Raw genomic sequence first — 144,179 nt, 5'->3', positions numbered from 1 at the left:
CACATGAGCCTTCTGTCCAGGTTTAAATGCCTTTATACTTGTGGTTTTCAAACTGTCATCCACCATGGCTGCAACCATATCAAAAAGAAAAAACTACCAGACTGACAATTTTGTCTGGTTGTGGCTTAGAAAGTTCATAATCATTGCTCAAATTTAATGAGGTCCCTTCTCAGTACTTGCAGTAAAAACCAGTTGTGCTCTACAAGAAATGCTCATAATGAACCTTTGTCATTAGACTATAACATTTGGGAGTCTCTGTCTTGTTCTAACAATTAGCACTCCTCCTTTTGAAAAGCAGTATCAATTTCCCTTGCTTTTTAAGACTCAAATTCTGCAAATACACAAATGTATATTGATGTTTATTAATGTATATATTTAAATGCATATATTTAAATAGGTGTATATATGTATATTGTGTATACATTTATTTACACATATGCGCATGTATATCCAAATATGTCGATGTGAGTAGCTCCCTAGGAGTCAACAGAATTAGTTCCAAAGTTAAAGACAGTCAAGTCTGAAGTGTTTTGATAAATCAAATCCTCAGCCTGATCCAGATGATGAAAGTATGGGGACCAGAATTATTTACAGCTGTAAGTTCAGCTGGAGCAGAAAGGTTCAATTTTTCTATCCATTTATTTTATATGCACTTTCTTTCGGAAGTTGGAAACTTCCAATGAAAGCATAGTAATAATGAAGACATATACAGTCATTTATACTTTCTAGCAGACCATATGTTCCATATATACATTTTTATTTGCTCAGAAAAGCACACAACTCTATATATGTGGAACAGAAAATAAGATGACACTGAAGTGAAGTGTGAACCTCTTCTATGGCAACTTGAATATTAAGTTGTCTGGACACATTTTTATAGGAAGGAGCTTAGACTATTCTCCACTTTTGTTTGTTATACTCTGTGTTACTGGAATAGCAAGGTGCCACATGGTGTTTTACAGTGTCCAGAGATAACATGAATTTATAAGGGTGTTCTACAGTAAAGTGCCTGTTAGTATTTAACAGACAGTTTAGATAGTCATTCAGCTTCTCCTCACAGGTTACACTGGAACTACAAACAGAAGGTAGTAGCAATAAATAAAACTAATAAAACCAGAATGGTGAAAAGCCTTTTGTAAGCAGAATACTATATGCACTCCTGCAGGATTCACAGCATTCAGAAACACCACTGAATAAATACTCTACCACTACAAATATGATCCGTAACCACCAGCAAATTTAGGTCATTTATCTAATGGAATTTTCAAACCATTTAAACCCAACTGACACTTCTGAGAGGCCTATTTGTTTATTCAGATACCAAAATACCCCTGAAAACCTGATTTTGGGGAATCCATTTTAAAAAGAACCAAAATACTTCGATACCTTACCACCACATTAGGCACTTCAGTATAATATGCATATATCATAGGAAGCTTAGAAATTCCAGGACAGGTGCCTAACCACATGCTAGTGGGGCTATGTCCAGGTATAAAACTTCTGGTATCCCTGAGCTGCCTGAACCCTGCTTCAACCCAGCATTAAAAACGTTTTCCCTTCTACACTTTATGCAGGGCCCAGCTAAAAAGTACATACAGAGCACAGGGATGGGACTAGTCCTGACACAAAAGGCAGCCAGAAGCAAGACTTTCTGCCTGGCTGGTATGGGTGAATACCTTAATGTAGTTAATTTACCAGTGGGCTGTGTTATGAATATGGAAGACTGATTTTTAATTCCTTTCTTCTTGATTTGGGAGACGGGGCATGAATATGACTCCCAGGGAAGTATCCAATACTCCGCTACAGACTGTCTTTGTCTTGCTTCCTCCTCTGTTTAAAACTCAGCATAGTATTGTCCTGCTCCAACAAATACATTAAGCTCTCTTCTTCATGCTGGGTTTATGTTCCATTTGGGAATACAGCCCAGACATGTTTTGTTCCAGGGGACACACACAGAAGGGACATGGCCAGCCCAGGCAGCCACGTCCAGAAGCACGCATCAGACAGCCCATATAGATCAAGGCAAAGCTGAACTACCAGAAATGGAATTTACAGAAGATGCTCTCTTGAGGTCAGGTGTGCTAGCAGGAAAAAATACTTTTCCCTGTGACACATTGCAACCATCTTCCCCAAAGCTCTCCTAGACAGGTGTTTTCATCCAGTCTCTCATATAACGGCAACCATATTTGTCCAATACCTTCAGCACCAGATCTAAACCGCAGATCACTTGGAAGCAAATGGTTGTCTTTACAAAACAGTTGTCACCAAGCAGACTTAGAAGGGGTCTTAGACCAAGTGAGCCAAGAAGGCCGAGCATGAGAGAAAGCATGTTTCTGCAGTCCAGGGCCTGGGAGGAAGTCATAGATTTTGACCTCTGCTCCTAGGACTCTTTCTGTACTTGCCATGTAACGATCATTAAGTTTCATGCCGATGGGGAAAAAGTTAAGTGCTGAGTGAAAGCAGACACGGCTGACAAGAAATAGGAAGAATGAAACAATGTAGGGCGCAAGCGCGCGCGCGTGTGTGTGTGTGTGTGTGTGTGTGTGTGTGTGCATGTGTGTGTAGAGGGGGTTATTACCTGTGATGGGACTGGTGTGGTGTTGTGAGAACCCCAAGGCTGAATGGAGGGGCTTTGTATCTTTAAAGATGGGCTTGGTAGGGACAGTTGGCTATGTAATGCAAATTAAATTACAACATGTGGGGGAACGGGGTCTTGCTGTCCTACTAATGACTTGTTGAGTTGCAAGGTGGCCAGCTAGCAGCGAAGTAGGAGACAGGGAGAAGGGGATTGGTAATGCATGACTTTACAGTCCAAGAGATATGTCCTGTTAAACAGAGCTTAATATTGCATGCACCTCCTACTCAAAATGTGAACTGCAGATGAGATTAGATCAGGGAATGTTAGCCACGTCCAGTACAAAATATGTTTTGTTTGGTTTGGTTTCTTTTAAAACAGAGAGAGGGAGCATAAGTTCAGGGAGGTAAGTGAAAGTTCAGGGAGATTTCTCCACATTCATTAAACCTGAGTTCATAGTCGAGCTATTGAGTCACATACAGATGAGGATCTTGCCTGGTCAGTTAAAAAAAAAGAGAGAGAGAGAGAGAAAAAGAAAAACCCCAACCCCTTCCCCCTGTAGGTTCCTTGATGTTCAGTAGGTGTGGTTGGGTGAAGACAAACCAGACCAATACCAACAGCTGCATGGAATCTTTCCATGACTGAAAGGTGAATAATTAACTGCAGCCCCTCAGGGAGAGGTGAGTCACTAGCCCAATTTAGAGTTATGTTATCTTGTAATGAACAATAGGAGGGAAATCTATACATGCCCTGACAGTTCTAGTGAGACATCGATGATCTGTGCCCCAAAAACCTCAGGAAGGGAGTTGATCAAAATGCACTTCTAAGAAAATAACTGATTTTGTACATACAGCTCATCGGTGGTTCAAGGCACTTTTTTTCCAAGAAGATGATTTTTTATAGGCTTATGAAATTTCCTGAGTATGATGCTGACGTTTACACAAGAAGAATGTGTTGGTTTTAACTGGGAACACTGTGCCAGTACCTAAAATCAGATACAACCAGGGTGGGAATTATCTTAATTTTCTGAGTCGGGTCATGCTCACACTGTTGCCTCTGGACTCTTGGGATGGAAGGAGGGCTCCACTAAGGGCAAATATAAAAAATAAGCCTGCTGTTATGTGACTTAAAAACCTAATAGGAAAACAAACAGACAAACAAACCCACCAAAACCACAACCAACCAACTAAATGAAAAAAAACCCAAAACCAAACAACCAAACAACAACAAAAAACACCAGAAAACAAACCCAGAGAACTACAGACCACTCGTCTTCTGTTTCTGGCAAGATCATGGGTCAGATCCTCTTGGAAAGCATGCTGAGGTGATTTGCGACAACCAGCATGGCTTCACTACCAGTAAATCGAGCCTGGAAAAGTTTGGTGGCATTCTATGGCAGGCTTACAGCATTGCTGGGTAAGGAAAGAGCAACTGACGTCATCTACCTGGACTTGTGCAAAGTGTTTAACACTGTCACACAACACCTATGTCTCTAAATTGGAGAGACATGGATTTGGTGGATATTCCTTATCTGTATCTGCAGATAAGGAATTGTCTGACCGATTGCACTCAAAGAGTTGTGGCCAACAGTTCAATGTTGCAGTGGAGGTCAGTGACAAGTGGTGTTCCTCCAGGGTTTGTAGTGGGACCAGAGCACTTAAACATCTTCGTCAGAGACATGTATCAAGGGCACCCTCAGAAAGTTTGCCGGTGAAACTAAGCTGTGAGCTACAGTTGACACACTGAAGGGTAGGGATGCCATCTGGAGAGATTCTGACAGGCTTGACAGGTGTGTCCATGAGAACCTCACGAAGTTCAACAAGTGCAAGGTCCTGCACATCATTCAGGGCACTCCCAATCACGACTACAGGCTGGGTGGAGAATGCATTGAGAGCAGTCCTTACAAGAAAGACTTGGAGATTGAAGAAAAACTCAACGTGAGCTGGCAATATGCATTAGTATCCCAGCAGTCCAATGCCATCTTGGGCTGCATCAAAACAAGTCTGATGAGCAGGACAAAGGAGGTGATTCTGCTTCTCTATTCCAGTCTCATGAGACAGCACCTAGAGCACCACATCAGGGATCCGTGGTTCAAGACAGACAGGGAGCTGTTGGAGCAAGTCCAGAGGAGGGGGACAAAGATGATGAGAGGGCTGGTCCTCTGAAGACATGCTGGGAAAGTTTGCCTTGTTCTGTCTGGAGAAAAGAAGCTCTGGGAAGACCTTTGGGAAAGCAGGAGAAGGACTGTTTACAAGGACAGGTAGTGATAGGACAAGGGGTAATAGCTTTAAACTGAAAGAAGGTAGATTTTTATTAGGTATTAGGAAGAAATTCTTCCCTGTGAGGGTGGTGAAGCCCTGGCAGAGGCTGCCCAGAGAAGCTGTGGCTGCCCCCTTCCTGGCAGTGTTCAAGGCCAGGCTGGATGTGTCTTTGGGCAACCTGGGCTAGTGGAGGGTGTCCATGTCCATGGCAGGAGATTGGGACTAGATGACCTTTGAGGTCACTTGCAACCTAAACCAGTTTGTGATTCAATGAGTTTTTTCAAAGGATTTCAATGTCCACTGGGAAATCTCCAGCAGTTTGCAAGCCCAGAAAGCTTAAAGGCTGGTGTAAACTTGACAAATCTTTGCATACATTAACTATTCCCATGGTATAAGGGCAGTATAAACTGATGTTCCTCATATGGAGAGAAAAAAGTCTGGAACCATCTCCTGCACAAGGCACAAAGCAGTGCCTTTGCTGCTTCTTCTAGGGCTGTAACCTCTTTGTAAAGATATTTGTGTCTCTGCAGACAATTAAATTTCAGAAAGTGGTTGGTAGACAATACCCACTAAGCCTTGCAAGAGACAAGTGATTGTGCCTTCTCCTCCCTCCAACTTAGGTGTTGATAGATCTGATATGACTGTTTCCATTTGGGGATTCAGGACTAATTAGCTACACAGCATGACAGCCATAGAGGAACATCAGCTCATTTGTCATGTCATTATATCATGCAGTCGTGTTCTTATGGAAGAAGCACCTCTTGGGCTTTTTCTTTCCTCCAGCCAGTTTAGAAGCAGCAGTGAGTGACTCAACACAGATCTGTGTTTGTGTCTTCTCAGCAAGAAATGAAGCCAGCTGCCCATGCAAGGGGAAGCAAGTGACCTGAGAGGATGAATGACAGGTTTCTTAGAGTTGCGTTTGTTTGGGTTTTGGTTTGTGAGGTTTGTTTAGGTTTGGGTTAGGTTGTTGGTTATTTGGGTTTGGGGAGCGAGGGGGTGGTGGTGTTAAAAGAAGACTAACACTTGTAAAGGTTGTTTTAAACTGTGCTGATTTCCAAGGATCCATGTCCCCATCATTGTCTTCATAGAGTGTTTGCAAAGAGTAGACAATGAAATATGCAGTTCCACAGAAAAATGGAAAAAAGGAAATAAAAGAACATAAACAGCAATAGTTTGAATCAAAATTGCTGATCGGGTCTCAGTCCCCATTTGTGGGTACTAATTTTGATGATTGTACTGTTGACTGGTTAGCAACTAAAAAAGACAAAACTTTCCCACACGTTCAACCATGCTCTGTCCAGGGTCAGCAGGCTGCCACTGGGAATGTGTTTGTTACTGCTTTGTGATCGGTCTAAACCTGCAGGATGGTCTAAACCTGCTGCAGAAATCCTGCCATTAGTTGTAATTATTTGTTTCACATGAAAATTAAAGTGGTCAATGCATAAATAGGTAAGCCAGGATGCTAGAGAGTGATTCAGGAACAACAAAAAGAATTGTTCTAGAGTAGAGTGGACTAGAGTGCAGAAGAAGGAAGGAAGGAATGGAGGGAGGGAGGGAGGGAGGGAGGGAGGGAGTTGGAGAGCCTAGCAAAGCCAAGCCAAGCCCCACCATTTTATAAAAGGAAGGCCTAATCCTTGAATATGAGTTCATTGTATTTGCTCATAAATATGAAGTGAAAAGCAACACACATCTACAGCATTTCGGCTTGTTCCTTCCAAAAATACTTCTAAATGGGACACCCAAGCAAGGTCTTTGTTTAGAAATGTCCCTCTTAAGTTGTCCAAGCTGGAGTGTGACCCCCTGAAGTAGTCCAGCCATGCTGCTTGTAACACACTCTTACTGATATCAGTCCCTGACTGATATTTCAGGGACTTGTTTTCTCCCTGCAGTTCAGACAGTATTTTTTTTAGACTTGACAGAATGGCTAGACTAGGTAATCCACGCAAACAGCTGCTGCATGCAATGTGATCTTTTTCCCAAACCTTTTTAACAAAGACTTCTGAACTATTCCTTAGTTTTGGATATGTTGGAAATACCCAGAAGCTACAATCTCTCAATATGAATGTAATTGACATATCAACTGTCTGACCATACCACTTTTAGCTTGAGAAGTGTCCCAAGAAGATTAACAGGACCGCATGTTCTCAAAAATGCTCCCTAATCAGAAGGAATTTATCAGGAAAATACCTCTGCTTCAAACCATTTTCAGAGAGGATTTGTTTCTTGAATACCAGTGTTCTTGTCTGTAGTGAGAAGAAAGATGCTACTGATTATTGTAGCATGAGCATTCAAACTTTCAGAGTTCAACAAACATAATTGGGATTTTTCGTTGTTATTAATTTTATAACTTGAAATTATTTTGTTCTTTGTTGATCACAGGCATTTCTATCTAACCAAATGCATATATGAGCCCCAGTAATATTAAAGTGAGTGTTGCAGATACTGAAGATATAAAATAGCAAGAATGAATCCAGAGAGATTTAAAAAATGAACAGGAGAAAAGAAATAAAGGGTCATTCTTTTCCCATATATTAAGCCTATGAATATATGGGAAAACAAATTCAGAAGAAGGAAGGAATTTGGTAAACAATCATTTTAAAGAATTCAAGAGGTTAGAGTGGACAGAACGTTAGATGTGCATTGGGAACAGGATATAGCATCCAAAAGGGTAATGCAGCTGTGAATTGCATAGGCAAGGATAACATCCTTGGTGGGCAGTACAGCAAAAGTCCTCTTCTGAACATTGCAAGTATTATTCCATCCACAACACTCCATTACATTTTAAGAACTTATATCCCGGGGAAAAAAATTTTAAAAAAATAAGATTGGTGTATTGGAGAGCAGTGAGGGAACAATAAAAAAGAGTAGAGGTGAGGAGAATTGATTTTAATAGGTAAGATTAAGTATTAAATCTGTCAAATTTGGTTAACTGGGAAAAAAAGGCCACATGGATAAATATTTAAAAGGTGTCTAATAGGAAAGGAATTACTTTAGGACAACCAAAATGCTGTGAAGGAGGATGAATCTGAGAATGAGGTGTATCGGACTGTGAAATGGTCCCTTGTGGGATGAGAGAAAAACCACTCTCCTAGTGAGAACGACTTTAAATGAGATTGAATATTATCTTAGTGACCAAAGGGGCAGCAGGGAATATCAACTACTTTTGAGATTTTGTAGGCAAGGATCCAAATAAAATAGTTTTCTGAAGGCCTTGCTTTTGCTCAACCACATACCCTTTCTTTTTCTCAGTGAGGTGTGTTGGCTGGTGGAGCCTCTTCCAAGTGGTCTGCTATTGCTACCCACACTACAGCTTAAGTAGGAAGGAGGTGTACAGCTCAACAATTTGCCCCCTAAATCTCTGCCTGTTCGGCATCCCGAAATAAAAGTAACAAGTTTCTCTGTTGCATGGCAATAGCATTACTTTGCACTATGGACCTACTGCAAGTACAACCCCCCATGGAAACTGGAGAGTCTGAACCAACTAGGTAATGCCAGCAAACTAAACCTTTAGGCATTTCTCTGCTTTGATCCAGAGAAATGCATGTGCTGTGCTGTTTGTACCCTCAGAACAAATGGCAGTCTTGGGAACTAGCATGGATATTTAGAGATGATATTTAAATAACACTACTTGGGAAATTCCCACTGCTTAAGAAAAGACCAAAATGAGAGTTTTCTTTCCCAGAAGGCTGAGACAGGTATAATGAGGATTAGCAGGCATAATTGATATCATTTCTGTATCCTAGAGGATCAGATGAGTCATCTTCCTAGTCACGTCCTCCCTGTTCTTAGTACCCATCAGAGTGAAAACATTGCTGTGAAGTGTAAAGAGGCAATATAAATATACTGTGTGATAGAAGCAACTGGTTGCAAACAAATAACTTCATTAAGCCACGTCCATATAATTCCTCACTTTTATATAGCACTTTTCACCTGCAGATCTCAAAGTGCTGGTACAGATGGAAAAACTCAGGAGGTAAAGTGGCTTGTTTGAGGTCATTCAGGTAGACAATGGCAACTCTGGGAATAAACCGTGCCACAGTGCCTCGCTTGCATTATAAATGCCCCTCCTGTGCAGTCCTGGAATGGATCATGGCAGTGAGCCTTTGGAGAGGGAGAGTATGTAGCTGGAGCTGAAATAAGACTGAGTCTGATCATAAGACCACTGTGAATTAAAAAGGCCAAATTCCACCCTAATGTGCAATCTCTCTTAAAATCAACTGGAGCTTTATATTTAAGTATTTCCAAGGTTTTCCTTCCCATGGTGTCTGAGTACCAGCAAAATTACATCACACTAAAACAGTCTCTGAGGATGTTTCCTTACTACATTTTCCCATTAGCCCCAAGAGCCACAAGAGATTGTTTAATTTTATCACTTTTTTTTTTTTTTTTGAATTGCACATAAACACTGGGCCTAATTCACTAACCATGGTGGAAAATGAAGGAAAGGATTATTCACTACCTAAAAATACAGTAGTTAAATGATGCTGCAGGCCTGGCAAGTACAAAAAAAACCAAACCCAGCAGGAGAATATTTCAGTCTTGAATGTGTATATAATAAAAAAGTGCAGAAAAGGAATTCTGCAGGCATCTAACATCCCCCCATTCATTATAAGAGAAGCTAGGCAAACAATATCCACAAACACTTCACGTGATCAAAAAAAATAAAGGTCAGAATATGAGAGGAATCGCAACAGAATATATCGTAAATTCCAAGATTATAAATCACTTTATGCCTGAAATTTGGAAGGTAGAATACATCCTACAGATTCCTGGAAGGATAAAAGGGCACTGGTCCTGAAGCCACAAGTCTAGAGTTCCTTGCTGGCTTGGCTGCAGGCTCTCTCTGTAATCTTGGGCATATTGCTTTACTTCTGTTTCCTCTCCCACATTGTGGGTGTGCCTACATTGCAGTCGAAGTGGGATATTAAAGACTGTCAGCCCAAATGAACTGACTTTAACCGAGTTACCTTATGTACTGTTAGCAAGGCAACTCTAGTGTGGAGGTGGGTATGGACTAAATTCTTAAGGGTGGATAATGAAACTCAGGAAGAACAGAATCAGAACACTATCACAGGAATCCCATTCATCTAGACTTCACATTATTCTTTATTTTCTGAAAGGATACTTCTTGGAAAACAAAACAAACAAAAACATTTTCTGATTAACAGTAGGACCTGAGCCAAAAAAAAAAAAAAAAAAAAAAAAGTGAAAGATGATGGTTGAAGTTTTCAGTCATTTAAGGGATTTAGCCACATGCTTCATATTAATGTGAGAGCACTGCTCTGGGATACAGATCTTAAAAAAGGGAGATTTGTTCCTGAACTCCATCCAAATCATATTGTAACAAGGGTATGAAATTAGATGAGTTAGTCTTCCACAGGGGTAAGTCCAGCTGAGAATAAGTGTGTTTCAAAACCGTGAAGGCATTTTAAAGGAAAGTTGCTTATTGTTAAGTCAAAGTCTGGCCAGCTGGTAAATATAATTGTATTAGGCAGTCATTATATACATTTTAAGAAAACATTCATGCATGGTGGAGGCAAAAAAAATTATCTACTGGGTTGCATTTTTATGAAAGCATAGCAGCAATATAACTTAGATCAGTATCAAAACCAATAACACAAGCTAGTATGGCACTTCCCCAGCCCACCCACCACCCCACTCCCATCAGCTAGATGGCTCTTACGTACTCTTAAAAGAAGAATGATAGTTAAAACACAAATAGTGGGTATTAGATAAAAATGATAGCTGCAAAGTACAAACACATGTAATGGAGTTGCTTTAGAAAGTATAGTGAGAGACAACGTAAGAGGAAAAACTTTATTAATATCAGAAAGATACAGCGAAATATTTAGTGCACACATGTTTGGGATAAGAGTTGGGATGAAGAGCCAGATGCTCAGCTGGTGGATGTTGATGTAGCTCTGTTTAAATCAGTGGGACTGTGCTGATTTACATCATCTACAGATTTTACAGCTGGTTTCGATATGCATACAAACTTTGAAAGTTATCCGGACTTACCTGCCCTCTACTCTCTGGAAACAAGGCTGGAAGTCTGGTGGGATAAGGATTCTCAAGGAGATCTCTTGCATTTCTGTGGGCTAGAAACATGGTGAAGACAAGTATTATTATGGTTAGGACAGTATTTCTACATTTTCCTAGCCCCATGGGAAATCAAAATGCACACTAAAAGCAAATAATTAACCTAACTTTGTAAGCCTTCAAGAAGCATTCATTCTTGTATGATTCAAGCCGTATTTTATATGAATCAGTGTTCCCCTCCCTACTTAAATGTAGACACGTTATTTCTGTGGTCTGGAAGCTGAGATCAAATTTCACCCATAATGATTTTAGCTGCCACACAGCTCATCAAAACTGCAATTATAAATACCAGTGTTTTTCTTTTTCTGGAATGTAGACTGCATCATACAAGATCCTGCCAAAAGATGCAAAATTAGCACTGTGATGGATATACTTGTGCAGCCTCCAGGGAAGGACAATTAGGGAATGAAGAATAAGAAGAGGGAGGGAGTCGTCACTGCCCAAGTGACCAAAAGTCTAAATCATCTTTATATCCATCTTCTGCACTGAGAGTTTTTGATTCTGCAAAGCCTTTGCACAGAAAAACTGTACATGAACCTTAAAGAAGTGCTATCAGTTTGCATATAGCAAATTTTGAGTTGATTAACAACAGGCCACTAATGTTCATAGGTGCATTGACAAAAATGCCAGATTTTTTCTTCTCTTTTTCTTCCCTAAACAGCATGTTGCTAGTGTGTCCCTACAGAGCTTCTGCGCTGAATGGATCAGGCTGGAGTTAGGACAGCTATCCAAAATTCACTTGGAGGCCGTCTGTCAACAAGAAGCAGTTGTAATGTTTCTCTCCTGTTTACATTCTACCTGTGCTGGCTTGTGTTAGAATTAAATCTCCATTGAATCTATGACAGGTGTAGCAAACATACTGTAAATAATACCAGACTCCTTAGCACTCTCTCTGCAGATGGAGGAGAGATAGGGGAAGCATGAGCAGATCAGACAGACATACCTGGAAGTGCAGTGCTATTGATCCTGCCTCCAGCTTAGGGCTGGTCCAGGAATGTCTCAGTTCCTCATTCCATTCCGTGTGGAAATCAAATATACATTTCCCATCTGTTCTTTTTGAAGCAGTAGCTTTATTTTGACAGTGCTTTGAACCATCTCCCAATCTGCATGAAAAATTCCGCAGTGTGCTCTGTTTAATCATGCTCGGAGATTTTTGGGAAATAGCTCTGATTAGTTCCAATATCATTAGGAATGGTAGGGCTGTGCTTTTACATGTATAATATATAACTTTTCCAGATGCAGAGACTTATATAAAATGACCAGCTACAACATCAGTAGGGAAGGCAAGGGAATGGGGGAGAATGTTTATAAAGATTTTAACCTCTAGAAAAATAAAGATGTCTGTGAGTCCTCAACTCAGCTGTTCAGTTTCCAGCCCAGATGGGAGACAGACTTACAGGACACGGTTCTGGAAAGTTTTAGCACTAGCTGAAAGGCTACAAGGACTTTGATTTACTTACACTGTAGCTAATGGAAATTAGAGGCATGGGACACAGTTTGTTGCGTTTTAGGAAGAACAAGTCTGAACTACAATTTGTCTGAGGACTTCAGATTCTCTCACTAAAAGTATTTGTGTAATGTCTGGCTATCCAAGTAGTTTCAAATGTTAATTGAATTCAGCAGTAGTATTAATGCAATCAGAAGGTAAAATAGTACAGATGCAAGGGTTCGAACATATTGTATAATCTCAGTAAAACAGAGGACACAAGTTATTGAATATGAAATAAAGTTACGTTTATCGCTACAATTTTTCCTATTGTTTCTTCATGACTGTACCAACCAGACTGTGGAAATGCAACCAGCACTTCCATTATCTAGATTTTGTCTATGCCACAGAGAGTTTTGTTTGGTTGTTTTTAATAAATGGATGCTATTAAGTTGGTTGTAAAAAAAATGGTAATTTTTCTATTAAAATTCACTGAGTATTTTTTCCCTCCAAATCAAAGTAATTACAGGAAAATATGAATATTTTGTGTGCCTGCTTGCTTTCCTGTCATAAGCAATTGTTTAAAACACAGAGGTTCTGTGTTGTAATTCTGGAAGTTGTTTGCTATGCTGCTACATAAACTTGCAACTGAGAAAACAACTAAGTATGGCCTAGACAGATTAAAATGGGTTGACTGATAAGAGCTAACCTACAACTGTAGTCAAAGAATCACTGCTCCTTCTGAAGTCACTCTACAGTCTGTTCCTACTTCCCTTCTTATTAGGTATCTTCTATCATTAACTTGAAGTGAAACATAAAATTCCTACTGTTACAACTTACAGCCCATGCAAACATTGGAGCAATGGTACATGGCATAAAAAGAGGTAATTCACTGATGCAAATACATTCTAAGTTATTTGGTGTGGTAAGGGCTAGAGAACCATATGGATACAGCCAAATACAAATCCGTGCATGTATGGAAAAGAACATGGGCCATACTTAAAGGAGACGAAGGCTCTAGTTTGGTAAGCAACAACTTAAAAAAGATACTATGTGATCTTGGAAGAAAATCAGCTGTTGGGATAGACGGCAACATCCAAGTTACCTGCCTGGGCAGGCTGCATACCTTTTGTGAATGACAGAAAGGAACCGCTACTACAGCAGCCTTACCTGCCGGACGGCTGGGACGAGCGTGCACGTGCAGAGCAACTAGGCTGAGACAAGTAGACACGAGAATTTGGAGACTTGGGGGGAGTGCTGGGCAGCTGTGCACGCCTGGGAGGCACTCACACCCAGCAGCATTAAGCTTCTGCTAGCGTGTGGCTCCCTGGCCAAGCTGTGGTTGTTGTGACCTGTACCAAAGGGCTGTGTGGCTTCAGGGCCATCTGGAGAGGTGACACTGGGGAACATGCTGCCCTCTTCTCAGACATTCAGAATAGAATTGCACAGCCTGCAATTACCTCTGAAGTTGCTCCAGAGATAGGACTGGACGTCCACAAGCTGCACTTATCCCCAAGGTTGCGACCAATGCAGAAACTGTTGCCTGAGCTCTCACACAATACCAAAAGTAGTCGTTTAACCCTTGCATGTATTACTAAAGGAATGTTCAGCAGGAATTTTTTATTTCTTGTGAAATTAGTGTGCCTGGGGTCTTGGAATATTAAGTAGAACTCATATCACCATACTTAGGTCATCCACAAGGAATTATTCACTTCGGTTTCCTTACAGTAATGAGTGAGAAATAGACATTTTTATGGTGTGATTCATTCAGGGTAGATTTCTGAAATCTGTCAGATGAATCCCATCCTGACAGTGCCTGTCCCTCTCCAGTGACAAATAGGGACTCTTGAGCAAGTAGTCCACGCTTGGTCACTTTGGTCCCATGCACTGTGTCTTTTCTAACATGCACAGTTCTGACAAAAAGGAGTGTATTTCACAGAAAGAAAGAACAATGAGAATGAATAGGTAATTGAGAAAAGCATTTTGTATAGAGGGAATGCAGGAGTCCACACTGTTCTGCTTAAACAAAGTAAAATTAAGAGTCTGATAGTATTCTGTAACATACCTCTAACCGTTTAACAGACACCAGTGTAAGAGGCTGCATTAGAAGACACAAGACATTCAGAGCAGAAATTGACAGTCATAATAGTGAAGCTAATTAGAATGGCAACAGTTTAACAAAATTAATCAAATATTAACATCACGTCTTTCTGTATCACATAAAACAAGTAAGACAACAGGAAGAGACACAAATTAAATACGAACTAAGTGCTGGGCAGGGAAAAATGGTGTTATTATATATTACCACCTGGGAAATTTGAAGTCAAGGCTCAGTGAGCTCAGCTCACAGTTTTTGGAAGTTTACCTACTGGACCTCTTTTCTAATACTGAAAGAGCAATTTTACTGTTCTGGAAAGAAAAGTCTTGTCTAGAGGTGTGAGCCCAAGTCAATGAGCCAGAAACACTTTGTGTCTAATCCAGTTTTGTCTCTAACTCCTCCTGTTGCCTTGGGCAAGTCATTTAAACCCTAAGCTAAGAACATTACAAATTTAAGAGCTAGATTCATACAAAGTGGTTTTATTTTCAAAAACCTAATCTGTCAAAAGCCATCAGTACAAGTAGTAAAGAGAAGTCCAGCCTTGCAAGACCTGTAAGGAATTTTGGGAAGTCACAAGCAATGGCACAGCTTGAGTACATGAATTGGAGAAGGGGTTTTGAATCAATCTAAGCAGGTTGGGACTTACACTTGAACTCATTAAGTTTTACTCACCTGATATAAGATCAGATATTTGCTCAGCAGAGTACATAGTGAAGGTTTGTGTAATGAGGGGAAAAATCCTACAGCATGTGGTTGTCATTCCAATTGGATGAAACATAAAATTATAAACCTGCCATGGGTACACCAAAAAACTGGAACAAAGACTGGCTCATGAAAGCTTTAATATCCTCCCACCAGGAAAGAATTAGAAAGAGTTGAGCTAGATTAAACATAATAATCTAAATTCTGCTCCTGATTACATGCAAGTAAATCTGAAATAACATAACTTAAAGACTTATTTGGGACTTAAATTGGTGTCTCTGTGAGCTTGAATTTTGGCCAGCTTTTATTTCAGCTGCGAAGAAGAAAACATGTTTATAAAATCTGAGCAGCCTACAGTTTATCTGCCTTTAAAAAGACACACACTGTGTTCAAGCTGGTAACAGACTTCCAGTCGTACTGAGATGCTGAATTGTACTGAATAACATATATTGACAACAGCGTATAGTCTGGTAGCTGGAGAACAGCTCATTGTGTTGTCCTGTCTTAATCCTTGCTAATTCAAAGGCGTCTGGGCAAGCTGATAATACATACAGATTGTGCTGAGCTTTATGAAAGGGCATATTTCTCTCAGAAAACAGCTAGCAGAAACAGCTAGATTAGCAATACAGAACTAGGAGGGTGCACTGTTTTCATGGTCTCCTTCATTCATCTTGTCTGATTGTGGACAAATCCCTGAGATTCACTTTCATCTCATTGAACTCATGGCACTTAACAGAGACTACCCTGGAGTCCAACTGGCCCTCAGAGGGGTAGAGAGCCAGGCTGTCCTTGGTGGTGATAAAACCCAGGTGCATCTCAAGCACCTTTTGGTAATGCCTGGCTTTCCCTCCTGAGGCCATCCTCCTGAGGGCTGAGTTTTGGACTTAGGTGCTATAAATGGCATAAAAGCAGGGTGAATCCTCCCTGGGTTGCTGGCTGGTATGATTGCTCAGCTGTACAATGGAAATAATAGGATCTGACAGGGGAAATGTGAAGATACAGAAGAGACTATGAGGACCTAAAATGTTATGATAATAGATGTTGTACATGACCTTAAAGTAGATAAATATGAAACGAATTATTCACGTATCTTTCATTAGTCCATCACAGAACAATTTTGTTTTCAACACAGCTACAATGACCTACACTTTTTTCAGCTGTTCCTTCTCTGTTTTTCTTTTTTTCTTCTTTTTATCTTTTGTTTACATTTAATGTCTTTTCAGGGATAACTTTTAGCTAAAGGTGTATTATTCAAGAGTAATAAATAAAAACTGTAAAACATTTTCTCTCCAGTGAACCCAGGAAGTGTTCAGGTTTCCCTCTCCCCATTTGAAAACCTCCACCCTAAAAGTATATACAGCACATGTGAAGAACGTCTGGATAATGAGTAATTCTGACTCACGAATAATGCTTCCAGATTTGCAATTTTGGCAGCTGGGAGTAGGATTCCCTGTTTGTACTATGTCCAGTCCTTTCCTTCAGCTCTTCCCCCTCAGAGGCCCTGTTTCAATAGACATATTTAGCAAACAGGTCCTTTCATCTATGTGAAGCTTTACTGATATCAGAGGATCCCCTCCCAAGAAGCCTAGCAACCTGCTCATCATTGCAGGACAAGAAGCTTTTGCCACCTTCTTCAATATTTCAGCTGCTAAAACACAAGCAAATGTCTAAGTGCCTAATTCCTACTGAGATCAATAATGGAGAAGTGCTTAGGCAAGTATGTAGGTGCCCAAAATGGTGCTAAAAGCAAACTTTTTCATTCTCTAAGAGGTAGCCCCCTGTACCTGCCCCATTGAGACTGCTTCTGTCTCACGTGTGCCGTCGGGTTCAAGAGTGGCTCATGTTGACCTGCATGGTGGTCCAGATGACAGCAGGGACTCATGGCTCAGTGGCTTGTCAGCAGCACTTCCATCAACGTTTTCACTCAGGCTTCTGCATATTTTGGACAATGAATATAAATCATTGCTGCTTTTAATGAAATGGCAATCTCAGCCCACTTTACATATGACTGTAATACAAAACCATCCATAACATTTGCTGATATGGTGAGAATACACCCTTTTCAGTCACATTGTTATGATTCACATAGCCAGTTGTGTTCTTCTTGGCATTTTCAGCAGAGAGAACACACCACAGACTCGTGGCTGGCATAGGGTAAATGGAGTAACCCCTAAATCCCACTCCTTCAAGTCAAGGCTCACACATATTGGTGAGGAAAGTATAGAAGGATTTGCAGTGCTAGTTTGTAAGTGTGTGAACACACAGAAAATGCATTTTCCATCAAGTGTTCAGAGCATCAGCTGCCAGTCCTTTAACTGTCAGTCAGCTAAATGCATATACACAAATATCAGCATTGGTTTTGGTGAAGCAGACCTTTACTCAGGGAAAGCCAGGTTCATGGCCTTTCAGGGTCACTATGTATTTAGCTTTCGCTAAAGGAAAGTCCTTAATCTTACAGGCATGGGTACTTCTTACTCCAGGAGAAAAGCTATGTGATACTCACCGATCATAACTACCCTCCCATCTAGTCATTTGGCATGACCAGTTCCCCCTATACACATCCAAGTGCTGCCTGATGGTACAGTATGCTCTTGCCTCCCACCTCAAATTCCATGCCTGAAATGCAATGTAGGCAACAGAGCAGGGACCTGGTGTCCCTGGTCTCTCCATACAATGTGTCTAATTCTAACAAGAAAGAAACTACAAAAAAAAAAAAAAATCTATATATTAAACCTAAAGAAAAACTGCAGCCAAATGGTGTCTGTTCCTCTGGTCTCCATTTCAGCCAACAGTAGGGAAAACACGCAGGTAGTGAAAGAAGGATCCCTCATTACTAATGTTGACACTACAGTTGTATTCCTCTGCTGAAGTAAAATACTAAGTACTGTAAATCTAGGCAGAATAATACAGTAAGGAGAAATACGTTTTCTGTGTTTCAGTTATTACTTAACTATTTCAGACCGAGAACTATAGGGTCAATGCAAGGTCACATCATAGCTGAGTCAGTCCCTTCATGTGACACAGCAGCCCGTGTATCTACTAAAGAAAGTAGCCAAGGAAAAGGGGCCCAGCCTTCATTCCTTACTCACTGGATACAGGGATTTAAAGTATGCAATACCTATGTACGTCACTGAGTGCTGCATCACACAGGGTGGGTACACAGGAATATTTTGACCTAATTAAGAGTTTTCTTGATCCAAATTGGGAGGCTGGATGATCACATCGGTGTGTTCACGAGGGCATTCATCCTCCAGGGTGGATCAAAGGCAGCAGACAGTATGACAACACAACACATTGCATGCCATTCAGAGCAGGGAAGAGCTCTGGCCATCAGACAGCTCGTAATGTTGTGGCCATTGCTCAACCAGCACCTTTACCTCCAAGAGCAAGGTTGGAAAAGCTATGTCATTTGAAGCTCAAGCAGCATCAGCTCAAAAAATGGAACTGCTGAACTCAGCTGAGAGATTTCCACCTGTTTTCTTAATTAAGAAAATAAAGCAATTAAATAAATAATTTGGAAAATTGTCATTAAAAATATTAAACAAGAAAGCAATTTTTTTAAAGTACCATTAAAAATTTGTCACCTGTGACTCGGTGACAATGATGTAGACGTAATGTGTCATACCAAGATGCTATAAAATTTGTGTTTGCTCCCAGACCATTACTAGCACTAGATGGGATTCAGTGGTAAGTACCTGGCTTAGGAATTGCCTGTAGTTAGTCACTCAGTTCCAGGAGGGGTGATCCTCTTCCAAAATAACTGCTCACATTCCCATAAAATCAATGGAAAAATGTTGAAGTTATCTTCCAAAAGACTTAGCCCAACTAAATAAGCTGTTTATGTCTCCACAGATTCTGTAGACACTGTAAGGATGTAGTCTAATGGGACCTGTTTCCACCCAGAGGATGGGCCATCAGAAAGGTCCTGGGGCCCTGTCAGTCTGAGAGGTTTGGTTACAGGTCCTATGACTCAGGTAAGTCACTTACACAGCAGGTTCAAGCATGCACTACCCACCTTTCAAAAAATGCAAAAGCAAATGGGCCAAAAAGGACAAATGGTTCTTCCCTCAGAGGGGAGACTAGGGATGCACAAAAATAAAACAGAAGAATCCAGCTAGGAGTAAATGCCAAAAGCCTTGCCCCATTCTTAAGTTTTAATTACAGCCTTATAGTCTGGTTTTCTTCTGGCCACAAATGTGTTCCTTTTCAGTTTTGACAAAAGAAAATTGCACCCAAATTACTATGTATTCAAATGGTTTATATCTTCTCAGGATCAGGAGACTAACCTCCCAAGTTATGAGGTCACTCTATGAAGATACCTTTTAAAATAAAAAAATTACTAGGCTTCTTCAGTTACTTAGGTAAAACACAGGCAGCCTCCACACTGGAGTGGGGAGTGCTGGCAGTGGAGATAGAGCAAGACATGAGAACTTCTGCCCTTAGTGTATCTAAGAAAAGATGTGGACAGCTGAAGTTTGGCAACTGAGAAGCTTGCAGACCAGTAAGAGAGAAGGTTGTCAGATTAACACATCCTGACTGTGATGGAAAACCACAATGACTGTTACATTATTTGCAACATAGGCAGATCATAGGATCAAGGAAGCACAGAACAGTTCGGGTGGGAAGGGACCTCAAAGCCCATACAATTCCAACCCCTTGCCACGGGCAGGGACACCCTCCACTGGACTAGGTTGCCCAAAGCCCCATCCAGCCTGGCCTTGAACACTGCCAGGGAGGGGGCAGCCTGTGCCAGGGCCTCACCACCCTGACAGGGAGCTAATACCTGTTCTAAATCTATCCTTTTTAATTTTAAAGCCATTACCCATGTCACTACATGTCCTTGTAGACAGTCCCTGTCCAGCTATTGTGGTTCTACTCCAGTAGCAGCTCATCCCCACACAGTCACTCACTCACCCCTCACCCCCAGCAAGATAGGGTAGAGAACTGGAGAAGTGAAAGTGAGAAAACTCCTGGGTTGAGATAAAGGCAGTTTAACAGATAAAGCAAAAGCCACGCACGCAAGCAGAGCAAGACAAGGAATTCATACACCACTTCCCATGGGCAGGCAGGTGTTCAGCCATCTCCATGAGAACAGGGCTTCATCACAGGAAATGGTTGCCTGGGAAGACAAACACCATGACTCCGAATGCTGCTGCGTGCCGCCTTACCAAATGCTTCCTCTTCCCCAGCCCATTATATGCTGAGCATGATGTCATATAGTGTGGAATATCCCTTTGGACATCCCGCTGGCAGGACAGTGAGAGAAGCAGAAAAGGCCTTGGGTCTGTGTGAGCACTGCTCAGCAACAACAGAAATATCACAGAATCACAGAATCACAAGGTTGGAAAAGACCTTGGAAGATCATCAAGTCCAACCATTCCCATCCTAAGCTAAACCATATCCTTACATACTTCATCTACCCTTTTTTTGAATACATCCAGGGAAGATGACTCAACCACATCCCTGGGCAGCCTGTTCCAGGCCCTGACAACTCTTTCAGTAAAAAATCTTTTCCAATCTAAACCTTCCCTGCCACAGCTTCATGCCATTTCCCCTTGTCCTATCTTCTGTCACCTGGCTGAAGAGACCATCGCCCACCGCTCTACAACCTCCCTTCAGGTACTTGTAGGTGGTGATAAGGTCTCACCCTCAACCTTCTCTTCTCCAGGCTAAACATCCTCAGCTCCCTCAACCATTCCTCATAGGATTTCCCTCCAGCCCCTTCACCAGCCTGGTTGCCCTTCTCTGCACTCACTCGAGGACCTCAATGTCCTTCTTATGGTGAGGAGCCCAGAACTGCACACAGCACTCGAGGTTTGGCCTCACCAATGCCGAGTACAGGGGCACAATCACTTCCCCAGACCTACTGGCCACACTGGTTTTGATACAAGCCAAGATGCCATTGGCCTTCTTGGCCGCCTGGGCACACTGCTGGCTCATATTCAGCCTGCAGTCAACCAACACCCCCAGGTCCTTCTTTTCCTGACAGCTCTCCAGCCAGTCTCCCCCAGGCCTATAGCAATGGGTTGTTCTGTCCCATGTGCAGCACTCTACACTTGGCTTTGTTAAACTTCATCCTATTGGTCCAGTCTGTCCAAATCCCTCTGACGAGCCTCCCTACCCTCAGGCAGATCAACACTTCCTCCCAGCTTAGTGTCATCTGCAAACTTACTGAGGGAGCATTCAATCCCTTCATCGAGGTCATTGATAAAGATGTTGGACAAGACTGGACCCAGGACTGAGCTCTGAGGGATGCTACTCACAACTGGCCTCCAGCTGGATTTGGTTCCATTCACCACCACCCTTTGGGCCCAGCCATCCAGACAGCTTTTAACCCAGCTGAGGGTCCACCTGTCTATGTCAGTGGCAGCCAGTTTCTCAGTCAGAATACTGTGAGAATCCGTGTCAAAGGCTTTACTGAAGTCCAGGTTGACCACAGCCACAGCCTTCCCCTTGTCCATTAATTGGGTCACCTTGTCATAGAAGGCAATCAGGTTAGTTTGACAGGATCTACCTTTCGTAAACCCATGATGACTGGGCCTGATCCCCTGGCCATCATCCATGTGCTGCATGACAGCTCCCAAGATGACCCTTTCCATGATCTTCCCTGGGACTGAGGTCAGACTGACAAGGCTGTAAAAAATATCTCCATATAAGAAAAGCATCTCTAAATTATCAATACTGTTTTTAGCACAAATCCAAAGCACAGCCCCATGCTAGCTACTCTGAAGAAAATCAACTCTATCTGAGCTGAAACCAGGACACCATATTTCCCATAGGCCTCCCTCAGGTATGGGAGGGCCACTATACAGTCTCCCTGGAGCCTTCTCTTCTCCAGGTTGAACAACCCCAACTCTCTCAGCCTGTTATCATAGAAAAAGTTCTCCAGCCCTCTCATCATCTTTGTGTCACTCCTCTGGACTTGCTCCAACAATTCCATGTCCTTATGCTGAGGACCCCAGAGTTGGACACAGTACTCCATACCGGGATCTCATGAGAGGGGTAGAGCCACTTGTCTTGACCTGCTGGTCATGCTTCTTCTGATGGAGGCCAGTATACGGTTGGTTTAATCTATGTCCCAGTTTGAATGGTATTTTGTGTCTTTTATATGAAAATACTATTAAATTAATTTTTATATTGCTATTAACTAATTGCATTTCCAACCACATCAGAGATGAAGATACTGTCAACATAAACACTTCACATATAGCATTACCTGCTTTGGGGTAAAGTTTTTTTGTGAACCATAAGGTGAAATATTGAATTTTGAACATTTTATTTATTTATATTTCTACAGATACGATCTTCAGTATGAGCTACTTAACTGGGACACATTGGAATTTTATGGTCTTCCATAATTCCAGCTTTCTCTTGAATACAGCAGTGGGGTTTTCCTCCCCAGTGGTATCTAATTTTGTGTCCATATATCACTAAAGTTCTATTAATTAAGTATGTATCATATTACAGACATATTGTTTCCAATGCTCAGAGCTGATTCTTTTGATATAACTTGTGTTGGATGTCACCTTACACCATGACCAATAGAGATACATTAGGAGTGATGAATAACTAAATATAAGAAATGTAAAATTTCTACCCTAAAATTTTTAATTAACACAAACAGTTACTGTGAAATGACCTGAAGCCCATGCAGCAGTACTAAGTAAAAACAGATCAGACTATGAATATTCAAAAACCTTGACACATCCTGGTGTAACTTAAAATTGTCTAAAATAATCTCATTAAATCCAGTTGTGCAGTTATGATTTTCTTGTTAAAACTACTGGATTTGTAAAGTGTTCACGAAGCTTCCAGGCAGCAAGAATATGCTTTTCTGAACTACAAGCACAGTTCAGAGGAGCTCTATCACTGAAATCACAGCCTTTTAGATAGTTCCCCTGATCACGGCTCTTGATTTTTACCTAAAAACAGTCTTAAAATGAGTCAGGCATATGGATTTTACTTAAGAAATAGTGAAATTCAACACTTATTTCACCTTAGGCTTTTTCTTTACTTCAAAATTTGTATAATTCATGTATGTAAAAACGTTTAGATCAATCCACCATGAAAATGAAAAATGATTCATCACTGCTCTAACCACAAGTTTTGATGATAGAAGAAATCAAAGGTGATTTACGTCTTATCACTTAAGTGGTTCTGTAAGTTACCTGCCATTGTTTTTTTCTGTTTGTCTTACACACTGTGATGACTGAACCATATTTTATTTAGATAGGTGTGCTAATCTTACAATCATGTAATCATAGAGTGACCTAGGCTGGAAAGGACCTCAAGGCCCATCTAGTCCCACCCTCTGCCATGGGCAGGGACACCCTCCACTAGCCCAGGCTGCCCAAAACCCCATCCAGTCTGGCCTTGAACACTGCCAGGGAGGGGGAAGCCACAGCTTCTCTGGGCAGCCTGTGCCAGGGCCTCACTGCCCTCACAGGGAAGAATTTCTTCCTTATGTCTAATATAAATCTACCGTTTTCGGCTTAAGTACTAAGTGGATAACCAAACAATTGTGGTACCATGGATGCCCAGTGATACTAGATTTTCTGATTGTTTATTTGTGCTAATTTTAGATAAAACTGTACTAGTGGTCAGAACACAAAAGGTAATGCAGCAGAAATAGAGTCAGGAAAAAGCCTTAGCAGAAACAAAAAAACCATAACTGAACTGCTGTGCCATGCCTTGCATTGTATTACATTCTATAGAACTGGACTGGAGTATGTTGCTTGGAGTTTACTGAGGTATTTCACAAATATTTTCCATGCTGTTCTTTAAGTTTTTTTCAGAAAGAAGAAATAGGACAAAGTCTGGTTAAAGGAAGAACAAATAAAAGAAAAAGTTCTTTTTATTACAGACTTCTTAAGGCACCTGGTTTATTTTTGTTTTCTTTGTATAGACAGGCTGGCTAGGTATTTTAAAGGGCAGTGTTAATTCCTTTAAATGCCAGAGATCTTCAGGAACTTTCTGTGTTTTAAGACACTGAGATCCAGCTCCTCCATGGGAGGAATTAGGGGGAAGTTATAATAAAAAACAGAGTTTTGAAAAGCTTTTTTCTGTTTTATTACATGACCATCAGAAAATGAAAAAAAAAAAAAAAAAGAAAAGAAAGAAAGAGAAAAAAAAAGCCTGGACGCATTGATTTAGTTTTGGCCTGAACAAAAGTTCCAGAGCTGTTAAGGCAAAAATAAACAGACTTAATTAAAAAAACTACATAGGCCAGTGTCCCAGCTTAAGGGATAAAGACATTCTCAGAACTATTCCATCTGCATGGACAGTTCATTTAGGCTCCCACTAAACTTGTGCAATTGAATTCTTCATAGTGATAACCAAGTCATATTGGGGTTGGAGGTAAGCATCACAATAAATGTCTATGTTCAGGAAGAGAGAGAAGGAAAGCAGCTTCAGTAAAGCTTCAAGGATGCTCTGCACAGGTTCCTTGAAAAATAATGTGTATATTTACATAACTAACAATTGTATTACTGTTTTCAAATATATTTTAAATCATAATAATAAATTAAAAGGCCACCTTTTTGGGAGGATTTTTTGTTTCACATGATTGTTTGTTGATATGTAACATAAATACTGTTTTTAACCTAAGTCAGCTCAAAGAGTAGGTATTAAATTCAGCCTATTCCATGTTGTATCTAAACATTTTGCATCTGACATTCTGACCTCTTTTATACTGGTTATAACTTCAAAATAAGTTAGAAAAAGATAAACAGATCTACAGATCTGTATTTCTACAGTGTGACAGCACTAAGATCCTGCACCCTGGCCAAGGCCTTCCTGCAGAAACTATTTGTCTGCAAATACAGGAGAGAATGTGCTTCTGCAGATACTGAAAAATTATGTCTCTGTAGCATACATCTAGGCAACATTTAATTGCCTTCTATCTTTCAGCAGTATAAATCCAAAAGAAGTAAACTATGCAGAGCTATGACTGAAGACTCCGCTGGTTCTGGTTCTGGAAAGACACTTTACAGAAAGGCCTTTACCTTTCATTTGCAAGTGCATGGCAGTGGGCCACTCACACCTCAGCACCCCAATCATGCCTTGTTGTACAGATGACTTTCTAGCTGAGGTGGCTTGGCCCTGGCTAGAGGCCAAATGGCTACCAAAGCCATTCTGTCACTCCCCTTTTCAGCCAGAAAGAGGAGAAATTATAGATTGGGAGGCTTAGGTTTCAAGATAATCAAGGGAAGGAGATCACTTTGCAATTACTGTCATGGGCAAAACAGACTCAACACAGAATAAAGGAAAGAAAACTAATTTATTACACTACAGCTACACACCCAGTGACACCAGAGTTGGGTAATGAAAAGCGCCACCAGGTTTTAAAGCACCTTCTCCCCACCTGTCCCTTCTTAGTAGACTTCACCTAGCCATGATTTCACTCCCTTCTTTCCCCCCGCCCCATCTTGGCACAGGGAGGGGCAGGGAATGGAGGAATGGGGTTTCAGTCAGTTCCTCACAAGCTACTTCCCTTCTCCAGATCTTAACACCTCTACTGTCCCCCACCCTCCCCTCCCCATTGCAGCACATGGAGGGTCCCCCCATTGGGGCACAGGGGAAAGGCAGGGAATGAGGTTATGGGGGTTTCAGTCAGTTCCTCCCTAATTGTTCTCCTTCTTTGATGGGGGGTGCATTCCACACACACACCCTTGCCCTGCTACACCGTGGGGAGGCAGTCCTCCATGAACTTCTCCAACATGAGGTCTTTCTGTCAGGGCGTCATCTCCTCACCACTTGCCTCCGTAAGGATCCCTTCCATGGGGTACTGACCTTCAGGCCCAGACTCCTCCAGCCTGGTCCCCACAGAGTCACACGACCCCCAGCAAGCCTGCTGCAGCCTGGGTCAGTCTCTCCACAGGCTGTAGATGGTCTCTGCTCCCCGTCATTTCCATGGGCTGCAGGGGGGCAGCCCGCTTCACCATGGTTTTCTCCATGGGCTGCAGGGGAATGTCTCTCTCTGGCACCTGGAGTACCTCATTCTTAACCCCTGCTGCTTCTTCACTAGCCTTAGTTTCTACATGTCTTCTTACATCTTCTCACTCCCTTCTCTGGTGGCAAAATGCCACTGCTTGTGGTATTTTTCCTTCCTAAATGTGATTCACAGAGGCACTATGATGATTGGTGATGGGCTCGGCTTTGGTCAGCAGTGATGCTGGCCTTGAATTGGACGATGTTTGCTCTCTGGGGCCTGCAGAGAGCTTCTGGCTGCTTCTTACAGAAACTACCCCTGCAGTCCTCCACTTCTCCATTAGAATCCATCTACGCAAAACTGTGACACTAGCCAACAGGTTTTACCTAGTACAGGCATATAAGTGTCATTTAGCCTGATAAATTTAGGCTCAAGAGAATGGCGTTCCCTTTGCTGTTTCTCACTCTTTTGTTCCCATCTCCTCTGCTTAACCAGTGTTTTTGATCTTCCTTAAACATATTTTTGCTCTTCCTTAAACATGTTTTCCAGAGGTGTCACCAGCTTGAGTCAGCAGTGCCCTGCCATGGGTCCACTGGAGGTGGGTAGACATGGGGCAGTTCCTGGTTTCCTCCCACAGAGGCCACCCTGCTACCCCCCATTGCTAACACCTTGCCACCTAAAGTAAATGCAATACCTTATTGGCAGAAGAAGTGATGAAATAAAATAGTGTTAAACTACATTTAGTTTCACATCTCACCGACTAATCAAGAGATTGAACAAGAAACAGTTGTATGTGTTAACCCATGTCCTACAGAATGAATGAAAGGTGAACTTTCACTCCAAGATACTCTTTCCTGTTCACTTGAGTCCATAGAATTTCTTTTATGTACTGCACAGAAAATGTAAGATGAGAATGGATAAGGACATAAATTAAGCTGCGTTGCAGTTTTACGGCAAGGTATGAGGTTGTGATCTATTGCACGATAATCCAGTCCTCCTTAAGCACAGATTTAGTATTATGGTGAAGGTTGAGTGAGACATCACTGATGCTGTTAACAGGCCTCCTCGTATAGGGCAAACAGAAGAAGCAATTGTAGTCCTTTTTGGTGTAAGGCACATATGACAGCTGAAACAAATGAGTCACTACCCAAAACTCTGGCCATATGCAGGCTGAATGAGAAGCTGAGATAGATGGTGAAGGACTTTTTTCTGGGAAATGTCTATAAATTCATCTAAACTATGTACTGTTTGATGAAAGTGTGTGAGTTTATGGGCAGGAGCAGCCAGATACAAGCAAAGAAGCCAAAAAGCCAGCAAGACAAGTACTTGAGAGTTTGAAAGAGAGCCAGCTCATAGAATTTGGGGGACAGAGCTTTGGCTGAAAAAATGCTTGCATTTGTGAGCAAAGAAAATGCTTTCTGCTGTATGACCTTTACTCAGTTCCTGGAATCTGAATGTTACCTTGTACACCTTGTAAATAAACAGGATCACATAAAAAACCCCCATATGTCTATATTATATGTCTTCTGTCATAATAGAAAGAGTCTGCAAAACCACAAATGTTGGCTACTTACTCTATAAAAACAGTAACAATGGTGTTAGGAGTGTGATCTTTTTGGAAGAGGAAAGCAAAGAAGGGGAAGAAATTGTGAGCTGAGATTCCTGTTTAGCATCCAAAACTCCAAGATAGCCAAAGATGCTTTCCAGACAGAGGAGAAAACCTCACAAAAGGAGTTAAAACAGCAACTGGAAACTTCCCAGGTATACTGAGGGAAAACACCTCAGTATACCAGTGCAAAATGTCTGGATTCACTAGGAAGACCAATAACAATATTCCCGTTGTTAAGTAGAAAAAAATAAATCAAAAAGGTAATCAGGAATCTGTGTGTCATAGATCAGAGGGTTTCCTGGAAAAAAAGGGAGGCTGAGAAAGGTGTAGCCAAATTCAAACTTGCTAAAAAAGCCGAGTTGCAGCAAGGACTCAAGCAGCAGATGGTTCACACTGAGAAGAAAATCAAAAGATCGCAGACCTCACTGGCAGTCAGCCACCTCGAATGGCACTGAGCCAGATGGAGAACAGTAGTAAGACAGAGTGATCACAGCATTTCTCTAGTACATCTGTAACCTTGAAAGGGGAGAATTTGGATTGTCAGATGCTTCCATTTGCTTTAACTTCCCACACCTCATCACAGTCTGTAAGGGTGATCTTTGGACACTATAGCTTGATGTCCCTCTTTCCTGAACTGCTTTGAAATATGCCCAATGAAAAATCAAGAAGATATAATTGTAACTCAATTCCTAACAAGTGACCAGATCTAAGGTTCTAAAAGTATTACCCCAAAATCCAGTAAGGATCCTTTTTTTTTATTATTCCAAGTAACCAGGTTTTTGAAGAGTCAAGGGATCTACAAAGTGCCCCAAGCCAACCCTGAGACTGATGGGACAGTTCAACATTTTTGAAACATCAGCAGTGTAGCAAGTCCCAGCACATCCCATCCTTTTGTGGTTTATTGCCACCACATTCCACTGGGTGCAAAACATACCCTAGCCTCCCAAACCTTGTGTATAAGATAAGGAACAGCTGGAGTGGAAACTGCTGGAGTGAAAAAAATGGCATTTGGACCACTTGTATTATGAAGTGTATGCAATTATACCATCTCCAATTTAAAAAAAGTTGACAGCATTTAGCTGAATACAAAGTAGGGACAGACTAAGAAAATGACTGAGAAGAGAGCAAGAAATAAGGTGATGCAAAGGAGCTATAAAACCAGGACACCTGGCCTGTTCCCCTAGGGCAGTGGATAGGGTCTTAGAACCCAAAGCTAAATAAGCATTAGGTTTGTGCAATCCTGCCCAGAAGAGCAGTAGCAAGCACACAGCCAGATTCCATTATTCCTTTGAGTATTGTATATTCAGGCACTGCAGTTGCTCAGAGATCCATGGCCAAGGTGGGCACCAGGATCAAGAAGTGGGGGAACTATTGGTGGCCAACCAGGCAGCAAGCACCATTCTAGACCTCAAACCACATTTTAACATTTCAGTCCAAGGACAGAATCATTACCCACAAAGGAGAAATGAGGTAATAATTCACAAGGACTGTAGTACAAGATCAGAGATTATTATTAGATGCAAAATTCAACTCTCTTATGTTTGCTAAGTTTCAGGACAGACATATGTGCAAAATCTAGCCATTACAAAAAAATGTTTGTATGTACAGAACAAATCAGAATATTTTGTACAGCTACTGAAAATCAAGCAAAAAAAGTCTGAAGCAGTGACTATACAGGAGTAAAATATATATGATTGTGAGTATTAAGTCCAGCAGCCACAACACTGACATAACTTTCATTATAGCATTTCTTTATCCTTCATACATTAATTGGTTGAATAAAAGACATCAGAAATAAAAAAGAAACTCTACCAGCACTCACAGTGAAGCATGATTTTGTTTTTCAGGACATTTGGCTGGGTGGTTGGGTGGTTGATTTTTGTAGGGCAAAGTTCTTTCTAGGTCACAAAATTTATTATAAAACAGGCAATCCAGTTCCTGGAGTGTTCTAATGTTCTTGGGTTTATATTCCCATTTCCGATCAGCTCAAAGGAGTCTGTCTTTGAGGGCAATTTGTTAGAAGGGTCATTGTTTGGAAATAGTTTTGGTTATATACTGTCCATTTGAAACTCCATAGAAGCCTTAAACTACAACTGCCTTCACATGGTATTGTAACACAGTATTTAGAATATACTGCTTTTTCAAAATATTCACAGTATTTTTACATTTAAAAACCTAACTTATTACATTTATAAGCTAAAAGTGAGATAAGCAATTCACGGATCACTTAAGTCTTCATAAATATTTAACCTCTTCATTCAGTACAGTACAGTACAGTACTAAATACTGCAGCACATCAATAGGAAAAGATGCCTGAAGCAGAAACCTCAGAACTATCTTATTTCCTGTGATGTGGGCTTATTCTGGTTTATCTTTGCTCATGTAAGCACTGCAAATGGAAAGGGGAAAAGAAAAATTTATCTGAGAAGAGAAAGAAATTCAAATATATTAGTATGTCAAGTCACCTAAGGTGTGATTTATTGGTTTTAATTTTTAAGCATTTAAAAGTGCAAAGGATTTTCCAAATAATTGAAGCATGTAAGCCAAACTGATATGTAAATATGGGTGCCATATAAATTCTGGATATTACTGAAAGAACGGAATATAGCACTGAAGCAAGTAAATGCTTCATTTTCAATATTCACACCCATTACTCACCACTGTGTATACTTGCCCAATATTGTACCAAACAACTGTGTCATTCCATGGTTCTGTACAAGGTACAGTCAAAGAAGAAAAGTGCCTTGCAGGTATTTTGAGTATGGATAAAATATGCACAGGATCATCTAAAGACTCTAGGTGCAAGAAATCATGTAACACTCATTTTGAGAGCGGAAATATTTTACGTAAAAAAAGGTGGGTGATTTCGTAGATCGCCATGAGCTCCCACTGACTATTGATCAGGAACCGTAGGCTTTATTAGGTAGAGGGCCATGCTCACATGGTCAGCATCTATTACTTAAAAACCATTTAATTCCTCACTTCTGACTCCTCTCAATGGAAGCTGTGTGGCAGCACAAAATGAGAACGACGGCCAGGTTTCTGGATGGGCTGTGCTCGCAGTCCTTTCAAGTTAGACAGTCTGTACTGTCTAGACTTCCTGCACCTTTGAAATCCAGGACTAAAGGCCAAGGTAAACAAAGAAGCTGCCTTTTCTTCTCTTCACTCTTTAATGAGCGGGATACACCCTTTCAAACGTAGCAAACCAGTCATTCCACCCCAGTAGACTCCCTTCCCACCCCCCACCTCCCTTCTTCCACCACCTAACCCAAATATGTAGTTAGCAAAAAGTATCAGATGATCCCTAGATAGTCTGTAAACAAAAGTTGTCCAATATTTATTAAATAATTAATTAAAATTCTCTAGCACTTGCCTGCAGAAATAAGAAATAGAACAACCTTGGTAATCATCTTCAAATATTCAAAGGAAGTAAACACCAAATAGGCAGTAGTTATGTCAAATCATGTACTGACATTGTGACATACTAGGTTTTGGAATAGTTTCCCTGGGGAAGTGGTTAGGCTCCTTGGAGAGTTTCAAAACTGGAGTGAACTAACCCTACTTACTTTAAAGTAAGAAACAAGCTGACAAAGGCAGGAAGTTGAACAGTTTGAGGTAATAGGCCTTTCTTACATCTAAACTGTACTATTTTGTGAAAGTACATTTTTAGGCATGCTATTTCTGTGTTGAAGGGGTGTACTGAAGTGGGTGAAAAAGACTGTGGATCATATGACAACAGTATTTCAATCGGCAAACAAATGGGTCAAGGAAAATTTCAGTTACTGAGTTCATGAGATTTGAAGAAGGAAGCCTGCCTGGTTTTGGGTGCAAAAAAAAAAGAAAAAAAAATCTCCTTTCTACACAGTGACTTTTAAAATATGGGCTACATCTGCATTAATGAGTGACAAGGAATTTGAGAAATCTGGTGCACATGTGGCTTGGCAGGTGCTTTATATTGAAAGGCACATGAGGTTTTGTCAAATTGTGTAGAGCTGCTCTAATCATAACCTCTGAGCATCAGTCATTGTTTACCTTAATTCTATCCTAAGCACATCTGGGGTAACTCCTTAAAAAAATGGTAAAGGTAATTAGTCATGAATTGAGTTGGAAATCTGATAAAGTACTTATGACATCCATATTGGTACCAAATTAATTCATCATGGCTAACATTGTTACAAAAACACCAGAGGAATTAATAATGATTGGTGCCAGCATTTGAATGTGTTGCTAACATGAGACCAAGTATAATGAACGCCTTTTCTGTTTTTTAATTAAAAAGTTATATAAATAGGCCTGAAAAATTTTATGTTTGCATTTTGTTATTGATAAAACACATAACTAAGCCTTTTTTATGTATTACCATCATTTTGTGCATCCCCTCCAGTTTTCAGGATAACTCCTCAAGGCTACAGATCCACAGAAACACAAAATCACAGAATGACTAGCTTGGAAAAGACCTTTAAGGTCATTGAGTCAAACTGTACCTGTCCTCAATTAAGCCATAACTCTAAGTACCTCATCTACCCATCTTTTGAACACATCCATGATTACACATCTACATTACAAGACCGGAACACTGTTTGTGCAGACCCACTTCCCACTGCAAGAGCTCCTATTTGGAAGCAGCATGTGTGGTCCCCACCACAGAAATCCATACAGCAAAGGTGATTCTTTCCGCTTCTGACCTGGCACAGCTGTAGCTGGTCAGTGAACTGTTACTTCATAGCAGCTAGGAAGCTTGTCCTATGTAGTTGTGGCAGTGCCACCACCGTGAGAAGATGGGGAAAGGCTGACTCTGTGAAACGGGCTCTGTTCTTTGAACCAGGCCAGAGGTTTTAAGCAAGAATAGCCCTGGTTCATTCATGCTAAATGGCTACAGTCTTCTCCACTGGCTGCATAAAGAGTATTTAGTAAATAGCTTCATCAATCTGCACTAATAAAAGTTGTCTAGGATCAAGGTGGAAACTTTCTGCCACAGAGAAAGAAACCTTTTTATAAACCTACTTTGGAACAGGAAGGAAGGCCCCCATCCCTGTATGGGCATGTAACCTATGTGCCATGGACACATACAGCACTGTCCTGCCACTTCTGTTTTCAACTGTGTCACTACCCAGTAGACTTTAAACTCATAGATTGGCAATTCTGTTGCCCAAGGGAGTTACAGGACTCAATGCAAAGCCAAAAGCACAGGGTGGAAAATGTCAGAGACCACATGCTCTACCTGTGGGAGATTTGATGGGTCCACAGCTCCTCATCTGTTTACTCAGGCACCTCCTTCCCTAGTTCCCAGCGCTTCCACATCTCTCTGCTGCCACACTGGTATGTCCCTGACTACTTCCTGGTTATCACTGCAAACACAGCCTGACTCTGTTTTCCATCTACTGCTTTCACAATTCTCAGTATTTTAATCAGTATCTTATTTTTCATCTCTCTTGAGTCCTCAGCAGGATCCCAAGCATTCAGTAAGCTTATACCTTTGCAGCTCAGTTTGTATCTGTGTGAGAGGTTTCCTTCTCTCTCTGTCTCTGTCTGAACTCCTGTAGCCAAACTCCGAAAATATCCTATTCTTTTTACTTCACGTTCCTCCAGCATTTATCCTTTTTCTCATTTCTGCAACTAAAAGCCTTATACTTGTGCCTTAGTCACTTTTTATACCAATTTCCACAATCTTTCTCTATTACCCTCTTCCTCTTTGTTCTCATTTGCCCAGACTCGTTTCCTATTCTCACTCTTGAGGAACGCAGTGCTCATCAGTCTGAATTCCTCATTACCCTTTCTGCGCCAGGGTGCAGTCTGTCCTTCCAAGTCTGTGGTTACACCTCTGCCCTAATACCCACTGGCTCTGCTTTCTGCCCTGCCCAGACTCCTCTGACTGCTTTGCCACCCGCTAAGATGCCCAGGAAGTTCATTCCGTGCTCCAGCTGCTTGCTCACACTGACGAAGCAGCTCCGCCATCGTATATATGAAGTCATACTATTTCTTCAGCTTGTCTTATTTCTGAAGTGCATGGAGTATCCCTAACCCCAGTGGGTCTCCAATCTCTTTTTAAAAATCTTTTCTCATCAGCCGCCTCCTCCAACACAACCGCAACAACTGCCAGTCTCATAACTGGTTCAAGTCTGCATTCCTGACAGGCATATTGCTAGTGTCCCTAGTAATGCCTCTGTCTACATCATGTTGGGAGCTCTGTGAGATCAAAAAATGCCTCATTCTGTGCCTGCGCAGCATCAGACTGGGGTTCAGCACTTAAGAGTGATTTATTTTGCCCATTTATATTTTCTTGACTTAAAGACGTATTTTCTCACTTGGAATGTATTTTCTCGTCTGATTTGAAACTGTCATGTAATCACAACAGTGTGTTTGTGATAGCATAGTAAATTCCATGGCAACAAACTGTGATGTCATAAATGCAGGATTTATATCTTTTCTGCAAAAATCAAGCTGAAGAAGCAGATGGAAGGAAAAAATCCTCATTAAAATACCAACAGTTTCTAAAAACTGTAGTAAAAAATATCAATGGGAACCCAGACAAACATTGTTTAATAGATTTCTTTTTATACATGTTTCCTGATTTTTAAAAGCCCTGCTTCTCTGAATAAGCCCCTCTTTCGGGGGTGGAATTATATTTTAAAATAACTGCAAAAAAAAAAGTGTTTGGATTCAAAACAATTGCCTCAGACAAATTAACTAGAATGGAAAGAAAAGGGCCACAATGGTGAGAAAATACATATAAAAATTTCTGGGCTACATTTCTCAAAGCTAAACTGCCAGTTATTCATTAGAGTGCCTATGACGTATTAAGGATGTACTTGCGTAGATTATTTACAAGAACTAAGAAGTGATTAATAAGAGGATGGAGCTGAAAACATGTGATGTTCTTGCTAACAAGTGGGCCCAGCTTTGTAATCAGACGTCATCAGAGAAAGCAGCGCATCCCAAAATGGTATGAATCATTTTTGACTCCCTGCCCTCCCTCACTGACAACACAGACAAGGAAAAATAAAAACTTTTGAAGATAATATAGCAGTTCTGAAGATAATGTAACAGTTAAAGAAATATTTTCAACAGAATCCTATCTTCTATTTGAAATTAAAAAACTAAAGGCATTTCTAAACTGATGACCCTGAACAACTGGGACATTTCAACTGTAGAAATAACGTAATATCATGATTCACACTTTAAATTATTTATAATAGAGATTTTTTGCTGAGAATTTCAAAAGATGTTGCAAATGTAAGTTAAATAGTAGAAAATTGTTTCCTGTAGCTCTGTAAGTTTTGCCTCCAAACTGATTTTTAACAACGTTGTTGAGAGGATTGTAAACTATGTCCTTCCAACTTGCCTGTTCTTCCTTCCCACACTGTTCCAATCAGATTTATTGGAATAAACATGGAAAACAGTCCTAATATCTGGACACAGCAAGATATGAGAGCTATGTAGCATGACTAAGAAGCACTTGTCACAGTCCTTAACCTGGTTTGTATGGCCCTCCCATACTTTGTGCAACTTTATGGACTACTGTGGTCCTCATGAGCCAAGGCACACTTGGAAGGCTGTTCTGCTCGTGACCACTCCAGAGTCAGTCATGGTTGCAGTCAGAAGGCTCTTTCTGCAGAGAATTTTTTAAGCCCCCTTTTCTTCTCATGTACCCAAACAGTTCCTTTGGCTACTCCTATCTAACATCATGGCTTGTTTCTTTTCATCTAGAGTTCTTCGTATAGTGTGATATTTCACAGTATGGAGAACCACTGGCTCCAACGATCTCAGAGCAACACCTCAGGTTTAGACTATTGGTCTATTATGAGGTAAATCTTTGTATGTGGTATAGAGATAAGGATAGCTGAGACGATCCAAACTGACAAAAAATTATACTTTTGGCACTGTTGGGCCCTGCACATGCCCAGGGAATGAATGGCAAATAGAAAATAGCTGTACTTTTGAGTAAAAAACATGTGGGTTAGGTATTTGGTAGGTCCACCAAGTCTGACCTCTGCCAGAAAGTCAGTTATGTGGCTTAAAATACACAATTACCATTTGTGCTGTGGAAAAGGAAGTCCTCTTTCTCAAACATTACTCAGGAATCCAAGCATGGTTTTCAGTGTGAATCTACATGCCTGCTGTGGATTCAGATACAATTGTGCGACCCACAAGAGCTGTAAGGGCCAACTCGAAGGTCTTATAAAATGCTGTATAGGTGATTGCACAGTTCCTACCAACAAGCTCTACAGCACTGGCATTTAGCCCTATAAATAGTAATACTTGTTTCCATGGAACTACATTAAGTATAAGAGAATGTTCAATGTGGGGGGAATTAAGTAATTTTTTTTTTAAAATTTGTCCTATGTTTTGAGAGGTTCCAAAGAAAGACGTTTCAGTTTTGCAAAATTGTGCCTCGTGTGTCTTTAACTTTGGATGTTCCCCTCAACGCAAATCGCTGTTTGCTTACCAGTTCAGATCAGCCCCCTCACAATCCTCTGCTGGATTAATAGAGAATGCTACACAATCAGCTAAAGGCCAAACCTCAGAAAAGGTTGCCTGTGCTTGTGACAACACAATAAACGATTGCAGCGAGCTGATGACAAGCAGTCCAGATGAGATCCAACTGGTCTGATGACAAAGTAATCCTTGATGGCTTTCAAAAGATGGCTTTCTGTAACTCTCTGATGACTCTACAAAGAAATCAACACCACAGTCAGTCAGACTGAGGTATAATGTGCCTAACATACTGCTGGCATACAACCCATTCGGTAATGTAAAAAGTGGCCATACATCTTTATGTTACAAACATTTCCTACCTACATTTATACTGATATAAAACTGTTAGTAAAATGGAAGCTATTTGAGGCTTGTAAAAGAAAGCAGAGCATATTATCTGGATTATTTCCATTTTGGACATATTTTTTTACTTAGTCCAGTATGAATGGTTTATATTGAAATATTTAAATATTGAAAGAGGTTTTGGGTTACAGACTGATAGTAGTTCCATAAAAACAAATTATTTTTCCATTTCTACAAAATCTAATTAAGCATGTGAAAACAAATGTGTTGTGTAATATTAGTGACTCTTCCCTGCCTTCAACAATAATGCGGGACCCTGCTAACTCGCTATGGACCAACTTCTTTTTCTGTGTGTGGCTATGTGCCTTGTAGATGATTTCTTACCCCTTTGTGAAATATTTCTCCATATTTTCTCCCTGCTGCCCCCCCCTTCTCCACCCTCCCCTTTTCTTCTGATTTCAATTTAAAATATTTTCCAGCCTTTATGAACTTGGGAAGTGACATTCTGCCTTTGGGCCATTTCTAATTAATTATAGACTCAAAATTTTGACAGTAAAGTATATAACTAACTCGATTATTATAGTGAAACTACATTACATTACAACTACTCCCTTAAATAAAGTATGACAGGCAGATGCATGATCTCAAGTCTTGTCCATAAAGGACCAGCACACCTCAAGTCTTGTCCATGTCCCCTCCATGCAGAATTGAGACCTTGGCCCTAATCCATCACCAACTGCCATTAACTGTCTCATTTAATTTGGCTGAAAAGAGATTGCAAGGTGATGGAATCCCTAACTTAGAATCTTGGTTTTGCATTGTCACAAATACTTCCTACACATCTTTAGGCAAGAAAACTCTGAGCCTCTGAGTACAGCTTGAGACCCAGGAGCTAGGGAGCAAGGTAAACTCATGCATGGAAGGAAATTTGCAGCCTCATAGGTAGCATTCCTCCTCAGACCCCAACTCATATCGTAAACATTTACTTCTGTTCTGTTCTAAGGGCAGAGCATCACAGCCATTTCCCTCTTCACTATTCTATTAGAAACATCGCCTTCAGCTATACTTGTTCCTTTTGGATCTCTCTGCACCTCTGCTCTTTGCTGGCTCAGTAAGACAATCATCATGCACATCACTTGCCCTCCTATCACCTGGCTTTTTGAACTGTAACATCTTCACCTCCCTTTTCTCCAGCCATGTCCAAACTGTAATTATTGTTTGAATGTCTTGATGTTTTCCCAATAGTGCACTTGAAAAATATGCAAAAATCATTCTTTCCTCACTATAAAATCCTACTGATGGCAGAATCACCTCGTCCCTGTCTTCCTTTATTTCATCTTGTTTGCTCACACACCATTGGCACCTGACAGCATCTCTTACCACTGCTGTAATTGCTAGGACTCCAAATAATCCAAATTCTATTTTACAATCAACCCACAGTTCACAGCCTAATTTGAACATCTCACATGCAGCATTGGCATTTCGTGTCTCTTCCATTCCCAACAGATATAACTTCTGTCCTCCCTTCCCTCCTGCTCCAGTGTCAATGCTGACAACATTTCTTCCTAATTGTCTTCTCTGAATTCTCTTTTCAGTTTTGCCTGCAGCCTTCCTTACACAAAACTCTTTATAACTGAACTCTGTCTGCCTCCCTGCCTTTCTATCAAAGCATTCACAGCATGCTTATCATCTCTGAGGTCAGGTTTCCGTTCTCTGGCTTTACTACTGTTCACTTCATTGATTCTTCCAGAATATTCCTTGTATCTCAGGTCACACAAGAGGAGACAGGAAGGTCAGCCACATTTGCATCTCTTTTAAAGGCCCATGGGCAAATATCTTAGTATTATTGTAACTGCTTACTAGATTGAGATCTTACAACATAGATATCTGAATCATCATGAACCCACTTGCAGAGCAGTTAGCTTTTATTTTTCTGTCTGATAAGATATGAAATTTAATTTCTAATTTTGTTCTGAGTTGTTTGTGGGTTTTTTTCAGGGTAAGATCATTATAAGCAAAGTGATACATAATGGTACTGCACTAAATAAAATGCTGATTTGACATATTCAGCTGCATGTAAAATACACCAGGGTACTTTCATTGTGCCAAAAAAATATGTGGCAATAATGTTCAACTCTGAATGAACATAGCTAATCCAGTAAGTCTAGAAGGTAGATACAGGAGCCAGTGAAAACTAAGATTGAAGAAAGAAGCAAATGGAGTAGGTTGGTTTTGGAGCACTGATTTTGCTATAATGCAGTGCCCTGAAGACAGCTGTAGGACAACAGTACAGTACAGCTAAATGAACAGATGTGTGCACCAACCATACGTACATAAAATAAGAGGTAGCTTTTTTATATGCATGTCTGCTAAATGAATAAGAATAGAAAATAACATGTTTCCAGTCCAGGAAAGGGTAAAATATTCAACCCATACAGAGTGACTGGTCTTTAACTCTTCTTTATTACTGCAGTAGTAGAAATGGAAAAGTTCAATTTATCTGCAGCAGCAAGATTACCAGTCTGCTGTGGTTTTTACAGACTTCATCAGTGATGTGCTATTATTGTTAATTTTTGTAAAGTTATTGCAAATTCTGTGTAGGTGATCTTACAGTTTTACCTAATTAAAAGAAAATAAAGGAGATTTGATAAAATAAATGTCAATTAAATAAACAAAATATCATTATTTAAGTAAATAATACAACTCACAACCTTTTTACAAAAAGTCCAATTGTATACCTGTCAACTTCTAACTGCACTGAAACCACAAATAGAAATGGTATGAATCATGAGACAGAAATGGAAGATGGATGTTACCTTCTGTGCATTGCGATAAGATATTGTCACCCTTCTATAGGAAGATTGATGGAGACATCTAATGAGAAACATTGTTTAAAGGAGAGACAGTTCTGTGACAAAAACCAGCTTCTCAAAGTTTCTTCACTTCAGAACTGTTCTTTGGGAAAAGTAGTATGCAGTCACTGTTACCCATAAGATGTGGTAGTACTCTAGAAGCATTTGAGTACAATTAATATCTTGTGAAAGATAATCATTCAATTTACCTTATACACACATGAGAAGCATGTTAGTGCCATGAACCTTTCCCTAGTGGAGCCAACACCAACAACAGGAATTCTCATATCATCAACAATTTTGAATATTTCAAAAGGAATAAAATCTCCACACACAGGATAATAAGTAGATACTTCATAGGTAGCAAAAGTTTCAAGCCATGTTAAGCAATCTCTAGATAAGGACTTCTCAGCGTAGTCCATATGTGTTAGCAGAGGCTGTAGGTAATATGTATTGCACATTAGCAATTCAAATGCAGCATATCTTGTTTATTAGTCGAGGTACCTGCAAAGGCACAATTTCTTCCATCCCAAAATCATCATCAAAATGACAATCCCATTCTTCAGTCACTCTCTCTCACAGGAGGTGAGCCAACTAATGCATCCTAAACATGTAACTTTTTAAAATAAAACTCAGGTGATATTAATTCCAACAATCATGTGATGTGTGTCGAGCTTTACTCTAGGTATAATCAAAATTATGAACAAGTAGAGCAAATGTTAGAATTAGTAAGCTACAGCTCTTCATTTGCTTGGTGTCTGTCATAAATTGGCATCACTCCACTGAAGTTCTGCAAAAGGCTTGGCATCCAAGATTATGGTGGATTTTATATGAAAACTGTCCAAAAAGGTATCCTTCCTGTATGTCTCACCACTGATGGTTACAGCAGAATCCCTTACCAAAAGACATTCTGTTCATCCCACTGGTTCTGATTCACTGTTCACATATACTACCAGGAATAAGACAATGAATGACACTGAAATCTCTATAGACATGTGAAGATTAATGAAAAAAGAAACAGAAGTATCAAACTCAAGGTGAATTTTTGTTTATGCTTCAGAATTTCCCCCATTGGTTTCAGCAATTTTGTTCCTCCTTCTCTTTTTATATTTTGAGCCTCTTTTCCAAGCAAAATTAGGCTTATTAGCCTAATTATGGTGAGCATTCCATGTATGCATGTGTCTGTGTACATGCTTATGCATCTGTGCATTTCTCTCTCACTGACTCTGGCCATCCATCAAAATTTTTGAAGCCATTATCTCATTTAATTAACTGACATGGCAGTGGGGAGTTACTCAATGAGCTTCATGAAAACAGATAGCCAGAATGAGAAAGTAATTCCTATCAGTGGCCCTGGAAAAGCTGTATTGTCAGTCTGTGACTTATTAGACAGCAGGGAATGTAACCAGAAAATGCCGCTCCATAAGAAAGTGTATTTCAGAAGCTTCACTGTTCATAGTCCTACTAGGAACAAAGTCTACCCCCCACAGTTAAATCTTGAACTGCTGTGGAAATGCCTAAGTGGCTACAGATGCACAATCTCATTTTAGGATTACCACACTGCAGAGTAACCTCAGTCTCATCCATAGAGGATCAGACATGTCTTCCTCAGCCAGTACCCATCTCAGCAGCAGCTGACTGCAGACTCAGAGCATAGACAGCACAAACGCCTTTTCCAGCACAGACAGGGCTTTCCTGTAGGCAAGGAACATATCTTCATTCTCTGTGTGAAATAAACTTCTTGCACTGTATAGAAAAGTTAGATAATAGCAGCAATGATAATGCTGTTTTGAAATTACTTTATATCACCAGATGCAGAGCGTACAGCCCTGAATGCAGTTCTGTGCAACCCAATCTTGAAGTTCAAGATCCCTTTTCTTTTAAATGCACAGAAACAAATTGCAAGCCAGGGAGCAAAATAAGAGCTTAAACTGCCGTACTTCAGGGCTGCAGGAGACTCTCGAAACATCCCTACCTTGGTCTCTCCCTCTGCGTTTGTGCTTTATGTTTCCCAGCTCAGAGAAACCAAGTGCCATATGAAGATGAACAGCAGAGAGAGGCAGAAAAGTTAGGAGATTTGGGCCTCTTGCTACAAGAAAGACATTGAGATCCCGAAGTATGTCCAGAGAAGGGCAGCTAGGCTGGTGAAGGGGAGCAGCTGATGAAACTGGGGTTTGTTTAGCCTGGAGCAGAAGAGGCTGAGTGGAGACCTTATCACCACCTACAATTACCTGAAAGGAGGTTGTAGAGAGACGGGTGTTGATCTCTTCACCCAAGTGACAGGTGAGAGGATGCAGGGGAATGACCTCAAGCCGTGCCAGGGCAGGTTCAGATTAGACATTAGGAAAAAAATCTCCACAGAAAGGAACAGGCTGCCCAGGGAGGTGGTTGAGTCACCAACCCTGGATGTATTTAAAAGATGCGTAGATAAGGTGCTGAGGGATATGGTTTAGAAGAGAACAGGTATGGTTGGACTCGACGATCTCAAAGGTCTTTTCCAACTTTCTGATTCTGTGAAAAAACAGGACTTTATCCATCCCTGTCACTTTGTCATGACACAGTTTTTACTAGTGGTATTTGTCTGAGAGGGATAAAACCTCATAAAACAGCAAAAAAAAGAGCAAGCACCACCTTGGTCTAGCTAATATCCCCTTTCCTACTTGTTTTATATTACACAACCAAGTGTGCAAACACTAAAACACCATACCATCCATATAGAAGTATGAGTTAGAACAGCTGTAGCCACAGCATAAGTGTGCTTGAACACACTGCATTTTTTCCAGTGTATCACAATTACAGAAACACCTGTGCCAAACTGCTTTCTTCTGATCCTCTATAAAAGTTCACAAAGCCTCCAACTTTCTCATTTCATACAGGTCTGTGCTGTCTTGAAGCCAGCTCCATACGTCTCACTATGGGATACCACAGACTGTTCCTTTTTAAGCCTCAAAACATAAAATAAAGGGTATGTGCAGGTGCAGCAGTCAACATGTGATTCTGTTAGTTGACAATAAGGCATGACACAACACAACGTTTACTTTCTTGATAAATCCTTTTCTTACAAAGTTACTCTCAAAAAAATCAAACCCACAAATATTTTGACAACAAAATTCTCTGTGCCACGCCACTTGGGAAACTCTATTCTAGATTTCTGCAGATAAAACTATCCCACAAGCACATGTTAGCTATTGGGTCTTTATGAACCATCCTGGGGGACATAGGTCATTAAACAATACATGATTGCCATGGCAAAATCCTCAGGACAGAATGCAACCAACTGCCTTGGTTGTTATTTTACAAACAAGATGCTATGGTTGCACTAGCTGTAGGATCTACTGGCTACATTCTATTAGTTTATGTACATTTAAAGCTACCTGAAGCATCCATTTAAATAGTCAGAAGAAGGTGACCCTTACCAGTCACCAAAGAACATGTGGATGACTTCCTTCAGCAGAGGTCCAGTAAAGGGAGAGGGAATCAGCAGATGTCAGTTACCAAGCACGCTCAGCTCATGGGGAACTGCTGCCTGTAGAAGTCTGTCTTACAAAAGATGAGAAGTATGCAGTAATTACACAGCAACCCAAGTCTTAGCTCTCTACAGTCATTCCTAGCTGTTGGAAACTCTTCCATGTCCAAAAATTCAGCAAAGAATGTCCAAAAATTCAGCAAAGAAAGTTTTAATAATATACTGATCTAAAAGGTATCATTTTTACAGAAGGAAAAACTTGCACCATCCCCATTTACATAGTCCACTGCGAAAAGGGGGCTTTTTGTTGATTTTGTGGGCTGTTTTTTCTGGAGCATGAGCAGATAATAGATAATATTACTACACTAATTCAGGAAGCAATGTACAATGGCAAGCATAATTTGAACCACTTCTGCATTGCTTATACACTCAAGAAAAGCAGCTAGATGTCATTGTGTACAGCTCAGGGGAAACATCTGTTCCAGCTGCCTTAGTCAGCAAGTAACAAGGAATAATACTGAAAATATCTGAATGCTGTTATGCAAATCAGTGGTATGCCCTCATGTTGAATGTTATGTTCTGATTACTCCACCTAAGCAAGGATTTAACAGAAATAGAGAGTGACTGGAGACAGATGATAAGCATGTTGCAGCCACAAGAAAGATTCCATAGTCTTAAAATGTAAAGACTATTTAGCTTGGAAATAAATAAAACCAGCAGCCTCAGTGCAAGCATACAGTGCAAATTAAAATGGTATGAAGGATGTAAATTGAAGACCCTATTTTGCTTCCATTTTCTGCCACTTTTTCTTACCCTTCAACTGTCTGGTCTATTTAGATGTTGAGATATGAGAATTAGGAACTGTCTATTAATCTAAATTTGAACCATCGCTACCACAACGAGGCCCACAGATGGTCACTAGGCAATCACATAACAAACAAGAATAATCTTATTTACCCTTTGTCCTCATAAAACAACCAGGAGGGAATTAAATTTAGAAGGTCACCCATTCAAAATATTAAAAAGGAAGCACACCTGTAATGCAGCCTCATGTGTGCCATTTCAGTGGCTCATGCAGCCCTGGGAAGTATCTCCTGCTCACCCAGGCAGGCAACAGATCTGGAAGCGAGCTGCCCTCCCAAGTATGTGTTACCCAGACCTGTGGCAGCCCAACCTCCTGCTGCCTTCAGACACTGCCCTGATATGAACACAGGGTCACAAGGAGGAGAGCAGGCTTGTCTTTGACCTTTTTAACTCACTGCTAGAGAGCCTGGGACTGCTGGTGCAGAAAGTGGGGCTGAAGGTCGCCCCGCTCCTTCTCTCCACCACCAACACCATCCTTGGCGCACAGCCCCTTTGGCCAGCTCACAGTAACAGAAAGGCAGCACTAAAGCATGGAGGTTCAAATATTTTCAACTGGTATTCCAAAGGTTTTGTGTTGTAGACTATGTATCTCTCCATACTCCTTTACGGATCATTCAGTGCTGGAAATGATGAGAGAGAAGAATCTAAAAGTCTGAGGTCCCAAATTATATGTTTTGAATTCACATTTCCATAAATATAGGAGTTATTTTTAGGAGTGATGAAAAGACCTGCTTTACTGAAGTGTTAAACTCACTCCTATGAGATAAAAACCCAGAAAAGAATTTAGGGGGATTCAAAGGGCTTAGACTCTGTGACCGGTCAAAACTACCGCAATTACATACAGCAGACAGAGCTCCTCTCTTTAAGAGCAAGAGCACAGATGCACATTTCAGACATGGATCTGACCACTAACTGGCTACCACAATGAAGAATATTCCCTGCTGTCACATTATTCCATATTTGTCTGCCATGGGGTTTCTTGGCCCTTTTCAGAAGCTTCTTGTAGAGGTGATCTCTGACAGTCAACTGCACTGTAGCCCACTCAGCATTGTCATTTCTGGGTCCCAGACAAAGAACTGAAACTTCTTTCCTTTCTTTTAACCTTTATCATTTTGTGTGTGACAGATGAGAGGAACAATAGAAGAGAGAAAAAAATGATATTTTTTTGTGTTTTTACATATCAAAACTCAATTATTACAAGCAAAACATCTGAAATGCGAATCTTAATAGTGGCAGAGATCAAAAATAATCTTCCAGCTGTAGTATTTAGGGTTCCAGTTTTAGTTTCAGTAAATAGGAAATTTGTTCCAGCATCATAAGCTTACTTCCATTTGTTGTCTATTGCAAGCACTGGCACATGCTTCTAGTGTGGATATTGTGGATATGGTACGTGAATACATGCTGGCACTAGTTTCCCTGCAGCCACGGAAACACCTGACTCCAAGCTAATTTATAATCTGCACCTATGGCCATGGGCCACTTACAAGTTTATTGAAAAAGGTCTTGACAAACTATATAGGAAAGACTCTGTTCTTTCTCTTCCTGTTCCACATGACATAAGTTTGGCATTAACAAGTCACATTTTTATGTCTAACTTTATAGATTGTTAATAATATGTAAAGATATTTGATATGTAAGACCATAGGTCAAATATTTCTCACTCTACCCATGTGAGCAGTCCCACAAACTTTATTTATGCAACTAGCCTGAGGAAGACAGTCATGCTTTACCTTCCCTGTAAAATTATTCTGCAGCATTGTGATGCAGCTCTCATCATTACTTACAGTATTCTCATCAACTCTGAAGTAAAATGCATGTCCCACTCTTGAGGTCTTCAGACCAAATCCTGTAAGATGGAGAGTTGTCCACACATTAAAAAAATACCAACCCTGATAATGCAATAGGATGCCCTGGTTCTTCTCACATATGATTCAGTATAGTAAAATATCACATCCCCTTCACGATTTCTAGGCCTAATGTATTCCATATCATTCTACTTAGAAAGAATTATGAAAATCCATCCAACCACTATTTCCTTGAAAATATGTTTTCCTTTTGTTTATAAATGACTGCGGAGAACAGGTCTGTAAATGAGTCACTGCTTTTGACTCTGGTGTATTTAGCTGGCATATTGTATCTTGGCCCTGTACTAGACCTAGGTGGTTTGTTTTTATATAATTAACAAGTAGGTAATCAGGAAGTGGGATCTCCTAGAATGTTTATAAATATCATGAAGAGTCATTATTAAAAGTACCAGGAGCAATCCTGTAGATGATGCATCACATGGTCTGGAAAGCACAGAGGAGAAGTTCAGGTTGTAGTAGTTTTTCTCCACTGACTTGCATAGGAAAGACAAGCAGTCCATAAACTACAGAGCAACATAAACAACTCATTCCGATTCAAATCTGGATCCAAGCTGGAAGCACCTTGGGCTTAGCATTTAGCACTGAGCCCATTTCAACACAGAACAAACAGCAGAAAGTTTCCATGGCATTTGCAGTTTTATTGGAAATCAGCAGATGGTGCTTCCACAAGGCCCTTTACAAGTTCTGCTTAATGAAATATATAGGTGGCTAGGTTGTACTGAAATGTTAATTTTAACTGTCATGCCTGGCTGTGCATTGCATCTGTAAAGTCTGTTCATTGACCAAATTTCTTGCATTTCTTTTAATTGCTGACCTACCTGTAAAATGGATTACTTTTGTCAAAGCCTCCACCATTAACACCTCTACGGATGACAGTATAGCTCAGAATCTGTCATTCTACATCCCCTGAATGATAAGAACAAATTTCAGAGCTATTTTGCAAGGTTTCCTTAAAATCTCAAAAAAGTCAGGCTGAGAGGCAAAGCCCTGCACAACCCTGGAATGGGAATCCCACCTGGAAAAGAAAAAGAGCTGCAGGCATCAGACAGAGGCTTGGCACAGATAACTACTGGCAGTAGCACTGATGTGTTCAGGAGTAAAAGTATTAATAGCAGAGGTGCAGATGCTTGAACAGCCACAGTCTGTCTTGATTTCAGGGCCAGCAAGGAAGTTATGCCATGCCTCTACTTATTTACTCTGTAGCCTAACCTGAACAGATACCCATCCTTCTCAACTTCTGCCCAACAGTTGGCAAGCAGTGGAGGAAAACAGACATGAGGCAGAGGACGAGGCATTTGTGCCCTCTTTCAGTATGTGCCACCAAAACTGTGCAGACGTGCCCACAGAGATGCTGCCTAGCAGCAGCATATTGCTCCTGTCCCTGGCAGCAGGCTCCCTTTCCACTTCCAGCGCAGCACACGGATGGGTCCTCCCTCATGTGGCTTATCAGACGGGCAATCCCAGCTCCAGTGGCTGCATTTTCCCTGCAGCTCTCTGCTGCATGTTCTGTATTTGACAGAAGAGCTTCAAAATAGCCCAGGACCAACTATTTCATTCATAATCGTGCAGTTACATGCATGATTACAACATACAGGTATATTATCATTACTATAAATTTACAGTGACCTAGGACAAAATAAATTAAATTAGTTTCTCAGAATGACACAAAAAAACCCAGTAGGGATTTTCCAACTGCTATGTCCTATTTTAACCCCAAATCCATCTTTCTCCTTTGCAAATTAACCTTATGTGTGCAATGTCAGTCCATTTATATCCAATACCTTATTGCTTAGCAGTGGATTCCTGAAGGTATTCTTGCAAAATGCTTAAATGCCGAAGGCCTGGGGAAAGTAAAATCTGTTTCTTTGGTTCCCAACTATTTCCAATGAGATGAATAATCCCTTTAAATCTGGCAGCAGCTAATATACCCAGTCAGTGGTAACAATTACTTCCTGAAAGCAGCTCAAATTCTGTCTTTCCTTAGAGCAGATATCTGGGGAAAGGAACAAAATATGATGTCATCACAGTGCGAAAAGGTCCTCTGGTGAAATCTGTGAAGGGAGTCAAAAAAAGTAGCTACTAACAATGCAAATTAAAAGGAATCGGTTTCATGGTCCTGAAGATGTCCTTCTATCCATCTCCCTAAAAAAACCCAATCCCTACAGTTTCCATTTTTCTTTTATCTTGTGATATCTGCATCTTATTTTTATTTGCTTACTTTACAGGGAATTCAAATTAGTAAGAGTTTGCTATTTTCTGTTTTCTCCGTAGAAGGTGGATGGCCACCAAAGCTCAGAAACCAACAGCAAAAGCAGGCAAGGCTTCATTAGGGAATTTAGAGCAATCATGTGTCATCCTTGATGTGATATCTGTTAACTGGGCAGAGGCAGGACATCCAATAGGGCAGCACACCTCACAGGCCTCAAACCACGGAGTTCCCACAGACTCGGTGGGAACGCTCCTCAAGGAACACAGCAGAAGTACCTCTCTGGACAGCTGCCTGCTAAACATCTGCCTTTCTGCATGGCATCAGAGCTCGGGTGCTTGCAGGGTGGGCTCAGGGTCTGTCTGTGCCCCTCATGGCTTGCCCTTCAGAAGACACTGGAGACATTTCCCACGTGCGACTGAAATCCCACCCTGTTCCACTAGAGGGTTATGCCTGCAGGCAGGATCGTGTGCTCTGGTAATTCTCACTGTCCAAACACACTACTAATTCTTCTTTGGGGAGCAATTTATGAAGCGTAAAACACCTAAATGTTGTCCTTTTCCCCTGCCTGTGTCTCTGAGCCCTCAAAGCTCCCCCTACAAATCTTTCTCAGATGAAGTTTGCTGCCTGTGGAAGAAGAAAACTTGCCTGATTGTAAGGCATTAAGACAAAAGAAGGTGCTAAATGATGTCTCTTCTCCTCCGACATACAAAAAGAACTACACTTTTTAAAGATAATGAATGTTTACAGCATAAAATAAAAGAAATCATTGCAAAAGAGTTTGACTGAAATAATAGGCATAATAACCACGTAACTGAGAAAGTGATGGGTCCTGGTCTAGTAACAGGCATCATCTCCTCCACCTGTATATCTTGTCTGAACAAGAGTTTTCAAGAGACACCACATTTGAAGATAATCTTGATTCTGCATATAAAAGGACATTTCTGCAATTGAAACACAAATAGCCCATCATTTTAACCAAAATATTAAAACATTGAGGAGGAAAAAAAAATAGTAATTGCAAATAAACCCCTACTGTCTACCTTCTTTTCCCACGTGTAGACATAATTTTATCTGTGACTATTCATCTTTGTTACTATTTTTAACTTGGGGTTGGAAACAGTCCAGGATTTGACCTCCCTTTTCCATAAAAAGAATATGATTTTATTTCTGAGAAGATCCAAGTATATTTTGGAGTTTCTCTTTCTCTCTCTCTCTTTTTTTTTAAATAAGATTAATACTGTCAACACCATCATACTGCACTCTGAATAGAATAAATATCCTAAGAAAAGACAAAAATTACCTGCAACTGTGCTGCTGCAGGATATAAATTATAAGCATGTGCTAATAAAGATTTTAGGATGCTTGAAGAAGATCTTAAAAATCGTGTGCATCTTCTAAAAAGACAGGGCAAAAATAGTACTTTTATTTCATTTCTAAGTGGTTCCAGGCATTGCAAGTTGTTGTTGGTATGCTGTTATTCTCCTCAAAAGAGTTGATTACTTTGCTTGTAATACTGAATTCAGGGATATTGCAGTTGGAGCCAAATTGCACAAGTTTGATGCTTAAATTACTTTCTCACTGTCTGGATTTACTACATCTTCATCTTTGAGATTTTCAGAACTAATACTTTTAAGGATTTATATTTCACTAGTAGCAGATTACTAAAGCATGCTCCAAAATTTTGTGGATAAAGCATTAACTTGGCTGTGGATGTATTTTCTTTCCACCCAACAGTAACATCAGATTAGACTTAGGTCTTCTCAGGAATGCTCCCCTTTATTCTGTTTTCCTTTGGTTTAGAAACAGGTGAGCAAGTTAGACACACATCAAAGACATCTAAGAAGCATGGAGCTACTGGAATTCATCCTTAGTCCTCCAGAGGTCTCTCTTATTTTATTCTTAGTAAATATAAGTCAGTTTGGAGTAGTGAATATTGTTTTAAATTAACACATTTTCAGATTTTCAATGTGTTCCTCAGAACTTCCCTTACTAACTGTTTACTGCTAAGACCCCTTTTAAATTTATTTTCTCTGCCAAAATACCATGAACACCAACAGAAATCTAATAGCATAAGTTTGTTTTGATTCTTTACAGTCCTCTCTGGAAGTTATATTTATTCCATTATTTGCAACTACACTATCCTTTCCTTTCCTCGCCCCTGTCACCCACCAAAAGCTCATAAGTTTCTGTCAGTTAATATGGAGAAAAGTGTCTTTCTCTGAAAATCACATTTCCATAAAGTAGGCCACTTTTGTTACTCTGCTTTCACATCTTTCAAGGCTACCACAGCCCCATTCTTTACAGATCTAAATTTCATAGTTGGAAATTCTAATGTTTCTATCAAGGATATATTTGATGTTCTTCTTAAAATACTAGCTACTGGAATCTGGATGTAATGTCAGAACCTTAGCTTTCATTAAAAAAAAAAAAAATTGCAAATTGTCATTGTTCTGTGGAAAGATCTGAAAACATGATTGCCATCTCAGAAAACAGAAAGTAGGAAAGAAAGAGAACTAAATTAAAAACTCTTTATGTAAGCTGATTTGTTTGAGTCAAACCTCACAATACACGTACATTCAGGTCACACTGACCCTGGAAACACTGCAGCTCACTGAGGCAAGTAGCCATTAAAAGCAAAGGCTCGTGAGAACCTCTGGTGAGAGGAGCAAGACCTAAAGGACCCTTTAATTAACTGTTACCACCACGTTGCTACAGAGAAGCAGGAGCCCGCCAAGGCTCTTCCAAATTTGACGGTTTTACTCCTACATAATGGATAGCACTCTACCAGCATTCAGGGTAGAAGAAGTTTGGACGGTCTGACTGATCAACCTCAGAATACACTGTGACTTTTCCTATTTGCAGAGATGGCCTCCTTTATGTGGCAGAGATGGAAAGGAGACTATACCACCTTCTCACCATCACCATCACAGAATTTCACCTACCTTTTGAGTCCTATGGAGGATTCTCTGGTGGTTTGACCCTGGCTGGAGGCCAGATGCCCACCAAAGTCAGCTGGACTGGGGAGAATATATAGAAAGATTTAGGAGCAAGATAAGGACAGGGAGAGATCATTCCACAATTAGTGTCACATGCAAAACAGACTCAACACAGAATAAAGGAAAGAAAACTCTAATTCATTACACTGCACTGCACACCCAGTGACACCAGAGTGGGGTAATGACAAGTGCAACCAGATCTTAAAGCACCTCCCCCCACCCTTCCCTTCTTAGCAGGCTTCACTTTAGTCACGATTTCGCTCCCTTCTTCCCCACCTCATTGTGGCATGGGGAGGGGCAGAGAATGGGGGTTTCAGTCATTTCCTCACAAGTTGTATTCCTTCTTAGATGGGAGGCATTCCTCTCACTCTTCCCCTGCTGCACTGTGGGGGCCCACCCACAGGAGACAGTCCTCCATGAACTCCTGCATCATGAGTCCTTTCAGCTCTTAACCAGCTGCCTCAGTGTGGGTCACTTCCATGGGGCACAGTCATAAATCATAGAATGTTCCTCAGTCTCTCAGGCCCGGACTGCTCCAGCCTGGTCCTCCCTGGAGTCACATGCACCCCCAGCAAACCTGCTCCAGCATGCATCTCTCTCCCACACTCATCTCCGTGTCTCCATCTCTCTCCATGGGCTGCAAGTGCTGGCAGGGGTTTGCTCCAACACAGTTCACAGTGTCTTCTCTATGTTTCCACCTGCTCCAGCACAGGATCTTTCCACAGGCTGCAGGTGGGGTCTCAGCCTTCTCATGGACTGCAGGGGGACACCCGCTCCACCATGGATTTCTCCATGGGCTGCAGGAGCATCTTTCTCTCCAGCACTTGGGGCACCTCCCCCCACCTTCCCTGGCCTTGGTGCCTGCACTGCTCCTTACACCTTCTCACTCCTTTCTCTGGTGGCAAAAAGCTTGTGGGTTTTTTCTCCAAAATGCAATTCCCAGGGGTGCTGTGACCATCGCTGATGGGCTCAGCCTTGGTCAGTGATGACTCTGGCCTTGAGCTGGCTGGTGTTTGCTCTGTGTGGCCTGCAGAGAGCTTCTGGCTGCTTCTTGCAGAAGTCACCCCTGAAGGCCCCCTTCTCCACCAGAACCCAGGCACGCAAAACTACATTACATTCTCAAAAAGTTCAATGAGCTCAGCAGGACACAGTCGATGAGTGTGATGAGGGACTAGAAACAGGCTGGGTTTAGACTTGGAAATAGGGACTTTCAAGTGTGTGCAGAAAAGGTGGAACTATGAAGACAGAAATAAGGAATACATGGATCTTAGGCCAAACCACTATTACATTCTACTGCCTGTAATGAAACAAAGTGTCACAAACTTCATAAGCAAACCTCAGATAATTCTTTTGTCTTCAAAAACAGTGATTCAACACTAAATGTAATAGACAGATATAGATAGACAGATAGATAGATAGATAGATAGATAGATAGATAGATAGATAGATACACATATAAACGACAGGCACCTAATACAGACCAGAACCTCAATGGCAGGATTTCATAATGCATTTTTTCTTTTAATCATCAACTTGTCTTTATCATTTCACAGTTTGAAGTATGGGACCAATCCACATATTTTTGCATGCATAAATGAGATAAAGGGACACAACAGCAAGACAGTATGGCCAGTGGAGACAGATTTACTTAAGATTTGGGGCTTCTCCCTGCTATTCCACAAGCTTTCAATATGATTCAGTTGCCTAAACAAAGACATTTAATGTCATTTGTAAGTCTAAGCATACTCAGGTTAATAGCAGATGTGACACCACACACTTCTGGAGCAGTACCTGGAGTCACATGGAATAGGTACATTGTGTGGGAAAATTGCTAAAGACCTGCACATATCCATCTCAACCTCTCATCTGACTCTTCCTGCACTCATGGCAGTCTTGTATAATGAAATTGTTAAGGATTAGCACAGTTATAAGCCCCACTCTCATGACCAGAGGAAACCAAAGACTTGGTTGATCATTACAAGAGGCAAGGACCAGGGCAGAGACAGGAAAGCAGAAGCTCATCCCACATATTCTGGACTGTCCTGCAAACCTGTGACTGAACTGGCTACCCGGTGCACAGAAGCAGCGCTATCTCATCTTTTTCAAGAGAGCTGGGAAGGGAATTTACCATACTAGGGCTGGCAGTCTAGATATCAATTATTCTATTAAAGACTTCTCTTTCCTCATGTCATCTCTTGATCAAGTGTAGAAGAAATTGTATGTGAAATTACCAAGGTGGCCAGAACAGGAGGCACAGGGCTCCTCTAAGACCCCCCCTCTTGGAGGACCACTGGGAGCCAGATTTTATGCTGCTGGAGGGAGACAGTTCTCACAGTACAGACCATGAAACCAGTGAACTCTCAACAGTCCATGCAAGGCCTCTGTCTAAACAAAATGTATGCAATAGGGCCCAAAAGAAGGCATAAATCACCCTGGGCTCTTCTTCCTTCCCATGTCACCAGGTAGTACTTGTAGCTTTGTAATCAACTTTAAATTTTTATGACCTATGAATATCTGTCATATATGTGTGATGCTGTACCAGACTGGGAAATAAAAAAACTTAAGCATTGTTTTTATAAATATATTTCATTGCAAAAGAAAAAAATTGAAATAATTGGGATAATCATGAGAGTCTAATTTTCTGCTCATAAAAACAAAGCAGCTCAACACAACTGGGGAAAAAGCTTCTTTATCATGATTACTCTCATTTAGATCATTATTTTTGCTAAGGGCTCTATTTCATTTGTTACCTCTCATGCTATATATTCACCAAGATGTACAACACAGTACTAGAAGGTGACATTTGGAGTTTATCAAAATGTACTACCTAGGACAATTCTGATAATGTCCCAATAATCTGCTGCTGACTAACAGCAGTTTAAAATCCATTTGGTTCCATTAATGTCTGAAAGTAAACCATTAAAAGTGATCCTCTTCCTTGATGGGCAATAAAGTAAATAGAAACCTCACAGTAAGAAGTTAATGATCTGTCCCTAACAAGGCTGTAACTTTGACGTACTCATGCACCTACTCTCTCAGTCTAGAAACAAGATCCAGTACATCACCAGATACATGTACTGAGATGGAAATTGTCCATTCGTTACCCTTTATGCCATGCTATATTCAGCTTGTCACAGCTGGCTATGGATATCACTCTTAACCACGACTTTTATTCCATTTAAGCTCCAAATCAGGATCTACAGTCAAAAGAAGCCTTTTTTGGATTAGAAAATTATGTCACTCCACATATCCAGTGAATCAGATATGCCCTCCACATTAACTTTAATAGACTCAAACTAAAAAGAAGAAAAACAAAGTAATGGCAAAAATTAATTCAATTTTCACAGTAGTTATTTACAAACTATGTCCATCCTTGCTTTAATCTTGGGTTTAGTCTCCAATCCTGTTCCAACTGCAAGTGATTGCCAACTGACATGTCTTTTGAAGTCTGCCACACAAAATGTTCCAGACCTTAAAAGTACATTGACCACACATAACCCCTCCACTCCTAAAGCACCATGCTCCTCATCTATAATTTTAACTTAAAATTCAAAGTTTTATCACCAAGTATGACATAGCTCCACTTGGCAGACTTGTGGAAGTAGAGAAGGCAATTTGCCAGTCAGGAAGCTGGGCAAGAGCCATTCTGCACTTAGCACATGACTTAAGACAGCCAACAGTTAGCTAAATGCTGCCCAAGCTAAAACAGCCTTCTAGGGGGCTGGTTTGTCTGACAGCTCCTCTCTTTCTGTGGCCCCCTCTTACATCACTTCTTAAACCTTTATGTGGCAATGGATTGTCTAGAGCTGGTGGTGCTGCCTTTCTGGAATTTAGGCGTTCCTTTAAAACAGCAGTATCCTACATGGCTGTTTAGAGCAGGTTTCCAACAATAACTACATTTTATTTTCAAGTTTTCAAAATTTTAGTTACAATCAGCATCAGTATTCCTGGTGCTGCTATCAATACTGCAGTCCCAACAAGGGAAAAAACCTTTTCTGCTTTAGAAATTCCATGGTCTGTGCATAATTCTGGTTTTTTTGTATTCTCTGAAATTATATAGAAAAGTTATCAATCAAAGGATGAGATCAGTGAAACAACAGATCTGTATCTATAATTTTTTTAATAATTTTAATAAGTCTTCTTTTAACGTATCAGATAGTTTATAATTTTAATACTTTCCTTCCATTTTTGCCCATTCTTTTCTAGAGGAATTTTGTTCTTTTGTCCAAGTTTTCATTAACTTGGAAATCTTTGTAACTTGTTTAGCAACCTGTTTTCATTCCAGTCACACATGAATGTGGCCTTACCACATCACATCCTGTTTGCAGTGGGTACTGAGTAACAAGGGTTGATGCACTAGTTCCTCTGGCAGTTGGTGGTACTGCCAACACAAGTGAATAAAATGTCTTTGGAGTGTCTAGGACAGCTTGTCCTGTTCTAGCCTACGACAAGGGGACAGTATCCACCAAACTGCATAGTTCTCTCACTGCTCCCCAAATCACCAATAAAAGGTAGGAAAGGTGTCAATTTGGCTCACACCACTTATAAGTCAAATTTATCTGTCCTAAAACGTGAATGCCACCTGTCTACCTGCCCTTTCTACAAACTGAACAAAGCCACAAACACATGGAGTTACTAAACCTGCACAGGCTAACAAAACCTTCCCATATTTAAGACCAGATTACTCACAGTCACACTGCTCTATTACTCCTGTAAACCACAATGAATCAGGCTAAACCTTTAGCGTGTCCTCTAGACAGCCTGAGCATCGATCTCACAGGGGGTATTACTGTAACTGCAAAATGCTTGTCTAAAAGAGGACTTCTTGCTGATGCTCAAGTCCTGCTTCCCACTGAACCACAGGGAGAAGTTTCAGACAGCATACCTGTTTCCAGCTGTCTTAGTCAAGAGGGATGACAGCTTTTCAGGTGTAATTTGCTGCTTATCTGATGGAGGTCAAATTTATATTCCCTTTTCCATTTTTACCAGTGGTATTAATTATGTAAGACTCCTAGTACCTTTTAATTAAATTCACTGCCCACTACCTGAAAACAGACATCAACTTTGAGGTCAGCTTAAACAAAAATTAACTGTTCAATGTACCTGTACTCATCTAATAAGCCCCACACTCACCAATATCATACAATGTGATTTCTATGTTTAATGATCTCACTTATGTGTGGGAATAATGTCAGTGTAGTAGCAGGCATATTCACTACCTAATACTAAATTCAGTTAATATATTTTGGAGCTTAGTTTGGAATTTATTTGCACAATTTTTCATAGAAAAGTCTTGGCTAGATCAAGATAGGAACCTTTGTAACCCGAATATTTAATGGTACTTTGTGCTGAGAAAGAGCACATGAAATTTCTACAGAAAATGCTGTTGATGGCTTGTATTGCCCTATATTGAAGAAAAAAAAACTGGGGGGGGGGGGGGGGTGTGGATTTTCTAAAATGGAGCAATGTCATGGTGCTCAGAAACATCCTTAAATCTGATGTCTGAGATACAAAAGAGGGGAGCCTTTGTAAAAACGCAGAATTCAGGACATGGACCCCTTTTTTATCATCATCAGGACAACTGGATGAGAATAAAGGAGACTAACAAGTCCTCTCTGCTACCAGAAGAGGACGTTCTACCTTTTTTTGAGTACTTGTTCTGTGGGAGAAGCTAGTTAGGTGAGAAAACAGATAGGATGATGCATACATCCAGGACCACAGGAGGGTGTTTGAGTCTTTTTCTTCTCCCTTGAGTGCCAGGATAGGCCTTCCCATTTTCTCTTGCCCAACATCCAGATCCTCTGTAAATAATCAGCTTTTGCCCTGAGTTCTATCCACATCCTCTAAAACCTGTATGCAGGCTCCGTCCTTACGGAAGAGACGATCCTGAGGTAATCCATTCCTGATACAATCAACCACTCCTCTGTTGAAAGGCAGCTCATTGAGGGGAAAAGAGTAAAAGGAAATACATTATACTAGCACAATCAATACTGACTTATCACAAAATAAATATTCCCCCTACGCATATGTATGTGTGTGTGTATATATATATGCATGTATGAATGTTAACAGCACATGTCACACAAGGTTACACTTGGGGATAATTTTTCCTCCCACTCAGTATTTTGCTGCAATTTTCCTCAGAGACCAGCCACTTAATATTTGGGATTACTGGGTCTGATGTAGCTACAGCTATATTAAAGATAGGACAAAGACATACATTTCATGTAAATTGAGAGCTAAATGTGAACTTCGAATATTTGAGATGTTAGTGTATATATGCGGTTTTTTAAAAGGCTTTATTATTCCGAGATCAGGGCCAGCTGCAAAGATTGGATTCACATCCAAAAATATATATTAAAATGCATACTCTCCTCGGTAGAAAGAAGTTTTCAAACCTGTCAGGCTGAGAACAACACTCTTTTTGTGCGCTGCCTGACAATTCGGTTACAGATCGACCCTATTGTTTTTTTGGTAATTTAAATATGATTGTTGGCAAAGCAGAAAGGGGTGGGGGAGTTGTACAGGGAGGCACACAGTGAGAAAGCAAGCATTTCTGATTATACAATATATCCCTGACATGTTGTTACACACAAACCCAATATTTAGCAATTTAAAAAGAAGGGGGGAAAAAAAGAAAAAGAAAAACAATAGAAGAAACAGCAGCTGTTTCTATGTGATGTCAGAGAACAGGTGTGATACAAATCTCCATACCAGCGCAATCATATTGATCTCCTGATGATACACGCACGAAGCACATGTGCAAACGTTATCGACCCATCCAGCATCTCATTTCCAGGAAAACGGCCTGAAAATGCCTCTCTATAATTGAAAACATTATCAGGATAAACACCGTATTGGCCAATTATTAAAAAGCACACACGCCGCACAAGACAAGGTGAGCCTGCCCCAGCAGCACGCCCCGGTATCGCGGCCGTGCGGTGCCTGCTCGCTCGGCACCAGCCGCCTGCGCTCCCCGCGCTGCCGCCGGGACCCCCCTGGGGCCACCCCCCATCCCACCATCCTCCCCCTCCCCCCAGGGCCACCCGCGGTTGGGTGAGAAGCGTCTTGGCTCGGCCTCGGCGCTATCCCCGGGAGGGGGGATCCATGCTACTTCAAGAGGTGTGCGGCGGCCGTGGGACGCCGCTCCCGGTCGTGGTCGGGTCCCCGCGGGGCGAGTTGGAGAGGGAGGCGGGAGAAGAGGGCCCGGGGGACGGTGGCCAGGGCAGACGGGCCTCCGACCTCTCGCCGCGGCGGGCTCCGCGTCCGTTCCTGCACGCCCCGCGACGGGCCGAGTCCCGCCGGCTGCTCCCGGAGGGCTGCCTCGCGGCTGCCCGCTGAGCCGTGCCCGGCGGGGGCGGCGGCGGGGAAGGGACACCGGACCCTCGGGGCACCTTCTGCCCGGGATACGTCCCCTCCGGGAGGAGAGGCAGGTTTTGAAACCGGCCCTTCATTTGCCGCTCCCGGCTAAGGGATGTTGTGCTGCTAATTGTTAATGTCGTCTGCCATTAGAGGGCACTAAGCAACCCTACATTAACGCCGGGAGAGGGGGGACGAGGCGGGGGGCGGCGAGCGAGGAGGGAGGGGGAGAGAGAGTGGCACCAATTTGGGAAAAGATTAAAAAGGATGTTGAGTCCCGGGGCTTCTGAAGTGCTCAAAATGCCCGGGCGCTGCTGAGGACGATGATCATAATAAAAATAAATTAATAAATAAAATTAAAAAAAACCCAAACAAAACCCAAAACCCAAAAGCCAAACCAAACAAAAAAAAAAAAAAAAAAAAAAAAAAAAAACACAACGCAGCGAGGTCAATCATTTACCAGTCTGCTTCTTAATGCGTGTGACCGCAGGTGGTACCGAGGGACATTGTGATTCATGCCCACTTTCAAAGCAGGACCAGGGCCCGGCCTGAGGCACCCAAACAACTGTCTTCTAATATTAGCACGGCTGTATTTCTGGATCTATTATAGTCTGTCCAGACAGATCCCATTGTAATGGGATCTTTTATTAAAAGATTAGCACTATCTCCTGCAGTTGGTGGAAAAAAATCTGTTATCACTGAGTTATTTGCAGTTGTGGGGAGGGGGCGGGCGGTGGGGGGAGCCGGAGGGCGGGAGCGGGGAGGAGGGGTGTGGGGAGGGCCGGGCGGAGGGCGCGGGCGGCCGCGGCGCACCGGCCCCTGACCCGGCACTGTCCGGGCATTCCTGTCTGCATACTTCGCAGTCTGTTGTGCTTTGGTGGCTCAGAAAAGCGAAAGAATCGAAATTTAAAAGGCAGCTTTTGAATAAACAATACCATTTTCCGTTAAGTAATCGTTTTGTATAAAAGGAAATATCGCCTACTCAGTTTCATTCAGCGGTGCCAAAAAATGTTATAAATGAGAGACCGCCAACTTTTCTAAGGGGAGAATAATGCCAGACTGTGCTTAATAAACTAGTGCCCTAGAAGTTCATTATCGATGTTGCAATCTTTTCTGATTCTGAAAGGAGACCGCCTACGTCGCCCCCATTCCCGTCTCGTCCTCCCGGGCTCCCAGTGAAAAGGCTGTCACTCGGGCACGGCCCTAGGTATTAAAACTTTTATTTGGTTCTTTTTTTTTTTTTTTTCCTTCTTCTCCCCCTAAGGTTTAGGGTTGGCCGGTTGGTTCGCTGGGGGCGGGGGGGGGGACACGGTGGTGGGGGGTTTTTTTGCGCCGAGTCCCGCGGAGCGAGCTGCGTGTCCGCCAGCCGCCTCCCGCCCGTCGGAGCCGCGGGGAGTGGGATTTACTCATAGCAGCCACTTCGCGTGGGGACGGCAGCGCCCCGCGGCCGCGGAGACAACCCCGGGCAGGCAGGCGCCGCTCCGCGCCCCTGCAGCCTCCGCACCACCGCGCACCCGCCCGCGCCGTCGTGGGGAGGGGGGGGGGGGGGGGTGAGGGAGACGAGGGGTCCCTCTCGCGCGGCCGCGACCCCCCGCGGGTCTCCAGCTCTCCGCTTGCGCGGGTGCGGCCGGCTCCGCTGGCGCGGGTGGCCGGGGCTCGCGCTGCCTCCCGCCGCTGCGCTAACGGCTCCGGCGGCTCCGCCGCGCAAGGCTGGCGTGGGGCTGCGCGGGTGCGCGCCCGGGGGTGCGCGCCGGTGCGCGCCTGTGTGTGCGTGCACCTAGAGCAGATCATTGGAGAGGGTTTCCAGAAGGTGGAAAATGTCACCTGATTCACACTGAACTTTTTAAATCTCCCCACCCCCGAGCAGACACACACACACATTAGGAGACCGCCCACCGCAGACAGCTAAGACCCCCGTATAGATTTAAAGAGAGACTGCATTCAGAGCCTGACGTTCATTCAATAGAGCGATCATAAGCAGGCTGGCTAGTGCTCGCTCCCTCTCCCTACTCCCCCTCACGCTGTGACTGTCTCGCTCACTCGCTGCTATACTGAGGATGTTAAATCAGAGAATCCACCCGGGCATGCTATTACTCCTGATGTTTCTGTGCCACTTCATGGAAGATCACACAGTGCAGGGTAAGACCAAGACTGTTTATTTGCAGATACGTTTCTTTATTACTATTGTTTTCTGTCTTTCGGGCACGGTTTAGTTCGCTTGGGGTGTTAAACGCCTCTCTCCAAGGTCCAACAGGACAGAAGTTAACTGTGGGCATGGGATTGCTTTGTGCCGAGGTGCAGAGGTGTCATTTAGGTTCCTTTCTGAACGGATCTTCGCACCGCTTTGCACAGGCACAGAGGACAGATGAGGATGTTTCTTGGTATTTATTGTTATCATGCTGCATGAATGAAGAGCAGCGTCGCGAGGGAACTTTCCCAGTCTCGGCTCCCGAATGAGCGCTCAAAGTTTGTTAGCAATGTAGCTCAGGTTTTTTTTATCTCGCCTGCCTGACGGAAGGAGAGGTGGTGATGGGGAGCCCCACGATTACAGCTGACATTTTTAGAAACCAATAAGTGGTCATTTTCCGGACATTCCTTTAATATTGGGATTTCCTCACACAGGCACACACACACACGGTGTTTTTGGTTGGGTTTGTGGGTTGGGGGGGGGAGTTGGTTTTTTGTGTGGTTTGTTGATTTTTTTTTTTTTTTTTTTTTTTTTGTGAACAAATATTAGTGTTGTAAATTCTCCTGCACGGAAGAGTTGGCTTAAGTAAATTGGTTTGGGGGTTTTGGTTTGGGTTTTTTTTCCCCATGTGAACAAAACAAACCCCAAACCTGATCTTGACAACTCTTAAGAGCCCTCTTTCGACACAAGGGAATATTGATTTTTAGTTTTGGAGCTTTCTTCCCTTATCTTGACCGTGTTCCAACCACAACCTGGATGTCTTACCATTGCTTGTTTTATAATTTTTTTCTTCCTTTTCCCCTACTACCGAGCTAGAGCGTAAATTAATCTAATGTAGGCGACTCTTAAAGACACAAAACTTTTTTTTTTAAGGGTGTTGTTTGTTCAATGATTTTTTAGCGGGGCTTGGGGGAGGTGCGGGAGGGGTGTCTTTCCCCGCGCCCAGCGACATCTCGGCTGGCCGATCCTGACCCCTCGCTGCGGTACTTTGCCATCGGAGTAAGGAGGCAGGATCGAGCCCTGTCTGGATTAGCACCAGAATCGATTGGTATTGAGTTGCTGGAGAAGTCACATTGGTTATTCACGAGAGACTCATCCCAACCAAAACTCTCCAGCTAAAAAAGGGGGAGTTGCCTAGACTAATGTTCTTGGCTTGACTCCACAAATAACAGGGATACTAGTTTAAAAAAAAAAAAAAGGGGGGGGGGTGGGAGACACCCCAACAAAAATCGCCACTCTATCCGGTTTAAGGACAGTGTACTTTCATCTGAAACGCTCGCGGGAGGGACGGCACCTATAACTTTTCTAACTTGATCGATTTTTAAAACTCTGTAGGGACCTCCTACTCTGCGTGCCCTTGTATTTTATGTACTTTGCTCACTTTTTGGGAGCTCTGCTGACTTACTTTAGTGAAGGAAAGACATTTGTTAATAGAAGCAGCAAAATGTAGGGATTTCGAAAGACTTCGCTAACAGCAAATGTTCCCAATTCGTGCAGATTGCAAAATGGGCTGGGACTGAAACTCTGTGCGGCACTAAAACAATGCTGCTGTGCAGCCGCGGTGAGGAGGAGAGGGCAGGGGGAGGAGGAAGGAATTTGCAAGCGCGATTTTCTTTTTATTCCCTTTTAAATGCACATCCTTTTCAAGCCTCTGTCACGTGCCGGCAGTGCTCCTTCTGCTCTACATATGGAATAAATACCCCGAAAAGTGCCTCGTCCTGTTTTAATCGGGTCTTTTCTTTCAGTATTTCTTTTTTTCCCCCGCTTTGATCTCTCGTGGCTTGTGTTTTTCGTGCGTGTTTTTGTTTGCTTGGGAGTGGGCTGGGTTGTTGGGGTTTTGTTTTTTTTTTTTTGGGGGGGGGGCGTGTGTTTCTTTGTGTTTTGTGTTTTCAGTTTGTTTGTTTGTTTGTTTGTTTTAAACCGCGCTCCCGAATGGGCAGGAGTAGCTGCGGGTTATGAAACGGGACAAATAAAAGTAAACAGTCTAGTAAAAGTCATTGCAAGGCGCACGTGTTGTGTCTGGGTCACTGGTGGCTGCCACTGATCCGGCTGGGTGTCTCCCCCCCGCCCCCCTGCTCTCCACACCCCCCCCTACCCCCGCCACCCCCTCCCCCCCACCCTCCCCCCCCCCCTGCAGCTGGGAACTGCTGGCTCCGGCAGGCGCGGAACGGCCGCTGCCAGGTCCTCTACAAAACCGACCTCAGCAAGGAGGAGTGCTGCAAGACCGGCCGCCTGACGACTTCGTGGACGGAAGAGGATGTTAACGACAACACGCTTTTTAAGTGGATGATTTTTAATGGGGGAGCCCCGAACTGCATCCCGTGCAAAGGTGAGGGGGGTGCTGGCGAGCCGCTCCTTGCTGAGGAGCGGTTCTGGGAGGGACTGGGCTGGGCGGGGGGGCGAGGTGGTGGGGTTTAAGGAGCTGCTGGGGGGCAGCGCGCTTCTCCAGTTTCCTGCGTGTGTGAGGCTCTGAGGGGCGTCTCGTACCAGCCCTGGGATCGGTGAGGGGACCCTCTCCGCTTCTCGGGCGCCTTGCCATAGCAGGGAGGAAGGGAGCGACCTACTCTTCCCCCTGCCCTCGCTGGCAGGGGGGAATTTCCTTCGGGTGGCGTTTCCCGGGGTCGGGGGGTACGTGCTTTCTCTCAGTGCTCTGGGGTCATGGGGTGTTGTTTTGTTTCTTTAAGCAGTTTTGACATCAGGTCTGTTCTTCATACTCAATACTAAACTGATGCCTCTTTCTTTCCATCAGAAACGTGTGAGAACGTGGACTGTGGACCTGGGAAGAAATGTAAAATGAACAAGAAGAACAAACCTCGGTGTGTTTGTGCTCCGGATTGCTCTAGTATCACTTGGAAGGGCCCCGTGTGTGGCTTAGATGGGAAAACCTACAGGAACGAATGTGCCCTTCTCAAAGCCAGATGTAAAGAACAGCCCGAACTTGAAGTCCAGTATCAGGGCAAATGCAAAAGTAGGTTTGCAAATCTAATCTGATCTCCCTCAATTGCCAAAGGGTGTGTGTCTGAGTGTAGGGAGGAGGAGCTGTTGGACATCCTTCCCCACAGAGTGATGTTCCAAATGCTGGGAGACACACTCAACAGACAAGGATTTAGCTGGATTGGGAGTTCCCCACAGTCTAGCAGCACTTGTGTCCCACCAGCTACCATGAGATGGGAAAATTTCCTCTAGCAGCCCTTAGATGAGAGCTGCTGAAAGCTTTTATCAGATCATTTGTTTCATTGTGTCACCTGTTCACTCCTTGCTTGGGCTCTGGGATCTGCTATTAATCACTGTGTGTTTCTGTCTTTATTTCAGAGACCTGTAGGGATGTTTTATGCCCGGGCAGCTCCACATGTGTGGTTGACCAAACGAATAATGCCTACTGCGTGACATGTAATCGAATTTGCCCAGAGCCTACCTCCCCTGAACAGTATCTGTGTGGGAATGACGGCATAACTTACGCCAGCGCCTGCCACCTGAGGAAAGCTACCTGCCTGCTGGGAAGATCCATTGGATTAGCCTACGAAGGAAAATGCATCAGTAGGTATCTCAGTCAGAGGGTAAGGGTGGGGGAAGCTTTCACCATCAGCAGTTTCAAAGTATCATGTGTGCAATTGGATTGATATAGTTAGGCCCCTGGGGAGGAGTAGAGTCTTCCAGCAGTCTGGAAAGCACCCCTCCAGGAAAAGGAGACCCAGGCTGAGCTTTGCCCCAGAAAAAAAACTGCCAAAGGGATGAGGGAGTACAGGGCCTAAGCCTGCTTCTCTTGCTGTTGCTGTGGGTGCTGACATTAGTATATGAAGGAGAAGTACCCACCATTAAATAGATGATGACATGGTTACAGTATAACAAGGTCTCGATATTCAGTGGATCTGGATTCCTGGAAACAATTGTCTTCAAGTGGTCTTGGCAAAGCTTGCTTTAACTTAATTGGAAACATCTGATCACTTTTCCCTCTTTAGAAATATTGCAGAGTTTGGGGATGGTGGGTGAAAATAGGAAAACACTCTCTGTACACTCTGAGAATTTGTATTGTGATTTCCAGAAAGGACTGATAGGGAAGCATGTTAAGAGGAAGCACCTTCAGGGCAGCCTCTACTCTAAAACCGCTGGAGAAATTCAGGGCAGTCTCAGGCTGCTTTTAGTTGGCATAAGTTGAGGTGAATTCCCTTTCCAGTCTTGTAGACAACTACTATGTGTGGGTTAGTTTAAAAATAATTGATTTAGAAATGCTGAATGTATTGGCAAAAATCTGCACTTACTGCTAATTTAGGGAGCTGAATTTCCACTGACATCAAATGGAGCAGGAAGGTCATGTACAATAGGCAAATGTAATTCTGTATTCCCAGAGCCAAGCTCTCCTGGCACAGCTGTCTTTCCTCCCCCACATATAGACAGGCAATGGTGTCCAAGGGACTACTTGCTTGAGCAAAATCAGCAAGTATCATCACATCTACTGCATCTGAGCTTTGTCTGTTCACAGGGGAAAGGGAATTCAGGGTTGTTTGTTGCTTTTCTTTTTTCTTTGTCTTTTCACTTACCTCTAGTATCCTGTCTGTATTTTTAGAAGCCAAATCCTGTGAAGACATTCAGTGCAGTGCTGGGAAGAAATGCTTGTGGGATTTTAAGGTTGGCAGAGGTCGGTGTGCCCTCTGTGATGAGCTGTGCCCCGAAAGCAAGTCAGACGAGGCCGTCTGTGCCAGCGATAACACAACTTACCCAAGCGAGTGTGCCATGAAAGAGGCAGCCTGCTCTATGGGTGTGCTTCTAGAAGTAAAGCACTCTGGATCTTGCAATTGTAAGTGAGATTTTTAACTCTGCAGACACTTAAATCTTCTGAAGCCAATCTCTAGGTAATGAAGACTTACACCTTTAAACATAAGAAAGCTTGATTTAGAGATTCAAGATGCTGTAGAGGTACCATATATATATCTATCATGCACGTGCTTTGATTACTGATAAAATGCAATAGACCTCCAACAACCAGTTGGCCTTCAAGTTGAGTTTTTTGGGGATATATGGACATGTCGTACTGTAAGAAAAGAGTGTGCCCTAGGATTGTAATTCTAGCGATTTTTTTTTTCTACTTTGTCTGCTCTCGTGTGCTTCGCTGATTGCTTTATTAACACCCGGACAAACTCTAACTCAATCCAAAAGAACAAGCCTAATGGTAGCACATAGGCACCTGGTTTGGCACAGTTGCCTCTTCTAACTCTGAATGAAGGACGCAAAGCAGTTAAACCTAGAACACAAGAGCGCTTTTGATTTGATTTCAGGAATCTGCCAATAAAACCTGAGCCATTGATTCTTCAGAACCTTCTGCAGTTATGACTTCATAGATTATGTATAAAAAAACCTTATTACATAACAGCAGATGCCAAAGAGCATCTTACTACAAGTCGCATAAAATGCAACGCTGTATTATGGCTGTTCAGAGGGCTTTGAAAACATGCACTGAGCTGCTTCTGCGCTGTTGTTGTCCTTATTTAAACAACAGCTCCCCTGTATTCCCCCATCTAGCCATTAATGAAGACCCAGAGGATGAAGAGGAAGATGAAGACCAGGACTACAGCTTTCCTATATCTTCCATTCTAGAGTGGTAAAACCTCCATCATTATTGGAACAGCCATTGGGCACAAAATCAATGTCCATACTGTAAATAAGTGTATGCTTATTTATTTTGGGGAGAAAAAAAAAAGTATACATATAGTTGAGTCTCGTAGACCTTTATTTATACTGTGTCATGTTTTATAATTTATACATAAAATGTCTGGTTGACTGTACACCTTGTTTTTTGAAGAAATTTATTCGTTACGGGAAGAGCAGTGTTATTTATTGTGAGGTCTCTTGCTTGTAAAGTAAAGCTTTTCTTTTTTCTGTAAACTATAAAAGTCCATTCCTTAGAGCTTATCCACATGATCTCACCTCTTTGTTCCACTGATGTTAACTCTTTTCCACTTAACAACTTGCATGTTGGTTTCTGTTATGTTTATTTATTGGATTTTCTTCTTGCTGGTTCTGTACATAAAAGATCCCTCGGGTTTTTGTTTACAAGGAATCTTGACTGACCAAAAGGCATTGTAACTGGCTTAAAGTATACTTCCAGGGTGCAGTGAGGCGATCTTTAAGGAAACTTCTTCCACTTTTCCCTCCCTCTGATCACATTGTGTACTGAAAGTGATCTCAATGTACTGAGCATATATACTGTACTATACGAATTTTGGACCCAAAGAAATCGGATTATGAAGGTTGTTAATAGCTACAGGGCTAACTGTAATAAGAATAAAGGTTTTACTGTTTTATTTTTTGTAACAAGCATAAGTGTTTTATCAGGTGTTTCCTATAAGATGGTCTTGCAGTACCACTTTCAAAGTTTTCCCAATCAGTGTGTCACTAAAACTTATATCAAAGCTTTATCAGTTCAAGTTTCTTGCTTTTCATAATACTTTTTTTCTGATGCAATTTTATATTTTCAAACATGGCGAGTTAAATATAAATTCATTTAAATATATAGTTTTGTACTTTTCTACCATGTAAATGTGCAATGTATATAAAAAGTTATAATGTGTATTTGTAAATAAATGATGAGTGAAAAAATAAAAAAATGGAATTTTCCCTAGAGGAAGTCCTTAGTTTTTTATTTTAGAGGGTTCTGGGTCTCTGGTGCAGAGAAGACATGTTGGTGGGGAGGGAAAAGGAGGCTTGTGCATGACTACGCAGTGGAACACACTGGTTAAGTCCAGAGCTTTAAGCTGACACTCATTCTATAAACACACACCCACCCTCTTTTTTTTTTTTTTCAAACATGAGCAGCATCTCAGTTCACTGTTAATAACTAATTTTAAATCCATGTGCAGTGACGGAGGAGACTAGGCATTTTATTTCCCTCTAAATAAAAAGTCTGTTATTGCTTGGACATCTTTAATTTCTAGGAGGTTTTGAATATGCATTTGAATATTTGCTAAGCTTCAGATCCATGTTACTAGGGTTGTATTGCCATTTTAGGTTACCAATCAATAAAGCAAAACATGGCCTACTTGCCCAAATTCAAGATGTGTAACAGCACAAAAGACAACAAACGAAAAGTCTTAATGACAAACCATCAAAGAGCATATTATCACTTGGAAGTTATTTTGTCCCAAAAGGAATGTTAATTCAGAAGTTCTCTTTGGTGAACCTACGTGCAGACACAGCACACCTCTAGGAGTAGATACTAATACAATGAACTGAGGAAAGGTAACAGCCATAAGCATAGCAGGGACAAAAATCCTGTTTTATGCTATAGGGGATATGCTGTTCTCCCAGTTAAGGCCCCACTTACCAAAATTTCTCTATTATACGGCATATAACTATAAAATACACTTAATTACATTATTCAGTGGTGTTCTAAATACTTTGCTGAACTGAGTTCTGAGAGCACAAGTTGACTTGCCTAACCCACTTAAATACAGATCACATTTGAAGGCTGTTCCTGCTACGAAAGGAAGTATATTTCTTACTATAAACTCTCATTTGTTACGGGTTGTTTAGCATCACCCAAAGCAAGTGCAGTTTATGCATCTATGAATACATAAAAATATAAAAGTACACATTTATAATAGTATATTCAAAATAACAGAAAAAAAATTTCCCTTCATCCTCCTGTTGCTTCATGTAGACAAATAGTCTCTTTGGAAGGAAGTACATGATGAGAGGAGCAAAAGGAGCAGGATTTGGTCTCCTGAGGGAATAGAACCCAGAATGAAAGAACAAGGGCTGCAAGAACAGAGGGGTGGAAAAGAAACTTATCAAAGAATCTCTCAAGGAACCAATAAACACATGACAATGACATAGAGACAAAATGGTGGTTAATAGATGTGGAGAGTATCAGAGGAGATTTTTCTTAAGTTCAGATAGGTGCCAGCTACTTAATTTCCAGCAAAACAACAACATTAAAAGACTCTTTTTAATTGTAAATATATTTACATGTCTTACAGAGAGACTGTAGCAGAGCAGGATTTCTGGGTTCTAATTTTATGTCTTGCTGCTGGATCACAAAATAACTTGGAGAAAGTCACTGGCAACCAAATTAAAAAAAAAAAACAACAAAAATGCCAGGAAGTTGTATTTACACATGTACATGTGTGTGAAATGGCCACCAAAATTTACATCAGGCTTTTGCTGATAAAATTATCAGAAAGTTCTGCTACTTCCTTTCCCATTGTTGTTATTTCTATACAGGAGGAAATCCTGAAACCCAACTTGCACCAAAGCCTGCCTGTGATGTACAGGTGAGGCACCTCCTGAGAGGCTCCATGAGGTTGGCATCTTCTGAGCATACCTAACATACTAGCCTTGCAATGAAGCAACAACAGCCCCAGAGATTTTCTCCCAGAAACATGTCCGGAGGTTGTGGCAGCACGACTGCCAACATTTAACATAATATCATACTTGTAGATGAGGCACTTGTTCATGAAGTGGGAGATGCAGGTTCGCTGACAGTCTCTTCCTGAGGAGATCTTTCCCACATCTCCTGAGCGCACCCACCATCAACTCAAGGTGAGGCTCAGGTTGGAGAAGTGTCTGTTGTGCATGCTGAAGCCATACTTCTCTATTGGAGAAGAAGCAAGATTCGTGGAGAGAGGGTAATTTGCAACCCTAATAGGTGCTCCTTTTGAAGAGGAAGTCCTGGGTTCTTGCCCCAGGGGCTGCCTACACATTTCACATTAGTAATTGAGTAACATACATAAAAAGTGCTTGAAGCAGGGGCCAGAATCCAGGTTGCCTCCCCTCCTCCTTCACCAAATAGGTAAGTGCCTCCATCCTTGAGCTATAAAATCATGCTTAACTCTCTGCTTAAGTCAAGATTACAAATCTCACATCTTTCTGTACGCTGAGTCATAGTTACAACAAGAAGGGATTTATTTTTCTCATCCTCTCTTCTAGGCTTGTACATGGGGAACTTCCTGGGAAGTGGAAATACAAACTTAATTTCCTCAGTCTAATGGAGGTTCCGAATCCATTTTTTCTACTTCCTGTCCTTTTTGTGTGTTTTTGGTTTGCTTTGGGTTTGCTTCCTCACTTAATGCATAGGCTACCCTGGATGTTGTTTGAATGAAGAAACAGAGATATCTTGATGTCTAAGTACAAGAAGGTGGTTTCCAGATCCAAAACCATCTTGCACAAGCTCCTTTTTATTTTCAGAAATACCTCTTTCTCCAATGTTTTCTGTTGTCTGGCATACATATTCCCCCTGCTGTAAATCACATTTCTGAAACTCCTAGGTCACCACAGAGTACACTTTGGTACCGAATCCCAGGCCTGTGAACTCCACTGACAAATGCAGCACGGTAACACAGAGTTGAGTGTATATGGCTGGAAACAGAAACCCATATTCCGGCACTTAAGTCAAATCAGCTTAATTCCAAGAGACCCAGCTTGAGGCATTCGAACAATATGAATATTGCCTCTAAAGCCCTGGTTCCCAAATGTATTTCCCTGTGCAATACATGCAAGCAAGACTACACAATTTTGATCACACTCAAATGCATTCCTGATAGCTGTGTTCATATGACATACTTAAGAACATATCATGGACCTCTTTTTGCACCTTTTACCTCTTTGCTTGCTTTCTGCCTGCTAATACACCTCAACTAAAACTACATTCCAGCCTCTCAGCAAATTTCAAACAGCTGCCATTTTTTTTTCATGACATAAAAATGTTTCCTTCTTTCCCTCCAAATGGAAATCAGGTGAAATTAAATTTCAGTATGCAGTGCTGTTCTCTAGGCAGTGACATTTTACTATACAATGAATCACCAGCACAGAAACATCTGTATCTTATCCCTTTGAAGAACTAGGATTCCATGCTTTCTGGTGAAGCATAACATTTGTACATAAACCAAGGGGTTCACAAGGTATCAGATTTTAAATTCATAACTCCCTGAAGATAAGGCAATTACATTTTTTGTTTGATATTCCTGTAATTCCAAGGCCTGTCTGACCCATTATGGCAGCATAAATTTTGCAGGTACTACATAAAAATAGTATGCATAAGTTGATTTTTTTTTTTCCTTCCTGATAGATATAAACACATAATGGATCCTAGCAGCTGGATCTTGCTCACACTTATTTGGAATTAACTGTATAATTCACATTCATTCATTACTTCTAAACAATGTGGCCAATGAAATTATCCTACATTGGAGAAATGCAACGTGCAAACAAGGTGTGAGCCATAATGTTCAGCTCAGAGACTGATGTGGAGTTAAAACCACACATAAAGCTCATTTTCCTGTAATTTACAGGTACATTCTTTTGATCTCTTAATCTTTAAATAGTTTTGTTCAACTTCACTATGGGATTGTAGAGCACTGAATGTGTCAGAAAACTGAGAAGGAACTCTGGACTTTGATAATAGCTAATCAGGCCTACCAGATGCTACAGGATAATGAGTTTACCGAAGAGGTCCAGTTTAGATCCAAATGTGCAAAGGTCTCTGACTTTCCAGCAGTGCCACTCAGTAATAACACCTGAACCTCCCAGTGCCCCAGTGAGATACACAGAACTCCTCAAAATGAAACTACAGCACTCACATTCAGGAACTACCTTTTAGTCACCTGGTTTTAGAACTTCTGCAGTATTTTAAAATGAATATTGGAAGTGTTTTTCATAGCCTGACAGAGCTTCACAGCAAAAGCAGCACTTTTTAAAGAAGTCATTCTTACACTGTGTAGCATGGTTGTATGCAAAATTACAGTTTTATGTAAGAAGAACAGTTTTAATATATTTTCCAGGCTCCCTTAGCAATTTGAAATACTCTTATTCAGACAGTACTGTTCTGATCAAACTTTTACTGAAGTTAATGTTATGTTCTTCATTTTAAATCACTTCATACTTTAGAGGCACTTGGAACTACAAGGGAAATGTTGATGGCTGGCCATTGTTAGAAGTGTCTTTGAAGATACTAAAATGTGCTACCATTTGACTTCTGAATTAGAAGCATTGCTAAAAGAGGTCACAGGGCAAGACTTGTGGATAATCCAGATAGGTAGTTATGCAAGTCCTTGGACAATCCTTGGTCAATGTAGACAAAGGTGGCAATGTTGACAAGCGAGCCCAGGAAAGGAAACTTGAGGGATGGAGCTGCTTCTGTCTGGAGAAGGGAAGGCCTTGAGGGCACCTCAAAGCAGCCTTTCTCACCTACAAGCAGGTCATTGTGTTGACAGAGCCAGGGTCTTTGCAGCAGTGCATGGTAACAAGACAAGAAATAACAGGCATAAGTTAAGATAGGAGAAGCTCACGGTGGATATCCAGCAAATGATTTGACATCTCTTCCAAGCTGAACTATGCTATGATCCTCTGAAGAGGGTTGTCCACCTATTTTAAGTCCTAAAGACTACAAAATCAGAACAGAATGTCCATTTAAAGAAGAAACAGTTCCCTCAAGAAGTATTCAAGGAACAACCATATCACCACAGCTGTTGGATGCAATTATGAACAGGAATAGAGACTGTTCCCTCTTTAATATGTCTTTTCTTTCCATGATCCTTAAGTGGTCCTAACAGTTCCCATAAATACTATTTTCCCATTGATTTTTGTGAAAATTTTTGCTGTTCAAGTAATGCAGCATCAACTGAGTAGAACATGTAGTGGAGAAAATGCAAGCAAGTACAGAAAAGTTTCTGTCTGTATTTTTAGAGTGAATAAGATGAAAGAGTGAAACAGTTAAAGTGGAGTTTAAAACTATTGTATTGTTCAGATTTTCAGTAATTATTTTATTTTTTTTTTTAGGACTGACAATAATTCTCAAAGAGACAATAACTAGTACCAGCTAGATTGGTCAAGACAGCAAGGAAAGCAAAAAAATAAAAAACCCTAAGGCAAGACACTTGGAAAAATAATGGATAATGCCCACTGGAGCAACTAAAAAGAGCCCTGAAGGGATGTTTCCCATAATCTTTTCCCCACATACAGATGGTTTAGTCAGAGCAATTCAAATCCTTGTTTCAAACTGTGACTCCACCAAAAATGCAAAAAGCCTAAAATGCTTGGCATAAGTGATGCACAAATATTGAGTATTTCCACATTTGGGCTTCAACTTTAGAGAAATTAATTTTCATTCATTTTATGAGAAAGAAAAAAAGGACTTGAGTCTATCTCTATAAAGATACAGACCCGGAGCTCCAAATTTACACAGCCCACAAACTTGAGAATTGCACTTCCCAACCCAGCATGCCTGGAAGCTGTGACAATTCGTTTATTAATCTCCCTGGCATTCTCCACTTATGGGCTCTGATGGAACTTCAGCCTTAATTGAAAGGCACTTGCCACTGTCAGCAACCTAGCAAACAGCACCACATGCACCAACGGGGCGAAATCCAGCCAGGGCCCACAGCAGAAGACCAACCAAAACCTTCTCTTCCTACCTGGAAGGAAGTCCAGTGCCTGAAGTGTTTAGCTGCAGTCTGTGCAGCAAAAGGGACAAAGCAAAGGTAAAGCAACATGCAGACCTGAAGGACACAGAGTGTATTTGGATGTGTTTTGCAGATACAATACAAAGCTAGCAAATAGGTTTTCACATGGGAAAAAATACATGGTAAGGCTTAGCACAGTGTGGTTCTGGTATCAATACCATTTCGCTTCTACGTGCAGTGCAGTGCACTTTTGGAGTCATACATTCAGATACACACTTAGGACCTTAAGAAATTTGGCTGTAAATCTCACTACTCCTGCTCACCCCTCTCCTCTCCCCGCCACCTGCCCCACCACAGTTGTCCTCAGTAGTGAACCAGTCAGGATCTAGGAAACTGCTTTATAACATTTTTTCTTCTCTTTCTTCTTTTTCCCCCCCTTTCTTTTCAAAATGAGACACAGCATATGGAAAAGTGGCAGAAATGGAGAAGAAAGAGAACAGTGTCACAGCAAGGAACATTAAATAAAAGAGGGGAGATTAAAGATCCCAGAAAAAAGAGCCCAAGACCAAAGAGAAAATTATGTTGAAAGTCACGCGTGAACAACTGCACACAGCAGTCCATTTTTATCAGCCCCGCAGATGTGTAAGCGATGCTATGAACACTGAAGTGCCATCTACTGGCACATCTTGTGCTAACCAGCCATGTTACTTGGAGTCCACCATGGGACAAATGAAATGGGACATTCATCTTTTCCTCTGCCACGGAATTTTTCCTATCTGTGAGTAACAGACCTCGCTAGAACAGTGTTATAATCTCTCTCTTGTAACATGAAGATACTAAGATTTTATTACCCATGTGCTTTTACAAGCTGAGCAAAGTTCTTTGTGATCTAATGGTAGAACATTCTGCAAGAAGGGAGAAGAGGGTAAAGACCAGTAGGAGTTAAGGAGGAGGAGAGTTGATAGAACACAGTGTAAATGATTAATTGCTAAGAACAATACAATTTACACTGCAGTTTTAGCATACAAGTATGTGTTGCTCCAGCTGTGGGAACAGCAGACTCTCCAGATCTTGTTTCTGACACACAATAACTGTGAACTCTATTATGTGCAAATAATAAATCTGCAGCACCTCCAACATATGAATGAGCAAGAAAAATAGGGTCATATTTTCAGAAGTGTTAGCACATATTTGTCAACACCAAAGTTGGCTAAATAACACAAAGGAAGACTGCAAGACAATGGTAACACATACCCAAAGCAGTATATGAGCTTGCAAGTAGATGCATGGTTTTGAAATCCCATGTTTAATAGGTAAGGCCTCTAGGGATGGCAGACTGTGCAGGGTCTTGGGTAGACTGGATGGGTTTGTTTTGATGATGTATTTACTGGCTGGTATGTTAATTTTTTCAATGTGTTATAGAGCGGTTCCCAAGTTAGGGTCATGACCCCACTTGGGGCCCGCAAGCCTGGAAGTGAAAATGAAAGTGGGGTTGTGACCCTGGAAGTAGGGTTGCTAAGGGAAAACTTTGGGAAACACTGATGTTGTGCTACTAGGTGAGACCCCTACATGGATGGTGAGTTTAATCACTGCTGAGGGATAAAGTTTTTAACAGCGTCTATATTTCTCAGAGACTTAAGTCTCATTTCTGACTGATTTACTGTCAGATTCAAGTAAAGGTCTCAGATACATACAGAGAGATTTCAGAATTAAATTCTGGATTGTGAGTACTACATCTTTAAAAGATCAGGCCCATCATATAGTAAAGACATATCCACCATTTTCTTTAAATATCCACTGGCAGCTACAGTCTACTGACGACAGCACTTCCTGTCAATGCTTGGCCTGAAGAAATCACACCCACATCTTTGTTTTTCAGGAGGGTCATGTTACCACCAGGACATCATCATGGGATGGAGCCAAGTTTATGGATTTTGCCCAACCTACAGTGCTACCAGTGGAGGTGGGCGTTGTCCTTCATCACATGCATGATCTTTAGGCAAGGAAAAAATGTGTTCAGTGAAGGAAAGGGTATGTTGAACAAGCACACTGAGAAGAAATGGATAGTCACGCTGAAGAAAAGACCAAGTCTTATTCCACTCTTCAGAAGAACTGGCACAGGTACCTTCTTCAAGAAAAGCTCCTAAGCTTGAATTCAGCCAGGACGTTGGAGGTTTAAGGTTCACTTGGCAGTACACATCTAGTGTCACTTCATGCACCCTAGGATATCCTTGCTGGTCTCCAGCTGCTACTCCCAGGGGATACAGTTCTTCCAAAGCTCCTGTGTCTTACCTGAAAGTCCCATGAAGAAGCTTCTGATACCCTAATGAGTTTTAAATGGAAGAATATCCTTACATGTGGACAAGTAAATTGAGCCCTTAGGCTCCTAAATCATGTAAGTACTTCTGAACAGTCATGAAAAGTAAATATAAAGAGTTGTATCTCCTTATTTCTCATGCTCTATATACATTTATTCCAATCTCAAATTAAACTGTGCTATGACTGGAGCTTTCACAGTAGACCTGGAGAATACTTCGGACTTCCACCTAGAGAAATACTTTGTGGTGGCAGAACATTTGTGATATGCAGCATGCTATTTCATTAAGTGAAGAGGGAATAACAGCTGATTTTTGGCAGTGACATGCCTCTGTTTCTCATTTATTAATAACTCGTATTGATTTATACCAAGATTAATTATTGATGCAAATATTTCACCCATATTTTTTCTGTCACAAGCACGGAAAAATTGCATGGCTGTGAATAATCCATACAATGGTTTATGAAGGCCAAATTCCTCAGAGAGTATCAGATATCCACCTGGTGTCCCTGAGTGCTGGATTTCACATTTAGATGTCTGAATTAACAGATGTGTACAGTCACATACAGGCAGAAAGCTCCTTCTTGATACTATATCTGAGGAGGCTCATGGGCACTGTTTTGTTTAAAATCATGGGATATCTTGTACTTGTGAAATTTGTTCCAAATCTACTCATTTCAGAATGTTAATAACCAGTTCTCTGCACTGAGCTCAAGTTCCAGGTTTTAGTTCATAAAGCACATCTGAAAAAGGTAAGTGTACCTACTGGAATATGTTTCCAAAGGGAAAACAGACATGATTTTGAGCAGAAGCCCCTGAATATGAAAAACATACTTTTCTAATGTATGCAGTCCTATTAAAAAGTGCATCTTACATATTTTTGCCCGAACATTTCAGTACATGAGATCCAACACGTTTCAAATCAACTTAGGAAAATGAAATTTATAGAAGTCATTATTACCAAAGCTATAAAAAGAGGAAGTATCAGAAATAATAAACTAAATTTAAAACTTAGAATACTGTAAAATACTACATATTTCTGATCCTTCTATTTGTGTGTTGGAGGTAGGAATTCTAAGAGCATATTCAAGCTTTTTTTCCACAACCATGAATGATGAAAATAGAGTCTAATATGAAACACAGACTTCTATGCATTCATGTTATGCAAGAACTTGGGGATTTTAAGAAACAAAACAAAAACAAATATTGAAAAAACATGATAAAGTCGTAATAGTCAGCAGGGCTGACTGCCAAGCGGTGAGGACTATATTTATTCAGAGCTGTTCTGTGTCTATGAAACTGAAGCCTTGTCTGCACTTAAGAACGTCTCTTTTTATTAGTCCTGCATAGGGCAATCATTGCCCTCATCTAGAAATGGTAATTCTAGCTTAAACATGTTTTAAAGGTTTATTCTCCTTGTCAGTGAAGCAAGAGTGACAGCATACCTACATTTGCAGCAGGGGCAGTGTGAAGCACAGTTATGATGATAAAAAAGCCTGCACTGCTAAAAACATAATCCCGTCAGTGATACTTACCAAGTGTAGACCAGACTTGTGTACACAATTTTCTGAAGAACCACAGAAAGCTAGTTGACATTTGGGATTTGCTTTTTCACAGGAGCAAGTAGCCACAGCTGCTTATAAAGTTTTAACAGCTATGTTTTTCACTACAGTAGAAAATCATATAAGAATGTCAAATAAGCTTTCACTATAGTCTTGTGAAATACTGAACAGCATGTATTAAGCCCAGAACCTATGCGCTCGCTCTTAATTTTGGTAATAAAGAAAAAGCCCAATAATGATAGAATCACAGAGTCACAAAATGGTTTGGGTTCCAAGTGACCTGAAAGCCCACCTAGTCCCAAGCCCCTGCCATGGGCAGGGGCACCCTCCACTAGCCCAGGCTGCCCAAAGCCCCATCCAGCCCGGCCTTGAACACTGCCAGGGAGGGGGCAGCCACAGATTCTCTGGGCAGCCTGTGCCAGGGCCTCACCGCCCTCACAGGGAAGAATTTCTTCTTAAAGTCTAATAAGGCCCCTTCAGGTATTAGAATGTCTCCCCAGAGCCTTCTCTTCTCCAGGCTGTCTTCATTCATAGGAGAGGTGCTCCAGCCCTCTCATCATCTTCGTGGCCCTCCGCTGGACTCAACTCCAGCAGCTCCATGTCTTTCTTGTACTGAGAACCCCAGAGCTGGACACAGTACTCCAGGTGGGGCCTCACCAGAGCAGAGGGGGAAAATCATGTCACTTGATTTGCTGGTGATGTCATGCTTTTTTTCATGCAGCCCAGGACACAGCTGGCTCTCTGATCTGCAAGTGCACATTGCTAGATCATGTTGAGCTTCTCATCCACCAATACCTCCAACCCCTTCTCATCAGGACTGCTCTCAATTCATTCTCTGCCCAGCCTGTAGTTGTGCTTGGTGTTGCAGGAGCTTGTACTTGGCCTTGTTGAACTTTGTGAGGTTTGCACATTCCCCTCTCTGAGGCCTGCCAAAGTCGCTCTGGATGGCATCCCTTCCCTCCAGTGTGTTCACCTCAACACCCAGTTTGGCGTCATTGGCAAACCTGCTGAGGGTGCACTCAATCCCACTGTCTGTATCTCCAACAAAGATGTTAAACACCAGACCCAGTACTGACAAATGTAATCCATGGAAGGAAAAGATTCAACTGTGTTTGACTTTCTGAAATCCTCATCTTTTCTATTGAAAAGCAAAATGGTCTAGGGCAATTTTTCAACAACTCATGGAAAAGCGTTTTCACACACTACCTGTATACTCAAACCAAATGTCATTACTTGCACGTAAAATCACTTAATATGCTGTCTCAGGTAGATTGGCCACAGTGCCACAGAGTCCCCAAAGCTTCCTTGGGTTTCACAGAAACTGCCAATCAGAGGCTGTATCTTTGTTTAAAGTCTCCATGGGGAGATGGTGTCTCAACAGAGTAGAGGGACTGTGACAACTGTTGCTTATTTTCAAGAGGGACATTAGGCAGACCCATTATTGCATGCATTCTTCCTCCCCCTCCCCAAGTTACAAAGCAGCACCGCTGCCAATAAACAAACCTAGGCTGAGGAAGGAGCTGGAGTATTTTTGGCATTGGTACGGAGAGCTGGGCTGGGGCTGAGGTCTCTGAGACAGGGACCCTGAACAGCAACCTAAGGCAGGCAGGGGTACAATGACATCTGGTATGGCTGCACTGTTAAGCTCAGCAGGGCCACAGCATGGGTGTGAGAGTGTAGCGCGAAATTGTTATCTACACTCCTGGTTTAGTTTTGGCTCAGGCCAACCTCCTCTCTCCCACAAATGAAAGCTGCGTTTCAGGGATTCTCACGGGCCAAGGATCACCCCAAACAAGAATACAGTTAATACAGCCAGAAGGGGAAAAGAGATAGCCATATGGCTTTCCATCCCAGCTGCCTTCAGGACTAAAGAACAGTCTTTAGTCCCATTTTATTCACTAATACTAACACAGCCTAGGAATTGCTTGTATAACTTCCTAGTGATGAAGTGATTTGAGACAAAGGCACAAGTAAGCTGTGAATGATACTCATCTTAAACTTTCTATCAAAGGCACACATGTAGCAACCTCTCTATTTACCCTTTTAAATGTGCTAGAGAGATTGCTCTTAAAGAATCAGGTGACAGCAGGTAAGGGAATATACACAATTGATATATTAATATGCAAATATTGTAGAAGTAAAGCAGTAATAACAGAAACTGTGCTTGTTATTAAAATACTTGGGGAAAAAATTGAGTAACTCGAACTTCACAATCCATGTTTCTGAACAGGAGAAATGCCAGGTTCGGAATAAGCATTTGCCTTATGGAATCTTGGCATTTTCTCCTGCTCAGAAATGCAAACTGTGAAGTTCAGCTGAGCTATGCAAATCATCTTGTCTTATGCTTCTCTTATTAGGGAATTCTGTCTTGATATTCTGAGTAACAAACTACATAATACAGTCTCAATGGTACATGGAATCAACATGTTTTTCCAACAGTGGAGACACTCTCAGTAAATAATTGCTTAGAATTAATTTATTTCATGCTTAAATTAAATAGCTGCTGTCTGCACAAATATAGCTAGTCAGACTGAATCAAGGAATAAGAAGGAATAAAATGCTGTTGGACACACTTTGTGGGTTCCTGATGTCACTAGGAATATCCCAGGTGCATAGTTCAGTCTGAGATGCTATCTAAACTATGGGATATGGAAGATAATTCATTTCCTTTCTTGTATGTCACTCATCTGTCTGCGTAAGAACAAGTTATCTGGCCCACGGAACGTAAATAAATCATGAAGCTCTCTTTTAGAAAGGATCACAGAATTTTTTACAAGGTTAAAGCAAACACCAAAATACATCAATAAGAGACAGAAAAAAAGAAGAATGTCTGACAATAAATCATATTAAAATAGCCAAATGGAGTACTAGTCTTAGCAAGCAACTAAGAGAAGTTAAATCACACATGCCTGTGTGCCTCTGTTTTTATTCCAGAAAGCTGATTTTACAGTAGGTAATTAAAAGCTACCTGCTCATAACATCGTAGTGGAGAGGACACACTCCAGTATTCCAGAAGTAACTAAACAGAATTGATGCTATTACCTTTAAATTTAAGAGTAGTAAGGTAATTGCCTTTTGTCCATTAGGGTTTTACAGACCTAGTTAGCAAGTACTGGTTGATCCACGGGGGAGAAAAAACCCAAGCAAAAAAGCAATGAAACCACAGCTTCTGAACCTTCAATACAATGCCAGCTGGAGAAATCTGCCCCTGATTTGAGCATGAAGATTAGCTCAGTAGCCCACTGTAAGATTACTCCTCCACATGTGAGAGTTGTACTCCCTTAGTGTGTACAAAGTCTAGCATTCTTTGGAAGATACCCCTTTTTTTCCCCTTGCAATAAGATGAGCCGGTTCCCTAATTTTTCTATTGGGAGAACTATCTGTTTTGGGTAGAACTGTTTGAGTGTCTTGGATAACCACGAGCACTTTAACGATTTCAGCTCAGATTTTCACTACAAAGGAAATGGGCAATCAGCCTTGCTAAGAGTGAAATCTGGGCTCTAGCAACATAAAGGTAAGCAGGGAGAGAGGCACAAGAAAACTGCAGTAGAAAACGTTGCATTTCTGAGGCTAATTTTAGAAGTGTGTTTTGCAAAGAACCATTAATTAATGCAGCAGACCTAATTGCAACTAAAGACATCTGTCACGAAATTATCTTGATAATCTGAAAATAAAATTTTGATCTACTTTATTTGATCCATGCAGGGACAAAGAAAGACTGACTGTTTTCTACTGACATGAGGATTTGTGGATCTTTTTTGACATAATTTCCACTTCTGTCAAGGTATATAACCTGCTTGTAAACCCTTAAAAGATAGTCAAGAAGTCTTTTACCAGGGAAGTCACATCCATCCCTAAAAAAAAAGAAAAAAAGTAAAGGAAAATGAAATTTCAGTCACACTTTTAAAATATATATATATCACACTTTTAAAATATATATATATATATACACACATATATATATAAAACAAATAAGATGAGAAATATGGAAGTTCTGAAAGATAACTACAGCCATCCTGCAAATTAACAGGGATCATTTTTTGTAGCTGCAAACAAAATCCATAAATCTAGGGGGTTTTAGCTGGTGGTGAACGGAAGTCATTAAGTTCACAAGACGTCTTCATGTCATCTTTGGACAGGCTACATGGTAATTGTATTCTAATTCTGGAAACCTATTCTCAAGAACTGGAGATAGGGACATCAAGTGCCTAGGATACTACAAAGAAATACAACCTTTCTTCAAATATTTAGGTAGAATGATGTGGAAATACAAAGGACCTTTTGTGATTTCTCTCTGCTGACTCCTATCCACCTACTTTTGCTATAAAAAGGAGGATGACCTATGCCAGGAAAAAGCATGACTTGGTGAGTTGTCAAAAAGGGAATGAATAATAGAAAACAAGAGTAAAATTGCACTAGGCTGGAATCGACTTCCAACAAAAACATTTCCTCGGAAGTCTGAGTTTGGAGCTTATTTTTGCATGAAAGAATTTAAACTTTCACTGATATTTACAGTTGCAGACATCCCAATGCTGTCTTTTTGCATTAGTAAGCAAAGTTTGGTTTCCGCCTTACAAATTACAGCTGGATGACACAGCAAATGGCAGAAGGGAATGACATTCTGGGAAATCTCTAGCTCATAATTTTTGTTTCTTAAAGATTAGACACAAAAGGCTTCAGGTACCAAGAGGCTGCCCTATAGATAAAATTATTATCTGAAATGAAGCTATCTGACCAGTGAATATATAGCATTGCATCTATTTTTGAGAAGGGACAGGAAAGTGATATAAACAGCTATGGACTTGTTAGAATAACTCTAAGAATACACAAAATTTCATAGCTTAAGACAAGAATAAATGAAAAAAAAAAGGAAGCCAAGAAGAGATGAGTAAAATGGTACACACAAATTTTGTTATACTGACATGTCATCAGGTGCTGGCATTCTGTGATCAGGTAATATATTTTCAGATAAAGGAAATGCAATTGAGATAATCCATTTGGACATCAGCAAAAATGTGTTATGACATCAAAGAAAATTCTTAGCTATGCTAGAAGAAGGTGGAGTTTACTGGATGAATGGTAAGACAGGTTTAAAAATGGCCAAAAGGAGATCATAAGTAGCCCTGAGAAACAAAGTATAAGACCAGAATGCTCCTTAAACATCTTATTTAACATATTTGTTAACTTAAACTTGAGACAAAACCACAGAATCATAGAATCACAGAATATTGTGAGTTGGAAGGCACCCATAAGGATCACGGAGTCCAACTCCTGGCTCCACACAGGGCCAGCCAAGTCAGAGCGTGGGACTGAGTGCATCGTCCAGATGCTTCTTGAGCTCAGCCACTTCCCTGGGCAGCCTGTGCCAGTGCCCAACCACCCTGTCAGTAAAGAGCCTCTTCCTAACACGCAACCTAAACCTCCCTTGTCACAGCTTCATGCTGTTCCCTTGGGTTAAATCCCTGGTCACCAAAGAGAGGAGATGAGTGCCTGCCCCTTCGCTTCCCCTCATCAGGAAGCCATAGATCGCAATGAGGTCTCCCCTCAGCCTCCTTTTCTGCACACTTAATAACAAATGTTAGGATACATTACCAGTACAGATGAACATGCAAGAAAATTGGATGACATTGGTCATTGGTTAATTATAACAGAAAAAATAATGAAACGCCAGACTGAGAGACTAACAATGATCAGAGAATCACAGAATCACAGAATCGTAGGGGTTGGAAGGGACCTCGAGAGATCATCAGGTCCAACCCCCCTGCCAAAGCAGCTCCCTAGCTCATACTGCACAGATAGGCATCCAGATGGGTCTTGAATATCTCCAGAGAAGGAGACTCCACCACCTCCCTGGGCAGCCTGTCCCAGGGCTCTGTCACCCTCACTGTGAAAAAGTTCTTCCGCATGTTGGTGCGGAACTTCCTGTGCTCCAACTTGCAGCCATTGCCCCTTGTCCTGTCCCCACAGAGCACTGAAAAGGGGCTGGCCAATTCCCCCTGCATCCCATACTTAAGATATTTATAAACATTGATTAGGTCCCCCCTCAGTCTTCTTTTCTTTTGATACCGGACAACTGTATACGTTTGACTACAAGTTGAAAACAATCCCAGGACAAGATAGAAAGAGCAACAAAGTTCTCAAATAGTCTTCCAGAAGGAGCAATGGAGCAAAAATAGTCTGTGTCCTCATAAGATGGATCTTTGTCAATTTGTTAGAAAGGTTATATGATGTGATATATGACAGAAGGCAACGGGATGAACCAAAAGATCCCTTTTAGTACCTATATAATCTTGGTTAAAAAGACTGTAACACTTTGCTATTATTTCTAGAAATGTGATTTACAAGCACAATAACCTGCATTCTACACTTTTCTATTAAAATTTCTTTACTTCTTCCAGTTCTTATGTTGAGAAGCTATCACTGCAAAATGCTTTAAGGGTTCAGTAAAAGAATCTGAATACAGAAATCCAAGTTGTGATGGAAAACTTTTTAATCTGATGAGAATACAGTCAAACCATAATAAACATAGGAAAGAAAACACGGGCTTTGCCTTTGTAGGGAGGAAGGTTGTGGTGATGGAGGAGGTCCTGAAAATAATTATTTAAGTTAAAGTTCAAAATAATTTACACAAGCATTCCTGAAATTTCCCTTCATTTGTAGCAAATCAGTAGCAATTAAAGTTTAATATCAATGTTGAAAACTCTGGGGGGTATTCTAAATAAGTAATTTTCCTGACGGCAAATTAAATGTTGCTCAGTATTTAACTACAGAGATTGTGAATTTTGTGTATGGACTTCCTAACATTTTCAAGAAATATCCTTACAAATGGAAATTCAGAAACCTGAACACAAACATACAGAACACAGAAAGAGTTTCAACGCTGCTAACTGTGTTCTTAAAGGCAGAAAACTATCAAAAGAGAAAATTCCTTGAAGTGTAGTTTACTATACTTTATGATTCCTGTTGTCCTTCTGAACTTCAAATTCCATGTTTGTGAATAAAGATGGTATTTCAAGTCACTGCAACATTTTATGTTTGTTTTTATTCAAGAAGAAAAATGTGACAAGCTTTTCTTAAAGCTTCTTTTGTAAGTTGTCATTTTTTTCACAGTTGTTTGCTAATTATTTGAAGGGGTTTTTTTTTCAGTTTATTGGAACTGGAGACCTCAGTTCAGCAAAGTATATTAGGATGTTCTAAATTTCTTTAGGCCCACAGATATCCCCATTGAATGTATGCAGGACACATAATATGAGTGTGAGAATTTGAGATGAGTTTTAAACACATCTGAAGAACCCTTATAAAATGTTTTATGTAAAAATTTGCTCAAAATGTATTTGTTTTCTAATATGCATTTTTAATCACGTAATATAAATTTGCAATACATCAAATATCTAAACATGAGGCTAAAGAGTTTACTTCAAATTCAATGTTGGATGCTACTTATGTAGCTTTAACATATCTTAACAAAAAATATTCTCTGTGAACAGTGATAAATTGTTTTTCCATTTCTAAGATTCATCAGAATTCGAAAGAGACATAAGATGAAATTTAAGCTTCCAGAAAATGTTGCTAATTTCTTAATTTTTTTTCTGAGAGCCTTTGTTCTCATTCAGAAAGCCAGTGATCTAGACCACAAAGATTCAATAGAAAACCTTGATCATTATGTCCATTTTGTTCATAAATGTACTCTTTTATTTCATCTTGTGCTCTCTTTTCAGAACAACTACCCCCTTCTGCAAAAAGGAAAACCCTAATAGCACTTTCCTCCAGTGAATTCCAGTAAAAGGGGGCAAGCAATAATAGAAGTATGGATTCACAGACATTAAAATGAAACCATATGGAAACATGGGCAGAGGATTTGAGCAGGAAAAGTACTGTTTAAAAATTAATCTTTATGGCTTAATGTGGATTGTTAGGGGCACTGAAAAAGTTCTGAAAACTCTTAATTCAGTGCTGCTACAAAGCAAGCCAATGCTCTGAAAAAAAAACTAAAACACTTACGTTGTCAGACTGGCTCATCTTAGAATGACAGCCTGGGAAATACACTTTGTGACCTAAATCTAAACTAACAAAAGACCCTGAAGAATACTTATTGTATCTGTCATTTTAGTCAGAATTTCTGTGACCACTGACATGTACATGTGTACAGGGAATTTATTACCCTCTTGTAGTATTACTACCCTTCACCTTCTTATGAGGAAAACAGAAAATGAGAAAGGGGAAGGGTCTCCAAAGTCTCACATGGCAAGTCAGTATAAAGAAAGAAATATGAGAGCTATAGTAGTATGTAGCCTGCTGCTCATGAAATGGGGGAAAAAATGTAACTTAAGTTACAGTGTTGGTTTTTGTTTGTTTTTCTACTGCACTTCAAGGGTACAAAATTAAAAATACGTAGGAAAAGTAGTATCAAAGAAGGGCCTTTTTAATGATAATTTCCAAATTGATGAGAAGCATACACAGACACAAGAGAGATTACAAGTCTCTTTGATGAAGTCTCTCTCATTTAAACTTGTTTTTGCTTTCTTCATGGAATTAGTTAATCACTCAAAAGTGTGTATTTAAAAAAATACTCAGAGAAAGGTAATTGCTGATGTAAGACTTAGAGGTCAGAACAAATGTGGGAAGAGATGTTAATACATATATAGATATAATTAGAAATGGGCCAAGACAAGGTAATTTCTCAAGCCAATTAATCTAGAAAATGCTTAAATGTTTCACTGAAGAGCAGTAAGAGAAAAAGCAATGATCACATAGACTTTTATATGAAAGAGCCCTGCTTGCACAACACCTGGATGACTTAGATCCTCCTTGATTTAATCTTGACATGTTAATATCCAAGTCAAAGGCACAAGAAGTACAAATAACTTTATTATTTTTATTAGCTAAAATTAAACTCACCAGGAATACTGAGCTATGAAATTAAATAGAAATTTACTTCTGTGGGTTTTGCTGTGTTCAATACAACTGCCTTTGGTGAAAACTGAATTGGATACAAAACCAAAGTAACAACCATTTAGTCAAGAAAATGTCATAGAAAACGGAATAAAAAGTGACTCCAAATTAAAAAAGAACATTATCATTATATTTTAATTATATGTTTAGGGAATTGTTTTCATTAAAATTATTTATGGCAAAATAATAGTCTGTTTTCATTTGACAGGGATTGTCACTTTTGCATTGCCACTTTCCTGTTGGATGTAAGTCATCTTTTCCTCAGTATGACACTGTCCTGCAGCTGAATGGCTGACTAATATGCTAAGCCATTCAGTGGCATAGGACAAAACCATCTTGGTCTCCCCAGATGTTGAAACAGGTCTACAATTTACCATTTCATTTTCAGACCCAGATATTTGACCTGTTAACGCATCAAGCTATACTCTCCAAATTTAACAATGTAACTATTTCTTGTAAGTAGAAATATTGTGGCATTTTTATTCTTGTTTAATTAGATGACACAAATGAAAATAAATTACTAACTTATAGCACTTTTTAAAATCATCAACACAATAGAAATTTCACGACTACCAGCATGATAATCTTGTAATTACCTATATATACTACTGATGACAAAGCAGTACTCAATCCTTTGGAATAAAACTGCTGTTCTGTGAAACATTGGTTAAACAGACAAACTTTCCAGAACTTCATTTTTGTGATTAACAAGCAGAAAAAACATTGTGTATCACTGGTGTCACTGTGATTTAACCAGTAAATATAAAGTGTCTGGATAACCATTTAGAGAACATGAGGAAAGCGAGGATTATTGTGAATTGAATAAGCAATCAGGTACCTTAATAAACAAAAATAACAGCACATTTTGGGAAAGCTCTGGTGGGCAAGCTAAAGCTGCCATTACCAAGCATTGGTATTAAAAGAAAAATGTATTCCTATGGCATGTAACCCGACTGGGGGTCATTTTGAGGAGTGTATAGTGTTCCTTCACCAGTATGTCGAGTAAAAACAGCACATTCTTCAATATCTTCTTTTATAACCAACTCAGAATTAATTTTTGTGGACACCTTCTAAATATTCTATTTAGAAAATATTCTGCCAATATATACTTCAGTAGTTTACTTCCATGGAAACAGAATCATTAATCCTTAAGAATTCCAACAGCTGCTTTACAGAAATGGTATTATTTTCCTGGCACCACAGTACCTTCTGCAGAAACTAGCTGTGTCACCAAAACCAACATTCCTGGTGCAGTTAATACAGTGATGCTCACAAACAAAATTTAAAGTTCTATACAGTATTCTGCATTTTAGTAGAAGATTTTTATGTCTTCCATCCAAATTGAAAAGGTGCAGAAATACATGTGTGGTCTTTTCCAGATCCAGCATGCCAGTGCATAAGGCAGACAGATACAGAACTTATAATTCCTTATCCAAAGTAGTCAGAGCCAAAGCAAGCATAACCCAACTGGATTGTTGCCTTCCCTTTTGCAATCTCTTGATTTCAGATTCCAGTTGCTATAGGGACATCCATCTTTCATTTCTATATGGACAGTCACATACTGCAGACTTTTTGGCAGCTCTCATCTTCGACTCTCAAGCTGTGCACTTAAGAGAAAACTTAATTTTCATTTTACAACAAAATAATGTTCATGGTTCTGTAGGATAATTTGAAAATGGAAACTGAGTAAACCAAAAAGACCCAAATGTCTGGAGGCAACTCATATATATATATATATATATATATTTTAACAAACTCATGACATTCGGGGCAAACTTCTCATTTCTGAAAATACAGCTTCTGTGATGCTGGGTCTGTGACAAATGAATCAATCCCCACACAAAGTATTCTTGATCTGGCTTTTTAAGCAGGATTTCCATGGCAGGAGAATTCCAAAACTGCACAGTGCCCTCTCCCAGATCACACTAGACTGGGGAGCTAGTTGGGGTGCGCGGCCAGTATGAAAACCTGCATACCAGTGTGCTCAGAGAAACATATGTACTCCTGCAAACAGCACATACAGCTAGAGGTAGTGCTTTCTTCAGTCTGCTTAGGAAAAGAGGAGCACAATGGCAAATTGCATGCAAATTGCTGCAGCCAGGAGAAAAAGGAAAGGCATCCCTTAAAAACTCTTGCAAATTTTAAAGGACAGCAGTTAAAATTCCCAGTCTTGTCTGTGGTTCTGAAATGTGGAAGTCTGGGGTCCAATTCTTGCTCCAGTTTGTATGAGGCAGAAAGAAGCAATTGGCTTTGAAAGTCTTGTTTATATGAAAGCCAAGTGGGGCTTATTCAAAACTTAGGACAATAATTTAACCCCCCCACAACAAACCTAACTGTGTTGTGGTGTTTCCTACCACAGAATATTATCAAGCTCATTAAAACTGCATCTTTAAGAAAATTTTTATGAGTAGGAAAAACTTTCATGTTTAAGGATATTATTTAGGATGATAATTCAGTGTCATTCTTGCCTTCAGTGTCCTCAGAAGCATCTTGTAGTGGTAACTACTTGGGGCTGCTTTCATGCTAGTATGAAAGGACCTCAATCTGATCTAGTATTGACTGTTAATATAATTCTGTTTTATATTTCAGTTCTCATAAGGCTAAAGCAAATTCTTTTCAAATGTATATTACTGGACAGCCCAGTTGCTTCATCAAAATGCCATTTTTACTACAAATGTTTAATAATTTCCTGCTAATCTCTTGAAAAACATTAAAAACCTGCTTCCTTCAATGAAACTGGTGTCAGTCAGTATCTATCTGTAGTTGATGCCATACCAAAAAATAACACAAAAGCTGAAGTGAGAGAGTATTTTAAGCAATTAAATTTCTCTTAAAGAGCAATGGTACTCTGCACACTACCTCTTGTGAAATTTGACTCCAAAATGAGTTTGTGCATCCAAAGGAAGATCAGAGCAGTGAAAGAAGAGCTTCAAATTGCTCTGAGCAAAGAAAAAGAAAAGAGTCACAAACCAGACAAAAAAACTTTAGTTTCAAAACTATTCTATAACTTTAAATAAATTAATAATTAACCAAGTAATCTTTCTCAGAAATTATTTTCTTAAATTCTCAAATGCATATATTTCTTTTAGTTTACCTATGTTTGCTGTTTTCATAAGGAATTAGAATTCTTTAGATACAAACATTTGAAAAAAAACACTTCTTTTTCATAAAACGCCAAGAAATGTTTCCCAGTTTTGAATGAAAGGGAAATAGAGTACAGAAGAATGGCATTTTTACTGCACTACATATTATTATATGATATAGTGTTTTAGCAATGTATGACAATTTTCAGTCTTCTAATTCCATATTAATCAGTTTAAGATTTTCTTAATCCTAAATCCCATGTATTATTTTGCAAAGGTCCTAAATGTCACCATCCGAATTTAGGGTGCAAAAATTTTCCAAAAATGTGAGGAACGGATTTCTATAATGGTTGGCTAGAGAGTAGCTTTTTAATTTTTTGCAACATGAATGGGAAGACGAAGCACCAGCCAAAGCATACTCTGTCAAGACTGGAGAGAAACATTTACTGAAGTCTTAATTTTCCAGGAACCTCAGGAAAAGCTAAGAAGGAAGGATGACTATCATTAGCATTATCAATCAAGGAGTGTCTGACCTGGACAGCAAAGAGACTAGAATTTCTAAGAATTACTCCCCTTTGATTATTTTAAGACTATCTTACTAGCAAACACTTAGGCACACTCAAGATCTTTCAAAAATCATATGAGAAAGCAGATGGCTATAAAAAATAAAATACTAAAATTTGCTTTACCTCCAGTAAAAAAAAAAAAAAAGCAGGGGGGGAGCGGGGGGGAAAGTAGAAATTACCCTACAGATGTTAATAATTGTCTGGGGTGGGAGTCAGGGAAGGGGGAGGCTGGCTTCTAAGTAAACAATGCCAAAAAAGACAAAGAGGTCCCTGCTGATGTAAAACAATAAAAGCAGTTTTCTCAGCAGTGTCAGCTTAGCAAGCCTGAGGGTCTGTATTTTAAACCCCAGTGGCCTGACGTCACTCACCCTGATGGTGTGTGTGAAGGAAGCTATCTCTCCGCGATGACCGACCTGAAAAGTGTTTTCAAAGCCCAGTGGGCTAATGTCACTCACACCGACGGTGGATGGTGGGATCTCTCAGGGTGGCAGCCTGGGGGAAGTGAGCTGCAACACCAGCAGCCGACCATCACTCACTCTGATGGCAGGGGGTCAGCTGGGATTCTTTGGTGGCCTCCCGGGCAATAGTTAAAAAGAAGATTTTGGTTCACATGTCAATGTCTAGCTTGAAAGCCCGGAGTCTAAAAAGTGATTTTTTTCTTTTTTTTTAATTGTGGTTCACCAGTGGCAGCAGTGTAGCCAGGAAGGGGAGTTTCCCTGCGAGGCCATTTGATTGCATGTGAAGCTTACAATGGGACTGGCTCTGCCTGGTTTTAATTTTTTTCTCCCGTATGAGCTGTTTTATTCCCCCACACCAAAGGGGGGGGGGGGGGCGGGGGTGGGGGGGTGGGGGTGGAGTGGGAATTAAATCCAGACAGCTCCAACTGCACTTTAAATTTCATATGCAATCAAACAGACTTTGAGAATATTGTCAGCTTCGTTACCAACCTGGCTGCCATATAGAGAATGTAAATAAATACTAAAATCCCCAAACATCTTGTTCTTATGGTAACTCATCTTTCAATGCAGAAATTGACATTTCGGACAAATTTACCCATTAAATTTATCCTGACACCTAAAGCATGATAAGGTTTGCAAAAAGGATAGTCTTTGTCCCACTGCAAATATACAAAAAACCTATAAGTGTAACTCCAGTTGGTATTTCATCAGCAAAAGAAATAATTTTGAACAGAATGAAGTCAAAAGAGTCATTAGTTATTGAATAAGCTCTTCCAAAGATAAAATTTTCAAACTAAAAATTTCAACCTAAAGATGAGTATTCTAAAAACTAGGTTCCAGTCCTATAGAAGTTAATTAATGTTAATTACTTAGCGTATGTTAAACTGTCAAGCTTAGATGTCTGAAGGGTCAGAATCTGAGTTATCCAACACTAAAAACATAGCCTCTGTATGTAAAAGCAATACAACCAAAGAAGAAAATGGAACTGAGAATACACAAAGCTATAGCCAGTATAATCAGTTTGCTTGTGTGTTGTACCCCTTTTCTACCAGCTCTTTGCTGCATTAGACTGTCGAGATCTTTGAGACTGATGCTATTGTTTCCTACATAGCTCCTCTGTGCCACCCAGAAGAAAACAAACCAATTCAAAGCAACAATACGTTAAGGATTAGCTCTAGAATTCCGCTTGTCACTGCTAACTGTGGTTTATTTGGGACTATGAAATTATTTGTACCAGAATTTATTTGCTGGGGCATGGAGTAAAGCTGTGCAACCTCAGCCTCGCAGGAAAAAAGTAAAAGATTATTTTTTCCTCTCCAACTCTCCCAATGTGTGCAGCTTACATATGTAAGAAAAGCTATGACTCTAACTCTGCATAGTTAAGCTAATAAGCTTTCTCATAGAGTGAGACAATAGGAACTGTGAGCATACTGTACAGCACAATAAGTGCTGGCACATGAACTGTTTCAGTCTTGAGGGACAGTGTTTCACAGTATATCAGTGACAGAAGACCAGCTTGCAGCCAGAATTATGAATGAAAAGTTTAAGACTTCATGAAAATATGGACTTTGAATGATTCTTCTGCAGTTGCCTGAAAAAAATGATGCATTGAATTAATTTGGGGAATACAGCATTTAGCATTTCATCTTCTAAGACTGTTGCACACACAGATTAATTAGCTTAACCTAAGACATGCTGATTTTAAAAGGCGATGTAGTACATGTGTAAATACATTGACACAAACGGAAGACATCACATAAAACAGTATGCATCTGACTAAACCTATATAGGAGCATCTGACAGGTCTACTTCTAAACCTGAGGAAATAGTGGGACACAGAAAAATTCCTATCTCTCCCTTTCTGAGGCACCAGACTGCAAGGGAGTGTTGGTGCATATTAATTTCACGGTAAACTGTGTACTTGGAATTGCCACACATGCTGTCTCTGGAGAGCTACGGTTTTTTGTCTTGAAATAGTCTCTCATGTGTTTGTGACTACTATACAATAATACTTCAGCAACAAATGCTATGGTTACATTTATATTAGTAAATAAACAGTCCAAGGACCCTTTTGTACCCCTGATACAGCTCAGCTTACGTGGCACAGCTCACATCCGTGGAGCTACACTCTTTCCCCTCTTTCTCCCCTGCTCCAAAAAAACAATCCAAAACCCAGAATGGCCTCATCCACACGGCTTATTAGGAACAGTCCCAGGCCCACGCTAGTTCCCAGACTGTGCTCAGACATTGTTTGGGATGGTGCTAATTGGCCAGGGCCAAAACAGTTCCAGGGACTGTGCTAGCAATTAGCAGCACGTTCACTTGCACACATGCTCAAGCCCATCAGTTGCTGTGATCTAGCACAAGACGGTCCTGTCTGTGCAGCTGCCAAAGGCAGCTCCTGAATTTGGCACCCTCCTTTGACAGATTCAGTTAATGAGGTGGCAGCTCCAAATTCCAGCTGCCGTGTGCTACCTCTGTCCTTCCCCCAAACAAAGAAGAGGTAGCAGGGAGAGCAGGAGTTCAAAGAACTGAGCCATGTGAGATGCAGGACCCTTCATGTGCTGGCCAAACCACAGGCTCCATCCCTCATAGTGAAAGAAGATACCAAATACACAGATCCTAAAAGCTGGATCTACCCCAAAGGTCTTCAGCTGGGCTATGATGATCTGCCAGCTGATGCAACGTAGACAGACTCACTTGCCTCAGTTTAGAATGGAACCCTCAAGGGCAACTGGCCTGACCAAACCATCGTTGCCTCAGAACAGCTATAAAATGTTCCTCCGTTTCCAGTCAGAACATTTCTCCTAGCTGAAGCACAAGGACAAGTTTAGATTAGCTGAAGTGAATCTGAGTAAATCTCTAACCTACCAACACTCATGCATGGGAAAAAGAGTTTGGAAGAGAGAGAGAAAAATTAATATCCTGAGATGCAGACCTATCTGTATGTGACTGAAGTTTTGGTACAGAGTTTTCCAAGTGTTTCTCTCAAAACTCATGAAGAAAAACTGGTAAGTTCAAAAGTTCGGCATGTTTTCCCGTCTGCATTTAACAAAGGCTGTTACCTCCCCATATAATTCCTCAGTGCTACAAAATTACTCTAGCTGTTATTCTTACTGATTTGACTTAGAACATACTCAGTAATGACTGAAAAATTAATTTGAAATATTCCTATACTAATTTTAAATACTTCATCCAACTTATAAATCACAGTCCTTACTGTGTTTCTATGTTATGCTGCCCAGAAAGATTTTTCACTTTTCTACTTTTTCTGCAGCATTGTTGCTGTTTTGGAAGGGAATTACAGTATACATTTTAATTTTCCAACAATTCAGAAATATTTGATGGGACGGAAGCACGGAAAATTATGCTATTTCAGAGTGGAAAGTTCAAGTAGGATGATTTACAAGTGAAAGTGTTTTGCAACCTTTACTCAATACAAAGACTATGAAATAATGGCTCTAGGTCTGATGTTTAATTAGGATTATATAATACAAGGGTGTTGCTTGTTTGTTCTCATAGGAAATTAATGCTCTGTTGATTTGGTAACTGCAGAAGATATTAAAGTTTTTTAAACTTTTTATTAGAAATATTATTCCGTCTTCCTTTATTTGTGGTGGAAAAATGCTGAATTTATTTGCTTGTACAGAATTTTTGAATCTGACCCTGTCAAACTGTGCTGTCAAAATCAAGAACAGGGCCAGCTTCTCCTGAAAAAAACACAGGAACAGTCAAAACCAACATCTCCTCCTATAGGAATTTCATAACTTTTTTATTCAATAAACTTCTCTATTTTTTCAGTTCTGCAGTAAAACTGAAGCTGAAACTTCAGCTTTTTTTCAAAATGTCAACAGATTTTAATATAAAAATAATTAGAATTATTTTAAGAATATCACCTTCCCCCCACCCCTCCAAAAAAAAGCCTTTTCAATTCTTCATAATATTACAGATCTTACTGTAACACGGTGCTTTTGCACCACAGATTTCCAGAAACTTGATGCCGTTTGAGGATTGGCACTGAACACCATCATATTTGACTCTTCATTTATAGCAATCTGTCTTCTTTAACCATGAGCATAGCATCGTAGTGCTTCCAGGGCATAAGTACTGCTATTTACTTCCCTTTTCCAGTTAATCTTTTAAAAATATTAAGAGAACAAGGTCTTAAGAGAACAAGGACCATGCCAGTCTTCCCTGCTTGAATATAAGAATTAAGGCTGGAATTGGTTTTAGAACAAAGCAGAGCTCCTAGAAGTACCACCACACGTTAGAGACTTACTTAGTGAACCAAGTACACAGATCCACTGTTGCCAGTGAAACTAAGAAATATTGAAAAAAAACCCAGTCAGGTTCAAAGAAGATCTAACAAAGCTGTGATGTCTCTGTATGGACTGTGCCATTTTGCCTGTGAAATGTAATGGGAAAGAGCAGTGCCAAGAACACCAGTTCCACAGCTTCTGTGCCTAAGCTGGAGGGGCTCCAGGTGTTGGGGCACTAGGGCTCAGTGGCTGCCGTGCCCTCCCTGACTCGCTGGCCCACCCCAGTGACACACACACCAGTCAGCCCAGCCAAGCTCCTGGCTCCCGTGGTCTGCACCATCTTTCCCGGGGCTTGTTCCCTGCCAGCGAGAAGGTGGTGTCGTGCCTGAAGCTGTAGGAAAACAGGGTGACTGTGCCCCAAACACATGCATGGCTCTTCCGTGGCGCTCCGGGCATCAGGCCTGACCTTCCTCAGTGCTGCGATGGAGTGCCAGAAGCCCCCCACCTCCTTCCTTCTCCCCTTCCCCAGCCCTCCCTCCGCCCCCACCGCATTCTGTCCCTTTCCCTGCTCGCCCCTCCCGCTCCCTCTTTCCGCCCTCGCCTTCGCGTTTCCTGTCTGGGCGGAGGAGGTTTGGCCCTGCGACGCTGCCGTCTCCCAGCGGCTGCGGCGAGCGTCATGGCGGCGGTTCTCTCAATGTCAGCGGCTCTGAGGCACCTTGTCGCGAGGAGTGGGTCTGCCGCGGCTCGCCTGTCGCCGGCCAGGTAACGGGCACCGCGGGCGCTCTGCCGGCCGGCCGGGCAGCACCGCCGCAGGCAGGGGTCTGCTGGCGGCGGCCCGTGGCGGCGGCCGCGCCCCTGAGCAGGCTGACCCAGGCCTAGGGCTTCGCCGCGGCCGCCTCGGGCGCTAGGCCGGGGGGCACCGCGCAGGGCCCAGCCGCGAGCGGGGGGCGGCCGGGCTGCCGGAGGGCGCCTGGCCGAGGCCTTCCTCCGGGGCTGTGCCTGTCTGACCTTGCTGTCTTTCTCCCTGCGACCGCCCGCCCGGTGTCCTTGCGGCGCCCGGAGGTCGGGAGCTGATGGAAAAGGCGGCCCGTGGCGGGCAGCGTTTGCCTCGCTGCCAGGGAGCCGGGGAGGGCGATGGCCCCTTCAAGCGCCAGCACGGTCTTCCCAGAGATTTGCACCCCATGGCCCCTATTCCATCCCCCGTAGCTCTCCCTCTCTCTCCGTCCCTTGTCTGTGGCCCCCATCCCATTTTCCAGGGCTGCGTAGCATGTGCCTTCACCGAATCATCGAAATAATGGTGGAACTTGCTTTATAGTTTTTGGTGACGCTTCGCTGTTTTTAATACAAAGATCGGTACTGAAAGTCCAGTACATGACCCGACCTCTAGTTGGAAGGTGTGTGCACCTGTTTACTTAAGTGTGTGTCACAGGACTTAGGTTTTTGTAAGACTCCCTTCTAATCAGAAGTAATTCAGTGCCATTGCCTATGATTTTAAGGGTTTGCTTTTGCATGCCACTTAAATATTTACATTTAAGCATACATACAGATAGCTTCAGTAACTTTTTTTCAAATCTCTGGGGTCTGAACATGCATAGAAGACTACATTTGCACATATATATATATAGAGAGAAAGGACTACAACCAAATGATTTTTTCCAGTTTTTATGCTGTGCCAGTCCCATTGGTTACTGCATCTTCCTCCCATTTAAAATGACACCTGTTTTACAGTGATCAGAATCAGTCCTCAGTCTCAGAAAAATGCTTTGGGATCTGGAAATGTGAATTTAAGAATTAGTCTATGCCAATGCAGAAACTTACTGTTCATGTTTGACTGCTTGTTGCTCTTTTACTCTTCTGTGGTGTTGACAACAACTGTTGCCTATGCCATGTGTTAAACTGGATCTGTCAACTGTTTCTGGTTAAAAATAATGTTTAATTATTTTAAATTTTTATCACTCTACCTTTTAAGCAGTTATTCCAGAACAAATAGTAGGATGTAGCAGAGGCAGGAATGAACAGTGTGAAAATGTAAGGTAGGGATTCTAAAGGTGGCATCTTTGAAATAGAGAAAGAGACTGAAGAGTTAGTGCCCCTTAATATTTTAATATTTCAGCAAAAGGGATGTTGAAGATATTTTCCTGAGGGAGACTGGAACTTTCACTTCACATTCCATAGCAGAGTGGCCTGATCATAAATCTGCAGATTTCATGGAGAAGAGGAAGGGAAGAGCAGTATGAGTCTCTCTTATTCAGAGTTTTAAACATTTTTGCAATCATTGCATGTTGGAAGAGTGAGAATAATTTTTTTCTTGGAACAAGGAGAAAGTGTTTCAGAATAAAATAACTTTCATGGTATGAAGGAACACTTTAATCTTATTGTTACAGCACTGTGGGATTAATTTTTTTTAAAACCTTTAAGCAGTGGTTTTACTTGCAGTGGGTTTTTGCAGATTTTTGCATGTGAAACTTGTGGTATTTCTCCAGTTTTCAGAACTTCAATAGCAGAATAATATAGCTGCCCTTTTGTTTTGAAAATAATTCCCAGGATCAGTGTCCAGTAGTGACAAGCAAGACTTTATATAGTTGGTTCTTATGAATATGATAATATCCTCTAGTGCAATGATCAAATTTATCAGTACATGTTTTGTGCATGACCAAGCTGCTTGATGAGTCTGAACTGCTCACTGGTAACACAACAAGGTAGTTAGTGTTTGGTCCAAAGTTAGGAGAACATGCAGCAACATTTCTTGTATCTTTGTGAAGTTTTGTGTGTCTAGTTTAAATCTCTGAGGCAGAGTGATTCCTGAGTCTCATCATTGCTCTGGCTGGTGATGACTCTGTTAGACCATTGTCAGATGGCTTGAGCTGACACAGGAAGTAGAAGTGCCTCCTCTGCTTAGATGACAGTTCTAAAGCCTTCAGTGCTGTGAGATCTGTCCAGGTTTCAGGAGCTGGGAGTTCTACGGGATATGCTTTTCCGAGTTTGACCTCTTCAGGAGGAAAGCTGTACCTTTTTTGTCTCTTACCTAATTACATCAAATTTTACCTCTTAATTACCTGCACCCAAAACTTGATTAAAGGGTGTAATTTCAGTAATGCAGTGACATTTCTTTAAGTTTCATATGAATTGGAGGAAAGCAGAGGAGGGACTCTTTAATGTCTTTGTCTTGGCAAAAATTGCAGTGTCTCCTTGCATTAGAAAACACGGTTAAGTGAAGCTGGGAAAATAAAACTTCAAACAACTTTCTGCTAAACTGTGAGTCAACTATTTGTTCCAAAGCCACTTAGCATTTCAAAGAGTCTCTCTATCAGGTTTTCCATCTTGCTCTTTCATGAATAATACAGAAAATGTTTATAAACACTTAAAAATGTTATTTTTCTTCTCAATATAGCTAACTTACTCTTTCGTGTTATTGCTTGTTTTGATTTTTTTTTCTTTCTTTAAAATAGCGTTGGCTTTTTGTTGCATGTTCATACTAAGCCATATATTAAAATAGCACTTAGATGTACTCACCAGATCTTGATCTGACTAGAGAGCTACACAAAGATGCACCAAGGCCTGACTGCATTTGGTTAATAGCTACTGTTGCTGCTAGCCAGTGTGACACGTATGTCAACTTTGGAATAAGTAGTATGTTGGAGCAGCTGTATTACATAGTATTTCATCCAGCTGTAATGTATGTTTGCTACTTACTGTCATGTACTGCTTGGCATATTGTCTGTGTGGTGGTGTGAGGTTCAGACACATTAGAAGCTTTGGGTTTTGTGAGTAAAAAACCCCATTTCTGCAGCATTTAACTTCCTCAAAATTCATTCCAATGGCTAGCTGCATCTGCAAACAGTACCTGGAATAAAATTCCAAGGTAAGACCAGAGGAAGAAGTTTTATGAGGTCTTGCCCTTGCTGTGTAAGTGACACTTAATGTGTTTTTTCATTTTGGTTATTCATAGGGGGAAAGGACCTTTTAAAATTGTAAAGTTGAAGTTAAATATGTATTTTATCTTGAAAATCTGTGTTGTTTTTAATGCATACCAGAGAAAGCATGCATTGTGTGCACTGGTGAATCAGACTACCTTACAGTATTACAGAGTAGTACAAATGTCAGCTGAATTGTGGAATAAAACTCCAGTGAGCTTTTTGGTTGTTAGATTGTGGTGACATAGGGATTTGGAGCAGACTCAAGGTGAATAATGTGCAGAGACAAATGGACATAGCAAGGGAAGATAAAGATGAAAAAACATTCCAATTTGAACATGTAATGAGCATAAGTTTAAAAACAAGACTCCAGGCAGCAGTGATTGTTCATCTGATCTTGCAGACAGCCTGAAGCAGCAGTTTGGGAGAAGTAGATGTTTCATATATATCTGAGTGTATATAATTAATTTAAAACCCATTCCTTTTCACTCTGTCTGCACTGTTCAAATAATGATTCTGTATATCATAAGCAGCCAAATCTTGCATATTCACAGTGACTGAAAGTATCATCAGTGGATATTTTTGTAGTCACATTTCCTTTGATGATCACATGGTGTCTGGCTCTTGTGAAGGAAGGCTTTCTTTTCCCATCAGTTTTGCATGCTTTGAGGGAGAGAGGAGGAGATTTCCGACAGGTAGGATTACTTGAGTCCTTTTGTAGTACTTTACATACGATCTCGAAGTTGCTAACCCATCACTACTTGCTTCTGTCCTTTAAGAGTTGATGGGGCAACAACATGCCATCTCATTCACAACTGGTGGTGGTGTTCATGAATATACACCTTTACGACAAGGTCAGAGTGCCGCTGGTGAACCAGAATGATGGGAAGCAGGGTGTAGGGGTGCTCCGTCTTTCCTTTAGACTGGAAACAGGAAGCTTTGATAAGCCTCTATGGAGGAATTAAAATGTTGGATGCAGTAAAACATTGAAACAGTAGTATGTTGCTCTCACAGGAAATACTCTGTCACAGATTAGGTAAGTGAAAAAGTGAAAAACACCATGTATCATGTAGCTTAGCCACTTTGCGCACGTCATCGCTGCTTGTGATCTAAGATGAAGACCATTCTTGTTTTTAAAGTTGTAGTACTTAGAGTATTGGTTTAGGTGAGACATGACATTATGAGGGGGGAAGGGGAAATGAAGTTGGGAGCCCCAAAGTTTGAAAATGGGGGCAAGAGAGAGAGAAAGGAATTGTTCTGGAAATTACTTTCTCTAATGTAATTATTGAGAATTAAGTAGAGCAGGCGCTATGACAGCAAAATTTGCCTGATGACGCTTATTAAGTTGCTGTTAATAACTGGGCATATAACTTGGAGTAGCTAATTTAAATTAAATTTGGTTCCTTCACTTTTGGAGTTAGAAACCCAAAGGTGGAGGAGTGACAGCCTTTTCAGCAGGAAAAGGTTTAATAGATATGAGCAGGCAAATACTTAAAGTATATTTGTATTGAAATATAACTAGTACATAATCAATGCTGTTGCTTCTGCACTAGAACAGCTGAAAACTCTATGGCAACTAGTCATTGGCTCAGAAATACATGTCACAGAATCACAAGGTTGGAAAAGACTTTGAAAGATCATCCAGTCCAACTATTCCCATCCTAAGCTAAACCATATTCCTAAGTACCTCATCTACCCTTTTTTTGAACACATCCAGGGAAGGTGATTCAACCCCCTCCCTGGGCAGCCTGTTCCAGGCCCCAACAACTCAGTAAAAATTTTTTTTCCAATATCTAATCTAAACCTGCCCTAGCACAGCTTCATGCCATTTCCCCTTGTCCTATCTCCTGTCACCTGGCTGAAGAGACCATTGCCCACCGCTCTACAACCTCCCTTCAGGTAGTTGTAGGTGGTGATAAGGTCTCCCCTCAGCCTTCTCTTCTCCAAGCTAAACACCACCAGCTCCCTCAGACACTCCTCATAGGATTTGCCCTCCAGCCCCTTCACCAGCCTGGTTGCCCTTCTCTGGACTTGCTCAAGGTCCTCAATGTCCTTCCTATGGTGAGGAGCCAGAACTGCACACAGTACTCGAGGTGTGGCCTCACCAATGCCAAGTACAGGGGCACAATCACTTCCCTAGACCTACTGGCCAGACTGTTTTTGTCTCCCTACCCACAGGCAGATCAACACTTCCTCCCAGTTTAGTGTCATCAGCAAACTTACTGAGGGACCATTCAATCCCTTCATTGAGGTCATTGATAAAGATGTTGAATAAGACTGGACCCAGGACTGAGCCCTGGGGGATGCCACTTGTGACCGGCCTCCGGTTGGATTTGGTTCCATTCACCACCACCCTTTGGGCCCATCCATCCAGCCAGTTTTTACCCAGCTGAGGGTCCATCTGTCCAGGCCAGTGGCAGCCAGTTTCTCAGTCAGAATGCTGTGAGAAACTGTGTCAAAGGCTTTACTGAAGTCCAGGTAGACCACAGCCACAGCCTTCCCCTCATCCATTAATTGGGTCACCTTGTCATAGAAGGCGATCAGGTTAGTTTGACAGGATCTACCTTTTGTAAACCCACGTTGACTAAGCATGATCCCCTGGCCATCATGCATGTGCTGCATGACAGCTCCCAAGATGACCCTCTTCGTGATCTTCTCCGGGACTGAGGTCAGACTGACAGACCTGTAGTTCCCCAGATCCTCCTTCTGACCCTTGTTATATATGGGTGTCACATCTGCCAGCCTCCAGTCGAGTGGAACTTCCCCAGTCTGCCAGGATCGCTGATGGAGGATGGAAAGGGGTTTGACAAGCACATGTGACAGCTCTCTTAGTACACTCTGGTGAATCCCATCTGGCCCCACTGACTTGTGGGTATCTAACTGGCCAAGTAGGTTGCTAATCATTCCCTCCTGAACCATGGGAGCTTTGCTATTCTTCCCCTCTCTGTCAGCCAGTTCCCGAGGATGAGTACTTAGGGAATATCCATCTTTACTATTAAAGACTGAGGTAAAAAAGGAAGTAAGGACCTCAGCCTTGTCCTCATCCCCTGTCACTAATGTTCCCTCTGCATCCAATAAGGGCTGGAGGTTCTCCTTGCCCCTCCTCTTACTGTTAATGTATCTATAGAAGGACTTTTTATTATCTTGTACAGAACTGGCCAGTCTGAGTTCCAGTTCAGCTTTAGCTCTTCTGACTTTCTCCCTACATGATCTCACTAGATTTCTATAGTTGTCCCAAGACACCTGCCCCTTCTTGGGCCATGAAGCAGCAGTGTGCCCTGGTGGCTAAGAGAGCCAGTGGGATCCTGGGGTGCATCAGGAGGAGTGTGGCCAGCAGGTCAAAGGAGGTGATCCTCCCCTTCTACTCTGCCCTGGTCAGGCCCCACCTGGAGTATTGTGTCCAGTTCTGGGCTCCCTGGTATGAAAAAAGACAGAGATCTCCTGGAGAGAGTCCAGAGAAGGGCTACGAAGATGATTAAGGGCCTGGAACATCTCCCTATGAGGAAAGGCTGAGTGAGCTGGGACTGTTCAGTCTAGAGAAAAGAAGACTGAGGGGGGACCTTATGAATGTTTATAAATATCTTAAGTATGGCATGCGGGGGGAAATGGCCAGCCCCTTTTCAGTGCTCTGTGGGGACAGGACAAGGGGCAATGGCTGCAAGTTGGAGCACAGGAAGTTCCGCACCAACATGAGGAAGAACTTTTACACAGTGAGGGTGACAGAGCCCTGGAACAGGCTGCCCAGGGAGCTGGTGGAGTCTCCATCTCTGGAGATACTCAACACCTGTCTGGACGCCCATCTGTGCAATATGAGCTAGGGAGCTGCTTTGGCAGGGGGGTTGGACCCGATGATCTCTCGAGGTCCCTTCCAACCTCTATGATTCTGTGATTCTATGATTCTTCCAAAGCTCATATTTTCCCCTCTTTTCCCAAAGATCTTCCTGGATCTCCCAACTCAGCCAAGCGGGCTTCCTTCCTTGCCAACCCCTCTTCTGACAGACTGGGACAGCCTGTTCTTGTGCTGCCAAGATTTCCTTCTTGAGGAGCAACCAACCCTCTTGGGCTCCTCTGCCCTCAAGGGCTGCCTCCCATGGAATCTTATTGAGCAGCTTTCTGAGCAGTCCAAAGTCAGCCCTACGGAAGTCTAAGGTACTTGTTCTGCTGCCTCCCTTACTTCTCCCAGCACTAAGAATTCTATCAACTCATGATCACTATGCCCCAGGCATCCTCCAACCTTCACATCCCTCACTAGGCCTTCTCTGTTTACAAACAACAAGTCCAGCAGGGCACCTTCCCTGGTGGGTTCATTCACCAGCTGGGTCAGGAGTTGTCTTCCAAACACTCCAGGAACCTGCTTGACTGCTTCCTCCCTGCTGTGTTGTACCTCTAGGAGACATTCAGTAAGTTGAAGTCCCCAATAAGGATGAGGGCTGGTGATCGTGAGACTTCTCCCAGTTGTTTAAAAAACAATTCATCAGCTTCCTCCTCCTGATCAGGTGGTCTATAGTAGACTCCCATCACTGTATCTCCCAGATTTCATACTCCTGTGATTTTTATCCAGAGACACTCAACCCTGTCATCACCATACTCCAGCTCCTGGCAGTCAAAACATTCTATAACATACCGGGCTACCCCACCTTCTTTCCTACCCAGCTTGTCACACCTGTATAGTTTATAACCAGCAATTGCAGTACTCCAGTCATGTAAATTATCCCACCATGTTTCAGTGATGGCAATCACATCATAGTCTCCTTTAGTTACAAGGACTTCTAATTCCTCTTGTTTGTTGCCCATGCTGCATGCATTGGTGTAGATGCACTTCAGCTGGTCTATTGATCTTATACACTCATAAGGGAAGCCTTGCTTCTCAAGTGACAGCTCATTAAGTTACATAGCCCATCAGTAGTAATTACATTTCTACTCTGAATTAGGACACTATCCCCCTGGTTAACTAGGGTGGCTGACCAGAGGTCATTGCCAGCACACCATCCCTCACTTACTGAAGTAAGTCACTTACTTAAAGTTTGTCTGTCTTTAAAAAAAGCATTATTACACAGTAAATTTTTTCCCTACATCTACTGATAGGAAAACCTAATAATATTCTCTCTACTTTGAAGATATAAAAAAGAGTGGAGGTACAAATAAAAACCCAAATCCCAACAAAAGAAAGACAAAACCACCCCAAAAAACCTTGAAGGACAGAGGTGAACTTTGTACTAGTATCCTAAACCAGAAGAACATAATACTTTCCTTTGGGGACTAAAGAATTTAAAATACGTTGTAACATTACATTTGAAAATGACATACTGTTTTTTTTGTGGAAAAGGCTTTCATGTTGCTATTTCCTAATACAAAATACTTGGTATCTCAAAGTTTGAGAGAAATGAATTTGTAGAATTACTTCTGCTAACTACTATTATAATGAACTCAACCACATTTTTTTTATCAAATAAGTAAATTGCTAGATTTTGAAATGACCTGTAGATACATGGAGAAGGGGAATTTGAATGCCAGCTGTCAGTAGATAGAATTTCAAATCTATGTTAACAAAAGAATAAAATGTGCTTTTTTGTGGTGGTTTGATATCTACTATTAGGCAGGTTTAACTTATGTTTGCGAAATGACACTTTGGGGGCTACAGAAATGACCTTGATGTAGCCTTAAGTTTGAGCATCATGACTTTATTATTATTAACCTTGTTATTCTATTATTTATCTCAATTTGGTGGAATATTTATATATAATTGCGAAGTGTGGGAGACAATTGGGTTTTGTTGTGTTACTCACTGGTAGGACCTGTCACTTCCCAAGCTGTCCTTCACTAAACCAGGCACTATCCAAATGCACCAGTAAGATTCAGAAGTGAAGTTCCAAAACCCAAAGTAATTTGAGAATTTCATTGGTACCACCTACCTCAATTACATGCTGCTTTGGCCTTTCACTCACATCTAGACACAAGCAAAATCTCTAACCAATACTTCTTTTGGGAGGGGAGGAGTGCAAATCAAATCAACAGTAGGAGTTATTGAACTCATGTGTGGCTCTTGGTGTATTAGACCAATGTAACAGGTCTTCCCTGTGACACTGCTGGAATTCTCACCTGTTGATTAAGTACATGTTGATGAGTAGAGAGGATGGAAACACTATCTACAGTTAGTATGGTTGATATTTTTAACTTTTATCCACATTCTCAATTTTGACTGTTGCTTTTGCTGATGTCTTTGTATAACTTAGTCTATGGACAGATCAACTGCTTAGTATGGTAGTATTCCATCTCTAACATTGTGACTATTTCTCCCAATTTTTTTTTTTCTTTTTTTAAAAATTGTGAACTTTAAGCATGCTTGAAAACATTAGGCATTAGGAATTAGGCGTAAGGCAAATTTCTGGAGGTACTATAATAATAGTTGCAGTTAGTTTTTACAGTCCTTAACAGCTTACTGTTTTATACATTTTATCCATGCACATACTTGTTCTCATGACAATACAGTGAATTTTGATAAGCTTTTTAAATTCCTTTTTAAAAATTTGATTCTGAGTGTGTCACAAAGTATACCTTCAAACTGTCTTAAGATCACATCCTTATTTATCTTCTAATAAAAGATATTATTGAGCTAGCAGAAGGCAAGCTGAACAGTTAACATTACCATCTTCATATTGCTTATTTCCCTATTTCCTAAGAAATTAATGTCTCGAGTTTCAGAATGCAGTATCACAGTATGTTCAGGCACCATTTTGTTAACAAGCCACTTTCTAGCTGCAGTATTTTCTGTCTTAATCTTCCCTTGACCTGTGACTGATGTTGAGGAAGTAAATTAACTTTTGCCTCAACTAGACAGATCGTAGGCAGCTCTAGAATGTGTGTGGGCAAACAATTCTTGCAGCTGCTTATTCTTGGAGTGTTAACATGGAAGATTTCATAAACAGTTTCTATTCAGTATTTTTAGAAACCAGACTTGATGTACTTTATATAAAATATTTGAAGAACTATCTTTTATGAATATGTAGTCTATATGTAGATGCTTTTTTTGATATCATTTGCAGTCTAATGAAGTAATATTCTTGTACGTGTTACTGATGCCATTTGTATTCAAGTCTAAACCAAAATCTTGATGCAGAGGGTTATCTGTTTAAATCTTTACTATATGTTTCAGTAAAGTAGAGATTTTTATGGATATTGCATCTGGTATCAATAATGGTCAGAAGTACCATCTTTTGTTATAAAACTAGATAGGTATTTTGTGGTTATTTAAAGATCCAAGAATAAACAAACAGCTTACTACATTCAGTAGAGCCACTATATTTTAAATGAAAGAAAAAAACCACAAGAGTTCTTCATGCAGCAGCTTTGACTGTTCTGTCATGCATTCAAGGAGTATTTGTGTGTACTGTAAGTTATCTGAAGGAAAATTCTGCAGCAATGATGTTTTGTCATATGTCAGTGTTGATTGTGCCTACCAGAGAAAGAGACAAATAATCTGAATGTTGTTGTCTGAACTTGAATTCAAGAGTAAGGTTTGCATTTGAAGCACTAGTTTTGCCTTAAGGGTTTATTCCACTTTAGAAAAGAGTACGCAATAGCAAAGCAAGCAGTTTCCTTTCAGAGAGCTAATAGCTGCTCAGATAGTAAGAATATGAAAAGAGACTTAGCAAAAGAAAAGAATAGTGCCAGTGGAAGAGGAGGGGAGAGGGTCAGTCTATGAGTACAAGAGAACACACAAACAGCGAAGCTGATGAGGTTATTTTTATTCTCAAATGTGAGTTCTCAAAAAAATGCTCACAAGGTGTGCTTACATTAATAAATAGCTGTAAATAGAAAGAAAATGTAAGAAAGATAATTGTACAACAGGCCACTTTAGCTTTCTTTTAAAGTAGACTTCATTTAAGGAGCTTGTAAGTTTCATTATATTACTCTTGAAACACAGAGTAATTTATACAGTTTAAAGAACTGTTGTCGCAAGACTGCAGATGCTGCTGATACAGTACTCTCTAGAAGAAAGGAGTGTTTTCCCCTTAACTAGTGCCCTGTAATTGTTACTTGCACTTCCATGTAGAATAGCAGTTAAGGTTTTGATACGGTAATTTAAACAAACATTCTGTTGGAGACTTTTGCATAAATTGCTTACACTGCAGCCAGCCTTGTTTTAAGCTGAAGACAGATGAATTTTGTAGAAGCTAATTAATCACATTGATACCCACAAGAAAAACCCTGTGTGGTTAGTGTCTTTTTAAAAAGAGGTAAGATTTTAGAATTCATCATTATAGAGAGACTACATAAAACTTAAGTCGTGTGCTTGGTTGCAATGTAATGAAAATAAATACCAAGTGCAAATATATTGCATGCACTGGAAGAAATTGAATTTGAGAGGATTTAATGATCAACCAAGGTGTCAGGGAGCAGCAAGGGCTGGCTGCCCCTGGAGGTAAGGCAGGCTGGAAGGTGAGGGTGATCCCAGCACGGACAGTGCCCTCACTGATCAGGGCACAGTCTTGCAGCGTCTGTATGTGAAGAAATCTGGGCCCATCAACAGTCCTAGGCACAGCGAACTCATGAGGGAGGTCCAGGATCCATCTGTGGTGTCCAGACAAGAGTAAAAGGAACAGAGCTGCAATGTGTGTCTGAAGTCCATCCAGGCAATAGGGTCTGAACAGAACTGGAATCATACTGCAGCTTGTGTGAGGGGTCTAGCCAGGCTAGGAGACAGGCACCATAGCCAAGGCTGGAGGCAGGTACACTTGGCAAGGGCTGAATTCAGACACAGACCAGATCTTAGATGGAACTCTGGGGCCGCAGACAGGGAGTGTTCATGGAAGCCCTGGGTGAGGCTTGCCATTGTCATTAAGTCCTGTTATTGCCCTTAGGGTCCTGATGCAGGGTCCAACAAAGCGTGTCTTCAGACTGTAGTATTAGAGTACGGTCCAACTTGAAAACTAGAATCACATTCTTGTGTGTAAGATGACACAATTGATGTATCTTCTCTGCATGCAACTCAGCTGGCAAAGATTTACTGAAATAACATGGGGGTTGTTCCACGCAGAGGTGTGTGAAGAGGAAGTTGGAAATATGTCAACAAAGAATGTCAGGCAGAAGAATTAAAAATGAGCTGTGGTGTAATTAAGGTGTGTGATATAAAGGAGAATAGCCAAGGTACTTGATAACAAGAATGGCAGCAGTTCAAAGAAGAGTTGAAGACAAAAGCTTGGTATCAGGAAGGAAATTGAAGAGTATGGTTGCTGAGACAAGACAAAGTGGACAAAAGCAAGGGTGAAATAAAATCACATGCAACAGTATTAGCTAGATTATCCCATCCTCATCTAGAATAACTGCTGAGAGCATACAGTTCTGAAGTGACCTGCTTCTGTATGTCACGTGTCATTTGTGAGGCATTTGGCTGTCTCTAAGTGGCTTTCACAGAGTGCTACAAACATAAATGAATAGATAGCTCTTATTTATTCATAGCTGCCCAACAACTGAGGCTTACTAGCCAAATAGCTTCATTGATTTTCACAAATCATTACAAACCAAGATGTAGTTTTCCCGGAACACATTAAAGCATTCTGTTTTGTACTATAGTTCAGTACTTTACAGTTCAAGTGTTTGAGGACATTAAGTAACAAAGAAGTTGTCTTTAGTTATATGCCATGTTTTACAGACCTTGCTATTACCTTAGTAATAAGTATTACTTGGAATGAGTATTACTTAAGCCTTAAGTGCAGTCAAATAGGAAGGCTAAATCAAGAGGAAAGGATAGGGATGAAGTACAGGACTGTAGTATGCCATAAACCAGTTTGCAAACACAGAGGCATCTTTACTCATTTTCTGTGTAATTTTACATGATTCAAAGACTCTTGTTCCAAACACACAAACTTCCCTAAGAAAGAGGTGGGTTGTGGAACATTAGTTTCATTCCTCACAGTTTTCAAATTAAACCCTTTGACTTTTGTTGTTCTTACTATAAAGAGAGCACAGTTTTTAGTTATTGTCTAGTTGTATGAATGCCTGAGTGTGTATGTGTGGGGAGAAGTTTGACATTTAGAAAGCACAAACAGAGCAAATATGTCACCTGTGTATTTTGTCTTTACTCCCTATATAACTTTTCCCCTTTGTTTTTAACTTTACTATGCCTTCTGACTAGATAATGTGAAATTCAGTTGATAGTTGACGCAGGCTGTGCAGCATTTCCAGTATTATTAGCCTTTTGGATGACTTGCCTTCAAGAAGTTTCCACTGGTTCACAGGGAATCTGCTTTTCTCAGATTTTAGCTAAGGTTAATTTCAAAGGTTGGGAGAGTAGGGTGTAATGAAAATGCTGATCAGCAGATGTACAAGTGTCAGTAGTTCAGAGAGCCTGTCACCTGACAGCAGTTGGGTATCTTATAAATTATGCACCCTCTTGCTGTAAAAGTGGATCTTCTTTTGTAATGAAGTTTTTTTTATTTCTACTGCAAAAATCTTTATATGAATTTGGGTTGTTTTATTGATGATGTTATACTTGTCCCTCAAAGTGTTTCTGGTCTGTTTGCTGTAACCTGGAGAGACCACTGTCATACTTGGAGTCCTGTGCATGTGAGGATGTAGAAACACTGACGTGACTTTGTTCAGAAGTTTAGTTGCAAATAATGGCTGAGTTTATGTCCGACCACATTGAGAAAACAGTCTGGTATCACCCTGGGACTTACAGAGGAAGGGTTTAGGATGTGCAGCCCTCTCTTGCTTGGGCACATACTTGAACCCGAACTAGCTGTATAGATTTTTGCCTGAATTCAGCTCAAGCTGTTTTCATTGCATGTATGCTTGTGACATGCCTGTGACCCACCTAATTAAGGCATTGTTATGCTACAAGGTATAGTGCCCCTAAGCATGGAGGAGAAACCTGTGTAGCTGTGCAGGATTAAGTTGAGCCAGCCTGTGCTGTCTGGTCATAGAGTCATGGAATCACGTAGGTTGGAAGAGACCTTTAAGATCACAGAGTCCAATCACAGCCTAATCCTGCCTAGTCCACCTCTAGGCCATGTCTTCAAGCACAATATCTACACACCTTTTAAATACCTCCAAGGATGGTGACTCCTGCCACTTCCCTGGGCAGCCTGTTACAATACTTGACTACACTTTCAGTAAAGAAATCCTTCTTGGTATCTAACCTAAATCTCTCTGGTGCAATTTGAAACCGTTTCCTCTCGTCTGTATTGCTTGTTATCTGAGAGAAGAGACTGACCCCCACCTCTTTGCACCTTCCTTGCAGGTAGTTGTAGAGAGCGAAAAGGTCTCCCCTCAGCCTCCTTAAGACTAAAAAGCCCCAGTACCCTCAGCCCTCCTTATAGGACTTGTGCTCCAAACCCTTCACCAGCTTCATTGTCCTTCTCTGGACATGCTCCAGTATCTCAACATCCTTCTTGTAGTGTTGCCCTTCTTGTAGATGGGTGTCACATGTGCCAGCTTCCAGTCCAGTGGAAGCCTGGTCATTGCGGAGGAGCCTTCTGAAGGGTTGTGCTGGTCTTTGTTGTATGGCCAGTGGTGTCAGCTCGATTAGTTGGCTAGAGAGCAGCTGAAAGGGACCCAGTTTCAGTCAGGGCCAATGCAGGCTTGACACTGACAAAGCTAACTTTCTTCATTCCTTGTTGATCCTGAGAAAGCTGTTTAAATGAGGGAAGTTGATGGTGAGCAACTCAGGCTGTGTCTTAACAGAACTGACTTTTGTCGTGGGGACTTAGGAGTGCTCTGGTGCTACGATAGTTCTGGGAGGACTACAGCTGTGTTTCCATAATGCTGTGGTTCAAATGATACTTTGATTGTCCATAGCTTTCTCTGGGATAATTAAAGCAAAACCTAAAACAACAAAAACTTTTTGTTTTCTGCTTTGTGCTACTTGAAAATTTTAATTTATTTAATATTCCTCAATGCAGGTGAACGTAACATTTAGCTTTAAAAATGCAAAAAGCTTTAAGTCAAATGCTTAAAGTTATTTTCATGTTTATTCAATAGATTGTATTGCCATTGCTTTTTTTCGTAATGTAGGTTTGCCTGACAGAAAAGCACAGTCAGTTCCTGTCCTGTTTTCCAAAAATAGACCTAGGAATAATATCTATATATACACATACATATATAAAAACTTCAGAAAAAAAATGGCATATGAACTTCTTAGCAGGTAGAAGCAGGGTTTATATACTTCTAGTTCAATTGTGATCCTTTTTTGCCATTTAATACAGAACTTTCAGTAGTTTAGATTAAATAAATTCATATTCCTTTCATCAATTCAGAATCCTAATTTGCTATCTTAATAATTTAATGTTTTGTAGGCAAAGGAAAAATTATGATGTGCCAATATTGTCTGAGAATGTAACTGTTTATAAATGGGGAACTTGCTTTTCCTCCAAACCCAAAAGTTACTCATGCAGTTCATACTACAAAATATAACTGCATGGTCTTCACGGCCAATGTTTGGCATTATATTCCATATTTTGTTTATGTTGGAATGTAATAAGAATAGTAAATGTATCCTGCTAAAAACAAAATATCACTGACTCTATTAAGTCTCTATCACTTTAATTACAATAGTGAATCTAATATCAGGGAAGTATTATCCCACTTCATTTAGATTAATCTCTCAAAAGTTCAACTTTACAAGCTGTCTCTAAAAATACATTATATTGAGGCTGAATACTACGATCTGTACTGTATTTAGCAAGTCAGTCATTACTGTCTAAATTTTGTATGAGAAAACTTTATGCTGATTTGGTTTTGGTCTAATTAATTGCGGTGTGTGACTAGATTGGATGCTGTGTAAGTTCTGAGTTGGCAGTGTTTCCATGTTTTTTTTTTCAGAATGTGATGTCTTTATGGTGGCTGTGTGCTGTAAAGTTTGTATGATTCCTCATAAATATCATAATATTAAAAAAGGTTGGCTTTCTAAGAATGATTATCCATTTAGTGTTGTCTGTTCTGATGTCCATTCATCATGGCTACTGTTTCTGCATAGGTGCATAATCACACCTACCGGTGCCCGATCGTTTTGTAGCAGAATACTTAAAACACCATTTAGCCCTATTTCTAGATGACAGCATTTATTCGTTGTGAGGCACATGAGGTTTTCTTCAAGACTTTGTCTCATCAATATGTGGTGGTCCAATAAGTGGTCCTGTGATAGCTGGTTTTCTTTAACCTATCTCCAGCAGCTGACCAAAAGGGGGTGCTAATGGACCAAACAGTCTGATGTGTTGCATGAAGAGGTTAAGGACACTTTTTCTTGCAATTAATTCAATCTCACCTACTGAGTTAGATCAGGTAGATAGAAGTTTTTACATCTCGGTGTTCTGTAACATGCCAGTTGCAACATTGCTCTTTGTGGAAAGCAAATTCGTGCCTTGTAAATATGGCTGCTTCTTGTCTTCCACTAGGCTTGTGGGGGATTCTTTGTGATATTTACAGAGGCTCTGTGGCAGGCATTCTCTTTCATATGACTTCCACTTAGTCTTCCATTTATATAGTTAAAAAAGGAAAACATACAGGGGTTAAGCATATGTTATTTAGAAGATATTTAAGAAGTCCGAATTTGTTGAATTTTAGTTTGAATATAGGTATTCAAAACTACAAAGGTAAGTGTTCAAGCCAAATGAGTTAATGTTCTTCATCCTGATATAACAAAAGACTTTTTTGCTGTCCATTTCTTCTGCTGTTTGATTGCTCGAGTTCACCAACAGATCTGGTTAGTGGTGTCAACAGATCTGGCAGCTCTAATGTAAGAAGGAAAGAGAAGATATAAATATGTTCCCTGAAACAAGGAACTCTTCTGCATCCTTATACCACAGTGGGGTAAGATGGTTGAGAGACCTGATACTGGTGTGAATATTTGTAGTGAAGACTGGAGAACCTCCAGTGGCTTCTCAGTGGACCCCTCCATTTGTGTAACAGAGACATGGAACCCATTTATGACTTGGCTGGAACAGCAGATGGTGGTGGAAGGAAAGTACATAGTGCTTGTTTAAGACGTGTAGTTACATGATCACAGTATTTGTTTTTTCAGAATACACAATACCTGTAGAAATCTTGGAAATCTACATATTCATACTTTCACTAGTAGCCATCATTAATTAATTTCATGTTACTGAGCTAATGCAAGAGTATTTTTACAAGTATTTAATAGGAAGACTTTGTCACATAGTCTTTCCCAAATTTCTACTCTTGTCTCTACACACTTTTACAGTGAGATTATAAAATAACAAATTCTGGCCATAACCCAGTCAAGTTACAAAGTTCAGGTCTGTAATACCTCTCTTAAGAAGTGTATGCTATGGAAGAAAAATTGTCCTTAACCTTCTTAAAATTCCTAACATTGAAACCCAGACATATCTTTAAAAGGTTTTGTTTTGTAACAGATATAAAAAACAGAATTCATGCTGAAAGTAGACCTTGATCAGATTGATTGTAAAGACAAAATTGTATCATACAAAGCTACATTTTAAGTGAACTGTAAAACATTATTACATTATAATAGAAAAAAATAATTATGTTGAATCATCCAAGTTCTAGGAATTTAAATGCCTCATTTAGTGGTATGAGGTATGGAGAAAATACCACTTTCATCATTGCAAACCAACTGACAATTTGAGTTGTGGTGTCTAGTCAAAGGAGCTGCTGTTAGGTTCACGCCAAGTTATCCATGCTTGTGGAAATGCAGAAACATTGTATGACAAAATAACAGGTAGAGAACAGAGAAAGAATCTCCATTGAGAGAGTGACTAGGAGATTTGAGAGAGGGAATAGCATAGGACAGGAACAGTTGGACTCGATGATCTTAAAGGTCTTTTCCGACATAATGATTCTGTGAATATACTCAGGGAGTAGTGTGATGCCAGATGCATCTGAAGGAAGAGGCTTGGATAGGGAAACGGCATAGCAAAAGGAGAATTTTGCTGTCTGAGTCCTTGTGGACTGAGTGTGGTATCTTCATCTGCCATGCAGCCAGATCTCCTTGATAAAAGAAAAACTTTTTAGGGACTAGAAAACCTTGTTAAGGGTTGGTTATCATCCAGGAACCTGTAGACAGGATTAGCCATGTACATTAACGCTGGATGCTGTGGGAAAATATTTGCAAGATCATCATAAAGGACTTAGGTGACTTTTTCTAATTATCTCTAGTTTTACTTTTGCCTACCTAATGTTGAAGAGGTTTTGTTTTAAAAGGCTAACTATTCAAATAAACCCAGGCTTTTGCATTTAAAAGCTTGTTTGTTCATGACTGTGGAGCTTACTCTAAGAAAAATGTTTGGGCAGATCCACAATGGAGCTGTGGCCAGCTTAGAGTCTTGTCACACTTTTGTTTATTCCTCAGTAGGAAGTTTGTCTGGTCTGTGTTTTGAATGGGACCGTAATGAGCTTTAAAGATAGCAGGGTTTATTGTTGCTAGATATTACATGTAAAACTTTATGCTTAGTTTCTGAACTTCAGAATTATATTGCTGGTCTATTTATTATTTAAAGTATGTTGCATACAGTCATTTTAAATCAGAGTTTGATGAGTTTTGTAACAGGGTAAGAAATGGAACTTTGTGGTCTAAGGCAAAGTGGGAAATGTGGACTCATATTTCTTACAAAGAGAAAGGAAGAAAGCAGATTCCAGAGGTCAGTACTAGAAGAAATGAGGAGAATCTTGTGAGAACGGAACTGTGAAAAGTATGTTTTATAATTCTGCAAGCTTATCTGTTACAAAACCTACCTAAAGGTGAAGGTGGATGTGAGCAGAGGCGAAGTATTGGGAATTACTGTACTGTTCAGGACAGAATAAATGGTTTAGCTTGAATGCTCACTTAAGTGATTTAGCTTGCGTTTTAATTTAATTTTAAGGTAAAATAAATATTGTAAAGTTTAAAGAGTTTCTAGGGGGAAACTTTAGTGATGAAATGATACTTGTCATTGTGTGAGTTTGAAGAGAGAATTGTGTGAAAAAGGTCTGTTTCCTGGTTATCTCATCAGTTAAGTGCCTGACATTAGGGACAAACTTGCAGTTAAACCTGTTGAAAATTAAACAAGCCCTCTGGGAATCAAGTAATACTTCCTATTAACTTTTAAATAGTAGTATTTCAGATCACATGGTATTTCGGAGTTGCTGGTATTTCTAAGCTCCAGTTACTTTCCTATGAGAGATGCAACAAATGGAAATATCAACAGCCTGTCATCTTCAAAACAAAATCGGTGTTTTATGTATTTTCACACAGAGAAACCTCTGTGGACTTAGAGTTCACATTCCTAGCTTAGTCCAAATGCCAGTCTTCTAATGTTTTTCAAATAGGAAGTTCTCCAGGAAAGCGTGTTCTTTCCAACTCAATGCGATCCAGGGATGGACAGAAGGCCGGGCATTTAAGAAATGTACAAGGTTGCAAATTCCAGTAACAGTTGGGCCTTTTCCAGAATGGTGTAGTCCAGAAAAATGGTTTTCAAATGTGATGAAGAGGTGCAAACGTTGACTTGTCTGTTTTTGTAGAAGAAGAGCTAAACCATCATGGTTTAGAGCTGTGTGTCACAGCGAGGTGTGATGCTTTGCCATTTAGCCCAGTTAACAGAGACATCTTGTGTAAAAAAATCAGCTCCCTCAGTATGCAGTGTAGAGGCATCTCACCTCTAATCTGGTGGTGTTTTTACCCCAATTAACTATAATGGTATGAAACTGCTTTATCTTTTTTCCCTGCAAATACAGAAATCTCCAAAATGAGCAACTATCTGAGTAAAAGTGATGTCAAATGGGGTGATGCTGAGTGACAATCACTTTGGAAGGGTGTGGCATTAAAAGCTGATCAGTGCTTTTCCAAGTTGAGAAACAAAACCCAAAACACCCAAAAAAATCCCCAAACCAAAAGCAAAAACCAAAACAACCAAATTCAAACTGAATTTTGCTTATTACTTAAATCCTGGCATACTCATATCTTTTCATATTCATTAGTCCTCTCCACACAGCAATGTTCAGAGAACTTTTGTTTCATAATTTTCATTGTTTTCCATCAAGAAAGGACCAATTTGATTGCATAATGCAGTGTTACCCTTTGGTCATATTTTAGGTAGTGCAGTGAACCACTGTATTGCATGAAGTTTGGGAAAACCTGCAGAATACTAGTCCAATACCAAAATGCATGGAGTAGGGGAGAAACTAGTTTTTTCTATTACAATGTTTTTATCTTGTTTGAAGTTGAAAACCTTGTGGCTTCAGCTCCTTATCCACTGGAAGACAAGTGTAATGCTTTTGCTCCTAAGGTTTTTAGGATAACTTCTCTTTTGGTGTGTTTTTGAATAAGGACCCTATAAAAGCAGTTTCTTGTAGCAAACTGCAGTATCTGTCTATTCTGGTTTTATGGTGTATGTATAACATGTACAAATTAAAAAATGACAGCTGTGTTGAGCCAGAAACATAGGCATAGATTTTGAGCTAACAGAGTATTTATCACTTCAATGTTTATGAAATTATTGTGCTCCCTTGCACTTGAAAACTTCATATTGTTCTTCCAAGTACCCTTCCAGACATATTTTGTCATTTCAGATGTGTCTTTCCATGTCACGGAGATGGGTGTTCCTGTAAACTTTGTGCATTGAGCTTGTTATTCATGATGTGGGGATTTTTTAAACTTGTTAGTGACAGATGGAATGTAATTTAGAAGAATGAAATCTCTGATAGTAGTACAGATTTGTAATAATCTGCATTTGAAATATTTTGAACTGAATTTTGCTACACTTGCTTAGTTTTATAAGATTCTTGTGGCTTGCTTTATAGTCAGCAATTTCAAATTCTAGTGTAGCTTTTACCTCCTAAAAATTTTACAGTGCTAATATTGTCTGAAAATTGAATGCTTGTTTAGTTAATGTGTTAAACCTGGAGCAGCTAGATTAATTACATGGTCAAGTTCATATTTCAAATGCAGTCTCACCAGAATCAACAAAAATTAGGGAAGGATTTGTGATTAGAAGACACGGTGGATGCATGTGTTACAGATGCGGTTCCTCTAGGTAGGTCTTTCATGTTTCTGTGTCTTAGTAGAATGAGGGAGAAGATACACTCTTCTACAGGTTTTGAATGATTGTGTGCAAGTTATCTGGGCCTGACACACCTTTCCTGTTATTGACTAATAGATAGGCTAGTTTGGCTTTAAAAACTGTGGTGTTTTTAAAGGCACTTTTGGATGGTTTCCTCAACAGTGAGGTGGGCGTTGCCGGTAGAGTTCAGTTACTGCGAGTAGGGTTGTAAGTATCGCATAGGCAAAATCTTGAAGTTTATTTGGATGGGCAAGTGTCTTTGGCTTCCCAGATAAGGTGATGATCTGAAGAACAGTTGAAATGAAAGTGTCTTAGTCCCTCTTACTGTTCTGTTGTCTATATTCTTGTGGTTTTGTGCCTCATTTGTTTAAAATGACCTTAATTAAATGTGAAGCACACTATTAGCTGAGAGCATTGGGTTTTTTGGCTTGTTTCACTTGCTGTTGCATTATTTTGCCAACTGATGATTTGTACTCAAAGGGCCCAATCCTGACATAAGTGACATCATGCAAATTAAGGGCAACTTTTACTTCTTAATTTAGTGATGTGGAATTAGGTTTAGTGCTTCCATCTGTACCTTACAGGTTTAGTAATTATGCAAGAAGATTAATCATATTTCTTGGAAATGAGTAAGCTGACCCGTATTGACTTAAAATTGAAAAAACCCAGTTGTGAGCTTTGCCCACTCAAAATCGGAAAATACTGTTTGAATTACCATTTTAGGGTTTGGGTTTTTTTGTTTTTGTTTTTAATCTTAAATTTGTTAGTACTCTGTTGTTAAAGTGTAGAACTGGACCTTTAGCATTACAAATAGATTTAGGATTTTTTTCCTCTGATGCCATCATTGTAAGGATCAGAGTTCCAGAACGCTTGCAGCAGCCTTGTGTTTTTCTGTCTGTTCGTGACAAACCAGCTACTGTACATTCATATAGAGCAGTACAGTCCTTGCCACTGGCAGTCTCTCTGTGACAGAGAGCCTGTAGGCTGACATAAAGTGCAGCCTGTTGTGAACTGCTAAGTGGGAGTCTGCCAAAAACTCAGCAGACAGAACTAATTGGGGAGAAAAAGGATTTTTGTGCCCTCATCTCTTCCTCTTCAATTTTTTTTACAAGACGGATATTGTTAAAGTAACTTGTTTATGTAAGATTTGTCTGCCTCTATTTTCTCATTGCATGAATCATTTTTTAACTTCAAGTCTTGCACCGCAGGTCACTGAGCACTTCCACATGGCGGCTGGCACAGGACCAAACTCGAGACACGCAACTCATCACAGTTGATGAAAAATTGGTAAGGGTTTTCTACTGCATACTGCTATGATACAGCCTTCAGGGTTATTTCTGCACAATAGGCATTCAGTATGGTATTCTGCCTTCTTCTAGGAAAGACGTATTATAGTGAACTACAAAGCAACAATCCTTCATACATTTTTAAAAGGGGAACCTAAGTAAAACATACATATGTGAAAGAAATCAGGCAAAGTGTTAAGCAATATAAAATGAAGAGTACCTTGTTTATTATTATTATGGTCAAGGCCCCGTATGAGCTGTAATGTATAACAAGTTGGTACTTTTTGAAATCTGGGTGTATTTTCTGTGTAGTGAAATTGTACAGACTTTTCCAGCTTCCTGAAATTATCTTCATTAGGACCCATATTATTAAAGAAACGTCGTAAAGAAGTATCATGCAGGATTATTGTTGCTATGCACATTCTCTAGCTTTTGAATATGCATGAAGGTTTGATTACAGCTAGGAACGAATGTATAACATTCTTCTGCTAATCAGTAGCAGATCAGAAATTTGGCAATCTTTTCTTGTAAGTTCTTCCATAATGTGTGGTCTGTTACTCTAGATGCAACCTGACACTTATGTTTACATTATTCACTACTATAATTTTTGTAAGACTTCTGCAGGCAATGCGTCACAGCAGAAGCATGTTTTTCATTGGTTTTCATATCACTTTTGAATCTACAGGGGAAAAAAAATTCCCATCATATGTACCAGACAGTTCATATTGTATGTACTTTCTTGTATCCCTGAAGCTATATTAACTACTTAAGAAATAATTGGGATTTGTATTGGTAAATTGAACATTTGTAATGATAACTGCAAGTTGAGACAGATGATGTTTAGCACGCTACAGGGGAAAAAAATACACCTACTTTAACAACTCTTTAAGGCATATTTTTTCCTCATGCTTTGTATTATAGATGTAGTGATAATAATCTACTCACAGGTAAAAAAATCAGTTCTTTTGTAATTTTTTTTTTTGTTTGTTTAAGAGGTAATAGTACAATTTCAGTTTAAAAATCAGGGAAAAAATTAATACTATATTCCAGTGAACATGATTATCTTGCTAATCTAGTTCCATAACTGGGGATTCAGGAAATTTCATTTTAAGTACAGGAGTTCGTGAGTCACTATGGAAAGACCAAGCCAATAGACCTACGGTTCCCTAAACAAATTATGCATTTCATTTGATTATTGTTGCCCTGTTCTTTAAATTAAAAAAAAATCTAAATAGAGATTTTATAATTTACATTATAACATCTCCCTGTTGTGACCTCAGATGATGGAAATGTAGAACTCAAAGAGGCTACAGTGTGAAGACAGACCTGCAAAACAAATACTCTTCTGTCTTCCATCTTGTATGCAAATGTACATTATTGTAAGTTAGGTTTGTGCATTACCCTGTGTAGCTATGAGATTTTATACTTCCTGTTGAGTTTTAAGTGATACAATTTTGAAATACAACCATTCTGTTCTCTTAGTGGTAGTTTAAATGAATTGTAAGTGAAGTGGCTATTTCTAATATCATTGTACGTTCTCATCAAGTTGAAGGTGCTCATATCATAGTTAGTTGGAAATTTTTTTTGAGATGTCATAATAGCAGGCATTAAAATTTTCATATTTATAGTGTATCTAAATTATTTTATCATCAGCTCCTTGAAGTGTGTCAGACTCAGTAGTATTTTCCTGCAATATTGTCAATATAGGTGCACATTCTAGGCGCACCATTTTTTTTTTTCTCTCCATATTGTAAAGCCTGAAACAAAATCATGGAAAACTAGAATATTTTTTTAAAAATATAGATTTAGTAAAGTTTTTGGACATGTTTCTGTAGTGCTATAAAATATTCAAAATTTATGTTCTATCAGTGGGGTATGGTTACCCTTTTGTCCCTTGCTCCTCTTGTAACTTATTTTGAAACTGATCTCTTCTGTCAATGTTTACCATGTTAGTAGATTAACACTGTGATTACTGAAAGCTTCCAACTGCATATTGTAGTTGAATTAATGTATTTCCAGTGCATTTGTAGATCTTTTATTTCTGTGTGTACATACATGTGCTAGAACTTGTTCAACATGGATTCCGTTATCTAGTGTCCCATTTGGGAAACACAAGTGAAATTGAAGGCAGAAGGGCACCCTGACATTGAATTATTAAGCAGTAGTTGGTCACCTTATGGCAGACCAACGTGTTGAATACAACAGAAAAATGAGTTCTAATGAAATAATACATTATACAGTAATATAAAAATAATAGAGTAATAACTTTTAATAGAGTAGAACACATTCATATTTTGTATTTGAAAAAAATTGGCATTTTAAATGTAGAAGGAGTTAAACGCTCAGCTTGTATAGAACCCTTCCAAGGAGTGAGATATTTGTGTAAGTTATTAGCTGGTTTCAGTGAATATTGAATAAAATAACTTCTAAGAAACAGTTAAATCCAAAGAAAATAACATACAAAATGAACAAAACTAAACAGAAATACACTTATTGCATCGCATTTTGAATCTCTGGCCACCAATTAGGTCATATTCCAAGAGTCTGGACAAATAGCTGTGTGAAAAGTAGTCTCTCAAGACCCTGCTTGCATTAGGAAATTTGGGCTGTAGAGGACAAAGGCTGTCGGCAGCAAATCTTCCTCAGGTAGTGTTCCAAATGATTTAACTGTTTGTGTATATGAAATAGTGTCTTTTCTAAAATAGGAGTTTGAACTGGTGAAATTGCTGTTATTTGTTCTATTGTTGTTTAGGGTGCATCAATAGCATTTGTTGTATCTAGAGGTTGTCCACTTCAGCGTGTGTGCTTTAAGCAGGCTTCCCAGCTGGTCCTGGTAACCCTGCATTGTGGGTGTCTAGCATGGTGTTTCTACAGGCTAAGCTTTTCTTTGTTTTTTTGAAGTTGCTGCCTACAATTGGAAGGTACACCCAAATATTTGCCAGTAAAAGGACTTTTGTAGTTGTTAAACGGTACTGATATTGCAGGAGTATTTAAAAATTAGAACAACTGCCAGAAAATATTCTTTGCCTCTCTAAAGCAGACTATTCCACTGATAATGTATACACTGTAGCTCAAAGCAAAAATTATTCCAAGAGCAGTTGTAGGGTTTGGTCACTGGGGAGATGCTAAAAACATTGTGGAACTGTGGTTAAGGATCAGCTATTAGTTGCATCCATCTCACAGATGTTTTTATTCTGTATCAGGCCAAGATAAAATAGGATGAGTTGCTACACAGAGTTAAACATTCAAGAGCAGTGTTATTAAATACAAGGGAAACAGTACTAAAGTAGTTTCTGCAGTGCTATGAGAACATGTAGGGACAGACTCTATTACAAGCATGACAGGCTAACTACAATGGTGCTATTGGCATTTCAGCACCTGTCCTGAAATTATTTTGTCTGTTCTGCTAATTAACCTTTTCCACTATTGGTTCAGGAGTCTTAGTACTAAGCCTAAGCAGAGGACCAGTTCTGATTGCAGATAAACTCTATGTAACTCACTAAAAATAACTTTCATACATAAATTGGATGAAGGAATTCTGAACCACTTTTGGAGTATGGGCAGTTCATACTTCCCATATAATGTTCAAGAGTAGTAGTAGATGCAACATACTCCAACAGCCCAGGCCAATGTTGATTGATAAGTGCACTTAAAGGATGAGGGGAGAGGCTCTGGATGTTGTTCACCTGGACTGTAGTAAAGCTTTTGACCCTAATTCCCACATAATTCTCATGGAGAAGCTGGCTGCTTGTGGCTTGAATGGGCATAAACTCCACTGGTTAAAGTAACTGGCTGGATGATCAGGCGCAAAGAGTGTGGGTGAATGGAGTTAAATCCAGTTGGTGGATGGTCACAAGTGGTGTTCCCCAGGGCCCAGTACTGGGGGCAGTTCTCTCTAATATCCTTATCTGTGATCTGGGTAAGGAGATCAAGGGCACCCTCAATAAGTTTGCAGACAACACCAAGTTGGACGGCAGTGTTGATCTACTTGAGGTCAGGAAGGCCTGAGGGATCTGGACAGGTTGGATTGATGGACCAAAGCCAACTGAATGAGGTTCAACAAGGCTCAGTGCCAGGCCCTGCGCTTGGGTCACAACAACCCCAGGCAGCTCTACAGGCTTGGGGAGGAGTGGCTGGAAAGCTGCCTGGTGGAAAAGGACCTGGGGGAGTTGACCAACAGCCAACTTAATATGAGTCAGCAGTGTGCCCGAGTGGCCAGGAAGGCCAACAGCGTCCTGGCTTGTATCAGAACTAATGTGACCAGTAGGAACAGGGAAGTGATCATCCCCCTGTTCTTTGCGCTAGTGAGGCTGCACCTTAAGTACTGCGTTCAGTTTTGGGGCCCTCACTACAAGAAGATCAGTGAGGTTCTGGAGTGTCCAGAGAAGAGCAGTGAAGCTGGTGAAGGGTCTAGAACACAAATCTGATGAAGAGAGGCTGAGGGAACTGGGGTTGTTTAGCCTGGAGAAAATGGAGACTGAGGGAGGATCTTACTGCTTTCTACAACTACCTGAAAAGAAATTGTAGCAGTGTGAGTGTTGATCTCACAAATAACAAGTGATAGGACAAGAGGAAAGGTTGGTTAATAGGAAGAAATATCTTCAGTGAAAGGGTTATCAATCGCTGGAACAGGGAAGTGGTTTAGTGACCATCACTGGAGCTATTTATAAAACTCATAGATGTGGTGCTTAGGGACATAGTTTGGTGGTAAACTTGGCAGTGCTAGGCTAGCAGTTGGACTTTGTAAGGTTTTAAAGGTCTTTTCCAACCTAGATGATTCTATGTTTCTAATAACTATTGTGAAATTGGTGTCAAGAGTCTTAGCAGCTTCCTCTTGGCTGTCCAGAGGTAGCAGTTAGTCTGTTGTAAGTGTTTACTACCGGAAAATTGAGCAGTAGTAGTGTATTAATAGGATTCTCAGAACATGAACCTCTTCAACAACAAAAAAGTCCTTTTTTTCTAAAAGAATGCATTACTAGCAAACATCACATGATATTTTCAAGATTGAGTCATAGTTTGTTCACCTTTATCCAAATCACAACTGTGGCTAGGCTTCAAAATTAGTGAAATTGTATAATCTTTGATTGGAGAAGTATAGACTTTAATAAGCAGTGAAAATGCTGCAGCTCGAAATAAAATATACAAAGAAGTGAAAAATAAACTGGAATTATTAAATGTCTTCAAATCTCAGGCTGATCGTCTACAGTCTTGTGAAACAAGGGACATAGCAAATCAAGCTTTAACGTGCTTTTTAAAGTGTTGTCATTACTATCAGCCTTACCCAAGGACTGAGAGTATGTAATATACTGTACTCCGAAAACCAAAGTAGTAATGTGTCATAAAATTACATGCAAGCCAGTGTGACATTACATTTCAAGACTGTGTATAGGAAGTTTTTTTGCACTTGATGAAGATAAACACTTGTCAAAGTATGCAGTTACTTGAGATAGGGTTACAAGATTTCCTTTTCTTGAAAGCACTATCCAGCCAAGAATTCTCCAAACATTGCCACTGTATTAGATAGTAAGGATATAGTGGGTGTTCTGTGCCTTCTTTTTTGGAAATATTGTTAACCCCTTGTCGGTTATTCCTTGAGGGTAATTTCGAGCTGTTCCTAAAGTAATTTAAAGGAATAGAATAATTCAGAATAATCTTTTCTTCATTGAATTCATTCTAACTGCAGTACTTATTCAGCTGGTCACCATAAAGGATGCAGTTCAGGACAGGATTCCTCTTTAGTTGAGGAATGTAACTTATAAATTTTTGTGTATCTTTTATGTACGGCTCCGATATATTGTCATATTCAAACAGTACACACTATCAGGGTGGAAATCTGTGAGGCATTCAGACAGTGTTACCAATTCCTTTCCCCTACCCCCAAATTTCTGTCTCGTAGGTTGCATTCTCTCTCTTAATTGAATCATTGGCTTGTGTTTTGCTTCAATAATGAAAAAGGAAAATAACCCCCAAACCCTGTTATGTAAAATGAGGTTAATGAAAGTGTTTTTTTCCACCTTTTACTCTGGGGACACGTTTTGATAAAACTTTCTAGCTTTGGCCAAAGTGCTCTTTTATACAAAGTCTGTGTTTTGCAAATGTGCTTTCTGCCATCACAGTTCGGTCAAGCAAGCAGGTGACCAGTGTATTGGAACTGTGTTGTACTTGGGATTCAAGATAAAGAGACTTTCAATACTGCAAATTCATTATATTGATATTGTGCTGTTTAGCAATAAAATCCCCCTTCAGTTGGAATATCCTAGTGCAGTTCAGCCTATGCTGCTTGCTACAGCTTGTTTCTTTAAGTACTTTCAGTATGAGGAAGCTTGCTGTGGTTTAGAAAGCTGAATTGGTTGGATACTAGTAGCAAGCTATCTAGAAGAATGTCTATAGGCAGCAAGTTACTCTCCATGATAAAAAAGCTTTCTGTAATTCTGATACTCAAGTAAAGAAATTGCTATCATCTTTAGCTGTCCTTTAAGAGCAATAAATATTGCTATATCTACTAAATTTGAGCTTGAGATAGTGCTAGTTTTCAGTTTAGGATAGTACACATTTTCCATGTAGCCCGGAACAGAATTGTATGAATGAGAGCAACTGCACTCTCATCTCTCTGTAGGTTTATTTTGGTTTTAGAATAGGGTGAAGGGTTTGGATTTCTTTGTCTGAGAGCCTTTTTTTTGGTGCATGGTAGTGCTATCTCTGCTGAGTATTGGAAGAAGCAGTGTCTGAGGTTACACAATCTTCTAACATCTCGAGTGTCTGTTTTGTCTGGGCTTCCTTCATGCAGCATTCTTGTGCAAAAATTTAAAGGCCTTAGTCTGGAGCACTGGGTCAAAGAATATGTCTCTCTGAAAGGTATGCAGGCAATTTTAATTTTTTTTTTTCCCCTGACAGAGTATTTCATTTTTTATCAAAGAATACTAATGTTGGAGAGCTTGCTATGATGGCTTTTGTGAACTTAAAGGAGTATCATTGTCTCGTGTTCAGTTTGTCTGGCTTCCAAAGGGTTATTCAACAAGCAAATACTTGCTTGGTTTCTTAAGTCTAAATATGCAAGCAGTGTTTTTAATCTGCTAGAAAGAATAAAAGTAAATAATTGATACAGTCTAGTAATCAGCAGAATTAAGAAGTAACTTCATTTCTGGAGCTGTTTTATTTAGTTGTATTCTTTTTTCAAGATAACAGATAGTTGATAATATTTTAATATTCCATTCCATTATCTGAACCTTTTCTAGAACACTTATGTTATTATCCCCTGTTACGAACTCAGTTTGTAGGTTACATAATTTCCTCTTTTTCTGTCAGGAACAGTGAATAAAAACTCCTTGTAGAGCACTTGCTTTTCTGCTGTATCAAATGTGTTTTTCTGAATTTTTGTGGTATATCTGAGTTGTAGATTTAAGACACAAATCCTACCCCCAAGTTCTATGTACAGATTTGAAAGGTTTTACTAGTCATGAAGTTCTAGCTGAATCATTTTAACAAGTCAGAAGGGAAGAGCTTCTGCTGTGTGGAAGGCCTGTGGGAATCCTTGAAGATCTTGGTCATCCTGCGAGACAGCTTGGTACTTCTCCATTGCTACCTCTTTCTACTCAGATCATCAGTGATGAAACAGAACCAGATGCTCTCCACTTCTTGATGTCTTGTGTATGAGGTATCTTTGAAATTCTTTTATGGCTGCTCTCTCAAATCAGGAATGTTAACCTGTGTTAAGTGGGGATGTGGGGAGAGCATCTGATGGTCAGATCCAGAACTGTAATACGCAGTTTAGTCGTGAAGCATGCACTGTATGGAAATTGCACGGTCTCTAGTGTATCTTTTCTGTCATACTTAGATCTGTTTACTCTATAAACCCCAAAGCCTTATGTTTACTGCAAAGGAAAATCTTACCTCAGTGGGGAAGTAACTTTTATTCTGTAACTGCCAGTGTGAAAACTGGGTTTCAAGTGAGTAGAAGCTGAGCTCTAAAGAGCTTCAACAAAATGCTGATCAGGCAGACCAAATAGGGTATTTTTTTAAAGATGTTATAATTATGTTGCAAATGTCTCTAAAAAGTTAAGACAACAGTGAGTAGTTCTGATTACAAACATTTAAAGAAGTGGATAGTTTTCCCTTACAGATTAATTGTATAGATGTGCACATATATTAATGTATAAAAATAAATAACAGAATTTTTCTATATAGGCTGATACCATCATCATAAATCTTTTTAATTACTGTTTAGTAAACACAATTGTACATTGTAGTCTGCTTTGATTTCTGCCCCCTCCCCCCAGTCTCCCCATAATAGAAAACTGAAAGGAAAGATGTAGTGTATCAAGTTGAATTACTGAATTTAATTGGTGACGGATTTCCCTCTATTGTATGAAGAAGTATAAAACCATGATTTCTGTCCTATAAATAACCTTAAAGGCCAAGCATGTAAAGGCCAGTGTACAAATTACAGGGACAGATTTCTGGATAGAACAAGCTAAAAACAGTTTGTGAAATAACTCTAATACATGCTCGTTATGATACAGCTCTTTAGAGAGGTTATAGAAAGCTTCCATTTTAACTAACCATATAGATAAATTTAAGGAAACAGTTTCAGTCCAATGGTATTAAGCTGTGCGTTTTATTGATGACGGTGAAACAATTGAAGCCCCATCAACCCTTCCCATCCCCACCAGGGAATAATGACTGTGTTACTGTTAGAAAAGGACTTTCTGAAACACATTTAAGGCTTAAAAGCTGTATGCACTAATTAACAAAATACAGTGAACATTTAAGCTGTTAATAGCCGCAACATCCCTGATGCATAGACCTTCAGTATGCTAACACTGCATAACAGTTCTCTATTGTGCATCTCTTTAACGAGGGTAACTGTGTCAGTTCTTTTCTTGCTTCACTACCTGCTGTGTATGGAAATTATGTACACTGTTTAGCACTAGCTTTCAACTTTTAAAGTCCATGCATATTACATAGAAGCATTACATTTTGCATTAGGGTAAGGGACAGCTTTTAACAGGTCTGGCTTCCTTGTAATTTCTTAAATGCAACTTTTCTTTTAAAAAAGCATACAGCAAAAGGGATTTTGTGCTAAATTTGCATTTCTTGATTGGGGATTTGCTTCTGGTTTTCTCCACTGTGTTTCACACCACTTGTTACTATGTGGCAAAGATCTGTTACAGAAATCACTTTCTTTATAAAGGAGAAGTAAAGAATAGAGAACATGCATCACAATGAAGGCAGTCTTTGGTTTACATGAACTCAGAATTTCTCAATATTGTTCTTAGTAGCAGACCATGCACTAGTGTGACAGTATTGTCAAGTTAAACTTTAAACCACTATTTTTTGCTTTTTTTTAACCCCCACCTTTGATGAATGTCTTTTTTTTAATAAACAAAAGCCTAAATAGTTTGTTAAATTTTAAGCCTTAAAGTTAAATGGTGTTCCACAGCTACCATTAAATAGGGAATTAATAAGTAGTTGGGAGGTGAAAGGAAAGGAACACACTAATACACGATAATGAATTAAAGAAAAAAAAGTATTGTTTGCTCTAGCTGCCAGCCCAGGGAGATTGTTAGCTGGTTAAAACTGAATCCACAATAGATGTTTCATGTACTGCAGTGATAATCTTTCTTACGACTTCATCATAGGAAATCTTACTAGAGTTATCAAGTCTTAAGACGTTGCTGTACATCTGAATTTGAACTCAACAGCTCAGACCTTAGGATACTCCTGTCCGGTTTAGAGTGGCCAAGGTGTTCCTGCTTCAGAGCAGCAATTGCCCTACTTAGGTGTAAATAGTGTTGCAGTTCTCTGCTAGGCTCTGAACATCATGCTCCCTTGGGTCTTTTGCAGCTTGAGCATTCCACAGCACTGAGAAAATGCACCCCAGCTGCCACACATTCAACACAAGTTAGACTCTTACCCTCCAAAGGCTGAAGATGATGAAACAAGTGGTGTCTGTATTTGGGAACGCTACCTGGGCCTTTTGGGAAAATTTCTTAATGGATACTTTAAAGGAAGCTCTGTTTTCAGATGGGCATAAAGTAGATCAGAACTGTTAATCTTCTTGTCCTGACAGAATTCCTGAAAAACAATAACTTTATAATGTTCACTTAAATCACATGCTTATGATTTATTTTATAAACACAGGTAATTCTAAAATACAACACAAGGAAATTCTAAAAAATGCAGCCAGTGTGTGCATGGAAGCAAAAGATTTGCTCACATATGCTTTGACCATGTTCTAGAAAATATGTTCTCTCTAAATCTTGCTGAGTTACAAGAAAAACTAGTTTACAAGATCTGCTGTAAGTAATTTGGACTTTTTTTCCACCTCGTTTTGAAATAAGCACACTGTGTCATTTCCTCAGTTTGAAGAATGTGATGATCACACTAAAGTATCTGATGACGACTAGTAGCAACAGCAGTCTATTTCTATGAAATATATCCCTGTTCCCTGCCAACCCCTACTTTCCTCCATTTTAATGATTTTCCTAGTTTAGGTCATGTGGAGAAACTGCAAGGTGTAAACCCAAATATTTTGGTCTCCTTTTTTAAAAATTTCATTTTATTTACCCAGACAACATTTATAAGATTAAGACTTATGGTTCCATGGAAAAAAAAAACACATTATTAATAAATAATCATTTTGTCTTGCTCTTTGATTCTTTATTGGCAGAAAAATTATACTGAGTATGCAATACCTGTCTGTGCTGAAAGTGAGACTTGCATGTTTTGAATGTTTAATTCTTAAATTTCTAAAATGTTTACCTGTTTATCAAGAATGCAGGCTGAATGTATGTTTGTCAAGAAAAATGCCTCTTGAACCTTGTCAGGGCACCGAGAGGTGCAAAATCTAAGATTTTTGCTTTTTAGTATTTATTTAGTATTTATTTTTATTATGACCATTGAAACTAACAAAAGGACAATTCAGCAGCTTTTGTCATAAATTTTACCATTAATCACTTTTATAAGTACAGTATTTCTCTGACTTCTGCAGGAGATATGTGAATACAAGACTTGGGAGTATAATGCAGACTGTACATGTTCTAAGATGTGAAATAAGGGCTGATGAGGGTAAAGTTTTCTGCTTTGTAGTGTGAAGTTCTGTTACAGTTTGTAGAGAGCACCTGGGATTTTTAGAAGTCTGGTCAGTTGTTCCTTTTTTACTCTTTGTTCTCTCTGAACAAATCCAAGCGACACTGGTTTAATGGTGTGTGGGATGTGTTATGCCATTGTGTTTGTAGTGTTGCTGTTGCATGAAACAATACTGGGCATCATAGTATTAGGAGAGTGGAGTGAACATTTTTGCGGTGGGACAGGTGACAGGAAAGTTCTCAAGGAGGTTTTGTGACAGTGAATGATTAACCCTTGTCGCTGTTCAGGTAATATCTCCTCAGCTGTGAAATACAGACTGATGAACAGTGCGCTGAAGCTAACTGCACTTGCAAATCTTGGACTGTTCAGAATGCTGACAGCTCCTTTGCCTAGTGGCAGTCAATACTCTAAAAGGTGTTGCAGTGGACTTAGGCTGATTCCAGTAATGTGAGTTTCTGCATCTGTTAGACCCACTTTTCAGCATATTCTTTTCTCCATACCCAGTTTCTCTTTAGTGTTTTCTGCAAAACTGCCTATGGAAAGAGATTTTTAGTTTTTTTTTAAAAAAGAAGCTTTTTATGCAGTCATTTCTCTTAGTAAATCCTGTTTTCTGTTTACAATATTTGGTTTTCTTTTTTTGAAATATGCTTCTTTCACTGCTATTCTCAACTTTTTTACTAGTTATTCTGCAGAATGGCTAGATGGGAAGACACGTTAGGGTAACACCATGTTGTTGACAGATTACTGTCATAATGGAAAATGATTGTGAAGCCTGAAAGAAAACTATGCTGTGTGATACAGAGTTTCCTAAGGGCAAATATGCTTTTTCCCCCCCTTGTGTCTGTAGCTGTTAGATAAATGTTGTCTGACCATGTTTAGTTCATTCTGCTCCATTTTTCAACTTACAGTTTGCATAGTAGATTTTCTTTCCTTACATTTTTTGCTAAAATCCTGTATTGAAGTGTAGAAACATGTATGTCCTCATCCTGATGTACAGCCTAAGCAGCTGAGCACACTAAATAAAAAGGTCCTTTCACAGCAGCTATTTTGTGGGTATTATGCAAGATGTCCTGTGCTTTGATGTAACAGCTCTAAGGAAAGCGTATTGCAACATGAATTTATAGCAAAACTTTATGCACTTTGTCTGGTAAAAAGTGTTGGGGGTGGGGAAGAGAGCAAGCTGTTGTAAACTGCTATAAAGTACAGAAAAGTTCTACTTTCCCTCCTTTTTAACAAGTGTAAACTATTGAGGTTAAGTAGGTGGGGCAACCGGAAGTAATTACTAAGACCAGTGGCATTCTTGCGGTTTAATAAAGGCAGAAGCTAATTATTCAGTTTTTATTTAAGTGAAATGATGCCAAAAAGGGGGTTCCTGCAGAGCAGCTGCACTCCTTCAGTGTTACCCTAATTTACCACAGACACAACTGTCACAAACAGAACTTTTAAACTTGATATATAGCCACGAAAGTAAGGAGCCCTTTGTCTGGAGTGCATGCAGAAGAACTCCTTTATACAAATCAACCGGCAGATGACGGACAATGATGAAAATTTGATTCTTTGAAGTCATAATGGTCATTGAAATGTGTGAAATTCTGGTATTGAAAAGAGAGCGGCTAGCAAGACTCTAAATCCTGGGTGGTTGCTGGAAGCTTGCTGGGAGGTTTTTCTGTGTTTTGACATCAACTTCCCATTGCTTGTTCCCTGTTTCCTTTATTAAATAAAAAAAGAGGGGGGGGGAGTGTGCTAACAGCAGATAGTTGATAGTGGTTATGTACAGTTTTTGTCTATGCATGGAACCAAATATCGTAGGAGGAACATAACACCTTTATGTACACCTGACCTGTCTATTGAAAACCACTTGTTTTCAGAAAAAAATTAAATTATTTTGTCTCTTTCCCTCCAACTATTGCGTTCCACTTCTTGTCCTTTTTTGGAGTTGGTGCTATCAGTGGTGTTCTTCAAAGATGGAAATTCTTGCCTCCTTTAAAAGTCATCTTCCTGCCCAATAGTGCTTTTGTTGATACTGCTTCTGTGAACAAGATTTTCTTCCTGCTGTATAGCACATTTCTCATTACTCTTTCCAGAATAGCTTTACCAGGCTTACCACCATGACAAGTCTTCTTAAATAGTGCAAGTTGTAATAAACACAAACCCTCCTCTTTATTTCTAAGCAATTTTATGTTATTTCCGCTGTTTTAAAAAGTGTTTTGTCCATCTCCGCTTATTCTAAGAAAAGCCAAAGTGCCTCAGAACGAGTATTTTAATTATTTTGAATTAGAAAATATTCAGAGGTTGCTATTAACATCACCCCCCATGTTAAGAAACAAAGCATGTTAGAATGTACCTTTTAGATGATACTCTGTGTTAAAAATGTGAAGCAGGATGGTTAATTTTTGGTAAAGCAAACCTATACAGTTCAAATCCCAAATCTTTTATATCATCACCTTATTGTTTAGAATTTTGAATGCTGAACACCTCACTAATATTTTAATATGCTAATGTGGCAAAATTCAGTAAGGAACACTTAAAAAAAAAAAAAAGTAATGTGAAACCAGCTGTCAAAAACATCTTTGTTTTGGAAAGTTGGTTCACAGGTAGTTTCAATGAGAACTTGAACTCAGAACAAAGCACTGAAGACACAGTAAAGAGTTCAACCCAGTGCAGCATAGTTCTTTTCAAGTATTATATTGTTTTAATGGCATCTTGGAGCGGGAGCTTTAGCCCATTGAAATGTCGCTTAAAGGACAGGTTCTTCTGTCACTAGCTGGAGCTGTGTGGATGAAATGATCACAATAGAGTGTTGTAATGCATTTTAAAAGTGTGAGAAATCAGTTTGTCTAGACTAAGAGTGCGCCTACAGGGAATAGGAATTTTAGAGCTTCTGTGCTCTTTAGGTGTCAAGTATGTGATAGATGCCAAGCCTTTTTATTCCATATCTTTGGCAACAGCTCAGCTATGCTACAGTACCTTACATGTCTACAGCAAGCAAAACCAGTGATTTTATGTCAGGACAACTTGGGCTTCAGAAACCAGAAACTCATTGTCCTAACAACTGTCTGTTCAATTGCCAGCTTTAAAATGGGGAAGATATCAATAAACAATTGCTAGATTCCCAGAAGGCATGGAAACTTTAGCTATAACGAATCAAAGTATGAAGACCTAGCAACACCACATAGATATTTTAGTTTTCAAAAGTAGGCAGGTTTTAGTTTTCACCTTGAAACGATTTTTATGGGATGAATCCTATGTTATTAGTGAAGTAACTTTGGTTTGGGGCCAACTCAGTGTGCAGAAAAACCCATGGCTTGAAGGGACTTATGGTTTGTCTGGGAATTTGGTTGTATTTTCATCTGGATGAACAAGTCAAGGCATTTCTTTACTATGGTTACCTCATAAATAATAGCATTTTCTTTTTCTAATGCTTCTCTTTAGAGTGTCTTCTGTGTGCCCTATTTATTTTTAGTAGTATTTTTATGGTTCTGTGGCAAAAAGGCTTCAAAAGAGGAAAGTGTGTATGTCCATAATGTTAAATTTTAACATATTGTCTTACTTTAATAATTCCAGATAATTCTGTAACCTTCAGAAACCCCTAAAACTGAAGCATAAAATTAATAGTGGATGTATGAATTGCTAAGAATAATAATAGTAAAAATTATAGTTTTTGAGCTATTTTGAAGATTGAGTATTTGAAGGTATTTGATTATGATAAACACATAATTTTTTGCATGTAACATTTCAGAGGGGAAAAATATTTTTTTTCGTGAATGTTGTTACATTTTCTCAATAGACATGCTTATTAAATGCAGAAATAAAGGCTAATATAGTAGCCTATACCAATAAACAGGCAAGCTGAAACATTGAAGCTCCACCAAACTTTACTGCAGGTGAAAACCCCTTTTCGTTAAACAAAGCAGCTTGCCAATTCAAATAAGAAAACTTTAAGTAATTTCCTTCTGAAACTGTGGTTTCTAATTTAATTCAGAAATGCCAGTCTGTCAGTAGGTGTTTTACATACATGCTGCAACATTCCAGTGACTGATAGTGTTTCTTTTTCATATTACATCTAGACTCCAATTAAAAATAAACATTATTTGGCCTAATGAAAGCATTTATAATGAACTTGTTACGATATTTTGACAGTTACTTATGGTAGTTTGGATGGAAGTGCCATAAGTTGGAGAAGTGGTATCCATGCTTGTTTGTTTCCTTTGCTGTTCTATTTGTAAATGCAAGTCAAATGCTTCAAACTTGCTCCCTTGTGTAGTTTTGACAGACTGATCCCAAAAAACTTATTTTCTGATGTAAAATGAAAAATGGGACTCACCTCATTTCAAAGGATGATCTGGTGACAGCACCAAGAGCCTTCAAGTTTGACACAAAACAAAATCCCATAAAGTTAGTAGCTGCAGACACGTAACACCAGTGCTTCATTTAAACTTGCTTGCCTTTTAATTCAAGCCATGGAAGTGCTGGCAAGATAAAAAGATCAATGTGCCCCAAGTTTTGCTGCACTTCCTTGAACTTTTACAAGTTTACTATTTGTTCCTGGAGAGAGGAGGGGAGGGCAGGGAGGGAGACCAAGGAGCTCCCACTGGCCTCTTTAAGTATGTAAGGAACGGGAGTAGTTTAGCATCCTTAGAGATGGATTTGATGTTTGATTTCACTCTTTACTAGGGTGAACTGACAGGTTAATTTTATATAATTACTGTTTAGTTTTTAGCGAGAAAGTTCACTTTGATTATATCAGATGCTGCTGAGGGTAATTTTTCACAGCAATTCATGTGAGGTTTTTGCCTATCTTATTCTTTGTTCAAGTCAGTTAATGTTTTTGGGCTGGTTTTGTTATCCTTCAGTTTTTATCTTTTTAGATTTCTTTGTTGAGGGCTCACAAGCCTTAGTAGAGGAGGGCATCCTACTACTGACCATATACAATATTAGAAGCCTTGGTTGGAGTATCCTGATGCCTTTTGTCTTTCACAAAAATACCAGTTACCAGTATCAAATGTTCCTCTCCTGATCTTGAACATCAGCAGAAGAATTGACTCACCAAAACTGATATTCATAGTTTGAAACATGATGAGGAGGTCAATTTTGTGTTATAACTAACGGTTAGAGAAACAAGAGAGCTGAATTCTATTATCTGCTTTGGAGTCTCAATCAGTCTTTGTTGTGGGAAAGAACCTCCTGCCTCTTCCCTAATGCTAAGTGTAGCATCTTGAGTCTGTGTGTATGTTGGTGCCTTTTAACTGTATACAGACTTAAGGCCAAGTGAAAGTGCTTTCACTGCAGCACATAGTTGGCTGTCTGGAACTGAGTGGTCTTGTTCGTATGAAGTTTAGGCTGCTAATGATAATGTAAAATTCAGGATTTGTTGCTGTTTCAGTATGTGTTCTAAGATTTTCTTTAAGAGAGAAAGAAAAGTTCATACATTTCTGTATTTTCTTTAGCTGGTGCAAGCTGGAGCAGTCCTGATTTTGCAGCTGTGGTCATAGAGGGTGGGAGGGATCATCCTGTCCCTCCTCTGGCATTAGCAAGTTGTATAGGTGAGAGATGAGGAGGTTCAGGTGAATGACCCATGCAAAATATGTATCAGCTTCACTTTTATACAGCTAGACTCATAAAATACTTTTCTGCAAGTTTTTTCTTGTAACTTGAAGCATGAAATTATGTAAAAAGCATAAGCATTATTGTTTTACAAGCTGTTTACAGGAACCCTTTTATTAACAAGTTCCATTGTGTTTTTTTGTAGGATATCACTGCTTTAACTGGTGTTCCAGATGAGCACATCAAAACCAGGAAAGTTCACATTTTTGTTCCAGCACGTAATGCAATGCAGGCAGGAGTTAACAATACAAAGAAATGGAAAATGGAATTTGATAACAGGGAGCGCTGGGAAAACCCTTTAATGGGCTGGGCATCCACGTGAGTAGTTACTGAATTTGGAAATACTTCTCTGTATTTGGCTCTTAATAGTCATCCGAATTTTAACTTTGAATGTCCATTCTACTTGTAAATCTAGTTGTGTTTTAACAGTACTTACAGTAAGTGGTTGGGTTTGTTACTTGTATGATTAATGATCTGTTATGTTTAAAAGCAGATTTTTAGCTCACAACATCATCTGGAAGAGTTTGAAGGAAAGTGTTAACAACCAGAAATTTCAGTGATTACATTTGTGGTGATGTTACTGTATGCAGCATCAGGAGAAGGAGGTTATTAGTTACCTGAAGCAGTAAATCCTTCTCAGCTCTCAGCTGTGTCTTTTAAATTTAGTTAAACATAAGATAAAAGTACTTAGCTTTGGATTTTTTTTTCCCACAAAGTTTTATTAATATCCCGAAATCTTAAATGAGGAGCCATAACTGATTTTAAAGGAAAGCAAAACCTATCCTATTTAAAATATTACACTGCCTGTGTCAGAGTTGCTAGTAGTAGTGGTAAAGCTTATTAAATAGACCAAAATCTAGAAAAATACTGTCTTAGCTGAATGTGCTGTAATTTGGAGGCATAAGTATAATTTGGATACAGCAAATTTTTAACTTTTTTTCCCTACATTAACATACTACCTGCGTTTTACACCGTGGTTACAATTCCTGTACACTCCGAGGACTATGCCAGAAATTCTCCAGAAATTGTTATTTTGATTTGCAGCTGTCTTGTTTGAGACATAATCAGAAAAGTTAATTATTCCTCTTAAACAAAAATCAACTACTACAGATCATTTTTGAAACTTCAAAAAGGATACAACATGCACTGAAAATGAGAATGATATGGATTCTCATGTTATGATCATATTTAATCTTATGATTAAAGAGCACAAAATTATATAGGAAAAAAGCTGAAAACTGTAAATATGAAATAATTTGAGGATGCATTTTTTGAGATTTATTAACATTTTAAATCCAGTCTTAGGACTATTTTTAACAATTTATTTGTAGAATAACTGTGTCCAGAAATGTTGGTTCAAAATAACACTGAAATCAAGTCTTCCTGTTATGTTGGTTTCCCATTAAAAAATTGAGGCAGCTTCACAGCCTGTAACATCTCAAAGCCTATCTGTAGCAATGACCTGATCTTAAGCACATCCACGGATATTTTGCGATTTCATCTTAAGTGTCTTTAAATGGCTCTCTCAGAGAATTAAGATTTTGGTGACTTAATACATGTGTGCCTTGGATGACTCAAGTACTGCAAGTATCCACTCCATTTAGCAAGTAATGACCAGGTTGTTTCACAGGGCCTAAATTAATTTAGCAATGGACTGTTGTCCAGCAGTATATCTTTTCCCCCTGTCTTGCATTCTACCAAGTGTCTAGCCACTCAAGTATGGTCTATGTACACCATCACACAGACTGTAACCTTGTAGCAGGTGCTACTAACACCTGCTTTTTTCAGGTTGAATTTAACTTTCCCTCTAATCCCCCTTTGCTTTTCAGATGAATTTAACCTCCCCAGACAAAATATTTTCTGGGTGGGATTTTGCATGATCTCAGCCAAAACAATGGCTTCTAACCTTTCTAACAGTTAAAACCATTCGTGCTAAATAAACCACCTACAAAAATGAGCCCTGGTATTAAGGGCTTACCTGTATGTAAAATTGTCCTGGAGTGAGCTTATTGAGGGACTTTAAAAAGGAATGTCGGTTTTGAATGAATCCATCTCTGCATGCATTTTTGTTTTGGGGTAGGGAAAGGGATGTTTCCTGTGTGAGCTTAAGGTCCTGGTAGGCCAAAAGTGAGTGCTGTGTTGAGAGTTGGCACTGATCGGTTAGGGGTTTTGTAAACAAGTTTGTATCTGTTTGGTTTTTGTCTTTTTTTTTTAAGGAATTCTTGCAGAAATTATTGGTCATTCTGGTAATTTCAAATTTCCTTCTAACACCCAGAAATACCTACGAAGAGTTTCTTCTCTTCAGATTTAATTTCTGCAAACAGTTCTTAGAAGTTTTCCTATTTTACCTTTGAATAATGTAATGGGATTAGTGGATTAGAGCCCTTCAGGGTCTAGGGATTAGAGCCCTTCTCTGAACTCAATATACTCATTTACCTGTAGGTCTTTGCTATATTTCTGTCATTTTACAGTCTTGTTTGCTTTTTTTTTTTCTCTCTTGCATTTCTTGTTTCTTGGATATACGTTTTTTTTTTCCAGTGAAAATCATCTAGTTGTAGATCTAAAAAAAGGATTTGAGTCATATATATTGTTGTAGGTTTGTTTTTTTTTTTTTAAAATTGGGAGATTTCATTACAGGAATACCCATGGACAGTTTTTGAGTACATCTTTTAATATGATGCTGTAAACAGGGAAACATGGGAAATGCATTGCTTCCATTGTACAAGATCTAAGAAGAAAATGTGGAATTCCAGTTCAGGGCAGGAATAGGAGGAACTGCTGCAGCACCACTGTTGTGACAGTGTCAGGACATCATGCTGACCATCCTGAACTCCAGTTTGCTCACAGGTTATCACAGATTTAAACACATGGATAGCTCATTTATGGGGAAAAAAAATCAAAAATCTGTACTCTCTGGATGAGAGATGAACCCACAAGAAAACAGAGCAAATAATTTTTACTCAATCCTGATTTCCAAACTGACTCTGTCTGTAAGGTTTTCAACAAACTTGTAGTGCTGAGCAGGCACCAGACCTAAACTTCTTTGTTCCCATTCACAAATTTTTTCCAGCCCCAATTTTGGAAGAAAACTATAAGGAGAAGTTGTCACAATATTGCAGTACATCTTGGTCACTTGATTCTCCACTAATCATGTCACAGGCTCATTCTTAATTCCTGATTCTCCTCACTGCCTTTATAAGAGAAATCTTGAAATGTCTTAAAGAGAGCCCATGTTAGCGGTTTGTGAAAGTGTAATTTCTGCCCTTATCCTGTATTTGTTGGGGGGGAGGCTATGTACTGGGGAATATATTGGTTATATAGCAAACTCCATTTTTCCATGTGTACATCAGATAAAATTACATTGTTGTCTTTGCTGGAAGCTAGATTCCCCCTCTTCCCCTCCCCCTCCGCCAGTCACAGTCTTTGTCCTTTATTGTAGAGAGTTCAATGTATCTTGGGTTGCTTTTTCTCTTCATTTACCCTTCTAGCTTCAAAGACAGAACAGTTGAGAGGCAGCTCCTTCAATAGTTTGTAGCAATTTGGTCTTGTCTCCCCAGTTGTCTCCCAGGCTCATGTGCAGAGCTTTTTCAGGGAAGTGTTATCTAATCATTGTGCTGCTACAACTGGTATCTTATTTCTCTAAAAGTTGGGTAGATTAATTTTTTTTTTAATCCTTTGTCATTGTTCTTAAATTGAGCTTTTTATAGCAACAGATAAGGCAATTTGTTTTTTTAACTGAGGTTTTAATTTGTTTCTAAAAGTTTTTAGTTACTTAATTTCTTTCAGAAATGCAGTTGAGGAATAGCTCATCATATAAAACTAACTACTATACATATATTACCTAGCAGTTTGTGGTTTTCTAAGCCTAATTTTCAGTGGTGGCCTGTGATCTGCTTGCTGTACTGGAATAATTTATGGAGGTCATGTGACCTTAGCCAAGCCAAACCTATGCTCTTGAGATTTTTAAATACTTTTCAGTCTCTGATCAATTCCTGTTCTGATCACTTTGATATTCTGCTCTTTTCTGTATAAAACTGTTCTTTCCCTATGTGCTCTACAGACTCTTGGTCTCTTTCAAATGTTTAAAATTACCTTAAGCCTCCTAATCTTCCAGAAAAATAGGGACTACACAGCTTTAAAAATTAAAAAGATTGGTTTACAGCATGTGTTATAAACCTCAGCAGGTGGCTAGACATGTTTTTCTATTGAAAAATTAATTTCTTCAAGTAGTAGGGAGGGAAGTTTAACAGACTGAAAGTGTGAAACAATCCAGTGTTAAACCCGGAAAAAAATGAAAACAAAGGGATATTGAATGTCTTGTGAGGTGGTATTCTACAAAAGGTTGTGTAGGACAGCATTTGACTAGCATTTGAGACGCAGATATAATTTTACATTTCAAATGTGCTTAAAATTTGTCATCTGATTTCTTACAGTGCTGATCCTTTATCCAACATGGTTCTTACTTTCTCTACTAAAGAAGATGCTATTGCCTTTGCTGAAAAAAATGGTACGTATTGTACATATTGGATATGAGAGATTCAGGTATCTGTAGGCAACCTTGATCTCAAGGTAACAACGGAAAAAGTGCAGGATAAAGTACCTTCCCTCTATTCCACAAAATTTGCAGACCATTAGTGCTCTATTTGAGGAGGAGGGAAATTGGGAAATGTTTCCAAGTGTGCATTCAATCTAGGCCTTTCACTTTCCAGAAAAGTGTTCCAGCCTCTTAGCCTTACTGTTGCAATGCTTTGGCTAGTATCTATGTTTTGAATGAGAACTGAGCCTTGCTCAGGTCTGGGAAGAAAATAAGTGTTAAGACTTTAAAAGTACCCCAGCTACATGGCAGAGGGATTTTTGCCTGAAGGCTTGACATGAGCATCTCAGTTCTAGTTAAGGAAAGACTGAAAAACTGTGTGAACATTTGATAATGAGAAAAACTAAAATTGACTACTGAGTAAGCAGAAAATAAGTAAGCTCTATAGTTTTGGCCATGTTCCAGAATAGATTTATCATAGAATTATAGAATATCTTGCAGTGGAGACAAGTGATGAGTAATACTTGGACCAGTGCTGATTATTGTCTTTGTCAGTGAGGGGGATCAAGTACACGCTCAGCAAGTTTGCCAGTGACACCAAGCTGGGTGGTGCGGTCAACACACTGGATAGAAGGCGTGCCATCCAGAGGGACTTTGGCAGGCTTCAGAGGTGGGCACATGCAAACTACAGGCTGGGCAGAGAATGAATTGAGAGCAGCCCTGAGGAGAAGGAGTTGGTCTTAGTGGACGAGAAGCTCAACATGACCTAGCAATGTGTGCTTGCAGCCCAGAGAGCCAGCTGTGTCCTGGGCTGCACCAGAACCACATGACCAGCAGGTCAGGGGAGGTGATTTTCCCCTCTGCTCTGGTGAGACCCAACTTGGAGTACTGCATCCAGCTCTAGGGTCCCCAGTACAAGAAAGACATGGAGCTGCTGGAGTTGAGTCCAGAGGAGGGCCGCAAAGATAATGAAAGGGCTGGAGCACCTGTCCTGTGAAGACAGGCTGAGACAGTTGGGCTTGTTCAGCCTGGAGAAGACTGGGTGACCTTATAGCAGCTTTCTAGTACCTGAAGGGGCCTGCAGGAAAGCTGGAGAGGGGCTGTTTATGAGGGAGTGTAGTGACAGGACAAGAGGTAATGGGTGTAACTGAAAGAGGGTAGGCTTAGATTAGGTATTAGAAAGAAATTCTTCCCTGTGCGGGCAGAAAGGCCATGTCACAGGCTGCCCAGAGAAGCTTTGGCTGCCCCCTCCCTGGCAGTGTTCAGGGCCAGGTTGGATGGGGCTTTGGGCATCTGGGTCTAGTGAAGGTGTCCCTGCCCATGGTAGGGGTTTGGAACTAGAGATCTTTGAGGTCTGTTCCAATCTAAAGTATTTTATGAGTGTATGATTCTGTGTTGGAAGGGTAGCCATAAAGATCATCAAGTCCAATTTCCTGCTCGTCACAGGGCTACCTAGAACTAAACTGTGTGTTGTCCAGACACTTCCTAACCTTTGACAGGCTTGGTGCCATGGCCACTTCCCTGGGGAGCCTTTTCCAGAGACCCACCACCCTCTCATTGAAGCACCTTTTCCTAATGTCCAATCTGAACTTCCCCTGACACAGCTTCATTCCAAGTTATAGGTTGAGGAAGTTACATCTAAAAATCTAAATGTTTACTCGTGATGGTTTCATATTTAAGAAAAAGAATAGCAAAAAAGCCAGTAGCATTACTTAGCATTTTTAATTCTACTGATATATCAGAAGAATTGCATTTATAAACTTAATTTTTATTTAGACTTGTGTTTTCTCACAGAATTATCATACCACAAGCAGTATCCATAATCTCAACCTTCTGAATATTCAGCAGTCCTTTTTGTTGTTGTTATGATTTTGTTGCCGCATTTTTTGTTTCTTGAGGTTTTGTTCATTTTTCCTTAAAAAGCTAGGTTTGAATCTTAGAGCTCAAGAATATGAGAAAGATGAATTGCACTGAGTTAAAGCCAGGAATGATACACATGGAGTGTAAGCTTCTTGAGAAGTCTTCCCTGCGGTCCCCAGCTTTCAGCTAGAGTAAATAGATAGTAAAGTTTCTTCATCAGATGAAATTGTGCAAAGTTGTCAAGTGGCTTGTGTTGTACACCGAAAAAATAGGGTCATTAACTTGTACAGTTAAGAAGCTAAAACAATTAATGTGCAATTTAATTGCACTTTTTAATGGTAAAGGCTAGCATGGCTAGTATTTAATTCCACTATTCCTCTTTGAATGCATCTTTTTTTAACTTAATAATCTTAATTTTGTTGAAAAATCAATTGTATTCACTAAGGTATTAATACGATCATCATATTTGCATTCGATATGCCACTTTCTATGAAACTGTAGTATTTTAAAATTTTTTATGAACTATGAAATCTGGGAAAATCTGGTCTTGCTTTACTTCTGTATTGTTCATGCCATTTCTATTTCTTAGGAAATTCAGCCTGTAAGAGAAAAAAACCCGAATCTGGGCCTATATATCACTATATATAGGAGTTACATATGTTTTCTCTTTAGACATGTTACATTTTGTCCTTTTGAAATGCAGATTCAAGTTCAATATTTGATTTGTTCAGTGTAGGAAGCTTATGCCTTCACTCTAGTAATGAATCTCCCTTATGCAGGAAAACTACAAAGAAATTCTACCAACTGAAATAAAGGTGTAACTTAATATTATTAGTTCAACACTCACTTAACTTGCACTCATACTTTTACCATAATTGAGATACACATACTTCTCTGCAGATAGTGGCTTGCCTACATTATTATTCCAATTTTTATTTAAAAGTGGATTGATTTTATGCACATGATAGTGCATAACATTTTCTGTAGTAGCTTCAGTGTGTAGCTGGAAATAAAATTTTACAATATTTTGTTCTTCTTTTCAAAAGAAAGGAGAAACCTGGACACCCATTTACAGTCCAGCTTAGTTTCTAAGCCGAGGTGACACTGAGACGTGTTGAACTCTAGGAACACAAATATTTACCTCTCTGACCTTCCTGTATGAACCTGTAGGAACCAAAATTCCTTTTCAAAATTCCTGAAGAACCTAACATTTAATTTCTGCACATCCTAGATATTTTGATGTGATTGGGAAACCCAAGAGTACTTTCTTATCTGAAAACTTCATCTGTGTTTCTGCCTGCCCCATCTGATGTTTTTTCCTAAAAACACTAAGTACAGTAATGAGAGGGATCTCTGTTCAGAAGAGGACAGCTGAGGATGGTCTGAAGTCAAGGGAGGAGACACTTGTAACTGGATGAAATTAAAAGTTTAGCCTGTTTTTTTTTTTTTTGTTGCTGTTCTGTCTGGCATCACCGAGGCAGTTGTCTAAAACCATACAGCTTTAGGAACAAGAATGGAGAGTTTTTCTACTCCACAGTAACCTTTAGTCAGGTGATGAGGGTGTTCTTCCAGAGGTGATGAAACCATCTTTCTATCCACTTGGCTTGTACAGCAGGGTTCTGGGCAAGAATAACCTCCCTCACCACTGTGGTATTTTTATAAAAGTGTCTTCTGCTCTCTGGCATGAACTGAAGGTGCCTAACTTGAGGAGATGTCCAGAGTGTGAAACCTTATCACATGTGGTTGACTCTTGCAATCCAAAGTTAGCTGTAACTAACTTTGTGGGGTTTTGATAGCTATGGCAGCCCAAGTCATTGCGCTGGCAGTTGCAAATCTCTTTTGGAGGCACTCGGCACCTCTCTATCTAGTGTATAAAAAGATGAAGCAATAACTTGAGGCCACAGATTCCATTCCAGCAGCCAAGTGCCTCACAGTTAGGTGTTACAATGCTCAGTGTTGCAATACAAAAGTCTGTCTCTGGATCTAGATCTGGCTGTTTACTCAAGCTTAAATCAGAACAGGAGGCAAAAGCCAGTGCTCTCACAGATGGAAAGAACATGTTTTTAAAACCTCTGTTCCATTATTTCTTATGGAGAATAGTTAACTTGGAAATTATCATTGGCTCAGCCTAATAAACATGAAGAAAATGTTTGTGTGACATTTGCGAATACTCCGAATTGAAGCCCGGTGACATGACAACTTGTGTATCTTCTGAAACGTGTTTTGATGTGTAGCTGTATCGTGAGTGTTTTCTGTGAATGTCTTCAATGTGAAAAATTCAGATACATGTTAAACCTTTTAGGACTTACCAAGATTTTGCTTTAAAACTAAGGAAGAAAAGTATCCTCTTAGTAGTATTAGTTAAAATTGCATATTTAACCATTTCTAGCTTCAGCTCAAGTCTCTCAACTGTGAGTGAAATGTTGCAGCTAAAGAGACCAAACTTTGGAATACTGAGTGCTGCCCTGGCAACTTTCCAGGCACCTGGAGGCTGCAACCAATTTGCATTTTGATTTACATAAACACTAATGTCTCCACCTCCTCTTTTCTGACATTTTTTAGCATTTCTCTTGCTTAACTATCACGTAATTTACTTGTCTTCTATCACTTCATTCCCTTTTCTATTACTCCTAATTTTTTATGTTCTTATAAAAATGTTAAGTATTAAACTCCTTTCTAATGGTGAAGTTTTTTCTTTGTTCTTCCTTTCTTTGGTCTTCCCACCCTTCTTTTTTTCTGTAGCTTTCCAAGGTCTCCATTGTTGCCCAGCCTTTGGGACAGATCTTCTGCATGCTATTTTTTTTCACGTTTCTTTATTTCGATTTCCTTTCCCAGTGTACACAAATCCTTAGTGTTTCTGTGGTGCTGTGGAGTTACAGAGCCATGAACTTGCAGGACAGGCAGTAGTGCCCTGTTGAGCTTTTCACTGATGATGGTCACCTTTTTTTCAGGGGTAAAGAAAATGGAGGTATGTAGTATGGGGAAGTCCTATTCACTGAGAGAACAGGGATGTCACGTCTGTGGCATTTCAGTATTCTCTGCCACCAACTATGAAGGAATAAACAAGTAGATGCCTACATGGAGAAAAAGATATTACAGTCAAAAGGTTTAAGTTGGGTTTACAATGTATGCTGAGAATATTTAGAATTTTCTTTGTTTCTTGTCTCCCCTCACCATTTCCCCTTTAACTTCCAGGCTGGAGCTATGACGTTGAAGAGAAGAAGATTCCAAAACCTAAATTCAAGTCTTATGGTGCAAACTTTTCATGGAACAAAAGAACAAGGGTGTCTACAAAATAGGTTGGCATTGGCTGTCTGACTGTGAATAAAGTCAGCTGCGCTATATTTATAGTCCATGTATAATACATCTCTTAATCTCCTAATAAATTCGACCTTTAAACTACAGATGCATCTTGTGATGTCTATTTAAAATGTTTTTGATGTCTCCAATTGAACCTGTTGCAAACTTCCCTATAAATAGAGGAGATTTGGAGTGTTCATACTTCTAAAAAGTTGCTGTACTAGGAATCCATCAAAAGGAATGTTTGAAATCAGCTGCAACTTTAAAGATTATGGTTTTATCTTTGATGGTAATATTATATTCACTTTCCTATTGAAACTAATCCGTGTTACGTACACAAATTCTCTCAGTAGAAACTGCATGTTTTTCTTTTTCTATACAAGTTTGTCAATTGAAGAGCAAGTAGTGTATATAAAACTTAACATTTGAGTATAACTTAGACTGTTCTCTGTAAATGTATATTATATAACCACCTTTCTGCCCAAATTAATACTGTCATTATTCCAGAAACATTTATGACTGAAATAGAAAGCAGTGGGTTTTCTTGTGTTACCTAGTTTGGCCACACAAACCCCAAACAGGTATGAGGGAGGTTTAGTCCAAAAGATTGAGATTGCAATTGTTTCTCTATGATGTTCTTCAGAAGTGAAAGTAAGCCACCTAAATACTCCCAAAGAAGAGTGTTGGGTGCCTCACACAACATCAGCATATAC

At 40.1% G+C, this 144,179-nt stretch overlaps 2 protein-coding genes across 2 annotated transcripts; both read left to right on the top strand.

The window, feature by feature from the left end:
* Positions 1–60,146: 60,146 nt before the first annotated feature.
* FST (follistatin) lies at positions 60,147–65,877 on the top strand (the record flags this gene model as incomplete). The annotated part of the gene is made up of 6 exons (XM_084278563.1): positions 60,147–60,228; positions 62,415–62,606; positions 63,027–63,245; positions 63,590–63,814; positions 64,842–65,072; positions 65,795–65,877. 6 exons carry the CDS (start codon positions 60,147–60,149, stop codon positions 65,875–65,877), a joined length of 1,032 nt encoding a protein of 343 aa, XP_084134689.1.
* Positions 65,878–94,493: 28,616 nt separating this feature from the next.
* On the top strand, positions 94,494–143,570 carry NDUFS4 (NADH:ubiquinone oxidoreductase subunit S4). Its single transcript, XM_084278016.1, has 5 exons — positions 94,494–94,628; positions 117,003–117,081; positions 133,918–134,090; positions 138,206–138,279; positions 143,362–143,570. Exons 1-5 carry the CDS (start codon positions 94,543–94,545, stop codon positions 143,463–143,465), a joined length of 516 nt encoding a protein of 171 aa, XP_084134142.1. The 5' UTR covers positions 94,494–94,542; the 3' UTR covers positions 143,466–143,570.
* The last annotated feature ends 609 nt before the right edge of the window (positions 143,571–144,179 follow it).

This window comes from Gallinula chloropus (genome assembly GCF_964237585.1).
Source record: "Gallinula chloropus genome assembly, chromosome: Z".
Lineage (NCBI taxonomy): Eukaryota > Metazoa > Chordata > Aves > Gruiformes > Rallidae > Gallinula > Gallinula chloropus.
The sequence above is the reverse complement of the archived record's forward strand: the minus strand, read 5'-3'. Positions and strand labels throughout refer to the sequence as shown.

Bases quoted from the DNA above. Each gene is read 5' to 3' on its own strand.
- NDUFS4 (XM_084278016.1), top strand. From the start codon at position 94,543: ATGGCGGCGGTTCTCTCAATGTCAGCGGCTCTGAGGCACCTTGTCGCG. The intron at 134,091-138,205 runs GTGAGTAGTTAC...GATTTCTTACAG, and splicing joins TTAATGGGCTGGGCATCCAC to TGCTGATCCTTTATCCAACA. The intron at 138,280-143,361 runs GTACGTATTGTA...TTTAACTTCCAG, and splicing joins TGCCTTTGCTGAAAAAAATG to GCTGGAGCTATGACGTTGAA.